The sequence below is a fragment of the Barbus barbus genome (assembly GCF_936440315.1).
Source record: "Barbus barbus genome assembly, chromosome: 25".
Lineage (NCBI taxonomy): Eukaryota > Metazoa > Chordata > Actinopteri > Cypriniformes > Cyprinidae > Barbus > Barbus barbus.
In genome coordinates, this window is record NC_136753.1 from 15,528,749 (window position 1) to 15,650,644 (window position 121,896).

Here is a 121,896-nt window from a genome sequence, read left to right on the forward strand (position 1 = left end):
TGTATATATGTATGTATGTTTGTATAGGGTAAATATTTATATATAGTATACTTATAGCTAAAATCTGTCAGTAGGTTAGTTGTGTATAGGTTTATAGTGTTTTTACTTCATTGTTGTATGTCTGTATTTATGTAGCACCGTGGTCCTGTGAGGCACGACATTTCGTTCAACTGTATTACCCCACATGTAAAGAAATGTTTAATTTTTTTAACATTTATGTATTTATTTATTTTTTAAATAATCATATTAATAAACAAAATTGTCAAGCTATTTAATATGGTAAATATACAAATGATTTTGTAAGAGGTTGATGCAAGTCACTGTACATGTGAATTTTACTTCATTTTTGTATAAATTAATAGATAGGTTATGAAAACACAAGCATTACAAGCATCCTTGACCTCAATAATATTTGTTTGCAACTCTAATAAATAAACATTTGGTATGACTTTTTACCTTTTTTTAATTCTCTGCACACAGAGCCTGTCACAACAGATTTATTTTTCTCCTCAGCTTTTTGTGTGGGAAAAGGGGGGGGGGGGGACAAAGTGTGTGTTTGGTAACACTGCTCTGTAATAAATTTGTGAATTAGAGCAGCATAATTTGCTGGAGCGGAATTTGCTGTTGAAACAGATGTTTTTTAAATCATTTCATTTTTTCACTCCAGCTGCAGGAATGTGTTGTTTGCTATTGTTCCTAAAAAACAATATGAATTCCATCTGTGCGAATCTGTGTTGCATTATTGCTACTATTTCTGTCTAATAATGCTCTGTTGTTTACACCGCAAAATATTCTTTCTGAAGCAACAAAGTTCTTGCGAGCCCAGAATACGTGTTGTGGATCTGTTGTGTCTATTTGTTTACATGCGTGTTGTCACGATGCGCTTTGTCTTCCAGTACTGAGAAGGCTGCGTTTCCTCCTTAAAGAATCGCACCTTCTTTTCTCAGCGAGTCAGGAAAGTTTGGCCTTCCACAAAAAAAGTTCTTTGCGTTCCCTCTTTACACGCATGATCTTTGATTTCCGGCGATGTAAGATCAAAATTGCTGCTCGCGCTCGCGCCGGCTTTCATGCACCCCTCTTGCATCGCAGCATGAAAAAACAAAGAGCGGCGAGACGGAGATGTGCAGGAAATCTTAGCAGGCCTGCCACTCAAAACATCCACCATCGCCAAACAACAGCATCTGCCTGCCACCACAAATACATTAGAAATCAATTATTTATGGAACACAGTCAAGAACTCTTTAATCTTCTCCTTTTATCCAATTAAAATGCCTAACCGCTTTAAGCCTTTCACAAGGCTTGTGAGCAACACACTCGGCCTCTTTCTTCTTCCTTCATTCCATCCTTATTATTGCTTCTTTCTTCAATTTTCTTTTTTTTTTCGAGGCTGCATATAAGAAAGAATGGAGGCTTCATAGGGACGATGAAGACAGAAGAGAAAGTGTATAAAGTGTAAATGAACTCTTCCACTCCTACCCCTTCTGGGTTACAAAGGAACTATTTGAAGTTTTAATACGAAGACTCGCCTTCCATTCCCAGAGCAGGGGACACAGGGGAAAGTGAAGGCTCTTTCATGAGCTCTTTCTGCCCTGTGTTAAGGGGGAGATTCAAAAGCAGTTGAGCGGGATACAGATGTACAAATGCCGCTTTCATTATGCAGGAATCTGGTTGCAGCCTTTTACCGCAAATATGTTAACGTCCTGCACCAGAATCACAAATTTTTGGCAGTTCTTTGTTTGTTTTAATCAGTTTTAATCACATAATCCAAAATGGATTAGCCTTGAGCATTACACATATCTTTGCAAAATAACAAGTAATCAAATACTGTACCTGTGATCTTTACATGACGACTAATTCAAATCTGAATTAGAGTTTTGTGGCCTTTATTTCATCTTGATCTTCTGCTATATGGATTTGTGTCTGGTCCTTTCCCTTAAATATCTGCATCTAGCAAGTGTAATATAGTTCAAGGCTTTCCAGAATTTTGGGGGTAAAAGGGACTGGCTTTCATTATATCCAGCCTTTCGTTATGTTCATTTAGCAATTTCACTGGGTTACATGATTCCTCCATTTGCGAGGTTGTAGTTATAGAGTGGCTGATAGTAAAAGTGTCTTGATTTATTAACTGAAAAATAAACTCTTTTCTATTATTCTCAGTCAGAGACTGACTGTGAGTCACCAGAAATGGTTGCGGCTACAAATGAGTCAAAGAACATTTAGGCCCCACAATTAGAGAGACAGTTGTGAACATGTGACTCTCTGATCTCCTGCCTACACCAATTAGGCTTCGCATAATGTATATGTGCGTGACTTTTTTTAGTGTCTGCAGAGATTTCTTTGCAGCTGCTGATGCTATGTGGGTCATCTTTCTGTATTCCCTACTGACTCCAATATTGAGAGAAATGTGCCTTTGGAAACTAGATGACTGTTAAATAACAAACATAAAGTGTACCTACAGACAGGTGTTGCTGAATGATCTGTAATCATATATATGCGCATATATATATATAAGGCATTTGAGGATTTCTTTCTTCTCACATCCTGTGAGTCCACAACATTCCCACTCCACCGAAAGGAAAGAGGATTTCCAAACGGTTTCCTGCACTCTGGATTTGAGGGTGACCTGCGCTCATCCCTTGGCCGTATTTCCCACTCACGTTCTCTCTTCTCTTTTTCTCTGCTTGTCTCTCTCACACACTTGTTTGGCTCAGAGGGGCCTGTGATCCAGAGCCGCTCTCGTTTCAGCCCATCTGAAGTGATTACCTTTGCCTGGGATTCCACCCACCCCCACAGGTCCCCTGGGGAGCCGCGGCAGGCAGACGGCTCCACTTTATTTCCTCAGCCTGCTCTGTGCCGTTCCTCAGCGGAACCCTGCTGCAGGTACAGCTCAGCGGGGTTGGAGCGGAAATTATCTAGAGTGAAGCGTCAGTGAAGTAGCTCACATTAGTTTTAGTGACAGTTCAACACGGGGCACACAACACAGAGCTAAGTGGTAATTATGAATCAACATGACATTCATTTTTTTATGCTGTTATTTCGTAGACAGGTGTGACAATGCATGGAAACCTTGTGTCGGATCATTTCACAGTGCCTTTAATTGAAGTAATGGTCTGATTGGCTGTTAGTCAGTAACTTATTAAGAACTTTTGTCTTTACACACTGCAAAACATTATTTTCTGGAAAAATAAAATAATAATAATAATCTTAAAACACCATTCAAAAGTTTGGGCCTGTTACTGAAGTCTCTATATGCTCACCGAGGCTGCATTTATTTGATCTTAAAATACATTAAATTTAGAAATATTGTGGAAAAATATTACAATTCAAAATATGTTTCCTATTTTAATATATTTTAAAATGCAGTTTATTCCTGAATTTTCAGCAGCCATTATACCAGTCTTCGGTGTCACATGATCCTTCAGAAAATATTTTAATATGCTGATTTGATGCTAAAGAAAATTGTCCTATTATTATTACTGTGTACAAAAGAACAGCATTAGGTTAAAAAAATCGTAACGATGTAAAAGTCTTTACTATCACTTTTGATCAATTCATTGCATCCTTGCTTAATAAAAGTAAATAAACAAAAAATCTTACTGACCCCAAACTTTTCAATGGTAGTGTACATTTATAGCAATTAGCAAAATAGCTATCAACGATGCTGTTACTTTTAGAGAATATAAATTTAATTTATCCTCGTTTACAGTGGCGAGAAGAACTTAATTCAAAATGTATTCTCTTTATCAAGTTTGCTTTTTCAGTAATTTATCTTATTTAATGATGTTTGTATTTATTTATTTATTTTTTTACTGGAAAATTAGATAAAAGTATTGATTTAAATAATGACTTTTTGCAATGCATCGAGTGAATTGAACAGATATCATGTCTTAATCCACACGCGTGAGGAGAATTATCTACGATTAAAACTTTGTTGAGAAGAGGTGCTCACATTCAGCTCAGCTTTGATATCTAATCTGAAGAGCAGAAAAGTTCAGTCTGTTTTGTTGATGCCGCCGACAGCTTCAGCGGTGAAAATGGGAGCGTGTCTGATATTTCTCCTGCTCACTGCTTCGCCTTTTGTCTGTGACAAGCTTGAACTCTGGCTCTCATTGCAGTCAGAGAGTGTATCATTTATAAAAACAGGGTTAAATGAAGCACAAAAGAGAGAGAAAAGAAAAATGAGGATCTACAAAACTAAAGTTAAGTAAATTAATTCATAATATCTCACACTCTCTCTTTTTTTGAGATCGTATCTGTCCTCAGATGTGTAAAAAGGAAAACACCATAAGATATGGCTCTAAAGCGCATTATTTCCTGATACTGCTAATTAAACTGCTAGCGTCATTAATTGGTTTGAAGATATCTTTGCATTGAGTTGGAGACATCTTAAGCTCAATTAAAGATAGCTTCGACTCAATTACAGATATCCAAATGCCGTGTCCCACAATATGCAATCAGGATCTTTTTTCGGTGCAATACCAGATGCCCTATAACAAAAAGATTGTGCTCTTTCCACTTCCAAAGTTTCGTTTTATCATGAAACGATTGTGCGTGTGACAATGTGCCAATGCGTTGTTTAATCCTATTCTCATCCCAATGGAGATATTATATGTGGCTTTATATAGGGATAGTTTGGTCTGAACAGAGGTTGAATGGAATTTCTTAGTGATTCGTTTGAATATGAGCTGCTCTTTACACATCTGCCATCGTCTGAGTGAGAAGTTGCATATGTTTTCACAATTTGTGAGTGAGTGAGTTGACAGATGGCGGGTGGTATTTGCGCAAGCGGTGATGCATTGATCTCCATTCTCTTCATTCTCTGTAGTCCCTGTTAAGTGACTGACCTTATTAAGCGCCTTAGATTTCTACAATTGTAGGGCAACCGATTACTTTGCCCTTTTTAAAAAGAAAAAAAAATCCAAACACTTTAAAGGGGTAAATTCCCTGGAGATGGTATCAGTCTAACTTTAGAAATGCTCCTCATATTCAGTTTCTTTTGACATTGACTCTTTTAATTCTTTTCATCCACAAGACTTGCAATTACTCAGTAGAGTAGATTGTTATCATTGGTTGTACCACAAAGATGAGTTGGCTTGAAAGGGGCAACAGACACGCTGTTTATTCAAGATTATCTCCGAACCTGAAAGCTGAAATGTTAGTTTTCTTTATAGTTGAAACATCTCATCTCCTTTGAAAAAAAAAAAATAGATGCAGAAACCTTGTGGTTTGAAGGATAGTAAAAGGGTGAATAAACCTTATCACCACTTGAAATAGCTATTCTTAATTAGAATGGTTTCACATGAAAGTGGCAGATGGTGCTATTTAAACTATATATGTATTATCTTTTTAACCTTTACCTATACAGTCTTTTTTAATCACTCTCGCCATGTTGTGTATATGTTTTATAGTATTGAATGTGTTTGTTATAGTTTATGTAATTTTCCTTCTGCATCTGAACCATAATTCCATTGCTGTATTTTGCAGGTCGCTGTGCAAGCTGTGGGGATAATGTGGTCGGTGAGGGGACGGGTTGTACCGCCATGGACCAGGTCTTCCATGTGGACTGCTTCATCTGCATGACTTGTGGCTCTAAGCTCAGAGGGAAGCCCTTTTATGCCATGGAGAAGAAGGCCTACTGCGAACCCTGCTATATCGTGAGTGTGATCTGCTCGACGCTCTATATACACACAGTGGGTCTCATACACTAATATTTAAAGGAATAGTTCACCCATAAATGAGCATTTTGCCATCATTTACTCACCCTCATTTCGTTCCAAACCTGTATGAGTTTCTTTCTTATGTTGAACACAAAAGAAGATATTTTGAAGAATTCTGGTAATCAAACAGTTGATGGTCGCTATTGACTTCCATAGTTTAATTTCTTTCTCTACTATCGAAGTCAATGGAGACCAAAAACTGTTTGGTTCTTCAAAATACCTTTTTTTGCGTGTTCAGCATAAGAAAGAAACTTATATGGAAACTTTTGTGGAACGACATGAGGGTGAGTAAATAATGACAACATTTTCATTTTTGGGTGAACTATTCCTTTAAGTGTCCTTTCTTCGTGTTCTGCTGGATGCACAACATATGTACATACATACAGTCATTTCTTTCTAATGTTGAGGAATGCATGTGTGAGTTATATTATATATTGGCTTTTTTGGTTTTATTATATTAGGATAGTGCAGATGTGACAGGATTTTTTTTTTTTTTTAATATCCATAACATAACCCAAGCTGGACTTAAATCCAGGTCTCCGACAGCACAACATCTTATGTGTCATGGGCAAAGCACTTTGCCAAATTTCTCACATTCTATCATTCTAATATGCTAATTTCATGCTCAACATTTCTTCTTATCAATCTTAAAAACTGTGCAAACCAAACATACTTTTTTCAGGATCCTTTGATGCAAAGAAACTGTTATTTGAAACAGTGTTATTTTAATATTATTGAGATACTATTTCATGTTTTTTATAAATATTTTCAGAGTATGATTTCAGATTTTATTTTTTTTATATATATATATATTTTAACTTTAGTTAAAATATTAGTAATTTTGTACTTTTATATATAGTTTTTATTTAGTTTATTTCAGTGTATATACAGGTTAAACTAAATAAAAATGATAACTGTTGCCCTAATTTTAGTTTCAGTTTTAGTTTTAGTCATGATAATAACCCTGATTTGAAATAGATTTTTTAGCAAAATCCTGCATTTTTACTTTTGAATTGTAGTGTGTATATATAAACATAATTATATTTAATAATTTTTAATGATTTTTTTTAATGTATCTGCATGCATGTGGACAACAACAGATGAGATCGCAATTTATTAGTACATGCATGTGTATATATAGATATGTATAGTGATACATCGTGACCTCATCTTTTGTTGTCTACAAGCACACATTCATACTGTTAGTTTACTTGCCGCGCAGCACATTTCTACACACATATCCAAGAGGAAATACTTCAGCGGCACTAGTTTGCATGCTCTTTGATGCTCTAGTTTCCTTGTCTTCATATGAAGCTAGCTTCAGCTCTCATTAGCTCCATGTTCTGAGGACTTGTCTAAGATCTGCCAGAAGCATCTGGCTCTGTATAAAACCTGGATTTAGGTTCTTTCAGAAATGTTACCCAAACCGTTGCTCTTTTCATAATCATTCACCTATTCCTGTCACACTCCTCATTCTTCCTTGATGAGCTGCTTCACACTTGTTAGCTCGGTAGTCAAATCCATAAGAGGCATAAAGATTAGACAAACAGTGGCCTCGCATGCAAAGGACCAAGCGTCACGTTCAACTCCATCCCATACATCTGATAAGCTTTCACACGGGCAAATCACACTTGAGATATAACACGAGTATTAAAATCACATTAGACTGCCAGATAGGATTACTTTCCTTTGTAGATTGGAAACCAAATCAGGGCCTCCTTTTTCTCCCTCCACCATCCACCTTCCTTTTTTTGTTTCTGAAAATATCTGTTGAAAATTCTCTCATTTCTTCAGGCGAATGGTAAGAGAAAAGGAAATTAGTGACAGCTACAGTAAGAAATGAAAATGAACATTTCTCATCAAACTACAGGTTAGGAGTTTCTTATAAAAAGCTAACAAACTTTCTGAGCATGTTTTCCCACATATGAGAGTTGTGCAACATCTGCATGTGCTGGTAGACATTAAAAGTTTTGAGAACCGTGTTTTGTTTGTCATTATTACAAAACACTTTTTAATTCCTGTTTTGAAATGCAGACTTTTCAGCTACTCTGTGTAGGAAACAAAAAGGCATTACATTAAGAGTATTAGAGTATTGCATTCATTTAGTTAGCAGTTCTGCGTAGGGGTCTGTAATAGCTGGACATAGCTGGCTATTAGTATTCATATTCTAATTTTGTAAATAGCTAATTTTGTAATAGCTGTCAATGGAGAAAGATGCATTTTAGGACAGATGGTGTTGTTCTAGCCAGACATTGACTCATTGGTTGGGTCCAGAAAGATTCACAAATGATTTTAAATAAATACCAGTACAAAGTGCTAAAGGCTGTAATGTCACAAACTCTTTCACACCATTTCGACAACCACATTTTTTGGAAGACCTGGCAATCAAATTAGTTCACACTTAGCCACCAGTAACCTGGTCTGATCTTTCTCAGCCATGGCTCTTTATATGTAAAAGAGCAGGCTCTGTAGAAAGGGAAATATTGTTATAAAAGGATTCTTTATTTGATTGTGGTGTTTATATGGATCACATGCTGACCCATTTCCAAGCTGACGAGAGCAAAAGTGCAGAAAAGCCCTTTTCTGTTTGATCAATCTTTACTGTAAATATAACATTTTGAAATCCAGAGTCGGTCAGCACCAAAAATAAGTATTAGCCCAACTCACAAAGAAACCAGGCCATTCCTCAAACTGCCTTTTATTTCACCATTGCTTCCCGTTTGTACTTGTGTTATTTCCACTTCCAATGGCATGTGTAGCCTCTTACATTTCTGTTGTGGCTTCAGTGTTTTCCTGTTTCCCTTTTAAGAAACCGCTGTATTACTGAGCCAGCACTTTCTTTAGTGTGCTTCTCTTTTATACAGACAATGCAAATTTCAAAGAAGCTAGAATATTGTTAATATCGGTCAGATTTGTTTAACAATTTAAATGGTCTAAACCAGAGTTGCCTAACTTTTGAAGGGCCACACTGTGAGCCAAAATTATATTTTGCATTATATCCAACTATAATTTCTTTTTTTTTTTATCAATTTTTTTATTCACTTATATGCACAAATCCAAAGGTCATTATGTGGGCCCTGGCTTGAGAATCTCGGTTTAAACTGATGCCCTGTTGACCAGAACAACACTGTATGACTGACCTCACAATTTTTAATTAACTCAATATAGCATATTCCATGTTCATGCATGTATTAAGTTGGAAGTAGCCATAGAGTAGCCCTGATAGAGTGATCGGAATCCTGACACAAAGCACCGATCCGACCGATCTGTGTTTTATCCCTTACAAATATGCCAACCTGATTTTATGGGAAAATTTACAGTAACTATTTTTTACAAGGGGGCAATTTTGTAATAATTTGTATTATGGGATTTGTAAGAAAACATACAATATTTAGGAAAAAAGCAAGAATGGATGTCCACCCCTAAATACAACCGTCACTGGGGCTTAAGCAGGTCATACAAAAATATACAAGTGTATGAATTATGAATTAGCCACCAATTCGACAAAATATAAAACAGTTATGAATTGCCCTGAGATTGTGTTGAATGTGCAGATCCATTTATCTAACCTGTAACTTTCTACCTCTCTCTGTGTTTTTATGTTCTTGATTTATGTCAGCCAAAAGAAGTTAAGAATTTTCATGTTTAGTTTTGTTGCCTGATATTGTAGGAAATGCCAAGTTCTCCAAATTATAACATATAGCCCTAGCACTGAGGTTTCACTGCTTTTCTTTGTTGCCCATTGCTCAAATTGGCAAATCCAGAGTAATTTCCAGCATTGTCACCAAAGCCAAACCCACCTTACCACTCCTCCAGGTTTTCAGTAAACCCTTACTAAGTCATCTACACTTACCGCTGTGACTAGGGCACAGTGTCATCTTGGAGTTCAGTAGAGGGCACAGTTTCACAGAATTATTACTGAATATTCAAGGGAGCATAGGAAAATTGGAAATAATAAATCTTAAATACACAGTAGCAGTGCAGGTTTTCTGGCTGCTGCTGTTTTTTGTTTTTTTTAGATATTAAAGGGATAGTTCATCCAAAAATAGCATTTCTGTTATCATTTTCTCACCCTTATCTAAACCTGTATGATTTTTTTTCTTCTGCAGAACACTGGGGGGTCAAACAACACTGAACCCCACTAACTTTCATTGTATAGATAAACAAAATAGACTTTTCTTTTATATATATTTCATTTTGGGGTGAACTGTTCCTTGATTTTCCCCTGTACTTCAAGCCACAATGCAATATACTGAGAGGGACACTGGGTTTGTACATTTCATTCATTTTGAAAATGAATGAAAAGCAATAGTTAACCTTTGTTCCAAAGAACAGCGTCAGACTATTATGTCTGTCTGTGTACTTCTTCAACAGATGAATCACTTAAACAGTTGAAGTATCAGTGACTCAAGCCATCTCTTGAATCACCCCCACTACACTGATCAGCTCTCAGAATGATTGTACTTGTCTTCCTCTGGAAGTTTTCCAACTTGGATCCATGCGCTAAAGAGGGCCGGGATAATTTAAGAACTTTATTTATGCATTTCATCAGCATAAATGTTCTTCTGGCACAAGATCAAAAGGATGGAAGAAATCTGAATTTCTTAATGAAAGTAATTTCTTCTTCTTTTCTCCTCATGCTCAGGGTCATACGCCTCTGTGCGATTAGAGAATGAGCATGAGACGTTGGTCTCTATAGAGACATGGCAGTCCCCAGTGAGCTGGGGGAAACTTCAAATGAGGCCAGCGAGTCAGTCTAGGAATCTTTTAAGATAGGAAGAATGCACATTGTACATTATTTATCAGTTTATTTATCTGCAGAGAAAGGATCATAATATTCATATTTTCATTGTTCCTATATAAACATCTCATTTACTGCTCTGTTTGCCACCAGGGAGACAGAATGGGGGAAACACCTGTTATGTATCTAATGTCACTTGCTTTGTTCTAAAGAAAAGAGACTAAATGTATTGAAATCTTCTTTTCTACTTCTTAGTAAACTGGTCACGTCTTACTAAATAACTGCATTTCCTTCTATAAATACCTTTGGTGTATGACAGTCATTGTGTTTTTGAAGTGTTTTCAATACAATTTTCATGTCAACTTATTGGGCCCTGAGTTAAAATGATAATTTATCATAATGATCATAACTTCATTACAGGATTGCAGCTCTTCATTGTGGCATTTAAAATTTTGGTTCATCTTGACTTCAAAAGTCATCTAGTCATAAATAGACATCTTGACAGCATTCTGTAACTAATTTCTCACCTTACTTTAAGAGGCTCAAATTTCACCACTAATTTTGTACAAAATTTATTACATTTCATTTACAATTATTGTGAGCATTTATTATGTCAAGTTTCTCTTATGATATCTTTCTTTGAACAGCTACAGTTTGCACAGTTAATAATCAATCAAGAGTCTGAATGTGTTATTGTGTGTGTGTGTGTGTGTGTGTGTGTGTGTGTGTGTGCGAGAGAGAGAGAGAGAGAGACAGAGAGAGAAACAGAGAGAGAAAGTTTGGGGTGAATAAGGTTTTTCAATTTATACTTATTTGAACAAAACATATACATATCAAATAAATGCTGTTCTTTTGAACATTCTATTTATCAAAGAATTTTTAAAAATGTATGTTTCCTCAAAAATATTAGGCAGCCAAACTCTCTTTAACTGATAATAATTGGAAATGATTTTTGAACACCAAATCAGCATATCAGAGTGATTTCTGGAGGGCAATTTTAAAATATACTACAATAGAGAACAGATATTTCAAACTTAAAAAAAAGAACATACCCCAAATGTTTTTAACAATAGTTTATTATTATTATTATTATACATATATTTTTGCATATATTTTGATTTCAAACGGAAACCGAAGTGCTGAGTATGAATTAGTTTGGGAATAAAGACTATCACACAATGACATCCAGTAATCTTTCTCTATAGCATCAAACAGGAAACAGCAGACCATTTGTTAAAATCTATTGTTTTGCATATTCTTTTGAACAGCACCGATAGCTTTAGCATGTTTCCGCCTCTAGGCAATAGACAACACAGAACTTCTGAACAGTTCAACTAGATATCATTCATTCCTTTCAGTAATAGACAGGAAGGCTGCCTGCTGGAGATTCTCTGTTATCTCTCATCTGCTTCCTGCACTCCCATCTTCTTATCTTCCGTGTGCTCCCAGTGTCGCAACTGACCCACAAAGCACAATGGTAATAATCAGCTTTTGTGCGTTGGTTTTCCCTGGCTCCACCCATCAGCGACTTATCATTGCTTGTTTGAATATGGCGCAATACAGATAAACTTATTCACAGCTCAATTAATCCCCCTTTTTGCATGAAGTGGTCTCTAATCCTGTTAATGTGACATCAGTGGTTTGTCTGTTGTTTTCACTGATTAACTTGATGTGTTGTTAAAGCAGCAGCTGTGGTGTGCATCTGGTACCCGCTCTCGGACCTTTTTCGTTTTCAAATACCTAATGTAATTGAGGCTGCACATGTTCACCGAGCCTCTTACACAAACTCAACTATTTAAATGTTATATTGCACAGTGGGAACAGGTTTTTATGCAAAGTCAACAGCACATTATTCACAGTTTACAGCACTGATGTTTGCCCAGGATTTACAGTATGTTCAGCCTGCTGGCAAATGTTTTAAGACAATTCATGCAAAAATAAAAACCCCTTCAAAGTTTACAGATACTTTCACAATTGTTCTGTAATGAAATGCAGAACCACCACATCATTTTCCTCCTCCTTTAATCCTTTTGGTCTGTAAAGTTTTGACAGGGATTTGAGGGGAAAGTTCAGCGCTTGAGACTTCTCTGTGGAGCTGTGTGATTAACAGGGTTACTTAGAGACAAATGTTCCTGAAAACTGCTATGGCCTAAAACACGGGAAGGAAAAAGACACTACTTTGGGGTGAACAGAAGTGTTACTCTGGCAAATGAGAGAGTTGGTTCCTTGGTGTGGGCTAATTGCTGTGTTTGTATGCAAATATACAAATAGACCTCTCTCAGTGTAAAGCTAGTTAGCTTGTACAGCACCAGCAGAATGTAGGCGGTAAATACAGTTTAATTCAAAAGAGATGTTTATGTACATGAGTTAATGGCATATGAGAAGATATAGAGAAAAAGAAAATTATTTTCAAATTTAGTTTAAAACACAGTGCAAGTTTTTAGGAATGCAAGCTTTGTATTTATGTTAGTCGCAAATGATTTTGAAAACTTTTTAAACCATTTTTCAAGGGAAGTTTCAATGTAATGACTCTAAAAGTGTTTTGTGCTGTAACTTTGAAGGAAAAGCATTTTCCTTACACCCTTAATACATGTAAACATACACATCTTCATTTCAATCATTCATTTCAAAATTTTCATTTTTTTTCAAAGCTTCAAGTTTTTAAGTACCATACTGTTTAAAAATGTGGGGTCTGTAAGAGTTATTAATGTTTTTGAAAGAAGTCTCTTATGTTCACCAGGGCTGCATTTATTTGTTTAAAAATACAGTCAAAATAATAATATTTTGAAATACTATTACAATTTTAAATATCTATTTTCTATTTCAATGTTTTACAATGTAGCCTAATTTATTCCTGTGATATCAAAGCTAAATTTTTAGCTGCCATGACTGAAGTAATGGCTGCTGAAAATTTTAAATTTTTATTTACTTAAATATCATTCATTTTGGGGAAAGTTGCACCACATTACAACCTGCACTAAAAAGCATCACATCATTAACCCACATTTTCTGTTTATCATGGCAACAATTATTCATCATTTGATGCAGTTGAGCGTATATATGATATATTCTGTGAATCCTGGATTGCAGTGGCAGAGCCATGATGTAAAACATACCACATTGCAATAGTCTGCTGCATCCTCCACAACCTAGCACTCAGAACAGGCTCACAGATACCCAATTTGCATAATTCCTTTAATAAATCATGTGCTAAAGCAACACCTAGTGTGCAAATATATATGCCACTATCAGTGGGCAGAATGCATTCTGTGAATTCCCCTTTAAAATGTTTTGTAATGGTCACACAGGTCATGCTTTCCCAGGGTTTATGAACACAAAGTACAGAAGACTGCACAGCTGAGGCTAAATTTATGTGTCCCCTCTCTGAGTGAGTTTGTCGGATGATGCACATTATCATAAATTAAGAGCTTTGTACAGAGAGTGCTAGTGGGGGAAGTGCAGCTTGTGGCTCTTTCCCCTAGTGCAAGATCAGCTTTGACATGTGTTTACTCCTCTACATAAATATTTAGGAACACAAAAATTCTCTCTGGTTCAAATCTTTTGCTCAGCTCTTTGGTAAAGTCCCCCATGGGCCAGTGTCTATGTCACAAACTGTTATCCATATTCATCAGCTCAGCCTGATTGCTTCTTTTGGCCTTCCAGCTTCTGTTTTGGACTGATCCACTGTTTCATAAGGAAGCTTATTTTCACCAAGAAATAAAAATATAAAACTGATATGACTTATGAGGACGTTACCCCATGTCCCAATTTTTCAAAAGGCTTATAAATCATATAGAATGAGTTTTTTTGAGAAAGTAAAAATGCACAAAGTTTCCTGTGAGGGGTAGGTTTAGGTGTATGGTTGGTGTAGAGCGATATAAAATATGTTTTGTACAGTATAAAAATCATTACGCCTATAGAATGTCCCCACAGTTCACAAAAACAAACGTGTGTGTGCGTGTTTGTGTGTGTGTGTGTGTGTGTGTGTCTGTCAAGGAATAAAAACAAATATATATTTTTCTTTGATCTCATATTTCTGATTTATTTGTTTACAATTGTATTTATATCTTAATAAACAAATAAAGGTAATTGTGACTTTTTTACAATTAAGACTTTTTTCTCGCAATTTTTGACTTTTCTTAGAATTCCAAGACTTGCTATTATGAGTTATAAACTTGAAATTGTGAGTCAGCATGTTGCAACTCTGACTTTTTTCCTCAGAATTCTGTGTACATCTTGCATTTTTTTCTGCCACAAAATACAGTACAGCAATCTGTCATGACACATTAAAGAGCCACAAAACAGTTATTATTGTTTGAATTTCTTTAAAAAAAAAGACAAAACTAAGACTATGTTTCATACCAAAAGTAACCTGCTCTTTCTTGTCATGTCTGTTCGTGATGTATTTTTTTCACGGTGTGAGAACCTGATATGTGGTAAGAGCGACATGGTTTATCGGACATAGCAACAGTAACCAAGGGGGGTGGGGGGTCTTGCAAAGGGTAAATTCTGACAACAACAAAATTGTGTGACCAAGTCAGAATTGTGAGATAAAATGATGCAGTTACCCTTTTTATATTTGTATTCCATGACAGAAACAAGCTTCCATACTTTCAGGAACCGATGGGGTGTTAAAAATTGGACTAAAGATTAACTTTTGTAGCTGTGACTACCTGAAGTGAACTGCCATCAGAAGTCAAAGTACAAAGTCTTTTAATGTGAGATTTGATCCGATTAACAAAATTAGGGGGTTAAGCAGATCACTATTGACCTTATTCACTAAGCTTATCCTTAACCATGTTGTTAAATACACAAAAACATTTTCACAGCCAATAAAGTAGTTCTTAATCCAGGATCAGCGGAGGAAATGGCCGCCCTGCTGTTGAGCAACAAGAGGTAAATGCCATTTTGTTCCATGTAAGTTGCCCACTGCTGATCATCTCAACAAGACTAATGGCTGAGACTGCTTTCATTTGCGAGATAGCCCTGTTTTTTTTAAGCAGGCGGACTGCAGGGCTGAATGGCATTGAGGTTAATTATGTTAGTAAAGTGCTATGTTTGTGGCACCCTGCAGATCTCTTCCCTGTCGAAACTACTCTCTTCCTGCCAGGCGGCTCACGTTACTACTGTCAGAACACTTAATTGCCTGGAGCACTTAATTAATTGGCGATCATAATTTCTGGTAATCGGGCGTGTTTAACGTGGTCCCCCTTCCCCATCTTTCCTCCTGGACTTTTACTGCATGATTATTCAGATCCAGACAACTTGTTGGATGGAGGCTGGTTTAGATAAATGGCCAGGTCCCTATGGCCTGCTTCATTACTGATTTACTGCACACTCTCTCATGGAAAATACGGGGAGAAATGCAATCACCATTATGAGATTGTGCATTCCAGAGAATTTGATTTTACTATTTGGGTCAGTGACAAATATGAGTGCCCACAAGACAGGAAAATCTTTTAAAAAGTGTAAAACTGGTTTTCTTAGAAATGTACTCCATGTTAGTTTCACATGGTTTTGAAAACTATTTTGCATAGTCTGTTTTCATGTTACCACCAAGAAGATGCAATAACATTTTTCTGAATACATGTGAATGTACACATATTAATCACTATTTTACAAAAAAAAAACTTTTTAAACATTTATAATAAAATAATAGCATTTATAATAAAATTATTAATTAATTAACTAATTAATTAACCACACTACATGATATATATATCATGTATTAGTTATATATATACAGGTGCTGGTCATACAATTAGAATATCATGAAAAAGTTGATTTATTTCAGTAATACCATTCAAAACGTGAAACTTGTATATTAGATTCATTAATTACACACAGACTGATATATTTCAAATGTTTATTTCCTTTAATTTTGATGATTATAACTGACAACTAATGAAAGTCCCAAATTCAGTATCTCAGAAGATTAGAATATTGTGAAAATTTTCAATATTGAAGACACCTGGTGCCACACTCTAATCAGCTAATTAACTCAAAACACCTGCAAAAGCCTTTAAATGGTGTCTCAGGCTGTGTCCAAATTCAGGGTCTGCATCCTTCGGAGTACTCATTTGAAGGATGTTACGTCACAGCGCCGCGACGAAGGCTGTCCAAATTCGTAGGATCCTTCAAATGCGGCCCACAAATACGTCCTCCTTTTCCCCGAATTGGAAGGATGGGTGTGGTGGATCCTTTCCCGTCCTACCTATCCCATAATTCTTTTCGGCAGAGCGTAATGGCGGACGAAGCGAGCGGTAGCGGAGTGGGAGAGGAGTTTCTCTGACAAAACAAGCTAAAGTTTATGCTTCGGCTCAATGAATTTGTAGGAGAAATTAGTAGAATACTTAAAAACAAATAAAAATAGGCTATAATGGCTTACCTGGATGTGACTGTCTTGTAGTCTGATATAAAAACTCTCCGACAACGAGCAAAGAAAGTATTTAATTTATTTAATTGCTTTATTTCTTCCAAAATAATTAAAATGAGGAGAATAACTCTTTGTCCATTTTCCCGCTTCTTGCTTGGCGCTGTCACGGTTGCTAGGCGACAGGTTATGAGCAACGGGTAAGGGAGGGAACTGAAAGAAGGGTAGGCTGTCCAAATTCACAAACACCGACTTCCGGGTTTTGCGGACGTCGGAGGATCCCTCCTCCTTCAACCGGGTAGGAAGGATCCTAAGGAGGATGCAGACCCTGAATTTGGACACAGCCACAGTCTAGTTCTGTAGGCTACACAATCATGGGGAAGACTGCTGACTTGACAGTTGTCCAAAAGATGACCACTGACACCTTGCACAAGGAGGGCAACACACAAAAGGTCATTGCTAAAGAGGCTGGCTGTTCACAGAGCTCTGTGTCCAAGCATATTAATAGAGGGGCAAAGGGAAGGACAAGATGTGGTAGAAAAAAGTGTACAAGCAATAAGGATAACCGCACCCTGGAGAGGATTGTGAAACAAAACCCATTCAAAAATGTGGGGGAGATTCACAAAGAGTGAACTGCAGCTGGAGTCAGTGCTTCAAGAAGCACCACATACAGACGTATGCAAGACATGGGTTTCAGCTGTCGCATTCCTTATGTCAAGCCACTCTTGAACAAGAGACAGCGTCAGAAGCGTCTTGACTGGACTGCTGCTGAGTGGTCCAAAGTTATGTTCTCTGATGAAAGTAAATTTTGCATTTCCTTTGGAAATCAAGGTCCCAGAGTCTGGAGGAAGAGAGGAGAGGCACATAATCCACGTTGCTTGAGGTCCAGTGTAAAGTTTCCACAGTCATTGATGGTTTGGGTGCCATGTCATCTGCTGGTGTTGGTCCATTGTGTTTTCTGAGGTCCAAGGTCAACGCAGCCGTCTACCAGGAAGTTTTAGAGCACTTCATGCTTCCCGCTTTATGCAGATTTCATTTTCCAACAGGACTTGGCACCGGCACACACTGCAAAAACTACCAGTACCTGGTTTAAGGACCATGGTATCCCTGTTCTTGATTGGCCAGCAAACTCGCCTGACCTTAACCCCATAGAAAACCTATGGGGCATTGTGAAGAGGAAGATGCAATACGCCAGACCCAACAATTCAGAAGAGCTACATGGGCTCTCATAACACCTGAGCAGTGGCACAGACTGATCGACTCCATGCCACGCCGCATTGCTGCAGTAATCCAGGCCAAAGGAGCCCCAACTAAATATTGAGTGCTGTACATGCTCATACTTTTCATGTTCATACTTTTCAGTTGGCCAACATTTCTAAAGATAATTTTTTTGCATTGGTCTTAATTGATATTCTAATTTTCTGAGATACTGAATTTGGGACTTTCATTAGTTGTCAGTTATAATCATCAAAATTAAAGGAAATAAACATTTGAAATATATCAGTCTGTGTGTAATTAATGAATCTAATATACAAGTTTCACTTTTTGAATGGTATTACTGAAATGAATCAACTCTTTCATGATTTATGACCAGCACCTGCATATATATATATATATATATATGTATATATATTTATTATATATATTTAGTCATATATATATATTAGTTCTTTTAATCGAATAATGTCACGATGTCAAGATGAGGTCAGGGTCCAAGTGCAGGGAAGTGCTCTTTAATTTCAAAAAACAAGCCAACACGGCAAAAAACTAAACAGAACCAGAGCAAAACACAGGAAATGTACTCACTGCAACACATTTGTAAATTACAATTAACGAACCAGGCAGAGTGGTGGGAAAGGGGAGACTATATAGTCTGTGGCAAACGGAGAACAGCTGGGAGTGTTAAGTGTACAGGTGTGTGTGGTTAAGCAGGTGTATGTGATGTGGCAGGTGTATGTGATTACGTAGATGAGTCCGGGAGGAAGGGTGATGGTGACCTCTGGTGGCGACAGGGAAGAACTCCGGACTCGTGACAAATAAAAAGCTAATTAATAACACTTTTTTTCTGAAATTAATCACGATTACTCGCAATTAATCTCGCCTAACATTAAAGTATTTAAATATACATTTATATTGTAATAATTTCCCATGCAATCTTTAAATTAATGTAGAAACAACATAAAGACAGTATAGTTTTTAATATTTGTTTAGTGGCATCTTTTTTTTATCACTGAAGGCGAGTATAACTGATACCAATACTGATGTCTATATGAAATAAAGTTTTTTATTTATTTAATTCTTTTTTAAACCATTGATTATAGCCATTCAGCATTACAGTATAAATGGGAGCTATGAATTTGAATATTTTTTTACTTTAAAAAATTATATCTTTTAATTTAACTTAAAACAATCTATACATAAACCAATTATAACAATTGCCATATTTGCCTGTGCACTTCAGCAAGTAGGAAATATACAGAAATTGAATACACTTATCAAACACTATTCTAAATTAAACAGATGAATCCTTGAACCTAAAATGTTGATTTCCTCTTTTTTGTTTTGTTTTTGATGAACAGACATCACAGCAGCTGATTATTAGGTTATTTGGCTGCTATTACTTTAAGAGCTGCCACTGCTGAACATGACGCTTTTCAAACATGCATGGTATTTTCTCGCAACCTTTTATATATTATTGTGCTTTAATATGAAGAGCATGTGTTATAAGCCCAGTATAACACTGACAGGATAGGGATATTTCTTTTTACAGTGACACTTTATAATAACTGCACTCTATGAATATATTAGTTAAGCTTTAGTAAATAGTAAATTCATCCTATTATCTATCTATGTATCTTGAATATATATATATATTCAACCTTTTTGACATTATTCAAAAATCCCTGATATACAGTTGAGCAAAAAAGTATTTAGTCAGCCACCAATTGTGCAAGTTCTCCCACTTAAAAAGATGAGAGAGGCCTGTAATTTTCATCATAGGTAAACTTCAACTATGAGAGACAGAATGGGGGGAAAGAATCCAGGAAATCACATTGTAGGATTTTTAAAGAATTAATTGGTAAATTCCTCTGTAAAATAAGTATTTGGTCACCTATAAACAAGACCTGTAACTTCTTCTTTAAGAGGCTCCTCTGTCCTCCACTCGTTACCTGTATTAATGGCACCTGTTTGAACTCGTTATCAGTATAAAAGACACCTGTCCACAACCTCAAACAGTCACACTCCAAACTCTACTATGGCCAAGACCAAAGAGCTGTCGAAGGACACCAGAAACAAAATTGTAGACCTGCACCAGGCTGGGAAGACTGAATCTGCAATAGGCAAGCAGCTTGGTGTGAAGAAATCAACTGTGGGAGCAATTATTAGAAAATGGAAGACATACAAGACCACTGATAATCTCCCTCGATCTGGGGCTCCACGCAAGATCTCACCCCGTGGGGTCAAAATGATCACAAGAACGGTGAGCAAAAATCCCAGAACCACACGGGGGGACCTAGTGAATGACCTGCAGAGAGCTGGGACCAAAGTAACAAAGGCTACCATCAGTAACACACTACGCCGCCAGGGACTCAAATCCTGCAGTGCCAGACGTGTCCCCCTGCTTAAGCCAGTACATGTCCGGGCCCGTCTGAAGTTTGCTAGAGAGCATTTGGATGATTCAGAAGAGGATTGGGAGAATGTTATATGGTCAGATGAAACCAAAATAGAACTTTTTGGTAAAAACTCAACTCGTCGTGTTTGGAGGAGAAAGAATGCTGAGTTGCATCCAAAGAACACCATACCTACAGTGAAGCATGGGGGTGGAAACATCATGCTTTGGGGCTGTTTTTCTGCAAAGGGACCAGGACGACTGATCCGTGTAAAGGAAAGAATGAATGGGGCCATGTATCGTGAGATTTTGAGTGAAAACCTCCTTCCATCAGCAAGGGCATTGAAGATGAAACGTGGCTGGGTCTTTCAGCATGACAATGATCCCAAACACACCGCCCGGGCAACGAAGGAGTGGCTTCGTAAGAAGCATTTCAAGGTCCTGGAGTGGCCTAGCCAGTCTCCAGATCTCAACCCCATAGAAAATCTTTGGAGGGAGTTGAAAGTCCATATTGCCCAGCGACAGCCCCAAAACATCACTGCTCTAGAGGAGATCTGCATGGAGGAATGGGCCAAAATACCAGCAACAGTGTGTGGAAACCTTGTGAAGACTTAGAAAACGTTTGACCTCTGTCATTGCCAACAAAGGGTATATAACAAAGTATTGAGATGAACTTTTGTTATTGACCAAATACTTATTTTCCACCATAATTTGCAAATAAATTCTTTAAAAATCAGACAATATGATTTAACATCTTTTTAAGTGGGAGAACTGACTAAATACTTTTTTGCCCAACTGTAAGTTAAAATATATTCAGTAGGTCTAAAATTCCTGCTGTAATTATGATAAAACTACTTCTATTAAACTGGGAGTATTTATATAATAAATTCAATTAAACGCAATTTTTTAAGCCATATTTTCCAAAAACTATGTTTTTCAACAAAGAGACCTGTGTGCTAATAGAAGCCTATACTGTATAATGGAACCACAAAGGGCATTTTTCAGGCTGTGTCGAGACATTTTCCCAGGGTGGCCCACTGAGGGTATATTTTGCCACGTTCAGCGGAGGCTTCTGGTAACAGATGTCCTCTGTTGCATGACACTAGCATCCCGTCGGCCAGACTGTGCCACAGTGCAAGTTTCCACCCACTTGGCTGGGCCAACAGTCATGTCTGTCATTGTTCTGGAGGAAGGTGATGACACACTAGAGTTTGAAAACAAAGCTCCTCAGCAACAATTACACGTGCTCACAATAGAGTTCAAGCGGATGCTGATTGAAGTCAATTTTGATCAGAATTACAAGAGCACTAAAGATCACAAAAGGAATGAATGTCTTTGTGCTTTCTTTCTTTTCTGTCTGCCCCATTTAATTGCGAATGACATTGCTTCCCACCTTGCCTTCAGCCCGAGCCGATAGATGTAAAGGGTAGGGAACAGACAGAAACTCACACCAACACCTTTCTGGAGCTACCCTCACACCAGCACGGCTGGTGCACATCTTGAAAGAGTTAGCGCTGCCCACGCTCGCCTATCACGCTGAAGTACAGAGGGCGATGAAGACAGGTGAATCCACCCTGCTTGTTTTGCTTGATGTTAGAACTACTGTAGCAAAGCATACTCTCTCTACCGTCGTTTGCTATGAAATATTCATATCTGTCTGCATTAGCATTAGCAAGCTACTAATTGAGTTCTGTGTATTCAGACATGATTAACTGGCTGGCATTCCTCAAAGGAGAGACCCAATTAGATAGCAGTTGCATGAATTGCCTTGCAACTTCCCTCCTCGTGCTGTTGTTCCTGTTTGTTTGTGTGTGTGGTTGCATTGTGTGTATCTATGGAGCAGGTTACAGCGCTTAATTTTCATTACTTGTATGCCTCTCCTGTAATGTAGATGTAACCAAGCAGAACATGTGACCATTTGAAGCCTGTTTTGTAGCTTCTTTCTTTGAATCAAACTTGCATCACTTCCTTCAAGGGAGGAAAATATGTGACCTCAAGCTGACCTGATGGAGTGTCACTTCAAGTGCTGCCTGCTGTATTTTGGCTCCATTATAAGATGGATCTGGAGCCATGTGTCAACAGCAGTCACATTCTGCTTTCAAGCTGATGTTAAGATGGGCAGACAGCAAGAATAAAGTTTAGGAGAGGAAATGAAGACAAAGCAGGGGACCAGGCAAGGATTAGGATCAATGACATGTTGCTCATTTTTTTTGTCCAGATCTATTCATTTGTTTAAAAATACTTTAAGAATACAATTTTTGATATTTACGAATTAAATTGGTATTAATTGTTAAACTGTTTTCATGAATTAATAATTCAAAGTGTGCATGCGTGTGTTTGTATAGTTAAAAAAGGAAAATATTACCACTTTTTACTTGATGGTTACACGGCATAACATTTTTAATAATTGCTAATATCATGTATAAAAATTGTTCAAAGGCATAAGAAACCAACATGAATACAAGTATATTTCTAGTGAAGTGAAGTGACATTCAGCCAAGTATGGTGACCCATACTCGGAATTCGTGCTCTGCATTTAACCCATCCAACGTGCACACACACAGCAGTGAACACACACACACCGTGAACACACACCCGGAGCAGTGGGCATTTTATGCTGCAGCGCCCGGGGAGCAGTTGGGGGTTCGGTGCCTTGCTCAAGGGCACCTCAGTCGTGGTATTGAGGGTGGAGAGAGCGCTGGACATTCACTCCCCCCACCTATAATTCCTGCCGGCCGGGGACTCGAACCCGCAACCTTTGGATTACAAGTCCGACTCTCTAACCATTAGGCCACGACTTCCCTTCTAAGAACTTGCCCTATGTATTTCAGAATAAACTTTTTGTTTTCTTTTTTTTAATAATTCCTTTTCTTTATCAAGTACACTTTTTTTGTGATTGCCTTGCATCAGAATCTTTTACTTATATTTCCTTTGATAAATGGATGAATAGAAGTGTTGTATGGTATGTATGGTTTTTGAATGAGATCATTAAGAAATACTGGGATATTCTACAGTAACAGTGAAACCTTCTGAGGTAACTGCCATAGTGAAGTCAGTAGAGGAATGTCTCTGAAATGTAATGGCGGGTGATGTCTTGGGAAAAGACATCGAGAGTTCTTGGCTCAGTGCCTCTGCATTCATATCCAATCCCCTGTAGCTCTCTTTCCTTTAACTCTCTTTATTTAAGTAGTTCAAAAGATAGTTTCCCTGAGCACCTCACAGTCCCAGGGATCCAAAGCAGCAGTTTGGCTCTAGTTTGCTCAATGCTAAGGACCTTCTGTCCACCTGTCACCAATTACCATCTATCAAGACTAGTTAAAGATGACATCCTCATTCTTAAGACCTGTATATACAGTATGCCTGGTTGATAATTTAATGCATTTTCTTAAATTCTGTATATGATAAAAATTGTGCAATTATTCATGTCTTCTGACCCGTATATATAAAGGCCAAACCACACTTATGTTTATTAATCCTGCAGTTAATTAAATTTAATTTTTTTATAAAATGACAGCCCTGGTAATTTTACATACACAGACTGGTCAGCTGAAACGAATGAGAGATCTTTAGTCAATGATTCATCTGTTCAGAGCAGCCTACTGACCTTTGACCTCTCAGCTACAGTCAGTGAGTCATAGTTTTCTTTGCTTTTTTAAATATAAATTCACCTCATGATCTGATGATCCTGATCCTAAGTTATTTTTATTTATTTATTTATTTTATTTTGTTCTGGGGGGCATCTGTATATTATCATATATGGCAGAGAGGTGCGCTAATGTGAAGTTGTCATATATGTACATAAATGAATATGGAAATTTGGTGCTGACAGAAAATCAAAAAGTTTTATGTGAAATCCTGCATGATGTATTTATAACGACTCAGGGCATTGCTCGAGAATTAAGTATTAAAGCCCATTTTGGTTTTAAAACTATTTGTATTTGAGAAAATATTTGGATACGGTTTCTAAGGTAAATGCTTGGCAGAGTGCTATTGAATGGTACATGTGTTTTAATATTCTGTGCAAAACAAATCATGTAAAATTGATAAAGCCTCCTATCAAAGAACACATCCAGTAACTTCAGAGTGTTTTGCTTAAATACACATTGAACTCAGTGAATTGGCAGTTGATGCTTACAGTATATATACATTTTCCTTCATGAATATCGTTTTTTCCCCTGACATTTTGTCTTTGCAATTCACCTTCTTTTATTCCTATCCAGACAGTCTGCTTTCTGTTTTATTTAGACCAGTCTTCAAATAAGTATCATCATTTGTGAACTGCAAAGATTTTTAGTCGTTCTTATGTCCAGCACTATGCAAAGTTGTCCTGTTACGGCATTCTTTGTTGTGTTTGGAGATTAGCTGTGCTGCACCCAGAAAAAGAAGAGTGGCTGGGAGAAAGAGAGAGTTTTGGAACACTTTGTCAGGAAATTGAAAAAGCAACAAGGGAAAGAAGAGGCTACAATTGACTTCAGTGCTCTCCACTCACCCTTTCGTTCAGAAGGAAGCTGTCTGACCTAAATTCATTCTACCTCATCTGCCTAGACGTTTGTTTAGCCTTCTGGGCAAACACTTAGAGAAATGTATGAAGCTGAAAAAAGAGGTATATATGTGAATATATTACACTCCGGCAGCAGAGAAGAGTAAACTGAGAGCATGAGTAGACGTTTAGTGCCCTCTAGTGGCTCTCCAAGCTGTTATTCTTCCACCAGAGAAGCCATTAGTGGTGCTCTGTGCAGATTTTCCTAAACCATCTTTGAAAGTTATTACCGGACAGTAAATCCACAGCATGTAAATCAAAACTGCTTTGACGTCAACATAAAAGCTGCAGCAAACTGAAAAGCTGTGCTGGGGAAGAGAGGTCTGACTGACCCAGTCTTCACTGTCACACTGTTCGTACGAAGACTCTGGCACAACGTATTGTGTGAAATCTGCTCTGAAGTGTGAAAGCGGACTGCTTTTGAATGTTTCTTCAGAAAACTGTAAGCAGCAGGGATCCAGACTCTGCTTCAAGTCCTTTAGAAAAGCTCAAAGACTGAGGTTAAACATTAGACTGTGTTCCTGAAGGCTATATACAGGCTGTCGGTCTTTCTATATTTTCCCCTCCCCCTCTTCCTCGCCTCAGAGTTATGAGACGAGCCTCAAGGGTTCTCAGTAGCAAGCTTATTAAAGGCTTTATCCATTTCCAGGATTTGCAGAGGATTGTGGAACGGACATTGTTTGTACACAAGTGTTGCTCTGGGAAATAATGGTAATTTCTGTTATACTTGTGAAAGAAATTACACAAATTAGAAATTTGTCTACCTATGGCCTTCTCGAGCCTTGGTGATCCCTCAGTAGTCAGTCTTCCCAGACATGCCGCTCTAAAGCTGACTTGATGTAAGAATGATGAGCGGATCGTAGGAGCTCAGGGCCAAGTCCTTTGACCCCCGCCTCAGCTTGCCGGTGTACCGAGAGCACAGGCAGAGCAAACAGGATTTGGCTGTGTTGATACATGGGACTCCTTCCAGTAAATTCTGTCCATGCAGCTGAAAACTCTATATAGGCCTACTACAGATCTGTTCCAAGTGACGGATATATTCACAAGTGTCATATTTGTAACACTGTACAGTACATTGGCAGGAACACTATGTGTCACCTAAGAGTTTGACATAAAAGATGACGCATACAATTAATATGTTTAGAAATCAATAAGCGAAGTGGGACAGAGAGGCGGGTGGAATTGGGCAAAAATGCTCAATAAAGCAATAAAGTGGACTAAAGGTAAAATGCGCCTGGAAATCAATTAAAGGGGGCAGATATAGTCCGTTAAGGGTGAAGATTTCTGTCAAAAATATGAAACTTTTCATCAGATGTCCACGATAGGCTGAAACCAGCCAAGTTAGCTTACTATATCAGACAGAATTATCATCAAATAATCATTATCGGCTAAATCCTAGACAACAGGGATATCCTTTTTGTCAATATCGCACAGCCCTAGTGTAAGTGAAGACCCACAGGACTGTCAGCCCTAATCATCAGGGCTCGTTGGCGCGGCAAATGTGATGGCTTACAGTGTTGCCACACATGCACATAGGCATGGAAGTCTGTGTTTGAAAACAGTGCTGAGTGGCTGTGCCAAAAAGACAGGCAGCCAAAGAGGACAGCTGTAGCCTGGAGTACTTACACACACTGAGATGTGTCTGAGCGACCGAATCCCGAATGGAGAAATCCAGGAAATATTTGTGCATCATAGCCTCTCATGCGAAAACGGTCTCACACACATGCTTTCAAAGAGAAACTCATCCTATAATTGATCACACACAGATGATTTCACCATCCTTTGCTGTAATTGCTTAGCTGGAGGGGAGGGAGGGGGATAGAAGATTCTTTTATATGAAATATCGAAATAACAAATCCAGGGCTCGGGGTGGACATTAAGAAGAGGAATGTGAGCGAAAAGTCATCAGCTGGCCCGCGGCCCGGTATCCGTGGCTGAGGAAAAGCCTGCAGTCATCAGAAAGTGGACGTATTTACTGCTGCGCCTCTCACAGAACGAAAGCGAGAGTGAAAAATGACTTTGTTTGTGAATCAGAGAGTAGCTAATCAGATCTCACTCTCATTCCATTGCTCACTATATGTACTTTATATCAGAACCTCCCCCCTTTTCCCACAGGCATTTGAGGACAGATACACTTGTGACAGCCATTTGGATGCACACATTATCCTACGAAAATCCATTAAATGTTGATAGATAACAGATCTGGTCTGTTCGGCCAAAATGTAAATTCTGTCATCAGTTACTCACCCTCGTTCCAAACCTGTTTGACGTTGTTTCTTGCGAGGAACACTAAAGTAGTTATCTATCAGAATGCCTAACCAGCTATTTTCCATATAAAGAAAGTTAAAAGCTTAGTTCACCCAAAAATTTAAATTTACTCACCCTCATATCGTTCTAACCCCATAAGACTTTCATTCACCATTTCATTCATTTCATCTTCCAAACACAAATGAAGATGACAGATGTCTGTCCATCCATTACACCAAATCTTTCAGGCTTCAAAAAGTTAATGAAGACATTCTAAAAGTAATTCTCTCTCTCTCTCTCTCTCTCTCTCTCTCTCTCTGTGTGTGTGTGTGCGTTTTTTGCCTTTTTTCTACAGTTTGCTTTGGCTGAGCTTGTACATTATAAAAGATCTTTGTTTCTCTGTGTTTGATTTTAGAACACCCTGGAGACCTGCAACATATGTAGTAAGCCCATAATGGAGCGTATCCTTCGGGCAACTGGGAAGGCCTATCATCCCCAGTGCTTCACCTGTGTGGTCTGCCATCGCAGTCTGGACGGCATTCCCTTTACTGTGGACGCCTCCAACCACATCCACTGCATCGAAGACTTCCATAAGTATGACCAGGCACACAAATATGCTTCTTATTTCCATATAAACATATGTACAAACACATGTTGTTATCTTAATCTCAATTACATTAACTTATAAACATAATAAAATATTTAAAGCTATTTTTGGTTTCAAGCATCACATTCAAAACAATCTTATTTACAGGTAATATGACTTTTAAGTAGCCTGTTCAGCTTTGTTTTGTATGTATTAAGGAATTGAAAGGTTTCAGAAGGAATATGGGATTGTGAGAATATGATCACAACAGAAATGCCATTGTGTCGAAGAACAGTTGGGCCGTACCTGGATTGTACTCATTGTTACTATTGTGGTATAATTAGGCCACCATCTGCTGAACTTCCCCCTTTTTGCTGTTTGTTGGTAAAACCCAATGAAGAAGTGAATCACCTGACTGTTATGCTTTGTGTACACTCTTCTCTCTCTGTTCCTGTCCTATGTTCTCAAACTGCAGAACACACAAATTTAGTCATTGTGGAGCTTTCTAAAACATTTGTGTCTTTGAAATAAGTTCCGCTGGGTAGTAAAATTATTGATGGCTTTCACCACTTTCAAAAGTGTAAATGGAATAGATACAAGTGTGTAGCTTCAAATTACCAAACGTTCTAGAGCAGAGGTGGCCAAACTTTACTATGAAGGGCCAAAAATATGAACTAAGGCCCAAAAATAATTGTTGCATCATATCTAACTACACTACCGTTCAAAAGTTTGGGTTGGTAGGATTCTATTTTTTATTATTATTGTTAATGTTTATGTTTTTAAATTATTTTATACTCACCAACACTGCATTTAAAAAAAAAAATACAGTAAACAATAATGCTGTTAAATATTATGATTTAAAATTACAGCATTTTATGTTAATATATTTTCAAATGTAATTAGTTTATTTTCAGCAGGTATTACTATATATATTATTGCTGTCAAACCATCCAAACCATCCAAAATAAAAGTTTTTGTTTACATAATATTGTCACATGTGCGTTCCCATTGTGTTACTGTCTTGTCCTTATTTGGCAGTTCCTATTCTTATTAGTTCATTATTGGTTAATTTCTGTCCTGCTGTGTTTAGTTATCTTGTTTAGTTTGAGTAGTATTTAAGTTCCTGTCTGTACGTTATTCTGAGTTCTGGTATTGATTGTCTCACCCCTGTTCTCCATGTTTCCTGGCGATGTCTTAATTAAAAGTAATGTTGATTGTTCTCCTCGTCTCCTGCATTCTCCTTGCTCCCCGCGCAGCATGACAAATATATGTGTGTGTGCTGTGTATATTTATTATGTATATATAAATACAAATACATGCATATATTTAAGAAAAATATGTTAAGTTTATGATATTAAATATATAAAATATAAGAATATAAGAATATAAATATATAAATGTATATGCATGCAAATATTTCCCAAATATATGCTGTATGTGAGTGTATCTAAATATACATAATAAATGTACACAGTACACACTCATCCATTATGTAAATAAAAACTTTTATTTTAGATGTGATTAATCGCAATTAATCGTTTGACAGCACATATATATATGTGTGTGTGTGTGTGTATATATGTACAGTATATATATTTGATCCCCTGTTGATTTTGTACATTTGCCCACTGACAAAGGAATGATCAGTCTATAATTTTGACGGTAGGTTTATTTTAACAATGAGAGACAGAATAAAAAAATCTGAAAACAAAATCCAGAAAAACGCATTTCAAAAAAAGTTATAAATTGATTTGCATTTTAATGAGTCAAATAAGTATTTGATCCCCTATCAATCAGCAAGATTTCGGGCTCCCAGGTGTCTTTTATACAGCTGAGATTAGTAGCTCGCTCTTAAAGGGAGTGCTCCTAAACTCAGTTTGTTACCTGTATAAAAGACATCTTTCCATAGAAGCAATCAATCAATCAGATTCTAAACACTCCACCATGGCCAAGACCAAAGAGCTGTCCAAGGATGTCACGGACAAGATTGTAGACCTGCACAAGGCTGGAATGGGCTACAAGACCATCACCAAGCAGCTTGGTGAGAAGGTGACAACTGTTGGTGCGATTTATTCGCAAATGGAAGAAACACAAAATAACTGTCAATCTCCCTCGGTCTGGGGCTCCATGCAAGATCTCACCTCGTGGAGTTTCAATGATCATGAGAACAGTGAGGAATCAGCCCAGAACTACACGGGAGGATTTTGTAAATGATCTCGAGGCAGCTGGGACCATAGTCACCAAGAAAACAATTGGTAACACACTACACTGTGAAGGACTGAAATCCTGCAGCGCCCGCAAGGTCCCCCTGCTCAAGAAAGCACATGTACAGGCCTGTCTGAAGTTTGCCAATGATTCAGAGGAGAACTGGGTGAAAGTGTTGTGGTCAGATGAGACCAAAATCGAACTCTTTGGAATCAACTCAACTTGCTGTGTTTGGATGAGGAGGAATGCTGCTTATGACCCCGAGAACACCATCCCCACCGTCAAACATAGAGGTGGAAACATTATACTTTGGGGGTGTTTTTCTGCTAAGGGGACAGGACAACCGCATCAAAGGGACGATGGATGGGGCCATGTACCGTCAGGGCATTGAAAATGGGTTGTGGATGGGTATTCCAGCATGACAATGACCCAAATCACACAGCCAAGGCAACAAAGGAGTGGCTCAAGAAGCAGCACATTAAGGTCCTGGAGAAGCCTAGCCAGTCTACAGACCTTAATCCCTTAGAAAATCTGTGGAGGGAGTTCAAGGTTCGAGTTGCCAAATGTCAGCCTCGAAACCTTAATGATGAGTGGGACAAAATCCCTCCTGAGATGTGTGCAAACCTGGTGGCCAACTACAAGAAACATCTGACCTCTGTGATTGCCAACAAGGGTTTTGCCACCAAGTACTAAGTCATGTTTTGTGAAGGGGTCAAATACTTATTTGACTCATTAAAATGCAAATCAATTTATAACTTTTTTAAAATGCGTTTTTCTGGATTTTTTGTTGTTGTTGAGTTAAATGTTAAAATAAACCTACCATTAAATTATAGACCGATCATTTCTGTCACTGTCAGTGAATACAATTATTTGATCCCCTGCTATCTTTTCAATCTTTTGTAACATTATAAATGTCTTTACTCTCATTTTAATTAATTTAATGTGTTGTTGCTGAATAAAACTATTAATTTTATTTAAAACTTCTTCCTAGCCTTAGACTTTTGAATGATAGTGTATGTTGTGGTTTGGTTTGGATCGGTCTTTGATTGTTTTTCCTTTCCTTTTTCAAGGAAATTTGCCCCTCGTTGCTCTGTGTGTCAAAAGCCCATAATGCCAGCACCTGGCCAGGAGGAGACTGTGCGTATTGTGGCTTTAGACCGTGACTTCCATGTGCAGTGTTATCGCTGTGAGGTGAGTGAAAGTCCTTGGGTAGTTCGTTAAAAATTTCTAAATGTCTTTGGAAATAGAAGTTTCATACTGACCTTTTTCAAAACTATTGTGTGTGTGTGTGTGTGTGTGTGTGTGTGTGTGCGCTCACTATAGGATTGTGGCTGTCTGCTCTCTGAGGGAGACAACCAGGGTTGCTACCCTCTGGATGGCCATGTTCTCTGCAAAAACTGCAACACCAGTCGCATCCAGGCCCTCACTGCCAAGGCCACGACTGACCTCTGAGTAACACACATATCTACATGCAGTCCCTAATATCCCTGCGTTCATCAAATCCTGAGAAACACCATATCCTGTCACATCACTGCGCACAAATATTTATGCTCAGACAAATGCACATGTACACATACAGTAAAGCTGTCATTCCACTTAAGGGGCCACGACTTATCTTGTCACTCATGCACCTCCTTGTACTGTGCCTTGTATTAAAATTGCACTCATTTATTCTGTCCAATCATTTTTATTAGCAGATATGTATTCACCAGGGCCCACTACATCTGCTTGTAAACGCCTAAACGATGTAGGCCTATGGAGCAAGACTGTTAGATTCTAACTGATGTTCACAGAGCTGTTCAGTTGAGAAGTGGGACATTAATAAAACCCTCATAGAACATCATAGAATCTACCTCTAAAAAGGGACCATGCTGTCCGATCACTATGCATTCCAGTATGTATCCAACCTACAGCTTACATTTTATTTTTAACCTCTGCAGTGTATTGTCACAATCCATCCCAACTTTCACACAGAGCTACTAGTTACACATGAAGTCACACAAGCATGCATTCTCTGCAATAACGCAGATACAAAAATAATTGGAAGTTTTCATTATGCATCATTCAAGCTTGTTAAACATATTTTTTTAATCTTCTTATGGTGGCAGTGAAGTTGGAGGTTTCATGTTTGCTAAGGTACACAAGTCAGTATAGAAAGACCTGGACCTTCACCTTGACTCGTGCATCACACCTCAGTATGTTTTTGTGAGCATACTGTACAGGTGTATGTTTGTGAATGCATATCCTTTCGATTTACATTTCTGAATTTACCCTTTGAGATGAAAGTTACCAAAGAGCTACAATTACTTTCTCTGGAACAGCGTGTATGTATATTATTGTATGCTTATGAAATCTAATGGGAAAAGTATTTTATCCTTTAAGGACTGTGAATGACCTTCAGTAGCTCAGAAGCCTAAATATTTTGTTCATTCAGTGCGGTTTCATGTTTCTTCCTCAGTGTACCGCTTCAATTCAAGTGAATTTAGCAAGAAATATTCTGCGCTTTGAACTTTTTTGCGGTTTGGTATTTTGGTTTTGTTTTTTTATTCAAATTGCGCTTAGTTATCTCCTTTATTTGTATATCATGAGTGAAAATGGTGAAAAGGTCTAAGGATAAAATGTATGTATTTAGATATGCACAGTGAATTGTGCAATAATGTCACGGCAGATTGAGAATCATTTAGAATTAAATTAAAATTCTCAGAGGAAAAACTGTCAGATTAGTGATAAAATGTGTGACAATCAGGGCTGAAAGGATGTTGGAAATGTGTTTTATTTTATCTAATTTGATCTAAGGGCTGATGAGAGACAGCCTGGTGAGCAATATTTTAAATATCCTCAAATTGTGAATTTATCGTAGTATTAGTTACGTAAGATAGAGATAAGTATTAATAAAAATAGGAAAAATAATTTTTCTTTCGTAATTGTACATGGACGATATCATTATGCAAATTTCTTCTTTGTTGTTGCATTGACACTTTACTAAGAAGGATATGCAGACTTTTTTTTATTATTCAACGAGAAAGTGTTCAAGCTGTTCTTAAAGCTACAGTGCACACATTTTGGGAAATTCTGAAATTATGTATATATATCTACAGAGTGCCATTATAAATTTCGAGGTTTAGAGAGTTAACACCTGAGGAAATTTCCAGTCATATCAGTGTGCTGCAGTGATACCCCAGGGAACTTCCCCTCTGGTTGAAGGGTAAATTCAGATGTGAAATGATATTATGCAAACCGGATATAAATACACGGTTACGAGCACCTCTTGATTTATTATGGCAGTTTGTGGATTTTCAGTGTGTAAAATGAAATGCGCTGTAGCTTTAAACCATGAGAGCTTCATTAGTGCTTCAGTGCTTCAAACTGTACCTCTCTTACCTTTTCTATATGTGCCTTTTGTGTGAAACTGAGGTGGTGTTGTTTGAACACAAACACAGCTGTGGCTTGTGGCTGATGTTATGTGTTTGAATGGTCTGTTTTGTTTTTGTTAGTGTTTTTTTTTTTCTATTCACACTACCTAGAGGCTATGCATGTTCGCAACTTGAACTAATCTTTATTTCCAGGTTTTATATAGAAAGACCAAATATTTTAATACTTAATTAGATATTTCATTTTATTATGTCTTTAAAAACATTAAGTGTTATTGGAAAGAGAATTATTGCTGTATTACTTGGCACATTTAGGTCGTCCTTCCTCTCTTTTGCTTCACTGCTTATTCCCCAAACCCATCTCAAGATCCTTTTATTCAAATTGCTTATAGATTTTCTTCATCTATTAAGCATGTTTGCTCATTTGAGTTTTCTCAAATTGATTTGATCTGATCAAGTATTTGATTAGGATGCAGTTTAAAACACTTTGTACTAAGTTTCCCCATTTCGGATCATTACAGTAGCAATAACCTGATGATTATATGAAATTGTTGTTGCGGCAGATGCAGAATATACTGGTATTCAAGTGCCTTGAAATATGTGGTATATTTGAATTGTCATATATAGGGCACTTTGATGATATTTTTTTTTTTTCCGTGAAGAAATTATTGCATAAAACAACCTAATTTGTGCCCTAGTGACATTCTAGGTATATACTTGGATTCTGTTTTTACACTCTGTTGTTTTTGATCACATACAACTTCCTCTATAATTAATAAACCTTTTGGAAAAACTCCATAGTGATTATTTTCTTTTTTTTCTGTTTGTCAGTTTTATTTTTTTGTTGTTGTTGTTTTTTTTTTCTTCCTAATGCTGCTGTTAATTCATATTTCAGCTCTTTGCAGCATTTGGCAGGTTTCCCAGGTAACGGAGACAGATTTTCAGTGTACTCTTTGTACAACCTAAAGGAGAATTCATTTATCATGCTACTGGCTGATATCAGTGATACATTCAGCACATGCTTAGCTACTTTAGGTGGCATTTGAAAGACAATCAGCACAGAATCACGATTTAGATGAGCTGAAAATGCTACTGTCTGACAGCATTTTTCATCTTTTGTTGCTTAGATATTTAATCAGCAAAATCAGTGAGATATAAAGTGGGTTATGAGGCTGGAATGAGGCTGATGGAGTTGTTAAAATAATTTAAGAGACTCAAAAGAAAAGACCATTTTCTTTGGCCCTCTGAATCCTTGCTTGATTTAATCCTTTCAATTTGTCATCCTGCTTTCCAGGAACCAGCAATAAGACACACACAATTTTTTATTCTTCCCAGATTGCTAAATTGGAGCAGCACATCCACAATATTGGAGTTGAAAGTGATCCCAGAGGAATGCAGAAAATTAATAATAGTTTAAAAGAAACAAATAGTACAAAACAGGGCGATATTGCATGTTTGTATTTTATGGCTGGCAGAAATTTGAGGGTATTTTTGGAGACCACCTTACGCCACATCCTTTTTCAAATAATATTATGGCATTATCCGTTTGGGATTGGGGTCACAGTGCAACAGTTTTTGACCTATTCTCTCTGTTCTATAAATTATTTGCATTATCCATAGTCTCTCATCCAAACATGTGATTTAAAAAAAAAGACAAGATTGTTATGGAATATCCTTATGTTGATATTGAAGAGAGAGAAACAACAAAACTGAGCTTTATAAATCTATATGTGTATGTGTGCATATCTTTGCTCTCTTCATGTGTGTGTGCATATGTTCCCTTCAGGAACCCGATGTACGACTTGGTTTTACCGTGCGCTAATCTGCTGTTTACAAACACATTGATGAGTGTATGTCCCTCTGGCTAACATGATGTGGCTGCTAATCTGTGTGTTTGTGTAAGCATGTTTGTATGAGTGCATGTAAGAGAGAAAGCCAGGAGGGTCCCTCCAGGAGCCGGCTAAAGCATTTCTGAATGCCTGCTTCTAAAACTCAGGATGTGGGAAGTGCGTGAAAGCTCAGTAACGAGTCACGATCAAACACGATCTGTCCCAGCTCTTTTAAAGAAAATAGTTGTTGGGTCAGATTTACATAACATTACAATGTAGGTCGGCATTGTTGTCTTGGTCTTTTAATGTGCTCTGAGTTTGCTGTCATCGTTAGCTTTCAAATGAATCGCCCCCAGTGGTGTGCTGGCATTGGAGGCCTGATTTTGTGGGTCCCTGGTTTCACCGAAAGATGTGATGTAATGGCTGAGTCAACTGAGCCCTCAAAGAAGCATCGCTGAAGAAAAGACAGCACTGGAGAGGTGATTTTTAGGGAGACTTTTGAAGTATTTTCAGAAATGGAATGTGTCATTCTTGCAATTCTATTAAAATAATTGTCCTATTTCAATTGAATAGGCAGTGACGGCTAAAGTGACCATTTCATATGTTTTTTTTTTTTGTTTGTTTTTTTCTCCCGAGAAGTGTTAATACTCTGCCACTATCAATACATTACTCTGTTTGAGGATCTCAACCAAGCCAACACATAGCAACCTAAAGTCAAACTATGGGATTTAAAGTTCAATTGCGCAATTTAAAAAAATAAATACTGTAAAAGTGTACTATTAATCTCATAAATTGTCTTATGTAGCATGATGCTAATGTTAGCTCTAATGCACCTGCAAAACAGATGCAATTCTTCTTCATAATGCATTTTGTCATAATACTTCATGTAAGGTCGCAAGAAAATGTTTTGTTTTATTTATTTAGAAATACTTTTGATAATATTGGGTAAATGTATACTGGGATTGAAGCGATGTGGCTTGGTAAACGTTTTATTGTCAGTATAAAGGCTGATAATGGCTTAATTAAAACAAAAGAATAATGCGGATTATGTCTCATACCTGGCGGAGATGTGAAAGGTTATGTTTCCTTAAACTAGTTTGTCATGCACTCCTTTATTTCAACACATTTACAGGTAAATCCTAGTATTTTAAATTTGCGATTAATCACAGTCCAGGACTGTGATTAACGCGATGAAATTTTTCAATCGATTGACAGCACTAGTATACTTTATGAGAAAGTCAAACTATGAGATAAAGTCACATTTACAAGAAACAATTTTAAAATAGTTACATTGCTCAATAAAAATCAGATTGTGAGAAATAAAGTCATTTTAAGATATAAAATCACAGTTGTGAAAATCAAAGGTGAGATTTAAAGTCACAATATGCAACTTTCCTATATAGTCAAGAAATGTTTCAGTTGCAAACAAATTGAGAAACTGGCATTGTGATATACAAATTCGCAATCATGAGAAACAAGTCACAATTGCAAGATAAAATCTTTACACATTGTGGTCTAAAAATATGTATTGCGTGATAAAAAGTCACAAATGAAAGATGTAAAGACACTGCAGGATAAAGTCACATTATGAGATATAAAGTAGCAACTATGAGATACAAAACTGCAGCTATGAGATATTAGGTCTGGTAGGGAGAAATAAAGCCAGAAGGACCTCTCAGGGGGAAACAGGCTTCCATACTATTGCCCTCCAGTCTGTGCTGGATGAGGGCTGAGAGAAATGCAGACTATAGGGTATGGAAGAATAGGAAGAGCAAAGTAAAGGGCACAAACTGTTTTCTGTGTAAATAACGTGCAAAGACACTCAGAGAATGTCAAAACATGGAGGCCAATGTTGGGGCAGCCTGTCAACGCAATTCACAATCACACATCACCCAAGGGGTTTAGTCATGCTGTGATGCTGTGGTGCATTCTTTGTGTGTGCGTGGCTGTTCAGATGAAGTATTTTCTTGCCAACGTTCCTTAACGCATGGCACCATCACTTTCACTGTATAAATAGTAAGCTCTGGCCTAGGACTTCAAGCTATGCACAACACTGACAGATTCCTGGTGCTCCGTTAAGAAAAGTGATGTCTCCTGATAATATTAGAAAGCATGTTTTCAGGTCGGCAATGAGAGATTCAAATACATTTTCCAGCTGGCAAAGGTGAGCTGAGGTCAGCTTGAGTATGTTCACATTCTGCATTGGAATTCCTCAAATTACAACGTGTAATATTTCATATGTATGTCTTATCTCCAGCTGCACATCTGTGATTGCTATGGCATATCAGTGCAAATAGTGTACAGCTCTGGAAAAAAATAAGAGACCACTCCAATTTTTTTTCTTAAATCAGCATCTCTACATGTATGGCACCCATACCATTCTAGTGTTTGTTGAATTCCAACACAGGCACACCTTATTCTGTTTAAGGAAGTACTGAATGGGTGATCACCTCAACCAAATCCCTCTACCAGGGTCCACCAGTGACTATGACTATCCTCTAGCAATAGGTCCTCTTGCAACTGGATGGCAAAAACAGTGCAAGTATTACCTGTAAAGTAATTGGAATCAAATAATAACTACTGACCATGCCAAAATGTTCTGAGGGAGGAAAAGAAGGGTTCAATTCTGGCTTTACTGGCCAAGGGATACATAGAGCATCAGGTTTCTTCCATCATTAAAATTTCAAAGACAGTGGTTCATAAGAACAAGGTCAAGCTGCAGATATTGGGGACAACAAAGCTACAGACCAGATGGGGTGAAAACAACTCTCCACTGACTGGGATGACCGCCAACTCATTCAAATGTCACTCAACCATAAGATAACATCAATTGACCTACAGGACAGTTTGAAAATTCATCAGTGAGAATTAAAGAAGAGCCAGACTGAGATTTACAAAAGACCATAAGGATTGGACCTTCTCTGGGGAGTCCGATTTATAAAGTCCTATACAAGCCACAGTGTCTTGCCACTGTGAAATTTGGTGGAGGATCAGTGATGATCTGGGAGGGAATGGGGCACATTAGTCTTTGTGAAGGGTGCATGAACCAAGCCACAAACAAGGTTGTGCTGGAAGAAAACTTGCTTCCTTCTGCTCTGACAATGTTCCCCAACTCTGAGGATTTATTTTTCCAACAGGACATTGCTCCATACCACACAGCCAGGTCAAATGTGTGGATGGAGGGCCACCAGATCAAGACCCTGTCATGGCCAGCCCAATCTCCAGACCTGAACCCTATTGAAAACCTCTGGAATGTGGTCAAGAGAATGATGGATGGTCACAAGCCATAAAAACAAAGCTGAGCAGATAGAATTTTGGCACCAGAAATGGCATAAAGTCACCCAACAGCAATGTGAAAGGCTGGTGGAGAACATGCCAAGACGCACGAAAGCTGTGATTTGAAAATTTAGGGTTATTCCCTCAAATATTGATTTCTGAACTCTTCCTAAATTTCAAAGCGATTGCAGTTTTAATTTCCTGCGAATAAATGGTCTAAATGATAATATATTGATTTGGAATTTGGGAGAAATGTTGTTCATAGTTTATAGAATGAAACAGAAATGTTCATGTTACTCGAAAACACATACCTATAAATAGTATAACCAGAGAAACTGATAATATTGCAGTGGTTCTTAATTTTTTTCCACATCTGTATCACAAACATATTTGGTTGCGTTTTGTTTTGTGATTCTTTGAAACATAGCAAGATGGAGCATTGCCTCTACCAGGGTCCACCAGTTTTTTTTTTTTTTTTGTTGTTTTGTGTTTTTTGAATACGCTTGCTAAATAAAGACGGACTGTGTGTACTGGAACAAAGAAAAACTAGACCGGAGCATACAGTAAACGGAATGGCTCAACAAACAAACTGCCAAAAATCAAAACTGTCAGAATTCTGTTTCATATAATTTTGTCCTAATTTAAACCCTGTTTTTAAAGGCATAAACACTTCCATAAACAGATGAACCATATTTGTCCCCCATCTGTGAGCTACATAACATGTTGTTGTTTATAGTAACACAATGTTCTTGGACATTTTTAAACACTAACTTCAGTGAAGAGTTACAGAGCAAACATCTAGAGCAAACATTTTAAATCGGTCACGTTTCTCCATTTAATATTCTATTGTATTTTGTGCTTTACAGTGCTGGATTTTGTTCATAAAGTGTACTTAATTTGCAAGTAAGCCAAATGGACAACAAACTTAAACATGTATGCTCACAATGAGGTCAGACTTATAGCTAAAACTACAAAGTAGTGGTGAGCTAATAAACAGCATAAGTAAGCAATAAGCTGTATAATTTATTTTTAACACAATGTATGATATTTCCTCATACAAATATGCCAGCTTATCCCTTCGAATTAGAAAACATTAACTTCTTGTCATTTAGTTGAAACCAGACCAGCTACTGACCAATCAGCATCAAGGATCAAAGCTATTCTTATGTTTGTCATGTGACTTTACCTAAATGTAAAACAGTAACGTTTTCTCGTAACATTAGGGTTGGGAATGTCTGCATACTGTTTGAAAGACAATCAGCCAATCAAATTCAAGGATCACAACTAATTTGTGATACAAAAATTAAAAACCACATGTACAATGTTTTTGGGGATGAATACACTACAAGCATACTGTATTGTGCTACTTTAATCTCAGAAAAATCAATTTAGGCCTTTGTTGCGATAGTCAATGTGCATTAAGACATGAGAAAAAGGTCAGTGATGTGGCAGAAATGCTGATTTTCTGCCTGAGGCTTGATATTTTAGTTCTGTTGTGGTCCTAATTTACCCTCTGCTGCTGGCTTTGATTTTCCTCTCAGTGACTCTGTCCTCGAGAAATGGCAATTAGCTGTGCACAGCTAGCAGGCTGTTCAGTGGTCTGTTTAGAAAACAAAATAATGAGATTACGCTAGGTAATTAAACCCCCAGTTGTGCCTGTGCTGCGCTTATCTTTAGCATATGTGGACTGGGCTATTGGTTGGTAATGCAAGGTCATGAGGTTTGCATGTGTCTGCGTTACTTCAAACACCCTGCAAATTTACAAAAAGATAATATAAAAGATGTCAGTGCTGTTAAACTTAAAGGAATAGCGCACCCAAAAATATTTACTAAAACACGTTGTTCCAAACCTTTGTAACTTAACTTTTTTATTCCCGTGGAACACAGAAGAGGAAAGTTGGAACAATGCATTATTTCTGTGTAGTTACAATGAATGTGCATAGAAATGTTCAAGCTTCATAAAATTCCATAAAATTATTATAAATCTAGTCCACGGTAGCTTTGTGTGAGGAATTAAAATGAAACGAAAGCCAAAATTAATCATTCATTTGAGTCAGATCTTTTCGATGAATTAGTTGACCCAATTAACAAAGTGGTTCTGAATGATTTATTCTCAAATCTGACATCACATTTCAGTGACTTAAAGGACCTGTATTACTTTCTTTTGTGGAACCTAAAAGAACAAATCTCTCTCTCTCTCTCTTTCATTTTTGGGTGAACTGTCACTTTAAATATTTCTTCATTTTTCACACAAAGCTATTGTGCGGATTCAGAAGATTTGGATTGGAATGCACAAGCCATATGGACCACTTTGTGTGTAGTTTATTGTGCTTCTATGTCCTTTTTGAGTATAAATTCTTTATAATTGCATGGAAAAGAATAACCTGTAAAACAACACAAGGGAGAATAAATAATGTCAGAATTTTATTTGTGGAATGTGGATGAAGTATTCCTTTAAAATATTGTGTAGTTTTCAGTTTCTTCCACAAAGCAATCACTTAAAAATTTCAAAATGTTTCATATTCCACGTAATAGACATAACATACTGATGTATTTATGAACAAGCATCTTAGAGCTACCCATGGGGTATCTAGAGAGATGCAGCTCAAGAACTGTCTAAACTTATTTTGTCTGGGCTATGTTAAGGATGTTCCCTTGCTGTCAAATTCGAGAAGATACATACTATGCACTCAACAAAACAAAACAAAAAGACTCAAAAACCTACAGATGGGTCTGTGTACATTTACGTCAATTCATTTTTCTTTTCTTTTTTTTTTTTTGCTTTTCAGCATAGCATTTAAAAATATAACAACCATTGTTAAAAGGGCCATATGATGTGATTTCTAGTTTTCCTTTGTCCTCGCAGTATTACAAGCTGTTCGTTCATATATAACATCCGTAAAGACTAAAGGCTAAATCCGTAGATAGAATAGATATTCTTTCTTAAAGTTAAGACTCGTCCATGCCTTCCTAAAATGCCTCGTTCAAACAAACTCATAAATCGACGTCATTGTGTGGGAATATTAACATAACATCGCCCAAATGTTTACACAAAGAAAGAAAGCATAAATTTGATTCTCGCTGTAGTATTTTTGCCGTCGCCGCCATGTTGTGGAGATGCTGTGTGTTTCCAAATATGGTAAGGGCCATAACATTTCCGACCCACGCTTGAGGTATTTGACCAATCACAATACACTGCATGGCTGGCCAATCAGAGCACACCACGCTTGAGCTTTGTAAAAATCGACGCGTTTCAGAAAGGCGAGGCAAAGAGGAGCAACAATAATCTACGGTATGTGGAAAATAATGTGTTTTTTTAACCTTAAATCATGTAAAGACATTGCACTACACCAAATACACAAAATAATGTTATTTTTAGTATCGTCATATGAATGGACACAAAAGTACAGGGACCCAGATGTCCCATGGAGAACCAAGGCCACTGCATTGGCAACAAGGCCAAAAAAAAAAACAATGTGATTTCCCTCATCAGTTCCTTCTCTTGGCGCTCATGAGTAATAAGCACATGAGTGTTTACTCTCGCTTGCTATTTTAGAAGTTCAAGCTGTCTGCTCTGCATTGACAACCATTAATCAATTATGAGCCCCGCTAGTGCCCCTCATAAAGATTTACTACCTCATGTTCCTTTAATTCAGTCTGGCTGCACACTCTAACATCAGCGTCCAATGAAAGCAAGAGCTCTTAGTTTTATGGCTTCTCAGTAACTTTAAACTCTTTTCCCAAAACTCAAAACAAAGCAACACGAGAAGTACCCACTGAGTTAGGGACCATTAGAGGTTGAGCTATGCTGAGATATTTTTGTTTTCCATGCTTTCATGCAAACAGTTTGCCAACCTCTGAGATCCTCTACATTAACATAACAATTATTCAATTAAATGTAGTGGTTGGTGTTCTGATTGGTATCTTAAAATTTTGAAGGCCTAATTTAGGTGTTCTTTTGGTAAAACTTGTGGTCAGCACTAGATTATTTTATCAGCCCTTCACTCTTACTCTCCCAGGACATTGTAGAAGCAAAACTGTAAAACTCCATTGTTAGGTTTCAGACTTCATCACAGCTAGTGATTTGCCTGTTCTATCTATCTCAGAACAAAAAGAAAGATATCTTCACTTCCTTGTAGTCATGCAAGCCCCGACAAATCAAGTTCATCTTGATAGTAGTGTTTCAGAGAAGATCATACTATGCTGGGAAAATCCAGGCCATGCTATCTTATTAGATGGTCAAGCTGGATTTTTTTGAACATGGAAGCTGGTTATAATTTGGTCCAAAGTGTTCTAACAGGTCAAAACCAGGTCCATCAGCTGATACTTCATTTGAATGACTAACTTAGACCATTTAGAAACAATGTAAAACCAGCTACCGTTCCATAATGTACTTAAAGTGCTCCATTTTCGCACACTAATTTTGTACTAAATATGCTGAAAATGATCCTTTAGTACTTTTTAAGATAAACTTAAGATCAACTAAGTGTACTCAACAGTGCTATTTTGGGACACCATGAATATGAGCTAAAATGCCCTTTTTACATACCATCTCTGTATTTAAAAAATGTATTTAATTACCACTTACACTTGAACCCATCTTTCATACGCTAGTACACTCGTGTACTACAAGTGGTGACTAAATACATTTTTTTAAATACAGACATAGTATGTTAAAACCAAATTTTAGTTCATATTCATGGTGTCCCAAAATAGCACAGTTGAGTACACTTACAGTTGAGTACACAGTAGGTCTTAAGTTTATTTTAAGAATCTAAAGAATCATTTTTATTATAGGCTATTAAGTACAAAATTAGTGCACCAAAATAGAGTATTTTAAGTACATTATAGTCTCAGCCTCAGACGTCACGGCCACGGAACGTTGGCTAAATGTCTGATGCATATGGCACACAAAAGTGGAAACACTTCAGGAGTTTCGAAGTCGTCTTCGGATTGGTTGAATTATACAGGATTTCCAGGAGACGTGTGTGTCGCGTTCTTTAACATTCCACCTGGAAACAAAAATGCGGTGATGCCAAACCCCCTCACGAAAGAAGAAAGCCGTCGTGTTTACAACTGTGACGACAAACTCTTATCAGGATCAAATAAACGCTGGATTATCAAAAGTATGTGAAAAATTTAAGGTTCGCGGCATAGAATCTTTAAAATACGTCCGAGAGTCTGTTATTGTGGTGACATTTCCACGCCCCAAAACATGACACTGAACGAAACGAACTGTGATTGGTTGTTTGACATGTCGGTCAAATGGCCTCATGGGCGGGCCTTGGCAAGTGAAAGCTACTGTAGATTCCAGACCTTCAGCCATCAGTCTGAAGGTCTGGCTACGCAAGACTTAGTACATTATGGAAGTATACTTTTTTAACCTAGGAACTTTTCTTTTTCAAAATTCAAAAATGTTTTTCAAGATCAAGGAACATTTCAATAGAGTGTCATGATTCACTCAACTCAGTGTCGTTGTAGACATTTTTCTTCTGTAAAAGAGTATTTTTTAAAAGAATATCCTGACCATTCTTTTGAATATAATTAAAGTGAATGAGGACTGACAAAAGTATTATAAAAGTGCATGGCTCATGACTCCTGAAGTAGTCTAAGTCTTCTAAAGACATTTCATGCTTTGAAACTGACAGACATTTATGTTAATAAGTAATATTCTTTGTAAATAATTATTTTGAATTTCTCTTCAGTGAATCCGTTGATCAACAAAACCTGACTGTGATTCATTCATGAATCAAATTCAGTAAATTATTTGTTTCCAGTATGAACAACCCCACTTGAGTGTTACAGTACCAGTGAAGATTGACTAAAATTTCTTAATTCAAAGCTCCATAATAGCTGGAATATAGTGCATAAATTGTATGATCTGTTTTTATGGCACTTTTGCATCCTTTTTAAGCATGGCAGCCCTGTGTCTCAATTCTCATTCAACCATAAACAACAAAGTCACAAGGGTTTGGAACAACATGAAGAGGAGTAAACAGAATTTCCATTTTGGCGTGAACTATCCCTTTTAAGCTGGTTATTTTATTTTATTTTGTTATTTTAACACTTTATTGTAAGGTCTCTTAACTAGTTGCTTATTAGCATGCATGTTAGGCTACTAGAATATTAGCCATTTATTAGTAGTAATTAAGCACATATTAATGCCTTATTCTACATGACCTTATTCTACATCCCTATTCCCACCCAATACCTAAATTAACAACTTACTAGCTATTAATGAGCAGCAACTTAGGAATTTATTGAGGGGAAAGTCGTAGTTAATAGTGAATAAGTGTTCCCTATTCTACAGTGATATTTTATAGAATTTTTAATTTAATTTAATTTAATTTTTATTTTCCCCAGAAGGGAAAGAGCTACATTTTTAGCATCTCTGTTGTGTAATAAAGGATGGCATTTCCATTTATGTGAAGGCATTAATCCTTAGTCACTGCTTCTTATTCAGTGAAATGTGTTTGACAGCTTTCTCTTCAAACCTGACCTCCTGCTCAGAAAGAATTGCCTCTGCCCTTCAAAGCAGCTCGATGCGCTTTCCCGTGTCACTCAGTTATGTCCTTACCTTTGATCCTTAATCACATCATCCACTTTTAGCAGCGGCCTGCACTGCACTGTTAAAATATATTCTCACACATTTACTTTATTTCGCTTGATGAGATACAATCAGTAAAAAAAAAAAAAAAAAAATCCCAGCCTTTTACAATGGCAGAGGTTCGTGAGCAGTTCCTCGTTCTCTTCCTGGATCAGCGCGGTCTTTGTGTAACCTTAACTGGTAAGCCAGTCTTGGACGTTGCCTGTTTTATATGCACCTCAAACCGCCCCTGAGATCCTGCTAAATCCACTGACTTTACCCACCAAAGCACAAGGGGCCTCCGGTCCAGCCCCTTCTAAAGCTAATAGAGTCTTCATAAGTTTAAAGAGATACTTCACTCTGTGACCTTCTAACCTTGAAAGACAGCCGTGCAGTGCAGTGTATTTAGTCTTTTATAGATTTGCCACCCCCTCCAGAAAATCCACATTTATTAGGCATATGAATATTGAATGATCAGAGATAAATATGGTGAATAATTTAGCATGGCTGCATGGCATGCACGCCTGATTTAGATGAACTCAGTCACTCGCTGATGAGGTTCACGACACCCATGTGAGGTTGCTGGTAGCTGCTGAAATATTCATCCCTTCCATGAAGTGCAATTAACTCAAGTTTCTAGATACTTATATGTTTGTGTATAAGTAATGAGATCATAAAGCCTCTTTGTTAGTTATTATTCACTGTACCAGCGTACTCTTTTTCAAAACATTAACATTCATCTGATTGCTCTTGGTTAATTCAGTCTTTTTAAAAATTACAGTGCCTTTCAATATACATGTAATTCATGAACAAAGTGTGTGATTAAATCTAGGCCAGGTTCCTGGAGACCCTTTATCTAATAACCTTAAATAAATCACAGAGCGAGATTATTTTAGGCCGTGCCACTGTAGTGCGATCGGATGCATGCATTTATTGTTGGGAGAATGTTCGCTTTGATAATGTGAAATTCTAACAAAATAAATGTTTAACGCTATGAATAATTTAGGCCTTTCTTACGAAGAGCTAAGTTTTTAAACACCCAGGACAGAGTTATATATTTGTAATTTTAAAATGAGGAAGGGATAAGGGGCTAAAAGATAGCATGCCCGTGTGGCTTGCATAAGTTCTGACAGCTGAGTACTAAAACAAGAAGCCTTCTTTGAAAATCCCTGGACTGAGAATTATTTGATCACGCATAATAACTTCAGCCATAAATGGTATTAAAGCTTAAAATGCATATCCTTTGGATAGAGAACAAAGTGCGTTGAAACACAGGCGTGATAAATTATTCAGATCAAACTTGTCTAACTTTTCTCCCACCCCATGTTTGAAACTCATTCTCCTCCCTTCTCTTTCTCTCATATATAAACTGTCCACCCAATTGCACACAGTGTAGAGTGATATGCATTGTAAACCCTAAAGAGAGCATTGTGGTTAAATGTGGTAACATAACATGCCGAGGTTGTGTATATATATATATATATATATATATATATATATATATATTAGTGCTGGGCAACGATTAATCGCGATTCATTGCATCCAAAATAAACTTTTTTCTGTACATAATATATGTGTTTGTACTGTGCATATTTATTATGTATATATAAATAAAAGCACATGCATGTATATATTTTAGAAAAATATGTTATGTTTATATATTATATATATAAATTATATGAATATAAATATACCAAAGAATATAAATATAATTTCAAAATATATACTTAATATATACATAATAATTATACACAGTACACACATATATCATATAAACAATTTTTTATTTTTTTTTGCATGCGATTAATCAATTAATTAATAACCAGCACTAATATGTGTGTGTGTGTGTGTATGTGAGAGAGAGAGAGAGAGAGAGAGAGAGAGACCCTGGCTGTAAAAACCCAGCTAAAGTCATTTTTTGTGTGATTTACTGGTTTCTACATAAAATCATCCTTCATAAGGTAAAGAACATACTATGAAAATGTTTGAAAAAGATTGAAATCATAGTGAAATTAATGGTTGAAATCAAACTTTGATGCTTGTTATCTCATAATTAGATTTTGACACTTCAGCCTGGATTTACAGAGACCAATAACAAAATTAATATCTTCCCTGTGTCAGAAGCCCCTAGTTCCCTCCTACACTGAACAGCGACGGTCTTGCTAACAATTTTGTCAAGGATTAAGTGGTCCTGCTTAAGGGGATTGTGGGATTTGGCAGATTACTGCTCTGACATTTGTAAATAAACAGTGGTATTTCAGTTCTTCAGATCCTGACTTGTAATCAGCAGGCTGGATTAACTAAAATGGACTAATCAATTAATTAATTAAAACATGCTGACTGGTGGTACTTTTGTTTTTTTTTGTTTTTTTTTAACGCATATCCTGTTTTTAAGGCTTACGGAATAAAGACTGTGGGAAAAGTGCTGTGTACAGTATATTGCCTTATCGTTGCATCATGGAAGCACAAGGTACAGTCTCTGTATGGGTGGTCGTCCCAGTTTTTAAGACTTTTAGGCAAAGAATATAAACAATCTCAGGAGATACAACGCTGGCTGCTTGACACCAATTCCTGGGCTGATTTATAAGCTAATACAAGTACATTTGCGCTTCCCTGCACCCAAATGTCTTATTGAACTGTTAGTACAAGCAAACAAACTGGGAATACGTTGGAGATCAAACAGAACTCTCAGTGGACTCCATTAACCATATTTGGGGAATATCATGTGGGAGCTAGTTTTATAATTTCACTCTGCTAAGAGGTTTTATGAGACTTTTTTAAAACCAATTGAACTATGCATTTGTTCGGTGTAACAGATCTTGCAGTGTTTTTCACTTGCTGTTTAGAAAAGACGTGAAACATGATGGGTGTTCAGAAGATGAACATCTGGTTAAGCCAACCCACCAGCAATTTGTTCAAAGGTATTTTCAGCTGCAATTTTCATCAAAATATTTTGCACCATGTTATCTCCAAGCCTTTCATGAGACTGTTGTTATATATGCAAGATAGGATTGTAAGATTGTCTGTTTCATGACCCTTTTTTGCTTGTGTAAGGGAGTTGCCTGTGGCTTTGTTACAAAGGAATCTTTTCCTGAGGATATATAAATCAGCTGTGTTTTACAAAGGCTTCGTTCTTCAAAGTCTAGAGAGCATTGGGTTGTTTTTCCCCTTTTCCTCCTTCTTTCAATAAGATTCATCTTCATGCATCAAAGTCAGTCTGTTTATGATTGTGCTTTATTAATTTTGCAGTATGATCCACACAAAGGCTTCCTAGCTCTAGCATGTTTGTATACAGACAGGTCACTTAATGACAAGCCATAGAGGTGATGCTTTTTATAGTCTCACATTAATGTTTAAATCTCAAGCTTTATGAAACACTCCAGCCTGCCTCTTGTTTGCTCCTCGAAGTCTCTTCTGAAATCCAAATTTGCAGATGACTCGGTTGCCAGTTCTTTTCTCTTAATGTAGAACATTATGTTTGTATATTTCATATGATTTTTTTTTTTTATCTCATTCTTGATTTGTGAAATATTGCATTTTAAGCACAGCCCCTTAATCCCTGTTCCTTCATTCCCTTATGACCATCTGAACTCCTTCCTATCACTATGCTGGATGTTGTCTGATAAAACCTTCATGCTCCCAGTCCATCTGTTTTTCAGTCTTGCCAGTGACAGAGGACCTACCCTTTCTAAAATCATTAGCTGCACTCCGATGCACAGAGTCCCTACTTTGTGTACACTGCTCCCTACACACTCAGCAGGGGATATCTGTAATTCACTTCACTTGACAAAATTGTTCATTCCAGGCAATGCCCTACATCATCATCTAGTGTAACACAGAAAAAGTTGCACAGATTTAAGTAGAGGCGGGGTTTCAACTATGGTGTAATATTTGTAGAAATAAATATAATAATAAATAATATACTATAAAATGTTAACTCCTAATTTGCTGCTTATTAAAAGGGTAGTTGTTAGTTTAGGTATAGGGAAGCATTGAGGGATCTAAAATATTGTCATCCAAAATAAGGCATTAAAATGTGCTTTATAAGTAATATGCCAAGATATGTCACGTTGTGACAGCGGTTGGGTTACTGCCCAGAAGGCTGGGTTAAACATTTAACTCAACTGCTGGTTGGAAGCAACCCAGCATGTGTTCTGTCTGATATTTACCCAGCACTGGGTTGCATTTAGCCCAGCATTTTTTTAGAGTGCAACTAGTTAATAGTGAGAACACGTATTGGTAACACTTTATAATAACTTTCATTAATAAATCATTAACAAACATTATATAATGCTTAACAGATCATTAGTTTATATATGATATGTTATATATGCATGTATATGTGTAAGTAAATACAACCCAGCACTGGGTGAAATATGGACAAACCCATATATGGATGTTTTGATCCAGCGGTTGGGTTAAATTTTTAAGCCAACCTTGGGTAGTTTTATTAAACTCAACTATTGCTTAAAATTACTATATTTCTTGCTTAAAATTAACCAAAAATAGGTTACTAGAGGCATCAGCAATAATCAAAAGGTTAATATTTATTAATAAGTCATTAAAAAATATTATTTATTGAACTTATTAATAAATGTTTATTTATTGAACATATACATGTTAATTTCCTGGAAATTTGGATTTATTAATATGTTCAATAAATTAACATTTAATAAATTGATTGATATAATTTCACTCTAAAAATGCTGGGTTAAAACCAACCCAATTTGGGTTATTTGGCAACCCAGCGCTGGGTAAATATTGGACAGAACACATGCTGGATTGTTTTGACCCAGGTGGGTTAAATGTTTTTACCAAACATGCTGGGTTGTTTTATTTAAGTCATCTGTTGTTTAAAAAGTATTATATTGCTGGCTTAAAATGGACTGGAAATAAAAAATACATCAAATTTCTAGAGGCAACAGCAATAATAAAAAGATGATCATTTATCATTAAGCAAGAACACAATACAAATACAAGACAAATTGAATTTATTTGCATGAATACAGCATAGTTTACAATGTTACATACATTTAAACTCATTTAACAAGCATTTTAGACATAAAAAAATTTAATATTTAAAGGTATCATTTTAATTTAAGTGTATTCTAAATACACTTAAAGCCGTTCTCTTTAATCATTCTTTACTGAAATAGCACTAATTCTCATGTTATTCTCATTCTCAGCTGACTGATATCTCATCCTTATGTTGCGTTGTGTAAAATAATATAATTTACACCACATTAAAGACTTATAAATTAAATAAAATGTATACAAACCTTTATTTCGCTGAATAAGTGCACCAAATTGGCATAGTGGACACAAAAAGCCCGCGGTCTGACCGTAACTCGGCAGTTGGGTAGAACAAACTTTTCATCATTTGCAAATGTTTATAGACGTTTACTAATCATTAATAACTTTATGAGCAGTCATCTCAATGGTAAAATGTGTCTTAAATGACCCAGCAACTGGGTAAAAAAAATATGAAAAATAACCCAATAAAATGACCCAGCAAGCTGAAGCCAGCATTTGGGTTAAAAACAATAGCCCAGCACCTGGGTAAAGATATTAACAACAATCCAATAAAATGACCCAACGGGCTGAACCCAGCATTTGGGTTAAAAAATTCAATAAATAACCCAGCATTTTTAGAGTGTAACATTTGTTCATGTATTTGCAGTACTCCATCCAAAGTTGAGACTTTTCCTCATTTGTAAATGTTTATAGACGTTTACTAATTATTAATAACTTCATGAGCAATCATTTTAATGGCAAAAAGGGTCTCAAATGACCTACATTCACCCCATTTACTCATCGTTACAAATCATTTATTAATAATGTGTTCATGTTTTTGCAGTACCCAGTCTGTGGAAACTGTTCATCATCTGTAAATGTTTATAAATATTTACTAATCATTAGTATCATTATGGGCATTGGACTTTTAAGCTTCTGTAATAACGTTTGTGTAAAGACTGGTTAGTTAAGTTTAGCTACTGTAAATGCTTGCTAAAGACATAACACACATTGAAAAACATGTTTTATTGCCTCAACACTTATATTATTCCTACATCAAGAGGAAAAAAACAAATCAGTTTTTTAATTAAAATGCCAAAACAATGTAATGTAAACAGATTGAACTGTGTTCCTTTATAGTAATCAAATTGACCCTTGTACACTTCTGAACCCTAAACAAGCCGTGAACCTACCCATACACCCAGCCTGTCCCTAACCTTAACCGTATCACACCTCAATAGCAGCAAATGTGTTATGCATTAACAAAAGCTTTTAATCATTGTATAACATCTGTTAAAATCATTTGTAGATTTTCAAGAAGTGCATGATTATATTAATTGAAAGTTTAATGACATTTGTAAGCATATTCATGTATATGAAATAATGATCTGTTAATATGTTTTTTAGTAAACATTAACAAGCACATTATCTCATACTTCTAGTTATTTGAATATATATTGACTATCCTTTAAGCATTGTATGGTGCTTGTTGATGATTTATTAATGAAAGTTATTTTAAAGTGTTAACTTTTTTCCCAGAAGCTATTACTCTATACTTCAGTGTAGGGCTGGGCGATAATTCGATAGCGATGATTATCGCGATATAATTTTCCTAGATAAAACGATATGAAGAGTTCAAAAAATGCTCGATATAATTTTTATCCGCCAAAAGCGGAACGAAACAGTGCGACTCATTTGAATCGCGCCACACAGACCGTTTATCCGCTCTGATCACAGTTCAAACTGCCGCGCAGCGCGACCTCACTAGAGCAGATGTGATTACTAGGTCACGCGAGCATTGAGCAGTGCTGTGAGATCCAGTGTGGAGCACTTCAATTCAGCGATGAACACAAATGCATCCAAACTCATGCAGAGGTAAAAAAAGTGATATTATTATTAATATTATCAGGCAACCCAAACCTGTATCTTGATTTTAAACGATATCATGCATTAAAACATGCAGAAACTAAGAAATACATTTTTCTATTCAGATATTTCTTTTGTTAAGGAAAATGAATGGTCTGGTTTCTACAACTTTCACTTTAGAGAAAAAATCTGCCTTTAAACTTGAAAGAAATAAAGATTTGACTTTTATTGTGATAATTATCGATATCGACTGATATGAAAAAATATTTTGTGATAATATTTTTGGCCATATTGCCCAGCCCTACTTCAGTGTCACATGATCTTTCAGAAATGATTGTAATACACCAGTTTGTTGCTCAAGAAACACTTCTCACTGCCAATGCTAAAAATAGTTCTGTCACCAGAGTGGTACCTTTAGTGGTACCTTTTCAAAGGTGCATTTATGTATCATTTAAATATGACGTTGCTAAAAAGAACATTATTTTGTGTATTTGGTGTAATGCAATGTGTTTATGTGGTTTAAGGTTCAAAAACACATTATTTTCCACATACTGTACATTATTGTTGCTTCTCTATGCCCCACCTTTCTGAAATGCATCGATTTTTACAAAGCTCGTTGTTCTGAGAAGCGAGGCGTGCTCTGATTGGCCAGCTCTCCAGTGCGTTGTGATTGGCCGTATACCTCAAGCGTGAGACGGAAATGTTACGCACCTTACCGTATTGTGATGCCGTGTCCTGGTGTCCTGACATTTTATCCTATCCGTCAGATTTTCCTACCAGGGCTTACTGTGCATGCGCACATCAATATTGCGTCCTTTTTCTCACGCTGAACAACAATATTTAATGGATCTGCATTACTGTAAGGGTAGGTATAGACGTTAATAAAACATCAAATAGGTAGAAAAAAAATATTTATTGTTGGTTTCCGGTAGCTTTATCCCTTCTAGCCACAAACGCGAATATAACACATAATTACTGTATTTGCATTGCTGTAAGGGTAGGTTTAGAGTTGTGGTGGTAGGTGTAGACATTAATAAATCATAATTTGACAGGTAGCATTTTTTGTTGTCGAATTGTACTACCTACTGTTTTAATGGGAGGTAGCAAAATCTGACAGGGTAGCACAAATCGTCAGAACACCAGCGCCACAACACAAAAACAATTAACCCATTATAAATGAGGCATTTGTTGCATCCAGTGGGGCCATAATTACTGATTATAATAACTTATACTGTCTTTTTACGCATCACGTTGCATCGTGCCACGTAAACATTACCATGTCTGCATTTGTTCAGGAAATAGTCCTCCATAAAATGCGCTGCACATACTCACATATTTGGGTTGAACTGTTCTGGAACAGTGTTGTAAATACAACTTAACCACTGATTTATAGTTGTGTCCTCTTTTGGAAGTCCAAACAAAGTACTTTCACTTTCACAACGAAACACAGCGTCTCCAGGACATGGTGCCGGCGGCAGCAACAATACTACAGCGAGAATAAAAGTCACGCCTTCTTTCTTTGCGTATACATATGGGCGGTGTTTTGCAAATCTTCCCACACCGTGACGTAGACATGTGGGGGCGTGTTTGAATGAGCCATTTTAGGAAGGCGTGGTCGAGTTTTATAAAGATTATCTCTTTGGTTTTGAGACTTTAGCCTTTGCAACTTCAGGGAACTTATCTATACACAAACAGCTTGTAACAATCCAAAGAGAAAGGAAAACTTGAAATCGCATCATATGACCCCTTTAAGTACTAAAATGTATACTTTAGGTACTAATATATAGCTTTAAGGTACTTATATGGGGAAGTCGTGGCCTAATGGTTAGAGAGTCGGACTTGTAATCCGAAGGTTGCGGGTTCGAGTCTCCGGCCGGCAGGAATTGTAGGTGGGGGGAGTGAATGTCCAGCGCTCTCTCCACCCTCAATACCACGACTGAGGTGCCCTTGAGCAAGGCACCGAACCCCCAACTGCTCCCCGGGCGCTGCAGCATAAAATGGCTGCCCACTGCTCCGGGTGTATGTTCACGGTGTGTGTGTGTTCACTGCTGTGTGTGTGCACGTTGGATGGGTTAAATGCAGAGCACGAATTCCGAGTATGGGTCACCATACTTGGCTGAATGTCACTTCACTTCATATGCACCCTTTAGGAGTAAATAAGGAAAAAAAAATTTACCTTTTGAAAAGGTAAAGCTTTTGTACCTTTTTTTCTGAGAGTGTATGCCATTTGCAGAGCCCATTTGACTAAATGTAAATGCTCCCTATGGTTTAAATGTTCACTTAAGATGGCCAAATTGTCTGTGAATTCCACTTTGCAGGACACATTTGGGTGAATGGAACATACCTGTTGTCTTCAAGTCATAAGCAGGTGGCCGAAAGGAATTGTGGCAAGACAGCGCTGCTGGCAGTGCATAATGAAGTGCACCCGATGCTTGTTCTGCCTCGTCACCACTGCCATAAATCCAGCATTATGCCTTTTGCAAAGATTTGATTTCCCATGTATGTCCCAGGTGTTGGCGAGATCCACATATACTGTAGTGTAGCATTGGGGCACAAAAAATGAGATATAAATATTTAAAAGCAGTTTCAATAACAGCATAAAATGTATTTATTTATTTTTTAGACATATTTATTTTGCTGTCCATCTGTCTTTATTATCATTCTTAAATGTCAGTCGAAGACAACTTGGGAGTACCTTGTCTGCATATTGTGCACAACCAAACATAAACAAGCTCAGCTTGACATGCATGCTGGGATACACTTTCATACCCTAGGTACACCTTTTACACTGATTCAGTTTCTATTCATATTTGATGTTTAATGTTATGTTACATTAGCTTCCGGTCTCTTTGCCTCAGTTCCTGCACCCATAAAATCACTTATACAGCCATAGCCTAATTTAAACATCCTATAAGAGAATTAACTGCAGCTTTTTCTAGAATGTCTTCTGAAAAGGTCTTTGATATTTGATAACACTGAATCTTGGAATGTTTCTATTTAGAGCTTGGAATGTTTCTGGTCAAGGTAAAAACAGGTTACAGAACCCCAATGCCAAGCCTCATAAAACAGCAATAGCTTTTCCAACAATGCATTTTGGATGTGGCTAGATATATTGATGAATGAATAAAGGTTTAAAAATAGAGGGATAAGACAGCAATTATGTAACTGTTATTTATAAATCAAAGAAGTTATATTTTTATGTTTTAACGCATTCATGGGAGACATTAGCATTCAATGACAAACAATGAGTGAGGCCAACTATTTTAAAGGAATTCTAAAATATTCTAAAAAATTATGAAATTTAAATCTAAAGGTCATTTTCAGGGGGAAATGTTTTTGAGGTTTATCTCATACAACACAAATTGTTCTGTCACCACTATCACAGATAAACAAAAGACTTAAAAAATTAAGCATTTATATGTACACACTGCTGTTCAAAAGTTTGAGATAGGTAAGATTTGTAATGTTTTTTAATGGAGTCTCATATGCTCATCAAAGCTGTATTTATTTGATCAAAAATGCAGAAAAAAACCTCCAGTAATATTGTGAAATATTATTGCAATTTCTAATGTTGGTTTCTTATTTTATATATTTTTTTTAAATATAATTTATTTCTGTGATGCAGCACTGAATTTTCACCAGCCATTACTTCAGTCTTCAGTGTCACGTGATCCTTCAGAAATCATTCTAATATGCTGATTTATTATCAGTATTGAAACTGTTGTGCTGCTTAATATAGAAGCTGGAGAGGCATAAGAAGCTTCTTTTAAAAAACATAAACAATCATACTGATCCCAAACTTTGGAATGCCACTGTATACTTTTAGTAAAATCATACATACAATACAAAACTTGTCATTCTTAATCTTCTGTAAATACTGGGTTATCGTAATGGAAAGCAAACAAGTTGCATGAAAATGATTTTAGTTGCAATAGTTACAATACTTTCTCTGGTGAACGTGACTTCTTCTCATAAGTGTTTGTTGGCCGACAGGTAATTACTCTGACTAAATTGTTTATCATTACTGAAATGATGGAAAACCTTACATTGGTTTGACTTCTGTTATGGGGAAGGTTCGAACCATATATAATTTGCACCCTGATGGAAGATCTCTGCAAGTCCCTGTATCCATAGTCCATCATCTAATGCAGGAATACTCAAATCTGGCTCGCGAGATCCACTTTCCTGCAAAGTTTAGCTCTAACCCTAATCAAACACACCTGAGCATGCTAATCAGTGTCTTCAGGATCATTAGAAAATCACAGGTAGGTGAGTTTGATCAGGGTTGGAGCTAAACTCTGCAGGAAAGTGGATCTCGCGAGCCAGATTTGAGTATCACTTATCAGAATGGAGGAGGACCAACTCTCTTATAGGACATTAGGGTGTCCACCTTCTGGTCATATAGCATATACCCACCTATAGAAAATTAGATCTGATAAATGGGCTCATAATATTCAGGGAGTATTTGTTTGTGAAATGTGCTATTTTTACCATGAGATCAGTTGATGAGGACAGGCAGAGGCCACATTACACTCATAATGGCACTTCTAATTTCATAAATCTTTATGTGGCTGCACTTAATGGTCAGCAAATGTGAACACAAACTGTGAGAGTTAAACCCCCCTCTAAGTCGAACAGCAGTCAGGTGTGCTGGGGGAATGTGGGTATGGTCGAGAAAACATGTTCCTGCAAGAAATCTCATCCGGACATGAATTGCCTTGACCTTTCAGTTGCTAGGGTGCACTGTTAATTCTAATATGTAACTATGACAACCCCCGCCTCTGCGAGCTGCTATGACGCACTGGCCAAATCGATAGCACGTTGTTCGCTAATGTGCACTGGCTTAACCTCTGGGTTCTTCAATTTATTCTCATTCACACTGCCTCACACACACACGGAGAGCCAGACAAGTCATCACTTAGCAGTGGCTTGCTTTTCTGCTCATCACAGACATTATCTCAAGGATGTTTTCTGCAGCAATCAGAGGCTCAGCATGCAATTGGTTCGGTCCTATTATTTGGAGTTGTTGTAACTCACCGAAACAAGTGGCTTCCTTTTATTTTTGAGAAATCCTCGTACAGCCTATCAATACGCTGTAGAGGTAGATCCAGACAAAATGCATGCCATTGATAGTGAATAAAACAGATGAAAGAGTGTGAGTGTTTAATATTGGAATCCTGACTGAGCCCCTTCAGTGACACAGCTTTAAAAGATCCAAATCGCTTCATGCCTTGAGGATCACGCTGTCAACATTTCAGAAAAGACATGCTTAAATATTCCTGACACCTTTTATCCTGCAGACTAGAGTGCATCTCTATGTTCTAAAAGGCTAGTTTCAGATGTGTTACGTTGGCTTTGTGGGAGCACGTCGGATCTTGTCAAGTCTTGTTAATTATTCAGCTGACGACTGAAACAGCATCATCTCAGTCCTCGTATCTTTCTGTCCTTCTTTGTTTTTTTTTTCACCTTCATCCCTGAGTCACGTGAGCAAAGGTTTGTCACTTCTGTCATTTATGTAATTAGATTACACATGAAGTTGTTTCTCGAGCGTAGATGGATCATTTGATGGGTTTAATTGGACATTCACTGCTTAAAATCGACTTGGCAGCCATAAGCCCCTGAACCCTTTGCCATGTTAAAGTTAAATGGTGTCTCTGGGGGGCGATTCTGATTTCTGTGTTGTGCTGGTTACTCGTATCCCATGCTGGCCATGCATGTTTGGCATGCCCCTCATCTTCATGGTAAATCATTCAGAAGCTACATGATCAAAGACATCTGAAGATGTAGTGGCTTAGGGTTGCACAGTAAAGTGTTTCGTTCATCTCCTTTCCCAGCCATGTGGCAGACTCCATACTCAAAAACCAAAAGTGTGGATTAATCTTTACATTACACCTTGGAAGTTCTGTACATCAACATTATATATTGTGTAGGGTCCCACTTTATATTAGGTGGCCTTAACTACTGTGTACTTACATTTAAATTAATCATTTGATACAATGCACTTATTGTGTACATACATGTTTTTACATTGTACTTATATTTTTAAAAATACCGATTTGTAATTACATCTGTAATTAATTTCTGTAATTACATTTCTAATTACTCTGTTGACCCATCCCTTACACCTTAACCCACCCTTAAACCTACCCATACCACCAAACCTGTCCTTAACCTTACCCGTATCCCACCTCAACAGCAGCAAAAGTGTTTTAAAATACAATATGACCACAATAAGTACATTGTACTTATTTTCTGATGTAAGTACATGTAGTTAAGGCCACCTAATATAAAGTGTGACCTTGTGTAGTGTTGGGCAACCTATTATTGTTACGGAACTCCAAGGAGGAAGATGAGATCAGGCGAGATTATCCAAAATAACAGTCTTTAATGACAGATCACTCAATATGTGTAACAACAACAATAACTGGCAACTGAAATGGGGAAAACTCAGGACTTATAAACCTAGGGGCTAATGGGATAATTAATTAAACAACAGGTGGCGATGATGAACTTAACAAGACAGGCAAAAACTAGGTCAACAACAGAAACTTAAACACAGACATGTAACAATTATACAGTATAGTTCCACTAAAAAGATTTACGGCATAATGTCCTAAATACATTTGCTAAATATGTTTGTTTGTTTGACATGTAACAGTCACTTTTCCAGTTCCAATTAAATTCCCAAAAAATAAAGTAGAACTTTTTTCCCCTCGCAAAATTTTTAGTTTCAATCGCTCTCTCTTTCTTTGGAAATGTATTTAAGTTATGCCACAAATAATTTTAGAAGAGACATATCATGGGTTGACCAGTTAGTAATTACTGTGTGTTAGTTCATTAGTAAGTGAGTAATTTTTCTCATTGGATATTGTGTTTCTCTCTCTTTCTCTTTTCAGGAAATGTACTTAGAAAGTTATGCCACAAATAATTTTGAAAGAAACATATAATGAGTTTCCCAAGACTACAGTTAGTGATTATATCTCACCGAGTTCATAGCCATTAATTCTACAGAAATAGCAGATGTTTCACATAAAGACTGACAAAAAAAATTAATAATACTCAGCTCATGCACATGGATGTATGGTATACATCACATCTGTTCGGACTTCGGAAGGTTGCCTTTTGTGTAGTTGCATAAGTTGAGACATGTCTCCATATCCAAAGTCCCTTCATTTGCAGAAAAAGGGGTTGGCATGGAGTTCCGATCCCTTTTTTTCTCACTGAAAGAATTTCCTCTAAAATCTCTCAAATTATAGAAGTAAAATTGCATGTGGCAATTTGCAAGTCATCATTTACTTACCCTCGTGTCATTTCATAACTCGTTGTTTATTCTGTGAAAATATTCTGTGATATTTTAAGAAATTTCTCTTTTTTTCTTTTTTTAAGAAATGAGCAACTGTGCGTTTACATAGTAATACAGGTTTGGGATGATGGGAGGGGGAGTAAATGATGGCAGAATTTAGATTTTTGGATGAACTATCCCTTCAAGGAGGTCAAGGCACTAGCTAGACATGTGCACATGTTTACTTGTCTAATGCATTTTTCTGAGAGCATTGATTTACTGTTTAATCCTTCACGAAACGTCATTTTGATCATGAGTGCTTTAATGTTAAACAGCCTTTGTTTTCCCTTTTCTAACATCTCATGGAAGGGTGTTGCAGAATGCCTCTGATGTGAACTCAAAATGCCTGTTTAATGATTGGTTGTGTTTTCTTATTGAAGTAGCATTTTGTCCAACAGGATTAGAAAAGCGTTTCAGGCTGAAAGGAGGATTTAAGAGAGGGGTGTGTTCCAACACACGCTCTTGCACTTGTATGTGAATGTGCCCTGGCATTGGGTTCATGTCTTCATTTTTGGCCTCCAACATTTTGGGAGCACGCTGCACAAAAAACTTTGTCGAAGTGTTAAAGATAGAGAGAAAAACTGTTGCTGTTGTGGACAAGGAATGAGCTGTTGAGTAACAGTCTAAAGGTTAAAGTAATAAAGAGAAAAGAAATCTTACTTTCTTAATGACTCATATTTGATCAATGATCTCATGACGAAAACATACCTGTGGAAACTTTTTCGCAAGACGCGAAATACGTACTGCCATGTACGTTTCGTGACATATTTGATGTGAAAAGTCCATTGTTTTGTACGTCACCGCAGTTCTGATTTGAAATGTCCGATGAGTGGTGCTATATTTGTAACGCTTTATCATTTCAAATAACGTACCATCTGCACTACACCTAAACCTACCCGATATTACATACAAATGCAAATGTGACGTAAAAACGCAATCATGCCATTTTAGCTTGTTTTTCAATTTCTCATATTTCAGCTCTTTCATCGTGAGTCATGTTTTTCACAGGATTCGTACCCAAGGATTCCGCATTCTAAGTTAAATTCCATGCCAGCTGAGCTACCAAGCAAGCTTGTTATGTTTGGAAAGCAAAACATATGGAGCTGTAATCAGAACTGTGTACGAAAACGATTACAAGTGTTTGCCTCTATTGTTAATTTCTGTTGGAAACTGCTGTGATGTATACTTATTGGTATGTATTTTGTGTCTTGTGAGAAAGTTCCCACTGGTACGTTTTCATTTTGGTATGTATTTTGCATCTTGCAAAAAAAGTTCCCACTGTTATGTTTTCGTCATGAGATCGGGTAGCATTTTTCTGTATGTTTATCTGTATGTATGTTTTGTTGGTGATATATAACTGTTGTAATTGTCGGAGTTCTAAATCCACCCCAGTTGTCCCTTTTCATGTTCCTGTGCTCAGTTCTGGCCTTTCTCCAGGGTACAACTTGTACTTGGCTTTAAACAATGGCCAAACTATGACATCTATAAAACACATAAACCGTGCAGCCAAAATAAAATGAGAACAGTAAGTTAAAAGAATAGTTCACCAAAAAATGAGATTTCTGTCATCATTTAATCACCCTGATTCATCTCTTCCTCCACTTCTTTGTACTGGCCAGAGTTGGAAGTTGGGGACAGTTTTTCAAAAGTTATGTCACATGGTTTATTATTCAACATTTTAATAGCCAAAACTTCAACACTGGAATAAGAATTGCATTCAGGGCTATAACAGGGGCCAGCTGAGTGTCAAAACATGTCTTAAAAAGAGTATATAATGTTGTTGTTGTTTTTTTCTGGAATTCTTAGTAGTTCATGAAGTTCTTCTGTTTTTACCATTGTGAAGCTTTTAAGTAGTTCTATCACTCCTAATTGTTTTCAACATCTTTATGAGATCGTTTTTGTAAATGTAAACGTCAAATACAGAAAGCTGTCTTTCCTGTTGAATTCTTGGTATATTTGCAGCAGACTTAATATAATTATTCCCCTGCCGTGACCTATTTAAGCCAAGACTGCTGCCAGCCATTAGTGTTATGAGAATTCACTAAGTTGCCACGTTGATGGGTTCTGAGAGGTTGTATTTTTCAAATACACACGTAGGTGGAGGTTCAGAGACCTACTGTTTGTCATCATTTAAACTTTATTTTTTTCTGTTGCTATGGAAACATGCTTCCTTTTTTTACCCTTTTATGAAATGGATTTGCTGCACCTCAAAGCATCCTTGTTGCTGGATGAGAATACAGGTATGAATTATGTCTGGTTCAGTACTTATCCTTTGCTTTTATGCAATATTAACTGGTTAATAGACAGTGGGAATGAAGATTAATTACCTGTTTAAGGTTGAAATTATAAGTTATGGAACTTTAACCTTAGGTTGATTTAAATGATTGACTCATCTTTACCGTACTAGCATACAAGGCCTTGATATGATACATTATCTTCCTTTACGTGTGGTCAATTTCTCTTTTAATACCCCTTTTAATACCTAATAAAGTATACCTGAATAATATAGAGCCGGTTATCCATGTAAATCCAGACCACCTAACAAACATTGATTGCTGTTGCTGTAATTAAACAGCTAGCTATTCAATTCTGCGTCAAGCAAACTTAAATAGCACAGGCAAAATACAACATGTTGAGATAGGAGGATACTTCACATTCTGTAGTCCTGTCAGACCTGTAGATGTTAAACTTTCAACTTCACTCTGCATGGATCATTACTGGTGTACTGCTGTGCTGTTAAATCAGTTAAAAATCTAATGGGTTTGTGAGTCTTTTTTTTTCTTGTGAATGATATTCATTAAAGAAAAAAGACAAATGATAAACTAAACAATAGGTATACTTAAGCAATATCACACAGCTAGAGTCCTGTAATCACAGCTGCTGTTCCATTTAAATATTACTTTTATACAAAATGAATAAAATACATTGCCAGTTGAGTTACTTCTCTGTTTTTGCTCTGGCATTGAAAATTCCATACTAGCAACGTGAACCCTTGCATCTATGCAGCACACTATAATATTTCAATTGAATGAATTGGTGGTTTTAAACGGTGCACTCAAAAAAATTATACATTGGCATTACTTAACTTTTTTATGTCAACAGGTTCCACGTAACTGAGTTAAGTTGCCTTTAAGAAAGAATATTTATTTCAGTGAACTTAAGTTAATTACATAAAGTTAATGTAATTTTGTTTAGTTCAATCAATGTAACATTTGTTATTTTGTATTAATCTGCTTAGTTAATTAAGTTCAATTACTCTAAAATTAATATTGTTATGTTAAAAATGAGATAGGAATAAGGTTTCGGATTCATTGTTTATTAAATAACATTTTTACGTTTTACAATTAACACTTTCTATTGTTTTTCCAACAATAAAATGTTTTTCAAAATCTACATGCTGTCTTAACAAAATACTATTATAATACTAATAAAAGTATAAAGTAAAATAAAAGCATGCAGCCTTTAAACGAAAGGATTGACAAAAATGCTTTTTATACTTGGAAAAAATGATCAGCCTTCTTTAATGGTATAAAGTACACCTTCTTGAGAAATCAGCTAAAAACACCTGTTATTCAAAGGATGATTGACATTTGAAAGCAAAATATTGTAATATTTTTACAATGTTTTACATTTTTTCAGACAAGAACGTTTACAAAATCTAAATACGGTCTTCACTTTTCCAAAAAAAAACAAGATGTACAAGATGTAACAAAAATAATACTACCAATAAAAAGTAAAATACAAGAATACGGTCTTTAAATTAAATGATTTTCAAAAATATACTTGGGGAAAAAATAGTCTTCTTTAGTAAACTATACCTTATTGAAACTTGGGGAAAAAAAGCAGTAAACAACATTGCAGTTAATCAATTGAAGATTAACATCTGAAATCAAAAGTAAAGATGAAATAAATATTATTAAAGATATCACCTGGTTAGCAGTGAAAAAAAAGTGCTACAACAGCCAGTGCAACATTATGGACAAAACAGGTCCTGCCTCTTAACCCTCGTTTCAAGTTACAGTGCCTATGAAAGGAGTTTATTTTTAAGACCTGGACTTTGTTTGACAGCTTGGTGGCATCGAGTTCCATGAAAATCTTTTGAAACATTTCAAAAGTATATCTCAGATCCTGGGGGTAAGCCAAGTTTAATGCATAGATTAGACCAACCATCATGGAACAAGCATTAGCTACATTGTCCAAGTTTTCAAGTACTTGGATGCCTTCGATGATGACACCAACATCTTCGTATGGGTCTGCAACATCTGCCCCTTCATGTTTGATGGCATAGATTCCGAGAGTGGTTTTGCTCATCAAAATTTGGGCTTCATCATGTTCAGTGTCCTAAAAATAACAAAAGACAAGTACAAATATTAAGTACAAAATAAAACAATTACCAATAAAAATAGCTAAAAATAGGAACTGGTTTTAGAGAAAAATATGAAAAGCTTCTTTTAAAAAAAATAAAAAATAATAATAATCTGTAAATAGCTTACCATGTACTCCTTCACTAGGTTTGAAGGATCTTCATTTAGGTAGACCACTAAGGCTTTCAGGATGCATTCACGCTTTTTTCAATGGTGATGCTCTAATCAAAATGAAATGAGAATTAGTACTTTTTGCTGTACATCTTAAATTTAAGTAGCACTACACAAATTATCCCACTGCTTTATTTTACGAAAGTCAAGTGGTCCCAAATCAGAAGCACTGCATGGGATACACAATTATCTTGAACATCTGAGCTGTTCTAATTGTAGTTGCAAAAATAACTCTATTAATGTATAACAGAGGCAGAAAGTGATGCTTCAAAAGGAACAAAATCATGATATTTGGAGCTTCAGGAATGAAAATTCACCTTTAACTTTTAATCCATAATTTTAGTATAAAAAAGATTGAATGATGAGTTAAAAATAACAAAATTATATTTGGATAAAATATTAGTTTGGCCTATTATGAATTAGGAGAATTGATGATGAATTTATAGAACATACCTGTTCCAAAACTGACAGGATGTCTGTGATCTTCTGTGCAGCTACTCCTCCTTTCTTTTTGAAATTTTTGAGGAGCTGAGAGGAGAAATGATCAAGCTGACCCATGAATTTGGACACCAAGGGAATTGTTGTAATCCTGCTGAATTCCGCAGATACCTTTTCAAACAAAAAAGAGAGAGAGAGACAAATCAGGGCGCTGATAAATTTGACAGGACATCATCATACACTTCCTTTACCAGCACTCACAGATAATATACATTTACTATAAATGAACAAACCTGAATTACATCTAAAGTACTTCAAATCATAGTTTAGAATTATAACAACATCCAAGCAATTAATCAGCTGACATGACATTAAAGACATACCTCTCGCTCAGTAAAGAGTGCTGGCCATCTGTTCTTGAATTCAGCAATGAAAGGGGAGTGTTCTACCACCTCGTGCCTCCGTAGAGCAAATGTTCTGTCCATCAGCCCCTTGATAACCTGCTCGTTGTTTCTTTTAGTCACCTCCGATAGTAGTGTAATCCTTTGATTTTCAAGAGTTTCTTTTGTTTCACCCATTGGGTAATCTGGACAGTAATTTACCTCAGCTTTTCTCAGTTTCTTCACTTGGTTAGGACATCCAATGGATCCTTTTCGCTTATGGGAATTGATGTTTAGCTCAGAACATGATTCTGTGAGACAAAGGGAGAGAAGCATCACTCAGCAAATAATGCAAGTCCCCACACAACTCATCTACAGCTGAGCCTGGAACATGGTAGTGATTTTCTAGTTTTAACAGCAAGGAAGCAAATTTAAGCTCTACCAACTTTGGCAGGTTCTCTGAAATCTCTTCTGTATCAGTAGAAGAGGAATCGTCTTCTAACAAAGATGTTTCAGTTTCTTCATTTGAAGTAGGGTCATTAGATGTTTCACTAACCTCTTGTGTTTTCACGATTCCTTCTTTAAAATCTGTTACTGAAAACTGATAATGCTTTCGGCTCTTGTGTGATTTGAATGTACCATACACGTTTGTTTTAAATGAGCAGCCCTTAAACATACAACTAACTGTCTCATGACTGCGCAAGTGATTATTTATATGGAGAAAATAATCATTTACTGAAGGAATGTCAGTAACAGCACAAACATGACAATTTATCACTGTAGTTTGACTAGAATTTTGAGGTAGCTGCTCACTGCCATGTGATCTGGATAAGTGGGACCGCAGTGCATTCCAGGTTTTAAAAGTGCATGGACAGTTAGAATATGCACATGGATATTTGTGTTTACGGCCATAATGTCCATGTACCAACCTGAAGTGCTTTAAAAGCTTTGATCTGGAGGCCTGAGACGATCCACAATCTCTGCACAGCCACATACAGGACTCTACATGCCTTCAAGTTTCAAAACTCTGTAAGGGAGAAAAAGAATGGGAGTCACCAAAGAATAATAACAAAATATGAACAGCTGCAAACTACTAAACTTAAGTTAAAATGTGTTATGCGAGATATTAAATAACAATGTGCCAACACCACCTTTTAAGATTATTAATTAGTATTATTAATTATTAAAACTGACATTAGAAGGGGATAACTGCTGCACAAAACAATTGATTAAAATGGAGTAACCATTCCTTACTAGCAATTTAATGTCATTTACATTTATTTTGGGTGATGTAATGTATATAAAAGTTCAACAAGTATAAAATTTCACATAAATGCATAAAACAAAAATGTATCTAACTATAATGTGAAAGAAAACACGAGGCATATGGCAACTTCGTGACAATACTATACACAACACTGTATTACAAGTGAGTAATGATTCAAATGTTGTCATAGTCTCAATATAAATGCATAAAAAGTGAAAATCTCACCTGTCTGTTCACATAGAGGAAAACACGTTGACGTTTTGAAGTGTAATTCTCCGTGTTTGATTCTCATAAAATGGCGCCGATCTAAATTTTTTTTTATTTTATTTTTTTATTATTATTTCAACAACATTATAACAGAACAAAATAGGCTAACAAATACAACTGTAAATCCTTTCAGACTGAGACATTCATATTATTCATACTATAACAGAGAAATAAACCACCATACCAGATATTAATCCAAATGAAACAAATAAAATAAAATAAAATAAATAAAGAATACATTCATGCATCCTTAAGCAACGTAGGGGATATGGCGCCGATCTAAATGAGCTGAAGAGTGATCGTTATGTGCTTCGTTCCTTCTTGTGGTGTTTTCCAACTGCGCATGTGCAGATGTTACTCCACCTACTGACCGATATGCGGTACTGCAGAAGCAACACAACTCTGTTGCATTCATTTTAATTAACTGAGCTGTGTAAATTTTAAGAATTACTTCTTTTAATTCTCTCAACACAACTCTTTTAATTTTAATGCACAAACGAAATTTAATTAATTAAATTAAACATAATTACATTCTTTGGACCAACAAATGCCGTGTTTCATTTTTTTGAGTGTGGTGTGAATGCCTCATTGAATCACTCATGAAGACTTGTCACTTGTCGCTACCTATGGTGTAATGATAACTTTCAGAAAGAGTCACTGCACAATGCACAGACCGGAAGTCTGTCTGGAACACACAATCACTGCCAAGCAGATACAAAGAGTAAAAGGTGCCAGTGTTGTTAGATTGTGTAACACTTTAGACATCATAAATATTCTTAATTAACTAAAAGTTTTCCCTCAGTAAACTCATAAATCACTGCTTATTGATAGTTTAAGTAAGGTATTTGTATTAGTAATGCGTAAGTAGGGTTAAGGGATCTAGAATATGGTCATGCATAAAAATACATTAATATGTGCTTTATAAGTACTAATAAACCGCCAATATGCTAGCAACACCAAGTGGACAAAGACATTTGTGGCTCAGAACTAACTGATTTATAATGCTTACTATTGTTTGAATGTTTATGAATACTTTTATTTTTATTTACTTCACAATTGATTTAGTATGCAATTTTTTTGGTATTTTATTACGGTGGCCAAGAAAGCTCAATGCGCTGCAAATGAAAACCGCATGCAAATAGAAGAAGAAAAAAAAAAACCTGCAAATTAAGAAAACATCATCAGTTTGACAATGCGTGCTGAAAATACTCACAACGTGACAAAATACAGAAATGCGCTGCATAAACAACACAACCAAATACAAAAATGTGCTGCGAAAACAGAAACGTGCTGCAAATATACAACACACAGACCACATTGGAAATGTTAAGGGAACCGCAACAATTAAGTGAAGAACCTGAGACATGCTTACCAATGTCTGCTCTGAAAGGTGAGATTTTTGTTTATTTTAAAATCCTGATCATGTGTTTTCTTAGATTTTTTTATATTATCAGCCTAAATAAGCTGACGAAATATAATTACGGTAACTGTGAACTGTTATGTGAGTTGGCTACTTTTACAACTTCCCTTACAAAAATTAGCCTATATATATATATATATATATATATATATATATATAGGTTAATTTTTGATATAAAAAAATAATACGAATTAAAAATGGTTGCTATATAGTTAAACCATGGAAACCTCAAATGAACCATGGTTTTGCAACCCTTACCATAGTTTAACCATGGTATTTGTGCAACTGTGGTTACACAATTTGGTAATCAATATACTCCAAAAAAATCACGTTTACTACACTTTTACTATAATAAAACCATGGTTAATTTTTCATGGTTAATTTTTTAAACCCGTTGTGGTCTGTGCTACTTGCAGCGCATTCCTGTATTTGGTTGTGTTGTGAGTATCTGCAGTGAGAATTTGTATTTGGTTGTATTGTGACTTGAGTATTTGCAGCACGTTTCTGTATTTGGTTGTGTTGTATTTGCAGTGGGTTTCTGATTTTGCAATATGTTTCTGTATTTGGTTGTGTTGAGAGTATTTGCAGCACATGTGCTGTCAAACTGATGAAGATCTTTTTGTAATTTGCTAGTACTTTTTCTATATGCATGGTGTTTTCTTAAGTTGCAGCGCATTGAGCTCTCTCTGCCACTGTATTTTATGCTATGTATTAAAACCTAAGGGCCTTCCTGAAACGCAAGTAGGCATCTTTATGTTCATTTTTGTCTTTAAATAAATAAGGCAATTTATGTATGATAATGTCTTCATTTTTAAATTTATTCTGTTTGTGTTTCACAAATAAGACAATACCAGCATCCACTGCTGTTGTGTTACCGAGAGTCGTGTCATTGAGGATGAACCCTTGGGGCTGTGTGTAAGCACGCACATGTCAGAATATCTAAGCCCAGAGGGGCAATGAGCCTTCCACTTTCCTGACCTGCCTGTTGATTTTACTCGTTTCACTATCAAATCACATGAGTAAGCGAGGGAATGAAAACTACAACAGGAAACAGTCCATCTTCTTGGAGATTCCCCAAAAAAGAAGCTCATTTCATGCTCGAGTCATTTAAAATGCAGTGTTATTTTACATAAGCCTACGACCGATTGCTAAATTCTTGGGGTTCTTTTTCATCTCCACATCCTGGATGTATCCAAGTCGCTCAGGTTGACAGGTTGCGTTTATTAACAACGGGACTAAGAAAGAGTGAGGAGGACGGAGAAGACCGCAAGAAGTGTAATTTTTCATCGCCCGTGGTAACCTCATTGGTCAGAACAGAATCCGACAAACATGTCAGAGCAATCTCCTCAGTGCCTATATCTCTGACTTCCCTTTTACTGCTGCCCTGCACCACGTCTCACCACGCATCAGGTCCCAGAGGGCAAAAAAGATCTGGAAACACAACAGCAGTCAACAAACACAACCCTAACTAGCTGATACACCTGTCACAAAACCATTCTGCCTCCTGTGATTCTTCATCACGAGCAAAACAAGTTTTAGCTACCCAATCTGATTTCCCAAATAAACGCTCTGAACAATTTTGAAGCTTTTCTCGCCTTTCTGTTCGTTTCAAGCAAACAATACACAGGAATCCTAAAGGAAAAGTAGGTCACCAGAAGGTTATTTTTAGAGCCTAACTCGCACTCCTTACAAATGGGCAACCGCAGATGCAGAGTTTCTGTACGAGACATCCGCCGAATGTATCATGCGAACATACAGCGAGTCGAGATTTTCAATTTGCCGGTGAGTCGAGTTAGCTATTAATCCGGTTTCAAACTTTAATGCCCTCCTGCGGGGATGAGAGCCCATGTCAGAGCATAGCGCGTGTGCATGTGCGTGTGAGGGGAGAGCCATGTGGATTGTCTTTGATGATCGAGGGACGTGTAAGAATTTGTTAAATCCTCAGTTCTAAGTGGACCCCTGTTTCGTCAGCCTCTCAGCTCTTTTCCTGCTGAGGTGTTGTACTTTCACTTTGCTTTAGAAGGAGATGCTCTCGAAATGTTTGCCGTCTCGTCCAGGTTTTTAGCTGACTGATTAAGGATGATGCGGGAGAGAATCGGCCAGAAATGCAGTTGCGCCACTGTAAGAAACATAATGGGCCCTATCATACACCCAGCGCAATGTGTTTTTTTACTAGTTTCAGCCCGACGCAGTTATCATTTTCACGTCCAGCATCACGTTGTTTAAATAGCAAATGCATTGCACCCATCTGTTCGCCCATGGGTGTGCTGGTCTGAAAACGAGGTGTGCTATTTTGAGGCAACTGAAAATTATTGCGCCATTGACCAACTAAAACCTGGGGCACGTTCAGGCTCACACCGGTGTCCCAACGTTTTGCTCCGGGTTGAACGACATGTTTCCTGGAAACGGTGTGCAACGGGGTTTGAGATATGTTTTCTCTTGTTTGGTGGGTGTGTCAAAAATGTCAGCCCAATCAGCAGCTATGTATATAAACCATGCGGTATTAAAGAGACAGCTCGCACAACGGGTCCAAGTGAAGTCATTTAATATGTGTCCGCTGCAGCTCGGTATATGCAACTATTGAAGATATTAGAAGACATGTTTGTTGTAAGAGTATTATAGTAACATAGCATATCAACATGATGATGATGAATTTGTAAGTAAATGTAATTAACATCTAAATAAATTCACAAGAACAAGTATATTGTTTGCACGTTTATTTACATTAAAGGCAAAATAACTTAAATAATAAGAGCACAAGTATAGATCAGGAACTTATTTAAGGCGGTCTAAATATGTAGTAATTGCAATGTCTTCTGGTCCATATCCTTTCCTCAGGAAGGTGTGCTAGACACTGATTAATGTAACATAAAAATACTATATATATTTATATATTTTTCTATTTTATTGTGAAGTGACACTTTTATCAACTTTTCTATGCTCCTCAGATTATATAATGGTAAATATTGCAATATCATAGCACAACAACAGTGATCCGCTATAATGATAAACCTAATACTCACAATAAAAATAATGTCATATAGATCATAACACAGTCTCGGAGGTAAGAAGTGGATTATCCTTCACCTGAAATTTCTTTTCGAGGCAAATGTTGGATCACAATAATTAGGAACCACAGTTTTCACAAATCCCTTCACTCGATTGGAATGTTCTCTTTTATTCTGGACGGCAAGGGCAGTGACTGTAACATCGCGCGTATTTTGCAGTATTAAAAATGTATTTATACCGATTTTATCAGGCTCTGAAAATTCTTCAAAAAGAACACAAAGAGTGGCCTTCTCAGCTGCCATAGTTGCAACTCTTGCGTCATCAGAACAGGGTGTTCAACACCGTTTCCGTTTAATAAACGTTTTGCAACGTTTTTTCGGCGCTGGACGCAGTCCTGGTCTAAAGTCAATGGCGCCTTTTTTTATTTTATTTATTTATTTTTTTTTTTTAAGGGGTGCGTTTGTATTATGCACCACAGGAGCAAAGCATACTCACAGATGGATGCACAGAAGCATGCAAACATGCCAAATATTAAAAACAAAAGGATTACAATGTAAAAGATTATTATTGTGTACGCTTTAACCTCGTGCACAAGCAGCTCCGCTTCCTCTCTGGAGATGCGTTCAGTCTTTGCTCTTGCAAATTCTGCCATAGCGCAAGCGCAGCTGGCTTTTAAAGGGAGTGGGAAATGAGACTCTGATTGGTTTATTGCATGTTACACCCAAAACACACCCATGACTCATTAAGAGAATAGGTACAACCCTTTTTGGACAATGCGCCTGCTGTGCTGACCAAGTGCACCTGCACCATGAGCGATCCTAGGTGAGAGAATCACTTTGTTATGCAGTGAACCCCATCCAGTCATCCAGCACACTGCAACCCCACAGTTACATACTCCAGCTCTCCAAACACATAAGAAGCCCAAGCCCAGTGGAGCGGAATGCAAGTGGGCAACCAGCTGAAAATGTACTGTAATCCTATAGGCATTGCATGGAAAAAACCAAGCTCCCACCGTTAACTCCAGAAATGCCACAGAGTTAGCCTCATTAGATTCATCTGGAGAAATTCTTGGACTGCTGAGCATTTACATTTCCCATTTGGAGCTCATCCAAACGTATTGTGTCTGTGCCGACTTCCTCATGTTTTGGGGAAATGAATGTTGACTTTAATAAAGGAGAACATTGTTCTTTTCACCATTATTTACGCACAGATCACCTCAGATGAAGCGTGCACAGAGAAACTTGGTTATTTGCATGTCTTCCACGCACACCGTGAACAGCAGGTGCAGGTATGTTTGTAGTTTGCCATCGCCGCCGGTTGCGCGCACACATCGACGCAGTTTAACAGCAAGACAAGTGCAGAGGTGCATGGAACCATCTGGACGTAGAAAGAGGGTCAGTACACTCAGATAACCGCAGGGTAAATAAACATCTCACAGCACATCACCCGTGAATGAAAGAGAAGTCGTTTATGAAAGAAACTTCCCCGAAAAACACAATCGTTAATTACTCTGCACCTCGAAACTCATTGGTTTACACCACCTGACTAGCAAAAGGGATTTTCTTTTGTTTGTTTGTTTACTTCAGGCCAAAAAAGGTCAAGTGGAGAGATACTATGTGCGCCAGTCTGAGTGAAATGAGGCAGAAAAGCAAAACCTTAAGACGGATTAGAGCAGATCCGATCAAAGTTTTTGGACTTCTTGAAAAGGGCCAAAATGTCACTCCGTCACCCAGCGCTGACCTCAAAACAGGCTGGGGTTACAGCAATGATGTGGTTCAAACAAATTTAGATGTGCCGTGCAACGCAGCTTTATTTTCTTGGGACAGAAGCTGCCCGATATTCTGCACAAGGTGCAGAGCCTCAAAGGTCAAACCAGGCCTATATATGGTATTCAATCAGTTTTGAGTTCATATCAGATCAGCAATTGGAGGATGAAATTTTTCTGCCTCATCAAAGCTTATTTTCATCATCGGATATTTTTAAGGGCAGGGATTAATCATCATGAGGGATTTTCATTAGGAATGTAAAGATATGTGCTTCATGGATAGATTTGTTTGACCCATGTCCCCCACAGCAGTCCATTCCAAACTTCTAATAGTAATCAGAAAAGATCAGCTCAGCGGAGGCCTGATCCATTCAGGTCAATGAGAGTCAACAGTATATTAGTAGCAGCAGCACTGTATGTCTCAGAGGCAGCTCCAACTCTCTCTCCCCAGTGTCTGTGGTGTGCCATCATATCAAACTTGGGAGAACACTGCCATCCTGTGCCCAATGCAAGAACTGCTCTCAGATCTGCTTCCTATTTAATTCTTGTAATGTGTGTTAGAATTGTGACCAGCTGCAGTTTTCTGAGACTGCAAGTATTTGTCTTTGATGAGTGCTGGTTTACAGGGGTTTTGACTGGAGGTCAGCATTTAGAAAATAATACAAATAATTATAAAAGGCACGAAGCCTGAGTGCTATTCGCCATTGATGTTTTCAGTCTCTATCTATGGAAATGAGAGAGAAAAAGTATGTAGGGTTTTCTATACTTTAGCGGCATAAATAGTAACAGATGGTTCTTTTAACAGCTTGATGCCTTAAAAGGAGGTTCAGTTCTGATGTGTAATATTCAAATGAATTCCTGTTTATCCTTTGCTATTTATCCTTTTTTTTTTTTTTTTTACTGTAATATGAATGAATTTGACTTACCAGGTCAAGTCAGGTCACATTTATTTATAAAGCACTTTATGCAATATTGATTGTGTCAAAGCAGCTTCACATTAATAAACAGGTAAATAAATAACAGGGTTGGTGTTGCAAAATTAATCAATCATGAAACTAATTTAGTTTCAGCTGTGAAACTACTCTACAGAAGGTAATAGTGTCATTATTCAGCTCATGTTGTCAGTAGCAGTAAAAGCTGTTTCAATTTAGTTCAATATTTGTGTCAGTGTTACAGAGTTTGTCAATTATGAAACAAGTTCAATTCAGCTATATAGCAGCTCTACAAAAGATGTCATTATTCAGCTCAGTTCAAATTTTGTTCTCATCTGACAAGTTAAATTGCTAAAATTACTAAATATTAATTTTCTTTTAGTCCCCGACTGAGTAAGCCAAAGGCAGCAATGAACAATGAAAATTGCTTTAAAAAAAAAAAAAAAACATTAGATGAATGAATGCTGATTAATTGTTGTTCATTATTTTAAAGTGTCTCCACCAGTGATACATATTGTAAAGATTTGATGTTCGTTTGCAATCATTTGTCACAGTCTGTCACAGTGCAGCAGACTAAGTGCCATCACATCAGCTTGTGCAACATTGTTTACCTTCCTGGACATACTGGCTGACTCTGAGGAGCTGCTGTCAGGAGAGGAGCTGTCAGCAGTCATTTTGAAGAGGTCTCTCTGGACTCTGTGGTCAAATGTTCTGGCCCTCTCTCTCTGGACTCTCTGGTCAAATGTTCTGGCCCTCTATGTACAGGGATACTGTACCGTTGTGCGCAGTAGCTTGTCTGCCCCTTACTTGTCTTCCGCTCTAGAGTTGATGTGATACAGTCAAGAGGAATACAGATGGATGAGCATGAAACCATACCCTCCAGACATATCAGGGCAAGGCCAAGGTGCTGAAGAGGCAGGTTACTGCACGGTCAGAGCCCTGGGGGAAGTGATGATATGGGTGAGAGTGTTACTAGCATAATTAGCATTGAGTTTTTCAGAAATTTAATATAGATGCAGTTTTGCTCCTCTATACTCAATTCCAATGTCTTCTCTTTTGAACACATAGGCCTACACACCAACCTAACATGAGCAATTTAATATAATATAGAACAAGTACAAGATTTTTTATTTTTTTTTTTTTACATTTTATGTTGTTTAAATTTAAATTTTTTAATGCTGACATACTGTACTTAATATACTATAATTACTATCATATACTATAATTAATTACAATAATTATAGTATATTACTATAATAAATAATCATTAATTATAATAATGTAAATGTCCGTTGAGTGTTGCGAAAAGTTATATAATTTATATGAATGCTTTATTAATATAATATTAATAGACTTTAAGGAAAAAAAATATTTAATTAGATTTATTAGACAGAAAAGTAGTGAAATACATTGAATTAATCAAGGATAGCACAATACAGTTAAAATTTAATTCCATTGTGGTCCTTGATGTTATTCGAAATGTAATGAATAATCAAAATATTAATAATAATTATTATTATTATTATTGTTGTTGTTTAATTAAAATATTTAAAGTAATTTCTCATACTCACCGAGGCTGCATTTATTTGATCAAAAATACAATGGAAACTGTAATATTGTGAAATTGTTACAATTTTAAAGTATATATTTCAATATATTTTAAAATGTGACGGCAAAGCTGAATTTTCAACAGCCATTACTCCAGTGGGACATGATACTTCAGAGATCATTTTAATATGCTGATTTGGTGCTCAAGAAACATTATTATTATCAGTGTTGAAAGCAATTTTTAAACACTACCATTCAAATGGATTATAGAAAAAGAAAAGAAAAAAGAAAAGAAATGAATGATCAAAGCTTAAAAGAAAATGATGATCAAAGTTTATCAAAGAGTGTTTCAAGATTTTGTTTTTTAGACTGTTTCAAGATTATTATTTTTTTATGCTATATAAATAAAACTGTACTTATGTACTAACTAATAGCACCCTATCCTGTGCAAGCAGTTAATGTAGAATCATTTTGAAAGTACTCTGAATTGGAAACCCATAAGCACATCTGAAATAAAACAACACCTCCTAAATCATAAGAACAGGCAGAGCAGGGTTTATGGGTAGAGCTGCATCAAAGAGGAAAAATGTGACATGTACGGCTAAAGAGGGACTGATTACTGTTGTGCGTGGTGTTATTGCTGGATGTCATCCAGCTGAGTGATCAACTGTAAAGTTAATGAGGCCTCATAACTATATCTTTACACTACTGCACAACATAACCAGTAGCAAGGGTCACTCTGCCTCAGAAACCCGGTACGCACTCACGCAAGCTTATAATCAACATATCAAACAAGAAATACAGTCACACAAATGCAAACAACGCACATTACCACCACACTCATGCATGGCCATGAATACATAGCGAGTTCAGCTCATTCTTTCTCAGTAAACACAGCTGTGGACGCCCTGGGGCATTTGAGGTTGTACAGCATCTGCTGATCAGGCACACTGTCCTGAACTTCATTTAAGCTTCACTGGCATTTGGCCCAACAAAGATAAATGCAGTCGTATGATTGAATTACAGTGTCTCTGCCCATACAGGTAAGAGAGACGATCGCCACATGCTTACGCTGTGCAATGAGGCATTTGAGCAAGCATTTGAACACATTCAACATTTCAAGATTTTTATTTGTCACATACACAATTATACAGGGTATAACCAGCAGTGAAATGTAGGTACACATGGCATTTACAGAGGTTTATTATTGTCAAAACAGCAGTTGTGCACAGTAGACACAATATAAGATACACATGGGTACATATGTGATTGTACAATGCACATATAGGGGTCATGTGATCATGCAAATGTCTTTTTTCACCGTTAAGAGTCACATGAGAAAATCTTGACGACCCCCCCCCCCCCCCCACACACACACACACACACACACACACACACACACATACACACACACAACTTTCAGTAAAAAATGACCAGCCAACAAAAAACTGCTTAGAAATGTCTTCTTGTGCTATATTACCAAATTTTTTATTAAATATTTTTTTAGCTAATTGTTTTCTTGTAGTTAGCACAAGATTAATTAATTAATTAATTAATTAATTCATTCATTCATTCATTCATTCGTTCGTTAAAAGAAATACAAAACATGTGCTAGGTGAAAGAAAACAACTTGATGAAATTGAATCCAAGATTTACAAGAATGCTTTCTCCAGGAAATTATTTTCAGCACAGCACAAGGGATACACAGCTTTTATGTAAATAATGATGCTGCTATCATGTGTAAACTGTAGGAAAATTAACAACTGTGTTGAGCAGATGGTGAAACATGGTCCAGTGTTTTTGTTAGAGGTTATTATTCAGCTGCACTGAGCCTGTTCATTTCAATTAAGCTTGAATTTACAATGTTTGACAGTCCAGAATGAGATATCACATTTCCTCAAGTTCCACTTTGTGTTGTTTAAACCATGTCATTTACTCGACCAAATAAGTATAATTTATAATGGTTAATAAAGTTGTTTTATTCCTAGCTCCTGGGGAAATTTCATTGCTTTATAGGTCACCGAGTCTTAGTGGATGCACAATAGGATACAGTCACGTTCCCAAAAGGATTCAAATAACATAACAAAGCAGAAGAAGATATGAGTACCCTACTTTTTAGTGATCCATAAGATCTTCCTAAGGATGTACAAGATGCAGTTTCATCTGCAGACCACAGATTGTAAGAATGCTCCGTCAGATTTCTTCCAAGAAAGCCAGAGTCAGATCTACTATTTTAGTTGTACTGACACAATATTTAGTTTGCAAGCTAATAAGAGTTCGTGACAAAGCAATTTAGACTTGAGCTGAACGCAAAAGCTGCTCTGTGGCGGCTGCTGAGTGTATTTACTTAGATTGTGCATCTGAAAATAGAATTGTATTGTATCATGCGGGGGTGTGAAATAAACATTACAAAGTGTCTCTCTCATATGCACGCAGTTAATATGCTTTTGAAGGGGAATTGTTACTGCGCAGATTTCTCTTTCGTAAAAAAACAAATCTCATCGAGCAGGTTGAATAGCTTTCTCTAACAGGCCAGTTAAAGTGCGGCATGTGGCCACGAAGCGTGTCGCGTCAAAAGCGATTAGCAGGAAATCGAATGGAAAATGACACCTGAATGGAGAAGCCTTTTGATGCATTGTAGAAGGCTCTAATGCCCGAGAAAGCCAACCCCAAACATCCCACTCAAATAATTGTTTGTCTGAATATTTGAGGGCTTCGATCCTCTGTTTGAATTGGTATTTTTGGGAGGACGCGTCTAAGGTGGAACATAAGCGTAAAACAGGAGTAAACTGAACAATGTATCGTGGCCAGTATGTGTGAAAAGCATGCGGGACAAATTGTTCCCATCATGTCCCTCTCTGCCAGAAGATTAAGAGTAAGTGTGAAATCCTAAATGTTGTCGAGAAAAATACAGTTGCCAGTTGTCTCATTGTGTAGCAGGAGAAATGTGGGTGGCTTGGGCGATTTGAACTGATGTCAAAGATGGGAAAGTAAAATAACCACCGTCTGATTGGTTATTCAAGGTGACCAAAATTAGATATTGAGATTAAGAGAACTAATTTGTTCTACTTAAAAGTCTTTGATATTGTTGGAACAGCATGTATTTCCTATAGCCTGCGTGGGCAAGTAGAGTTTCTGTGGTCTTAGAGAGGTTTCGTTTTCTGTTCAACGCCCATCTTCACATCACGGACATCATCACGGAAGCAGGAAATAGGTAGGTTCTGGAGTCAAACCGTCTTAACATAGCACGTTGATTTAATTCTTGCTGCCAGCGGTAAGATATACATTTTCTGTCAGCATTTTAAAAGGCTACGTTTAACTATTGTAACAACTACAGCAGTTTAAAATATGTAACAAATATTGTTGCAGGTAAGGGACAGGAATTGTTATAGGGCTACGGGTTAGAATTACTGGGTTTGACTGAGAATCCTCTTGACATATATAGGCTAATTTTAGTACTATTGACAGCATCACACAGTTCTTGTTTATTTAGGTTCTGATTGAAACCTTGCAAATTGATTCATTTGTGTTTTGATTCATTAAAAAGATTTGGTTCATAAGAATCATTTGTTTGGATATTGCACTACACTTGTTTATTCACTAAAAAGAACCGATTTAAACGATTAATTGTTTGGGAATCGGACTAGGCCCTTCTCGTGCGGCAAGTTTCGTGCTGATTAGTGTAGAAACGTATTTTTTTTCTAATTTATTTATTAATTGTTTATACTTTATGGGTGTTTTCAGCATAATTTCACTGAGAGCTTTGCAAACAATCTAATCTATTTAGGTCACTATGTCAGAGAAAGATGAAGAGACATTCAAGTCTGTGGACTTGGAACAGCAAACCGAAAAGTCTCCGGAACCAGACAGCAATCCTCAAGAATCTCCAAGTGAAACAGAAACAGATAAACCAAGCACACCTTCTACAGAAGCCAAGGCAGAAAGCACTCCCTCTACACATACTTCAGCAGCCAAAGCTAAATGGATATCATCTGCGGAACAGTTTAAACTGAAGAGATTTTATGTCCTCAGGGTAATGTCTTTACCATTTGAAGCCTCACTGAAGCCTTGGTTTTCTGGGTTGACAAATTGGTGTTCCACTGTGTTAGTAATCATTTCTGACACATAATCTACGTTTCTTTTGTATGCTGACAAACCATGGTTGCTTTGCGGTACAATATAGTGCTGATGACAACACCTTTTGTAAATATGAATATCCTCAATCACCTGTTAAGCAAACAATGACAGTCCGAATAGGCTACTCTTTATTTGTCCAGTGCTGCCTGCTAATATTCAGTCAAACATATATTTTTAACCCGAAGAGATCACCAAAGGCTGTTTTCGCGTTTTCTATTTCCTCAGTCTACCTGAGGTCATTTGATTAACAAATAGTGTCTGTTGGCAAGCTCAAATACCAAATTTTACTTTATAAAAGTGGCCAATTGCATTACTCATGCCTTAAAACCATCGTACTTGCATTGGCAACCAATGCTTGCAAACATTTTTGCATTTGCAATACAATAGCATTTTTATGACCAAGCACTATAATGTATTATTACTTGTATTGCAATCAGTAACATCTCTTGGATTGGATTGGATTGGATTGGATTAGATTCTTGCTCTGTAATTTCTGGTGTGGCACAACACTATAGCCAATTAATTGTTAAAATCAGATGTGGCACAACACTAACCAATTAATAGTTAGAATCATATCAGTAAAACTGACCAAAGAAGGTCACTTGAAATGACAATCTGTAATTTGTAAGAACTTCATGCTAGACATCTAGATTTAATTCATTTAAACTGGAAAGCATATGTGCTTACCATTTTGGTTTTAATCCTTTTCAAAACTTCTTTCATATGGACCACTTTAACCATGTTTGCATACACAAGAACATTATGACATGGTATAACATTGCTCAGTGTCAAAAATACCATTTTGAAAGGAATTTTTACTATACAAACACTGAAAGAAAGAGGTGTGGCATTCTCCACTTCTGCAGTGATTTAGGGAAAATCACATTCCACAGAATGCCAAATCATGACCCTCTGTATGGCACTGCACTCACTCAGATCTTATAATAATATACAAAAAATTTATCTACTCTTGGAAAAATAAACCAGTACAGAAAAATTAATTTCAGTGGCTGCCCTTATTGAATCAAGTCCAAATATTAGCTAAATATAGCACCCTCTAGTGGGGTCTATCCCCACTAGACCCTAATGTACAGATGCCACTGATTTTCATATCTCTTGATGAAGATGAATTGTTGTGTTTTGTCATTTTAGCCTGGAACACTGGACCACAGCATTGAGGAAGCTAAAGCTCTGGTGAATCCCACAGAAGATGGTGCTGTCCAGGGTGTCTGGCTCATGGCTGAGTAAGTTTTTTTTTTTTTTTTTTTTTTCTGTAAGAGAGCACATTATAGTTAAAGCATGTACAGACTGTTCTGCAAATATGCAACGTTCACATGAAGTAAGCAAATCACATTCAGGTATTTTGTCACATAGCTCTCATTCCAGGATACAAGCCATTATCTCACTCCGTGTTCTGTAAATAAGTGTTCTGCAAATAAGTAAAATGTGGAGGAAATATTTAAAACGAAATAAACAAGGCAGCAGAATAGAGCTGCTAGAAAACATTTTGCTAAATGTACTGGCAGATGTCAACTTCTATCTGTCTCTGCACAGGCTTTCAGGAAACAGTTTAAAGGCCTTGCTATATGATAATTAATAATATACAGTCAGGTCCATAAATATTGGAACATCGACACAATTCTAACATTTTTGGCTCTATACACCACCTCAATGGATTTCAAATGAAAAGAACAAGATGTGCTTTAACTGCAGACTGTCAGCTTTAATTTGAGGGTATTTACATCCAAATCAGGTGAACGGTTTAGGAATTACAACAGTTTGCATATGTGCCTCCCACTTGTTAAGGGACCAAAAGTAATGGGACAGTTGTCTTCTCAGCTGTTCCATGGCCAGGAGTGTGTTATTCCCTCATTATCCCAATTACAATGAGCAGATAAAAGGTCCAGAGTTCATTTCAAGTGTGCTATTTGCATTTGGAATCTGTTGCTGTCAACTGTCAAGATGAGATCCAAAGAGCTGTCACTATCAGTGAAGCAAGCCATCATTAGGCTGAAAAAACAAAACAAACCCATCAGAGAGATAGCAAAAACATTAGGTGTGGCCAAAACAACTGTTTGGAACATTCTTAAAAAGAAGGAATGCACCGGTGAGCTCAGCTACACCAAAAGACCCGGAAGACCACGGAAAACAACTGTGATGGATGACCGAAGAATTCTTTCCCTGGTGAAGAAAACACCCTTCACAACAGTTGGCCAGATCAAGAACACTCTCCAGGAGGTAGGTGTATGTGTGTCAAAGTCAACAATCAAGAGAAGACTTCACCAGAGTGAATGCAGAGGGTTCACCACAAGATGTAAACCATTGGTGAGCCTCAAAAACAGGAAGGCCAGATTAGAGTTTGCCAAACAACATCTAAAAAAGCCTTCACAGTTCTGGAACAACATCCTATGGACAGATGAGACCAAGATCAACTTGCACCAGAGTGATGGGAGGAGAAGAGTATGGAGAAGGAAAGGAACTGCTCAGGATCCTAAGCATACCACCTCATCAGTGAAGCATGGTGGTGGTAGTGTCATGGCGTGGGCATGTATGGCTGCCAGTGGAACTGGTTCTCTTGTATTTATTGATGATGTGACTGCTGACAAAAGCAGTAGGATGAATTCTGAAGTGTTTCGGGCAATATTATCTGCTCATATTCAGCCAAATGCTTCAGAACTCACTGGACGGCGCTTCACAGTGCAGATGGACAATGACCCAAAGCATACTGCAAAAGCAACCAAAGAGTTTTTGAAGGGCAAGAAGTGGACTGTTATGCAATGGCCAAGTCAATCACCTGACCTGAATCCGATTGAGCATGCATTTCACTTGCTGAAGACAAAACTGAAGGGAAAATGCCCCAAGAACTGAAGACTGTTTCAGTAGAGGCCTGGCAGAGCATCACCAGGGATGAAACCCAGCGTCTGGTGATGTCTATGCGTTCCAGACTTCAGGCTGTAATTGACTGCAAAGGATTTGCAACCAAGTATTAAAAAGTGAAAGTTTGATTTATGATTATTATTCTGTCCCATTACTTTTGGTCCCTTAACAAGTGGGAGGCACATATGCAAACTGTTGTAATTCCTACACCGTTCACCTGATTTGGATGTAAATACCCTCAAATTAAAGCTGACAGTCTGCAGTTAAAGCCCATCTTGTTCGTTTCGTTTGAAATCCATTGTGGTGGTGTATAGAGCCAAAAATGTTAGAATTGTGTCGATGTCCCAATATTTATGGACCTGACTGTATATTATATTTCCCATGCTCTGGACTGGTACTTGATGCCTGAGCAGTTCAGTGGTTTGAGATTAGGCTTGAAACAAAAGATGAAGTTCATGCAATTCATGCATTTTGACTAATATAAATTTCTTATGGAAGACATTGTAGGAAAGAGCTTTTTGCTGTCAAAACAAAGACATCTGAAAGGCGTAATATAAAGGTTGGTTGCATTAAAGTAGCTTTAAATAGTCTCATATCCCAGATTTGTTCATTATCAAACATACATATAGCTTGCCCTGTGCATATCCTCACATTATGTGCATAATTTAAAATCAATGTAGAATATGGTTTTACAAAAATCTACAGTACCATGTGAAAGTTTGAATTAAAACAGCTGTAAATCACTGTTAAATATTCATAATATCTGAAGCAATACATTTTCTGTGCATGTATAATTGATATAAAAAAAGACAAAAATGATCTGAGTAATATAATACATTCACAGAGCCTTGAATGTAATCAGTCATCCAACTCTTTGAAAATCTAGTATAATCTAGCAGAAAAGGAAAAGTGTTGAATTCAACAGGTCTTGTGATGCCATGGGCAACTCTGATTTACAGTATAACATCCAAAGGCCCTAGGGCGCCACTGAGAGGCACAGGGCCTGTTAGTGTGTGCGTCTATGTGGTGTTTTTGTGGTCTTTCACACCTACTGCATGTCCCCAGGCCCACATACCCAGCCAAGGTAAAATATTCCATTTGCCTAGTCATAAGTTTCTCAACAAGTGAAAAGTACCTAAATTAAACACCAGAATGCATAAAGGCCCTGCAATGTATTGATTCCCAGGTGCTATTTCTGTCACTGTCCAAATCTGATGTGAGAGAGAGAAATCCGCAGAAGCTCTCCATAAGTTAACTTCTCACAGTCCAGTTGAGGTGAAAGCACTGACAAAAATAAAACACATCTCTTCAAAAGTGGCTTATCCATCAGTTATTCTGAACACACTTTTTGACAACTTTGGTATCTAAAAATGCAGACATACATATTTGAACAAGTATACCAAAGCCAATTGTTGAAATTTTTGAAGCTTTTAGATTATGTAGGTTTAGATCATTCAGACCCACATGCTTATGGACAGTTTTTGCAGAAGAACTCAAAATTCACAGCCACTGCAGCTAGCTATTGATTGATTGGGTTTTTAAAGACAGTATTCTACTTGGTTTAATATTTACACTTCATTGTTCATCATGAAATAAATTTGAATTAAAAATGTACTTTTGTACTTTTAACTGTACTCTAATATTGTTTGGAAAAATATACACTGATACGCAATTTAGGAAAAAGTAAATATTTTCTACATACTTGACGAAAGAAAGTTTGAAAAGGCCTGCTCTAAGTTGCCATTACAAACAATACTGCAGCAAGATTCATTTATCTACATGTGCTAAACTAATCTGTCAAACTGTAAATTACCATATGTCCAACAACTTGTTTTAGAATCCTTTTGTGCTTGATCAGAGCTGTGGAAAAATCGTGAGCGACAGATTTGTAGGAATGTATTCCAGTTCTGGTGTAGTTACATTGATGTACTGTGTGTAGCACAGCAGAGGTCTGCACTCGGGCCCAGTAGGGGACCCTTGCTAACATGTTCCAGAGAATTAAACTTGTTTTGAATAGAGATGCTGTTAACGATATTAGCCACTCTGGAACTCCTGCCAGACCGCAAACATACCATTGTACCTTTAAGATTTTTGAAGCAGGAGAGCAGTGGCACATTATTTGAGTGTTGTCAAAGTAGACAAAAGCAGTAGCAAAATTCTTGAACAACAAACTAACAACTGACAACTGCTTATGACGTTGAATATGGTGCTTGAATGATTGATCACTAGCAGGAGATATTTCAGAACATCTAATTCAGACATATATTTTGAGAGCGATTCCATAAAAAAATTGCATAGAGCACTGCTAAAGAATTTCTTTACAAAACTGATTAAATAGCATTCATAAATAGTAATTAGGGAGGCACAATATTATAGGTTTCGGTCAGTATTGGATATATATAGTAATATTGTATATGCTCATTTCTAATATTTGTAAATTTAGATTAACCTTTACTTTTCAAATCTTAAAATGAAAATCTTTTTTTTTTTCTGTACATTGTAATTTTACAGTGCAATTCACTTGTAGCATTTAAGATAACTATGTTTTAGACTTTTCATTTATTTAGAAATGTATTACATTTTTGATTGATTGATTGATCTAGCTGCACTGTGGTGGCTATGGTTCTTACATTGGCCAGAATTTTTAATTTTCTATTGTGCATCTTTACAACTAATATCACTATTTTTTACTATCTCCATTTTCCTGTTTATGTGTAGGGTTGATCATTGGAACAATGAGAAAGAGCGTTTGGTGCTCATCGCAGAGAACACCCTCCTCATCTTCAAATATGACTTTGTCATGCTTGACTGTGAGCAGATTCAGAAGATTCCACTCAACTATATCGACCGCATCTCCCATGGAACCTTCTGCTTTCCTCCACATTCCCTCCTGACGTGAGTAGCACCGATTCTCTCGTCAGCATCACTTCATTCACTGTCAAAAAAGCCACATCTCACTACTGCAGCAAAAAAAGTCTCTGAATGTGCATTTGCCTTGATTGTACATTTGCACTTCCTCATCTTTTGTCCCACACGTCTGATATTCATAGTGTTTGCTCAGCTGTGAACATCAGAACCAAAAACAGAAGCACAAAAATTGTTTACGCTACTGATTGCTTTTGTGCCACCTGTTGCCATGAGTAACTTGTGCATTCAAGAACTCTCAGAACTTATTTTTCTAAGAAATATCTTCCACACAGTTCTGCAAATCAGCTACAAATTCCTCTCCACTTTTTGCATGTCATGCTTAATTGCATGATAAGAGTAAAGTCTGGGGAGAGATATAGCATGTAGATGACAGCCTGGCAGGACTTGTCGAGGATGAGAGATAGACTCATGTTCTGCTTCAGTAACGGCATTGTGCTTCTGAGAACCATATGTAAACAAGTATGAAAACTAAGTAATAGCTGGACATCTGGATGAAAATAACATTTTATTTGCTGTTGAAAGATATATCAATAGAAGATACTGTATCGTTCAAAGGTTTGGGGTCAGTAAGATTTGTTTTAAACAATCTTTTATTCAGTAAGAATGCACTGAAATGGCATTTAATAACATTTACATGGTTATAAATAAAAATCTAATAAATTGCTCTTCTTTTGAACTTTGTATCCATCAAAGAACTTAAAAAGTGTAGCACAAATTTAATTTTAAGCAAAAATTAAAGAAGTACAGTATTGATAATAAGAAGAAATGTTTCTTCAGCACCAAATCCACATATTTGAATGATTTCTGATGGATCATGTGACACTGAGGACTAGAGTAATGCCATGACATGAATAAATTAAATTTGAAAATATTCAAATGAAAAACAGTTATATTAATTTAAATAATATTTCACAATACTACTCTTTGCTGTATTTTTGATCAAATAAATTCAGCACTTCTGAGCGTACTGTAAGAGACTTGCCAATAAAACAGTCTCAACGACCCTAAACTTTTGAAATATATTGCATTTATTATATTATATTATATAGGGATGCACGATATTGGATTTTTGCCTATATCCGATATGCCGATAATTTTTAACTCATTTTGGTCGATTGCCGATATATAATAATTTTTTTATTTTGGTTAGCTTTTATTTGAGAACTTATTTGTTAGAATTAAACAAACAATAATATAGCTATTTTATAATGACAGTACATTGAAGAATTGAAAATAACTATAAATAAACTATATATTAATCACTGCATTTTTTTTTCAGAAAGATGCAGTGGTAACCTTAACATTTTATTTTATGATTTAACATTTGTAGATAGAGCATGTTACGAGTCTGTCTGTCCTTCTCCCTCTCTAATCACTACGCACACCCTCACCTGGAATCACCTGATTAGTAATTCAAGCCACCTGCACCTCATCAGCTCCTAATCACTCCTGTACTACTTAAGCACACTCCCCACTCCAGTCAGTTGTCGGATCTTACTTACACGAAGTAGACTCTCCTAGCTCTTCGATGCTTCTTACCAAAGACTTACCTGAAAGACTACTTACCTCCTACTCCTCTCCATCGTTGGTTCCCTGTGTCTCCATCATCTTTCTTCCTCCATCTGTCATCGTCCTTCATCTCCACTGTCATCCTGGAGTGTGTGCTGCTTCCACAAGTTCCTGGCAAGATACAACATCTCTCAGTATATCCTTTCTACACCTCATTCATGATTCAAGTCTCAACTCACCTTCATCTACCTTATTTACTCTGCTATATCAATAAACATCCTGCATTGTTCACTAATCCTTTGTGTCCCGACTACTACCGTAACAGAAGATCCTACCCAACCGAACACGCAGAGCATGGACACCACCTCCTCGCACTCAGGAAACGCACTCCTCACGATAATGCAGGATGACCGCCCCATCGAGGGCTTTGTTGAGGAGTTCCTCCAGCTTTCCAACAAAGTTAAGTGGAATGATGGAACATTGAAGGTAGTCTTCTGGAGTGACCTGAATAATTTTCTATATCTCCACGCACCAGCTGCTAACACCCCTTGCTCTCTGGCGCAATACATCAACCATGTACTTATCCTAGCGGGTTCATGCTTTATAGTGGAGGAAATTATGGCCCCGTGGATATCCTTGTCAACCAGCCGGCAACCGATGCTCCTCGACAGCGCCCTCCAGTGCCTGCTCCTTGCAAGTGTCCTCCAATGCCTGTTCCTCGCAAGTGCCCTCCAGTGCCTGCTCCTCGCCTGAGCCCTCCTATGAATCCGCTGGTCCCATCCAGTCCTCCTGCGTCTCCGCTGGTCCCGTCCAGCTCTCCTGCATCTCCGCTCGGCCCGTCCAGCTCTCCTGCGTCTCCGCTGGTCCCGTCCAGCTCTCCTGCGTCTCCACAGGTCCCGTCCAGCTCTCCTGCGTCTCCACGGGTCCCATCCAGCCCTCCTGCATCTCCGCTGGTCCCGTCCAGGCTTCCTACGTCTCCACTGGTTCCGTCCAGCTCCGCAGTGCCTGAGCGCCCGCAAGTGTCCGCACTTCAAGAGCGCCCTCCTATGTCTCCGCTGGTCCCGTCCAGCTCCGCGCTGACCGAGCGCCCCCAAGAGTCCGCGCTTCCAGAACGCCCTCCTATGTCTCCGCTGGTTCCGTCCAGCTCTGCGCTTCCAGAGCGCTCCCTAGTGCCCGCTCCTCCAGACGGGAGCATCCCCAAACCTTTTTTTGGGGGGGGACCATATACCTGCGGGTTGGACAACCATAGTGGCCGAGGGGAAGGTTCCCTGGCCCAGCATGCCAGAAGAAATATGGCGGCGTCCCCTGATCCGCCATGGCCTCCAGTCCCGCCATGGTTCCTGGAATCCCCTGATCCACCCTGGAGGTTTCCCCAGTGTCCCTGCCCTGCACCAGCCTCCAGGACGCCCACCCCCGGTGTTACTATTACGACGTGGGACGCACCTTCCGGGAGGGGGAGGTAATGTTACGAGTCTGTCTGTCCTTCTCCCGCTCTAATCACTACGCACGCCCTCACCTGGAATCACCTGATTTAGTAATTCAAGCCACCTGCACCTCATCAGCTCCTAATCACTCCAGCACTACTCAAGCACACTCCCCACTCCAGTCAGTTGTCGGATCTTACGTACACGTAGACTCTCCTAGCTGTTCGATGCTACTTACCTGAAAGACTACATACCTCCTACTCTCCATCGTTGGTTCCCTGTGTCTCCATCGTCTGTCTTCCGCCATCCGTCATCGTCCTTCATCTCCACCATCATCCTGGGGTGTGTGCTGCTTCCACAAGTTCCTGGCAAGATACAACATCTCTCAGTATATCCTTTCTACACCTCATTCAAGTCTCAACTCACCTTCATCTGCCTTATTTACTCTGCTATATCAATAAACATCCTGCATTGTTCACTAATCCTCTGTGTCCCGACTACTACCGTAACAGAGCAAAAGTCGTAAAAATTCTGAACGACACCGAACGAGTCATTCTGTGCGTGCATTCTCAGTTTAAATGCAGCAATCTAAATCAGTTAATCCAATCACCATTCGGGCAAAACTTTGCTTCAAGAATGAGTCACACTGCTGACGTGATCCAATCGCTAGTACATCCTGAGGACATGTGAGTTAATGTATTCCTCTTATTGGCAAGACATATCGGCATAATTTTCCATATAGGGCCGATGCTGATATTGGTCCGATAATATTGTGCATCCCTATTATTATATTATATTAATTTGTTGTTGCAAGCCAGGTCATTGGAAAATTGTGCCTGTGGCGACATTTCTGCAAAATGATATTACGCTGCTTCTTATACATTTTGCAATACGTTTAAAGTTAATTGCCCAGGGAGTAGCACTAAAAAACAGCATCAGTTTTATTTGAAACAGTTAAACATGTATCTAGCAGCATTATGTATGCTGGTTGTTGTTTGTCTCACAGCAATTTGGAAATGTAGTGTCCGATGACCGATGGATAACAAAATCTCTCTAATCCATATGAAAGGTGCATTTCTCTTTGAAGGTGCATCCTATATTCTGCTCCTCGGAGATGTCGAGTCAGAAACCTCAGCTTCATCTTTGCAGCCAACACTGACTCAGAAAACACTAGTTAATTAAAAAATAACTAACCTATGTGACCCTGGACCACAAAACCAGTCATAAGGGTCAGTTTTTTTTAATTGATATTTATACATCATCTGAAAGCTTTCCATTGATGTATGTTTTTTTTAGAATAGGACAATATTTGGCCGAGATGACTATTTGAAAATCTGGACTCTTAGGGTGCAAAAAAAATAAAGATATTGAGAAAATCACCTTTTAAAGTTATCCAAATAAAGTCATTAACAATGCATATTACTAATCAAAAATTACGTTTTGACATTTATTGTAGGAAATTTACAAAATACCTTCATGGAACATGATCTTAACTTAATATCCTAATGATTTTTGGCATAAAATAAAAATCGATACTTTTGAGCCACTTATGACTGATTTTGTGGTCCAGGGTCACATATCTCCTTGCTATTTTTCCCAACACACAGTCTTTACTTTTGCTTTGCAGCAGCTTTATGCATGTACTAGTCGACTAGAACAATCTTTAGTAGGGGACAGCCCTAATGAGTTCATTGCTAACTTAATTACAGTATTGGATGCATGACAGTAACATTGTATTTAGGTTATAACCTTGAGTGGCCAGGTGTTCCAAATTGGATCAGTAACCTATAATATTCTCACAATAAAGTATTTTATATATTCAGGAATATTTTAGCCAATGGCTTTGGACTCTCATTCATTCCATCCTCAATGTGCTGCTTAAAGCCTTAAACAGACAAATGAGGAAAATCTGAGACGATGAGTCATTTTTCCTAACCGTATTAGCAGTTTTTACAGGGTGATAATACCCACAGTGCAGCAGGATTTAACAAATGGTATCAGAGGGGAAGGAGGCCAGAGCCTCTTTTCTTCTCTTAATTTTTGTGTGGAGGGATTATGTGAATGGAAATAAGATGTAAAGAGGACTTTATAACATAGGGAGGAGAGAACTGTCAGTGCAGCTCTTGTGTAACTGATTAGTGGTAGAAATTAATTTAGTCCTTTCATCCAAACCTTTTAAAGCTGGCTCAGGGGACACCAACCCAAGTAAAACTAATTTGATGAATAAAACGTAATGTGGCGTGAAGTGCTTAGGAGAGGCAGGCCGTATTGGGCTGACTTTATCTCCCCACATTACATTCAATTATAAATAAAACGCCACTGAAAACCACCTTAGAGTGCTGGAGGAAAAAGGCTAGCTTTAAAGCCACTCTTTCTTTTTCCTTCTCCTTCCCTCTTTTGCTTAATTTCTTTCCGTCTCCCTCATCATTTTTTTTCTTGTCATTCTCTCAATCTCATGCTCAAGCTGTCTGCACTTCTCTCTTTTAAATGACTGTACACACAGTTCTCTGCTTATGTTCTCCTTTTAACTCTTAAATATTATTCTAGTTGATCACCAGTCTGTCTTTTCCACTTCATTTTTTTGTCTCATTAACTTTAATCACTTCAATGATGAGCTCTTCATCTTCTTATGGTTAGTCACTTTAGATGTTTTTGTTCATAACCTCACAGTATAGTAGTGGGACAGTAGAATACAGGATAGTAGAATACCACAGAATTGCCTCAGAAAGGAAAACCTCAGTTATTAACACCGCTGTGCAGCATCAGTACAATGAATTATTGAGTGAATGGAACCTATTAGGGCTCAGTGCTAAATATTAAGTATTATCGGTAACACTTTACAATAAGGGTACATGAATAATCATGTACTAATGCTTAAATTAATACTTAATTCATCACATAACAATGATGATTATTAAAGGAGTTAACTAATTATGAACTAACGAAGAGCTATCCTTAACTACGACTGGAGTCATACGGTTTCATGCATGAATAACGGCAGCCGTAACTACATGTTAGTACATGTTTGATAGTTAATGCATTAATTAAGAGTTATGGGTAAACTAAATCAAACAGCCTCTTTAAGAAGGAATTAATTTAAACAATTTAATACTATCATAATTTGAGCATTTGACATCTTCAGCTTTGTCATAAACATTATTGGGTGGCAAAGGATTAGTTGATCCTCCTCATCAAGTGTAGAAAATACTAAATACACTTAATGACTGATCTTGTCTCTTTTATGTTCTTCTCTTTCCCGTTAAAATATTCTTAAAGAGGCTCTTTGATTTAGTTTACCCATAACTGTTAATTAATGCATTAACTATCAAACATGTACTAACATGTAGTTAAGGCTGCTGATATCAATCCGTATGACTCCAGTCATAGTTAAAGATAGCTCTTCGTTAGTTCATAATTGGTTAACTCCTTTAATAATCATTAGAATGTGATGAATTAAGTATTAATTTAGGCATTAGTACATGATTATTCATGTACCTTTATTGTAAAGTGTTACCTTATTATCTTCATGTCAGCATGTATAAATTGCGATGGCCCAGTGTTGTAGTTGCAGGCATTTGTGCATTCAAAGGAAACTTATTGTGCAAATGTTGGTCTATGTTTGTGTTGTTGAGAAGTTGACACTGGATCAATGCAGTGCATCAGCCAAATATGATTAAAATATCCCATACAGGGTGAATAGGACACCAACAAAAAAATGCAGGGGTCTTGTATCATCTTGAAGGCAGCTACATTTTCAGCTACCACTTGAAGTATAGTACTGGAATATACTGGCACCATATCAGTGCTAATATAAGTGTTTTTTATTCATTCATCAGTTTAGGGTTAAGATTAGATACACTACCATTCAAAAGTTTGGAGTCGGTAGGATTTTTTTTATTGCTATGAAGAATTACTCTTTTATACTTTCAAATATATTTTTTTTCATTTGATGCCAAAGCTGAAATTCAGTGTTACATAATTCCTAAGAAATCGCTCTAATATGTGACCCTGTACAAAACCAGTCTTAAGTCGCTGGGGTATATTTGTAGCAATAGCCAAAAATACTTTGTATGGGTCAAAATTATAAATTTTTCTTTTATGCCAAAAATCATTAGGATATTAAGTAAAGATCATGTTCCATGAAGATATTTTGTAAATTTTGTAACGTAAATATATCAAAACTTAATTTTTGATTAGTAATATGCATTGCTAAGAACTTCATTTGGACAATTTTGAAGGCGATTTTCTCAATATTTAGATTTTTTTTTGCACCCTCAGATTCCAGATTTTCAAATACTTTGTATCTCGGCCAAATATTGTCAGATCCTAACAAACCACACATCAATGGAAAGCTTATTTATTCACACTTAATTGACACTTAAGACTGGTTTTGTGGTCCAGGGTCACATACTTGTTACTATTGATTGAACTTTGCAAACATTTCAGTATTTTATATTATACTGTCAATATTTATGCCCACACACACACGTATATATAATGTCCACCTGTTTTTACATTAAGATTACATTTACATTAACTGTCATCTAGTCTAGTACCACTGTCATCTACTGCATAAATGTTTTTTTAGCAGATTTCAATATGAATATCCATTTTTTTTCTATTGTACATTACAGTGTTGTGATGCCTAAATTAAATTGTAGCATTTAAAACTATTGATTTTATTTTAATGTATATTATTTTTTTACTTTTGTTTTCAGAGTAGTATAAGAATTTTATGAATAACATTAAAATAATTCCCAGCATATCAGCATCAGACAGAATTTTAATATTGTGCATTCCTAGTACTTTCAGCTCTGTCCAAAACATTTTGTCATATTTAAAACCTTTCCACAGATTTCCACAGAATTGTCCAACAGTCAGTGCAGCACATGTGAAAAAAAGTGTGCTGATTATGTGTGGACTTGCGCCATGAGTCATTACAGTGATTAATGATTGGGCTACTGGCTTTACTAAGGACAAGAGAGACCTGTAACTCTTTCTACAAGTTCTGTTTTTGATTCTGAAACTTTAACTGTACATCCCTTAAGATAGAGCATCGGATGGGTATTCAAACAGTCAAACAGGGAAATCTTTTCACATGATAATGAAATTTGTTTACTGTACAGCCAAACAATGCAGTGGTTACACCATTGCTAAGTTTTATCATGGGTTATAGTAACGGTTTGCTCCAGATGTCTGTATGGCTACTGATAAATTCTCTTAACTGCAGGGAGAATGGTTTATGGTGGTTTTGAATGAGTCTTAGCCCCAATGTGGTGCAAAGAGAGTTCATTCACTGTGGCTGGATGAAGGAGTGTGCAGTGTTTTCAAAAAGTGCTTTTCGACCCAGGCTGTCTAGACAAGGTAATTACGCATCTACCCTGCACATCACTCATTTGTTCTCTGTAGCTCATTGCTGACAAGAGCTTTTTTTATGTTTTTACTGAATGTTTCTATAAAAATATATTCAGCAAGTCAAGTGTGAAAAAAAAGGATGTTTATAACACATCAAAATGTGTCAGATTTGGAGGCAATGTTTTCAGCTATCTGTTAAATACAAACATATATATATATAGAGAATAACATACACTGACACAGAGAAGACCGAGAGGAACTGTTTTCTGTTAACATATTTTAAAATGTAATTTATTACTATAATATCAAAGTGGAATTTTCAGCAGCCATTAATCTAGTTTTCAGCATCACATGATCCTTCAGAAATCATTCTAATATGCAGAGTTGTTGCTCAAGAAACATATCTTCACATATTTTTGAAACATGATATTTTTTTAAAACAAGATTATTTGATGAACAGTCAGTTTAAAAGAACAGCATTTGGAAATGTTTTAATACGTATGTCTTAACTGCAACTTTTGATCAGTTTAATTAGTCCTTGCTATATAAAAGTATTTTAAAAACATATGCTCTATCATGCTATTTGTAACTCTTAAGATACAGTACATTTTTCTCATGTTATTTGAATGTTGTTGTTTTTTTCTAAATCTATTGCTATGTCACACCCAATTTTATTTGTCAACTACCCATATACATATGTATACAACTTCATATTTAAAATAAATGCTTAATTGCAAAGTTTTTTATTTTTTATTTTTTTTTTTTTATTTTATTTCAATAGCTAAACAAATCCACCACATATTGAACACTTGATAATGAATGATTCAGGTTTGCAGTCCGGTCAGCAGAGGGGGCAATTTCACACATTTAGAGCAGCATCTACTTACAGTACAGTACAGTACATATCCTCCCAAAACGGCATTGTATCCAATACCACCTTATACATTACCGTTTTAAAAACCAGGCTGCCGATATAACTGAATCACTATAAGCTTATTGGTTTTGCAGATTTTCTAGACCTTGCAATCTATCTGATATGTTTCCATTAAGTGCCCTGGGTGGGGTGTAAACCGCACAAACGAAAGAACTGTATTGCAGAATTCATTGTGATTGACTTCCTGGGGCGGATTAGCTAAAGTTTACATAGGGATTTGTTAACCATTTCTTAACTATGTGTCAACATGCTAGTGCTTGTCAGGTCATTCACTGTATTGACTGTGTCCACTGTGCTCTTATAGATTAATGTGTCAGCATTTTTTGGACCTGAGAGACTCTGGGCTGATTTGTCATTGTCAGGAAGCATAATGTTAAATCTCAAAATCTTATGTATTTTATATGGAGAGTGCTGATTTATCCCTGATTGTGGTAAAATATTGCCTACAGTGCTAAGAAAAAGTATGTGAAACCTTTGGAACTGGTTGGTTATATGCATTAATAGGTCATAAAAACGCCATCGTCACCAGTGTCACAAGTATAGAAAAACACAATGTGCTAAAGCTAACAACACAAATACAGTAATAATCTTACATGTCTTTATTGAACACATCCCATTAAACATTCACTCTGGTGTGGAAAAAGTAAGTGAAGTGAGTTTTTGATGAGCTTCACAAGTTATTTATGAGTCCCTTGTATGTCCTGAGCAGTTAAACTGCTCACTGTTCTTCAGAAAACTCCTTCAGGTCTTGCACATTTTTTGTTTTTCCAGCATTTCCTGCATATCTGACCCCTTTACAACGGTAACTCTTTGTTTTTGAGATCCATGTTTTAAAATAGTAACTGATACACAAGAAGGAAACAACGCAATAAGTAAACTTTTTGAACAGCATAATAAGGGTGAGTTGTACTTATTTTGTGTTTTCTGAAAATGTTGGTATCTTCTAAAGGGCAGTACTAAATGAAAAATATGATATTAATACACAAAAATAAAATAAGATAAAATACACATCATTGTCCTGTTAAAAAAGTTTAAAAGTTCAAAAAGTGAATTTGATGAAAATTCCATGACATTACCAATTCCAATACATTCACATTCTTTTTCTTGCCGTACATATTACTGTATATTACACAGAACCATTATCATGGATACTTTTTTGGCATTTGGTTTCCTGGATTACATGAAGGAAATTAGTCACTGGATGGAATAAGGCCCCACCTTGTATGTCTTTCTCTCACCTTTCTCTCTCACTTGCTCTGAAATTCATGCTTGAATTCTCTGTCTCTGTCTTTTTGATCATGCAACTTTCCTGTCAAGTAAAAGAGTGGCTTATGGATGTATGCAGTGAGTGTTGTAAAATCTGGCCGTGCTGCTCAATCGTAGGATCTATTGAGCAATCTGGGGATTTGTTTGATGGCTCTGGCACTCTGCAAACCACTTGCCCTGACAGCTGTAGCAGACCTCTGATATTCATCTAGTGTGTTGACTTACCAGTCCTCAGTCATACAAAGTGCAGTCGACCGCTTCAGGAATTTCAAGACGCTGCACCAAAGCTTAACTAAGAATACATTGGAGTGTGTGTGTTTCTTGTTGTTTATTTTTGAGTCAATCTACAATTGCAGTGACATTTCAGTCTGGAAATTGTTCAAAAAATGAAACTTATCGACCCTGCTTTAAACCTTCCATCCTAACTGTAAATACATTATTTTATCTTCTTTCTCATGTCGTTTGATGTTACACTAAATGATTGTAGAAATTGGGGGGGCAGTCGTGGCCTAATGGTTAGAGACTTGTAACCCAAAGGTCCTTTCTTTTCCCTTTCCTTTTTCTTTAAGAAAACAAGAAGAATTTGCTACGTGTTTGTTAATGATGCTACTCCTCATTAAAGCTAATGGCAAGCAGTAACAATATGTGACACATTAATTCAGTAGAACTGACATGACATTTAGTCTAAGGAATGTGAAGTGTTTTTCCATAAAGGTAATTTTGGTGTTTCTGTATTTCAGTACACTAGATTCTAGTAAATTACAAATGAAATGGCATTAGAAAATTTCTCCAGTGATCCAAACGAGTACCTGGTGAGCCATTCATATAATGGCCCTCGTGTCACTGAATCACTTTCAGATATTTACATCAGCCAGTCACCATTTGCAGATACCACAGAAATCATAAAGTGGTGGTGTAAAATGAATCACAGCTGTTGCATAGGTGTCCAAGTTCTCTCGAAAAACAGCTGTTTATTGATAACAGACTACAAAACACTTTTAAGTAAATATGTCATGCAAACATAATGAAAATAACATGACATTCTTTTTTTTAATACAAAAGCCGTTTACACTGACACTACTGACATTAAATCATGGTGACCATACATCGTCGTCTTGTCCGGATTTCTAAATATCTTAAATTGTCTAGGTTGTAAGTGTTTGGTTTGAAGTGGTGTTATGCAGACCAGATTGTCTTTGACATAAAAGTAGCATGAGAGCTATAGCGGGCAGACTCTCTGCATGCTGTCGAATCGCTCTTGTAAGAAAGTGACGAGGACGTTGAAGATCTTGATGAAGATGTTTATTGCAACATAGCAGTGACAAAGCACATATAGTGTGAACCCCGGACATCCTAAGCTCAAACCAGTTTACTACCCTTAATGTAAATGAAGTTGCTCCTGTTATTACAGCTGTGGTTTGTATGTTGATTAAGTTCTGACACCACTTTGTTTGAGGTAGTTCTCGGTGTCCCACACCCGCTCCCATTCTACAGTGGGTGACCATTTGCTCAGGATGTGATCATCCCAAATGGTCTACAAACAACATAACTGTTGACTTTCTTCTTCTCTATAATAAAGCCATTTTGGGAAATGAGCATGATCAAACATATATCGTGGAGTGGAATCTGGGGCGAGGCAGGCTACAGTTTTTTACACTCTTATGGTACTTTGTTGTCAAACACTGATCGATCTGCGCAGCCGCTTCAAGCCAAACACGCCCCAAAAAAGGATATATGGTCACCGTAATTAAAATACACTAGATTCTAGTATTAAATGAAGAAATGGCCTTAGAAAATATCTCCAGTGATCCAAACGAGTACCCGGTAAGCCAATCATATAATGACCCTGATGTCACTGAATCATTTTCAGATATTTGCGTCAGCCAGTCACCATTTGCAGATACCATAGAAATCAATGATTAGTGGTGTAAAATGAATCACAACTGTTGCACAAGTGTTTCAGATCACTTAATAAATACCTGTTTCTCTGGAAATAGACTTCAAAACACTTCAAAACAAACATGTCAAAGATGAAGTAAATGTCATGCAAGTGTCATGGCGGACACCCAATTCCACTATAATTTAAAAATAATACAGTTTTGTGTCACAGAATGTAGTTTTTTTAGGCAATAATGTGCTTGTTTAGACCTCAAATATGCGGTTTGTTAATAAATATAATGTCTATTTCAAAAATTGCTGTTTTTGGAAATGTGAGCTCCAGAACGTCAGCAGCCGTTCTGCGCTCATGAAGCCACCCGAGAGAGCCTCACCTCAGCCAGATTTTCTGGAATTTACAGCTGGCTCTGATGTCTCTATAGCGGTTAAACATGATATATAATTAATTTTGGGTAAATCTCGTGGATAGTCTTTGATGTCGTTAATCGATTATTTGTTCCAGAGCAAATAGTTTTGGCTGAGGGCAAAATCTCATCATGTTATACTTTATATAACTTAAGTGCTGTATATCAGAGCACCTTTGCGCTTTTGACTGAATTGCCTAGCAACATTTATGATGGCTGATGTTTTTTATTAAATATTATTAATCAATAAATATTTTTTTTATATAAATAATAGTAGTATTTTGTATTGGGAAACTGTGTGTGTTTGTGATGGTTATTTTAGTTGAAGAGTTCCTCCATTAGTTGGCAACAAGAGATTTTTTTTACTAGTCAGCAGTAAAGATTTTTATATTGAAAGACTAAAAAGGAAGTTATCGCTTTCCTCAGCAGACATTCAAACTAATGTTTTATTGTGAATATGAGATTGAACTGAAGGATGAATGCTGTATTGGATGCAGGAAATCACACTCACTCAGTCAATCTTTCTCTCATAATAATCTATTCTACGTAATACACAGCTTTCTATACAGTAAAACAATAAACTTTTAATGAAGCAACTCAACGTTCTTTCATTACTAGTTCTAAAGTGACGTTTTGGAATTAGTAACAGAGGCCTGGGCTCAGCCGTTAAACTGTCAATCTTAGATGTGAATCTGTGGCAGAAGAAAGTATTTCTGCACAAAAGAGGGTTTTTAAAGACATTCCATTGTTGTTCCTAATTTATTTACACACTCGTGCTGTCGAACTGTTGTATAAACACAATATCGTAGACGTGAGATAAAACTGTATATTGGCATGCTGTGATTACCAATGGCCAAATCCCAGCTGTGCTGATATACAGCCATATCTCATGTCTACACATGTGATATTGCTCATATATATATATATATATATATATATATATATATATATATAGAGGGGGGACGGAAAGTATTCAGACCCCCTTAAATTTTTCACTCTTTGTTATATTGCAGCCATTTGCTAAAATCATTTAAGTTCATTTTTTTTCCTCATTAATGTACACACAGCACCCCATATTGACAGAAAAACACAGAATTGTTGACATTTTTGCAGATTTATTAAAAAAGAAAAACTGAAATATCACATGGTCCTAAGTATTCAGACCCTTTGCTGTGACACTCATATATTTAACTCAGGTGCTGTCCATTTCTTCTGATCATCCTTGAGATGGTTCTACACCTTCATTTGAGTCCTGCTGTGTTTGATTATACTGATTGGACTTGATTAGGAAAGCCACACACCTGTCTATATAAGACCTTACAGCTCACAGTGCATGTCAGAGCAAATGAGAATCATGAGGTCAAAGGAACTGCCTGATGAGCTCAGAGACAGAATTGTGGCAAGGCACAGATCTGGCCAAGGTTACAAAAACATTTCTGCTGCACTTAAGGTTCCTAAGAGCACAGTGGCCTCCATAATCCTTAAATGGAAGACGTTTGGGACGACCAGAACCCTTCCTAGAGCTGGCCGTCCAGCCAATCTGAGCTATCGGGGGATAAGTGCCTTGGGGAGAGAGGTAAAGAAGAATCCAAAGATCACTGTGGCTGAGCTCCAGAGATGCAGTCGGGAGATGGGAGAAAGTTGTAGAAAGTCAACCATCACTGCACAGGGCTGCAGTCACTGGACTGCACTGGACTGGTGACAGGACGACTGGTTGCAATCAAGGGAAAGATGAATGTGGCCAAGTACAGGGATATCCTGGACGAAAACCTTCTCCAGAGTGCTCAGGACCTCAGACTGGGCCGAAGGTTTACCTTCCAACAAGACAATGACCCTAAGCACACAGCTAAAATAACGAAGGAGTGGCTTCACAACAACTCCGTGACTGTTCTTGAATGGCCCAGCCAGAGCCCTGACTTAAACCCAATTGAGCATCTCTGGAGAGACCTAAAAATGGCTGTCCACCAATGTTTACCATCCAACCTGACAGAACTGGAGAGGATCTGCAAGGAGGAATGGCAGAGGATCCCCAAATTCAGGTGTGAAAAACTTGTAGCATCTTTCCCAAAAAGACTCATGGCTGTATTAGATCAAAAGGGTGCTTCTACTAAATACTGAGCAAAGGGTCTGAATACTTAGGACCATGTGATATTTCAGTTTTTCTTTTTTAATAAATCTGCAAAAATGTCAACAATTCTGTGTTTTTCTGTCAATATGGGGTGCTGTGTGTACATTAATGAGGAACAAAAATGAACTTAAATGATTTTAGCAAATGGCTGCAATATAACAAAGAGTGAAAAATTTAAGGGGGTCTGAATACTTTCCGTACCCACTGTATATATATATCAAGAGTTTGGAAACCACCAGCAACTAACAACTACCTGATCGGCTGAGAAAACAAGTAGTTGATGACAGACAAATCATAAAAGCTGTAGAAAATGAATCCTAAAATACGTGTCTGTAAAATCACCAACAACTTCCAGAAAGCTTGGGTGATGCTCTGACAATCTACTGTTCTCAGGAGACTTTGACACAGAATTACAGATGCTACACAGCAAGATGCAAACTTCTGACCAGCACCAAAAATAGAACGGCAAGATTAGAGTTTGCAAAAAAGCACAAAGGTGAGCCAGAAGAGTTTTGGAACTGTGTTTATGGACCGATGAGACAAAGATGATCCTTTATCTAAGTGATGGGAAAGCAAAAATGTGGAGAAAAAAAGGGAACTGCAAATGATCCCAAGCATACAGCATCTGTAAAGCATGGTGGAGGTGGTGTCATGGCATGGGCATGCATGGCTGCCTCTAGAATAGGCCCTCTCAACTTTACTGATGACTTAATGTATGATAACAGTAGCAGAATAAATTTTGAAGGGTACATAACCATCTTGTCTACCAATATTCAAGAAAATGCCACCAGATTCATTGGGAAGTGCTTCATATTGCATCAGGACAATTACCCAAAACACACTGCCAGTTCAGTCAAGGAATTTATAAGGGCAAAGAAATGGAAAGTCTTAGATTGCCCAAGTCAATCTCCAGATTTAAATCCAAATGAAAATGAATTTCACCAGCTGAAGAGGAGAGTAAAGGCAGAAATATTTGCCTTATGTTCAACTGTCCCAATACTTATGCTCACATCAATGAGTGGGATGAACTCTAAAAGTGCTGTTCTTTTTATTTGGTAAAACATGTATGTGTTGATAATAATAAAATAATAATTAAACGGCTAATAATAAAATGTGACATTCTGTAGTTTTGTCTCATATTCATCTTTTAATCATATTTGCAAATGTCTTGACTCCACAGCCAACAAAGTAATTTTGTCTTTACTGTTCCAATACTTATGGAAGGCACTGTATATACAGTGCCGTGAAAAGGTTTTTGCCCCCTTGCTGTTTTTTTTTGCATATTTGTCACACTTAAAGGATCACTCCACTTTTTTGAAAATAGGCTCATTTTACAACTCCCCTAGAGTTAAACAGTTGAGTTTTACAATTTTTTAATCCATTCACCCAATCTCCGGGTCTGGTGGTAGCACTTTTAGCTTAGCTTAGTATAGATCATTTAATCGGATTAGACCATTAGCATCTCACTCAAAAATGACCAAAGAGTTTAGATAATTTTCCTACTTAAAACTTGACTCTTCTGTAGTTATCGTGTACTATGACTGATGGAAAATGAAAAGTTGTGATTTTCTAACTCTTGCATGCTCTTTAAAACATTTTCCTCCCTCCTTTGTCCTCCTCCTCCCCCTCCTTTAACAGCTGACGACTTTGCCACGTTCTTCATTGATAAAATTAAAACCATCAGTGCACAATTTTCTACACCACAATCTGTCAAGCACATTTTACCAGCAAACATACACTCGTTCACATCCTTCTCTTCACTCTCTGAGGCAGAAGTCTCCAAACTCATCCTTTCTAATCCTTGTACTACTTGTCCGCTTGATCCTATTCCATCTCCTTCAAACCATTTCTCCTGCAGTTGTACCTGCACTCACTCACATCATTAATGCATCCCTTCAGACTGGTGTTTTTCCCTCAGCATTTAGACAGGCTCGTATAACCCCACTACTTAAGAAACCCACCCTTAAGCCATCTCTTTTAGAGAACTACAGACTGGTTTCCCTTCTTCCTTTCATTGCAAAAACACTTGAACGAGCTGTGTTCAACCGAGTCTCTGCCTTTCTCACACAGAACAACCTCCTCAACAGCAACCGGTCTGGTTTCTGAAGTGGACATTCAACCGAGACTGCCTTGCTCTCAGTTGTTGAAGCCCTAAGACTAGCAAGAGCGGATTCCAAATCTTCAATACTTATCTTGCAGGATCTGTCCGCTGCTTTTGACACGGTTAACCACCAGATCCTCCTGTCAACCTTATTGGCAAAGGGCATCACAGGAACCACACTCCAGTGGTTTGAGTCTTACATATCAGATAGGTCCTTCAAGGTATCTTGGAGAGGTGAGGTGCCCAAGTCTCAACATCTAACTACTGGGGTGCCTGAGGGCTCAGTTCTTGGACCACTTCTCTTCTCTGTCTATACGGCATCACTAGGTTCTGTCATTCAGAAACATGGCTTTTCATATCACTGCTATGCTGTTGACACTCAACTCTACCTCTCATTCCATCCTGATGATCCGAGGATAGCTGCTTGCATCTCAGCTTGTCTATCCAATGTTGAGAAGTCGTGGCCTAATGGTTAGAGAGTTGGACTTGTAATCCGAACATGTATGTATGTTCACGGTGTGTGTGTGTGTTCACTGCTGTGTGTGTGCATGTTGGATGGGTTAAATGCAGAGCACGAATTCCGAGTATGGGTCACCATACTTGGCTGAATGTCACTTCACTTCACTATCAGACATTTCTTGCTGGATGAAGGACTCAACCTTGCCAAGACAGAATTGCTTGTGGTTCCATCAAACCCATTGTTTCAACACAATTTCATCATCCAGTTAGGCACATCAACCATAACTCCTTCAAAAACAGCCAAAAATCTTATGTTATGATTGATGATCAGCTGACTTTCTCAGACCACATTGCTAAAACTGCCCGGTCCTGCAGATTTGCTTTATTTAACATCAAGAAGATCAGGCCCTTTCTTTCGGAACATGCTTCACAACTCCTTGTTCAGGCTCTTGTTCTGTCCAAGCTGGACTATTGCAATGCTCTCTTGGCAGGTCTTCCAGCCAGTTCTATCAAACCTTTACAATTAATCCAGAACGCAAGATAAATTTTTAATGAACCGAAAAGAATGCATATCACACCTCTTCTTATCAATTTGCACTGGCTACTCACATGAAATTCAAAGCATTAATGTTTGCCTAAAACCACCTCTGGCTCTGCACCCCTTTACCTAAATTCATTACTTCAGACTTATGTACCCTCTAGAAGCTTGCGTTCAACAAATTAACATCGCTTTATTGTGCCATCCCAAAGAGGCACAAAATCACTTTCAGACTTTTAAATGAAATGTTCCCTCCTGGTGGAATGACCTGCCCAACTCAATCCGAGCAGCGGAGTCCTTAGCCATTGTCAAGAATTGGCTAAAAATACATCTCTTCCATATTTATTTGACCCTCTAACTCTAGCACTCTCTTTTCTAATTCCAGTCTTTAAAGAAAATAAAAAAACTAACACTAACTAACACTTATAGCTTTTCTAATCTTTTTTGTATTTTATCTGTATTCATTTATTACAATTAACAAAAGCAAAAAATGCCTCTAACACTAGCTTTCTCTATTCTTTATCTAAAAAAAAAACCTTTCTACGTATACTGCGTTAAGCTTATTGAGACTTTCTATAGCACTTGCATATCATTGCTCTTTTGTTGATTTTGATTGCTTCCATTGTCCTCATTTGTAAGTCGCTTTGGATAAAAGCATCTGCCGAATGACTAAATGTAAATGTTATGCAGCAGGACAGTGATCCCAAACACACCAGCAAGTCCACCTCTGAATGGCTCAAGAAAAACAAAATTAAGGTTTTGGAGTGGCCAAGTCAAAGTCCAGACTTTAATCCTGTGACCTTAAACAGTCCTTTCATCCTTGAACCCTCCAATGTGGCTGAATTAAAACAATTCTGCAAAGAGTGGGCCAAAATTTCTCCACAAAGACTCATTGCCAGTTATCCCAAATGCTTTATTACAGTTGTTGCTGAAAAGGGTGGCATAACCAGTTATTAGATTTAGGCGAGCGATTACTTTTTCACGTAGGGCCAGGCAGGGTTGGACAGCTTTTTTCCCTTAATACATTAAATCATTATTTCAAAACTGCACTTTGTATTTACTCAGGTTATCTTTGTGTAATATTAAAATTAGTTTGATGATCTGAATCATTTAAGTCTGACAAATATGCAAAAAATAAAAAAACAGGAAGGGGCAAAAACTTTTTCACACCACTGTATGTATGTGTGTGTGTGTATATATACACACACACACACACACACAGTTTATGTAAAGAATGCTGTATTTTACAACAGTGGTTCTTGATCCCGGACCCCCCACTATGCAGAGTTTGTATGTCTCCCTTATTTAACACCTGATTCAGCTCATCAGCTTGTTAAGAGAGACTCCATGAACTGAACAGAGTGTGTCAGAGAAGGGAGACATACAAAATGTGCAGAGTGGTGGGTCCCTAGAACCAGGATTAAGAACCACTGTTCTTTAAAGTACTTTACTTAAACATTATTCCAATTTTATGGCCAGCAGGAAACATTCAATTTAGTGTGACTTTATTTCTAGGAATGCACTCCTGTGTATAACGCGCCTCAGAAAAGCTTGTGTGTCATGCATGACAGATCTTAGCATTCATTTTTCACCTTCTCTTTTTCACCTTTTCTTTTTATCCCTCCCTTTCCCTCCCCTTCTCAATCTTTCTCAGTCATGTAGAGTGATGGAATGAAATAGTCTATGTATGTGTGTGTGTAAGAGAGAGAGAGAGACTCGTGGCAATGATCAGTGAAAGCTCAAGCCTGTACCTTAAACAGTGAATGTCCCAGCCCGCTGGCTGCTGTGGCCCAGCCCTCTGCCTGTCTCAACTGGCCCTCATGTACTGATAGCTTACCTCTGGAATCAATTCACACACACACACACACACACACACACACAGAGTAAAACATACAATTGCTTTCTCACCAACAATGTATGCATGTGTACTTGCTCATGTACACACAAAGCACATTTTACGCTTTTAAGCAAACCTTATATAAAAACCTTATACACTCAGTGAACAGTCAAATTTTCAGCCTTTTCTCTGAGTCAGGCTTTGTACCGCCCCATAATCACCTTTCCTCTCATTTTCTCTCAACACAACAGTTTATTCAGCAGGGTGTAGCCAGTGAGACCTCAGCAGCCATTGTCAAGGTCTGAGAGTGTTAGTGTAAACATAGGCAGCACTGGGAGAGCTGGAGACACAACCTTGCCCTGTAGTTATGTTTTTTTTCCTATCTAAAGAATCCCTCTTTTTCTGTAGCTTTAAGGTATGTGTGTTTGGCAGGAACTGATCCTGCTTAAGGTGTGTTCTAGAGTCTGTTGGTTTTGCCAAAGTATGACACACCTGGAAATGCAACATGCACATTTTAAGCAACTGTGCACATGGTCAAATCTATTGTCTTGTGTTGAACATGGGGATATGTATTCATAAAAGACTTTTTATGCATTTATGTAAAGATTCCTAACACTGACATCTCTGTGTACACTGAAAACAAAAGGTGTATGTTCTATATATATATATATATATATATATATATATGTACCATATTAAATAACCTAAATGAAAAATCAGAAATAATAAATACTCAAAGAAATAATTTATGCCCCCCTTCCCCAAAAAAACCTTACTATACATTTTATTTTTTCACCATTTATTTATTCAATGTTTTAGTCATCATTTCATTCCACACCTGTAAGCTTTTACATTTTTATTTCTGAAGCAGGATATTGATGATAGTTCATATGATCCTGTTGTAGTCCATACTTGTACTCTATTCTAATTCCTTATAAGTTTATGTGAAAAACAGATAGACTGCTTGCCCACATGTAATTCCAGACCTGTATGCTCTCATCCATGGAACACCAAATAAGAAAAAAAAATATGAACAACTTGTTAAATGCAACATTTAAACATTACAGTTAAATACATGTAAGTTATTCTAATTTGTCCTTGCTTAATGTATATGCAACATATGCTTATATTATCATTTAAGATCTTGAAATCGTATGATTATGACTAAAGTTAAAAAGTGGTAACTTGCAATTGTTACCTTGAAGAGCTATTTCTACCTGTTTTAACCAGTGTTGGGGTAACATATTACAAGTAAATGAGTTATGTAATTAGATTACTTTTTTAAGTAACTAGTAAAGTAATACTTTAATTTAGAAGGAAATATCTGAGTTACTTTTTCAAATAAGTAACGCCAGTTACTTTGTTTCCCATGTCTTGACTGACAACTCTCGTGTTGCCATGTTGAGAGAAATCGGGAGTAAGTGCAGAGGCGTTGTGCGGACTGTGTGAACATCATGCTCACTGTAGTTCTGGACTAAATATGAACATGTATTTACTCATCTGCACAAAAACAGATTCACTATTCCTCAAAATGCGTAAAAACAGTCAAATGCAGACTCAGAATATTACACAAACCTGCAATAATTAAATATGTTAAATAAGACAAATATAATGTATGGATTTAATATCATTTTATTAACCAATGTTTTTGCTACTGATCTTCAATGATTCAAATCAACCATTCTAAGCAAAAATTACACATTTGTTTCATTTTTGTTATTGTTGAATAGTGTTAAACTTTCTTCTCCTACATCATATTCTTCATGCAATTTGTTTGAGCTGTGCCCTCATACTGTACAGACATGTATTTACATTTCCTTCAGCCTTAGGTGTATTCATTTCACTTTTGTTGTGAAAGGGCTTTTACATTTGTAAAAAATTACTTTTTATATTAAAAACAAACAAGCAAGCCCTGCCCAGAATTAAAAAGTAACTCAGAAGTAATGTAATTACTTTCCATAAAAAGTAACATAATTAGTTACTTTTTAGGGAGTAACACAATATTGTGATGCATTACTTTTAAAAGTAACTTTCTCCAACACTGGTTTTAACCCATAAAAAATGTGTTTTGTTTGTATAAATTCCTTTATTTAGGTTGATTGAGAAATATTAAATAATATTTGGTACTCTAATTAAACCAGTTAATGTACAACCCAAATTCCGGAAATGTTGGGACGTTTTTTTAAATTTGAATAAAATGAAAACTAAAAGAATTTCAAATCACATGAGCCAATATTTTATTCGCAATAGAACATAGATAACATAAGAAATGTTTAAACTGAGAAATTTTACAATTTTATGCACAAAATGAGCTCATTTCAAGTCAAGTCAAGTTGAGCTTTATTGTCATTCCGCTACATGTGGGGACATACAGTGGAACAAAATGTCGTGCCTCGCAGGACCACGGTGCTACATAAATACAGACATACAACAATGAAGTAAAAACACTATAAACCTATACACAACTAACCTACTGACAGATTTAACTATAAGTATACTATATATAAATATTTACCCTATACAAAAAAAAAAAGATAAAAAATACAAACTATACGAATGCGTCACATAAATATTTACCCTATACAAACTAAAAAAATAAAAGATAAAAAAAAATACAAACTATACGAATACTTCACATAAATAATGTACATATGCAAAGAGAAACATTTTGAGTCAAGCAGCTGGTTGGGATGATTTGTAGTGCATGAGCATGTAAACATACATGTATTGCTGAGTCTTTTGTGGGATTGTGTACACGCAGCAGTGTGTGTAAAGTGTTTAGTGCACATAGAGGAGAGTGTTACTACAGGTGTTTTGTACAGGCCCACTCACCTGTGTGTAGCACACTTCGAATTGCAAAAGTTCCATACAGTTTTTTTCTTTGGTGTGGGGGGTGGTCCATGTTTCAGGAGGTAGGGGTTTGCATGGGGTTTCAGAGGGGGACGGGGTGGTTTGAGTTCAGGGCTCTCACAGCCTGGGGGAAAAAGCTGTTGAGCAGTCTGGCGGAGCGGGCTCTGATGCTCCGGTACCGTCTTCCTGATGGTAAGAGCTGGAAGAGACTGTGGGAGGGATGGGTGGAGTCCTTCATGATGCTGTTGGTTTTGCTGGAGCATCGTGTAAGGAAAATGTCCAGGATGGAGGGGAGAGGGGCACCGATGATCTTTGCAGCTGTGTTCACTGTCCGCTGGAGGGTCTTGCGGTCAGCAGCACTGCAGTTCCCGTACCAGACAGTGATGCAGCTGGTCAGCACACTCTCAATGGTGCCCCTCTCCCCTTTGGGGATGCAAAGTTGCTTTTTCAGCCCTTTGTTGCAGGCATCAAATTTGAAATGAGCTCATTTAGTGGGTAAAAGTGTAAAATTTCTCTGTTTAAACATTTAGGTCATCTATGTTCTATTGTGAATAAAATATTGACTCATGTGATTTGAAAGTCTTTTAGTCTTTTATAACTCATTTTATTCAAATTTAAAAAACATCCCAACATTTCCGGAATTCGGGTTGTAGATGTTACCATTTTTAGGTAAACTTTTTTTTCAGTCTGTCTGTCAAAGTCACTGTCATAACTTTGAAATATATTATTTGTAACAAATGCAGAGAAATAGTAAATAAGTGGAGAGTGTTGGGAAAAAAGTGAAGTGGATAGTCAATGGAGACAAAAAAGAATCAGTTGTTTCAACCCTCAGGCTTAATGTATCCATCTATCAGCTCAGAAAAACAAAAAAGGACAGTTAACCTCCCGCGGCTAAACACTGAATGCTTTGTAGTGATTACAGTAGATGCTTGACTTTACCTGGAGCCCAGTCTGTCTGTATGAGAGTGAAGGAGGACCGCTAGGTCACTGGTTACGTATGATTAACTGCCATGGTGTTGTGCTGAAGGGCACATCAGTCTCAGCGAGACACATGAGAAGTGTTTTTCTCATGCCATACATTTATTAACAAATGTCAATAACAAAATATAACTTTTCACTTCCATTTAAAAAAAATCTACACTCTTAAAAATAAAGGTTCTTTACGGACATTGACTAAACTATATTAAGAACTATTGACTGAAAGTTTGTTTGGGAAACCAAAAATGGTTATTTGATGGCATCGCTGCAAAAACCCCCTTTTGAAACCTTTATTTTTAAGAGTGTATCAACGATGAAAAGTTCCCCAAGTTGAATTTACACCAAGCTCATTGCATTTAAAGTTCTTTCTATATTTCTCAGGTATCCCAGCTCTCTCTAGCAAATAATCGTTCTGAGAATAATAAAAAATAAAAATTTGAAATGTTTTGTATACTTCCTCATTTTGTATATTGTAAACAGGCACGATGCAACAGGTTTCTGGTGAAAATGCAAATATGCAGTGTCATGCGGGACAGTAACAGCCAATCAGAACATATTCAATGTTTAATATACATTTATGAGGAACGTGATTTTAAACCAATGAAATTTCACTGTGGGTGGGGCTGCCTGGAGCAACAACACTGAAATAGAAACCAAGCGGTCAATAAGCACGGCTAAAATTCAAATTTACTTTGAAGATGTTTTATTGCTTTTCAATTTGTTTTAGTGCACCAATACATGATGCAATAATGTAAATAATACAAATTGGTATTAAATGAAGAATGGTGATAAGTCTCTTGGTACAACTGTATGGACAATTGTAAAAATCACAGCCTTTCATACCATGACTGATGGAGAAACGGTACATAGTCTATTGTGAAAGATGCTTGTAAAATGTGGAATGGTGCCAACACATTTCAAAGAGCGAGTGTTTGGAGGTTTTAAAACCCTGTGTTTGCTGCCAGACGCTCTCTTGTCTTCTGAGGTTTCATCAGCCTGGAAAATAAAGACATCCCCTCTAGGCTTTTCATTAAAACCTGTTTACTTAATATGGCTAAATAGAAAGGCAGGGGGAATGAAAGAAAATCTGATGAGCAGAGGGAATTGCCTCTAAGCTTAGCAAACATTACATTGGCTTGTACATAAAGGAAGCGACCTGAAGAAAAATGGTGGCAGTTTTGGCAGGGAGCGAAGCTGGGGGGTCTGCAGGGTCAATTGAAAGCATGAAATTGTGAATCACTGAGCAGATAATTCACTTGTTAGTAAGGTTTGCAGATGTAGAACAAAATATGTGTTACTTCCTGTTTTTGTACTGTTGAGTGATTTTTGTGCATGCTCTAGCAGACTTGTGCAACTAATTTAGTTCTTTGCATTTTTAAATCTTTTTTTTTAATTTCTACATTCCCTAGTCTTTTTTTGTTTGTTTTTTGTTCTCACTGAATTCTCCCACTAGAACTGAAATTAGATTTTGAGTTTTTGTTTTTTATTATTATTTATTTTACTTTTTTTTTTCCCCACAATTTTTTTCTTAACTTTTCTGTGGACCCCTATAGCATTCCCTAGTCGAGTCCCCTGTAGAGTTTCATGTATATTTCTCTAGAAATGCTATAATTTACGTCATTGTTTTCCTGCATACAAGCATTATGTTATGTGTGTGTGTTTTTCAGGAGAGAAGGTGAGGGTGTACGGGTGTTTTGGGACAAACTTAGAGAACCGTCTTTCACTTCCCGTTGGAATCCTTTTTCTGTTGAATATCCTTTCACTACATTCACCTATCACCCTGTCAAGAGTGCCAATGAGGAGCTGGGCCGCCTGTGTGATGTGAGTATTACAATGCAATACACAGAACAATTTTATCACAGTCAGTTCTCATGCCATACCTTTGACATATTTCTATAATATGTCTTTTTTTGCCAAATTATCAGACTTCATAACGACAAAACCCGACCATTATATGAGCTCGCTTAGGCATTCTCAAATGCTGTTACTCACAATTATTATAGAGGCGCTGCCAGAGGACTTGTAGAGGTGGAGTAAGAATCCACAGTTTCTTGGAAGTCGACTTTGGAAGAAATGACGTGTTCAGTTAACATGCATGGTGCGATATTTATTTTACTACATGATAAAGATTTCAAAGAATGACTACATTAGGCTGAGGCAAGGTTACTTAAGGTAACCAGCGTTTCTCCAACTGGGTTCTTTTTTAAGCCACAGGGTCAGGAAAAAATTCCTGAATAAATCTTAACAAAAATCATGGCACAAAAACTACTTAAGCTATTGGTTGAAAGGCTTACTAGTTTTAGAAAGGGACTTAGATGTTTTGCCAGTGGAAAGTTAAACAAGTTCAAATTTAAATTTATAGTTTATCTGTGTACATGCCATTAAGTTATTTCCTGACAATAAAACACTCATGATTCAGGTTTAAGAGGCCAAGCACTGAAAGTTTTTTGATTATAGTTTACTGTATTGAAAACTACCATTGTAAAAAAAAAGTATATTACCAAAAACATGTTTTTTTAACCATCTGCTTACCAAGCACATTTTTCTTTTACGTGTGCAGGTATTTTTGTGTGATTTTGTTATCTCATCTTTGTGTGCATATAAAAGCAACCTTCTCTTATATTTATGTCTGTATTCCCCTTGAGAAAATGAAATATGCTTTAAAAAATGGTTCTTAATATGGAAATAATATACTTTAAAAGAAAATACTTGTGCGAACCGAATGTAATGTTTTCAGACACTTGTGAATTGCAATTAAATTAAAATGTATTATCAAATGTATTATGAAAATTTATTGTTAAATGCAGTTAGCTGAAGTGTGCTTTTTTTGACCCGCTTAAGTTATCTTTATATGTAATTTTATAACTATTTCTATTGTCTTAAATATATTTAAAGTGTGTGGCCGAATGTACCGAGCGTTTATGGTAAACTAAGATATACTTATACAGTAAGTATAAATGTAATATAATTTCATTTCTATTGTTATGTATTTGGATGTATAATTGTATTTATACACATTTGTAATGATCAGGCTGCAATTTAGTACATTCAAAATTATTAAATTTAAATGTAATGAATAACACACTAGAGTTTAAATTATAATCAAGTACTTTACATGTGTAGAATATTAGTCAACATATACAATTAAGTGCATATACTAGTGCTGTCAATCGATTAAAAAAAATGAATTAATCACACATTTTTTTCTGAAATTAATAGCGATTAATTCCACCTAATATTAAACTTCCCATTCAGCCGGTCACACCACGTCACGTTGGATGACTGACGAAATTGGGATCTCGCCAGAGAGACCAATCCACTTCGAGTGTAACTAAACGAGCCAATGGACATTGGCATGCAATCATTGCATCCAGCTGCCGCTGATCACAGCATAAGTATAAGAGGCAGCAGGTGCACCGCATTAATTCATCCTTTCGCTTTGGAGACGAGCGGTAGTGTTTGAAGCTACTGCTCTCCCTTTCCACAGAGAGTGTTCTGCGAGCAAGTGCGGATGTTACGGCACAGCAGCGGTGGTCACTTCTTCCTGCTGACAGCCATACTAGGAGTGTGCGGTGGCCAGCTCCCCTGCGTGCTTCAGCTCTAAAAGAGCATTTTTTTAAAGATGTCTTATCACCCATGCGTTTCTGGGTGTGGTCGTTTCCTGGCGTCTCAGGACGGTCACGAGGAAACTTTCGTGGATGGTTCATGTTCTTCTTGTGTGGACATGACCATCTCGGAGTTGCACAGAAGACTCCGCTATGTCAAACATGACGGAGTCCCTCTGCCACAATCTGGCGTTCGTCCTGGCTTCCCCAAGAGGAGTTCCTTACCCCTCAAGCGCTCCGCAGCCGGTGGGGTTGCCGTCGGAGCGGGCTGGGACCTCTGCAGAGCGGGGTACACCTCCCGTTTCCTTCGGTTCCCCCCCCTGACGACCAGATGTCGATCGCTGCATCGGAGAGTGAGCTCTCTCTCTCCGGGGATGACGACTCGGCTGTGTTGCCCCCTTCGGGTGTGGTAGCGTTGTCCGAGCCAGACCCAGAGATGATGGCTATGCTTCCCGGGCCGGCGAGAATGTTGGGCTTGTGTGGAATCCTCCACCGCATTCCGATCCTTCGAGGCTGGACGAGTGGGTTCTCGGTGGGGGTCGCGCTCTCAGCGCCCCCCTCTGGTGCCATTCTTTCTAGAAGTGCATGAGGATCTTACAAGATCGTGGAAGACACCTTTCACTGCCCGAAACAAATCTTGTGGCTCCTCCGCCCTCACCACTCTCGATGGTGGGGCTGCTTTGGGGTACGCGGGCATCCACTCGGTGGAGCGGTCTGTGGCCATGCAACTGTGTCCAACAGCCGCTACCACCCTGCGGGGTGACCCGTGTCTCCCTTCACGGACTTGTAAGTATTCGCCAGGTCTAACTGGCAGTGCTTATAAAGCCTGTGGGAAGGCGGCTTATAAGAATAATAAGAAGATTTAATAAGAAGTTATATTAAGAATAAGAAGAAGAAGATTTTGTTCTTGTGTGAGCTCAGAATGTACCCTTGGAAAGTTAAATGTTGACTTGTGGTAATTTCCAGATTAATACAATTTGTGTACAATTAATCAGAGCACTTAAAGTTGCAAATATTTAAGCAAAATGCACTTTGTTATAATGCACTTTTGTCTTCAATAAATTGAAGAAAAATGCAGAGTTCTGTTTGTTGAGTAAATGTGTTCAGCATTAACTAATTGGCTCTGGCCCATGTATTTTTATTGAATCGTATCGAATCGTGTCACATTGTATCAAATCGTATCGAGACAGCTCTGTATCGAGGTACGTATCGAATCGTGACCTGTGTATCGAGGTATGTATCGTATCGCCAGGTTCTCCAAGGTATACAGCCCTAGTACAGTTCCTGAATGCTCCCGTGTCACAGACCAGGCTCTTCGGCGATGCTGTCGAGAGCTTTGCCCAGCAGTTCTCGGCAGCACAGAAGCAGACTGAGGCGATCAAACACATCATGCGCCGGAGGAATCCTGTTACTCCTGAGGAATCCTGGAATCCTGTGCTCCCGCACAGCCGCAGCAGCCTTCCACCAGGCAGCGTCATGGAGCCGGTCGCAAGCAGGACGCCCAGCCCATCCAGGCCCCCGCCAAACCTGTCGGCAAGCGCAAGTGCAAGAGGCCCTGAGACGGGCGACCCAAAGATGGAGGAGACTGCTCGTTGGGAGATGGTGACCGCACCACTCCCTCCCCCGGAGGAGGGCCGGATGTAGAATCTTTTGTTTCTTTTTGTTTTTGTTCCACCGCTGACCCAGCAGCCAGTGGTAGACAAAACATCAATAAAAAAGCGGTTTCCTCAATCTCTGGGTCTCAAGAGGAGGAGAGTGGTGAACCGTGCATCACGGAATCGCCTCCCTCCTCCTCTTTCGCCAGGCAGCGGGTGGTTGGCCAAGAGCACCCCTCCTGCCCATCCGTGGAGCCAGGTAAGGTTGGCAGCACTCGAGTCCCCGCTTCAAGTCGTCACACGCTGGGCTGTCACAAGCCTCAAGCCGGGTTCCTGTATTTCCTCCCACACGAGGAGGAATCAGGTGAGTGTTACACTGCACACCCAGACCCCGCCCCCTGCCGTCACAGGCCCCGGGCCGGGTCCCTGTGTTTCACCTTACTGCCCCACCACGGGTACATCGGTGGCCCCGTTGGTCGTGCTGGCACGGTCTATCAGAGCCTGGCTAGCGCTCCCCGGTCCATCTCGGTGGCTCCTGCGGACCATCAGACTCGGCTACGCGATTCAGTCAAGGCCGTCGATGCCCCTGTCTTGTGTGCGGAAATCACAATCCTGCTGGCAAAGGATGCGATAGAACCGGTCCCTCCAGCCGATATGATGTCGGGGTTTTACAGCCCTTACTTCATTGTGCCCAAGAAAAACAGTGGGTTACGACCGATCTTGGATCTGCGAGTTTTGAACCGTGCACTTCAGAAGCTGCCATTCAAGATGTTGACGCAGAAACGCATTTTGGGGTGTGTCTGTCCCCTAGATTGGTTTGCAGCGATCGACCTGAAGGACGCATACTTTCATGTCTCGATCCTCCTGCGACACAGGCCATTCCTGTGATTCGCGTTCGACGGTCAGGCATATCAGTACAAGAGCCTGCCCTTCAGGCTGTCCCTGTCTCCACAAGGTGGCCCTTGTTCCCTTGAGAGAACGGGGTGTGCGCATTCTCAGCTACCTCGACGACTCATACTTGCACAGTCTCGCGAGCAGTTTTGCGCGCACAGGGACCTGGTGCTCAGGCACCTCAGCCAGTTGGGCCTTCGGGTCAACTGGGAAAAGAGCAAACTTGTGCCAATGCAGAGGATCTCTTTTCGGCATGGAGTTGGATTCGGTCAACCAGACAGAATGCCTCACCCAGGAACGTACTCAGTCGGTGCTGAACTGCCTCAAGACTTTATCAGGCAGGACGACGGTCCCACTGAAACTCTTTCAGAGGCTCTTGGGGCATATGGCTGCAGCTGCGGCAATAGTTCTGCTCGGTCTGCTCCATATGAGACCGCTTCTGCACTGCCTCCATGGCCGAATCCCAAGGTGGGCGTGGAAACGCGGTACTCAGCTGGTTCAGATTACACGGGCCTGCCGCAAAACCTTCAGCCCGTGGTCAGATCCCTCGTTCCTTCGGGTAGGAGTGTCTCTGGAGCAGGTATCCAGGCATGCTGTAGTATTCACAGATGCCTCGGCACGCAGTGTCAGGGGTATGGATGGCTCCCCAACTGCGTTGGCATATCAATTGCCTCGAGCTGGGCGCCTTCTGGGCAAGGACGTTCTGGTCCGTACGGACAACACTGCGACCGTTGCTTATATCAACCGGCAAGGCGGTTTACGCTCCCGTCGCATGTCGCAACTTGACCGCCACCTCCTCCTCTGGAGTCAGAAGCATCTAAGGTCCCTTCGTGCCATCCACATCCCAGGAGTGTTCAATCGGGCAGCCGATAAGCCGATGAGCAGCACTTCCAGGGGAGTGGAGACTCCATCCCCAGGCGGTTCAGCTGTTTTGGAGACGGTTCGGAGCTGCTCAGGTGGACCTGTTTGCATCTCCAGAAACCACCCACCACCAAACCTACTCCCTAACCGAGGCAACGCTCGGCACACAGCTGGCCCCGGGGCCTGCGCAAATATGCGTTCCCCCCAGTGAGCCTACTATCACAGACACTGTGCAAGGTCAGGGAGGATGAGGACCAGGTTTTGTTAGTGGCTCCATATTGGCCCAACAGGACCTGGTTCCTGGAACTCATGCTCCTCGCGACAGCCCCTCCTTGGCCGATTCCTCTTGAGGAAGGATCTGCTTTCTCAGAGACGGGGCACCCTCTGGCACCTGCATCTAGACCTGTGGAAACTCCATGTGTGGTCCCTGGATGGGACACGGAGGTTCTAGGTGAACTACCCCAGGAGGTAGCACTCGCTATGGCTTCAGCACGTGCACCGTCCACAAGACGGGCCTATGCTCTGAAGTGGAACCTGTTCATCGAATGGTGTTTCTCTCACCATGAGGACCCCCAGAGATGTTCGATCAGAGCCGTGCTTTCCTTTTTGCAACAAGGGTTGGAGCATAGGCTGTCCCCCTCCACCCCTAAGGTTTATGTTGCTGCTATTTCCGCTCACCACGACCCCGTAGAGGGGAGGTCGGTGGGGAAGCACGATCTGGTTGTCAGGTTTCTTAGGGGGGCCAGGAGGTTAAATCCTCCTAGGCCTCCCTCCCTACCCTCTTGGGATTTGGCATTGGTGCTAAGAGCCCTACAAACTGCCCCCTTTGAGCCTTTGCAGTCAGTCGAGTTGAAGTTTCTCTCTATGAAAACCCTACTCCTGACTGTGTTGGCCTCGATCAAGAGGGTGGGGCACCTGCAGGCATTTTCGGTTGACGAATCGTGCCTTGAGTTTGGGCTGGCTGGCTCCAGTGCAACACTAAGGTCCCGGCCCGGCTATGTGCCCAAGGTTCCTACCACTCCCTTCAGGGACCAGGTAGTGAACCTGCAAGGGCTGCCCCTGGAGGAGGAAGACCGAGCCCTAGCTTTGCTGTGTCCTGTACGCGCACTGCGACAGTACGTGGATAGAACTCAGAGCTTCAGGACCTTAGAACAGCTCTTTGTCTGTTACGGGGGACAGCAGAAGGGGGGAAGGCTGTCTCCAAGCAAAGGATGGCCCACTGGATATTAGATACCATCACCTTGGCCTATGAAGCACAAGGTGTGCCCTGCCCGCTCAGGTTGCGTGCTCACTCCACTAGGGGTGTCGCATCGTCGTGGTGCATCGCAAGCAGACATCTGTAGAGCTGCCGGTTGGACGACTCCCAACATGTTCGCAAGGTTTTATAGCCTACGTGTCGAACCAGTTTCCTCCTATGTTCTCACCTCAAATGGGTAGTGGCACTGAGAGGCCCGGCTCAGAGTCGGCTTGCGGCGTCCTTATGCCTAATTCTCCAGAGAGTTCCTTAACCAGGCAAACCTGTCGAGTCCTCCAGCACTCTGGCATCCAGATGTGGCGGAGCGTCTGGCGCCAGGCCTTTCAGCCAATGAATTCTTGAAATCTGGTGTGAGGCTAATGCCCATATGAGAGACCCTGCCGGGATCCCATATGTGTATTCCACGGTATGCTTAATAGAGCCGTGTTTCCACTGGCAGACCACGTTCTGCCATCTCTAATGGTGCAGCCTAAGCCATCTCAGAGACTTCCATGTGAAATAGGGCCCTACGGGGTTACTTCACATGTCTAAATGTCACTTAACCCCCTCTTGGAGGAGGTGACTCTGCAGTGTGCCTCTTCCAAGTGGAAGGGCATGCTTCCCAGTGTTATCCAAGTCCTAATGTTTGGGTTACTCAAGGAACAACAGTAGTTGACCTTCTCTGTGTAGAGCCCGGTCCTATCGTCTGCCTTATAGGAAGGGTCAGGAGGCCTACACAGGGCACTAGAAGGGGCAGCTCCTGTGGCGCTTTGGTAGGGATTCCAATTTCGTCGGTCATCTGACGTGACTCTGAGTGACCGACTGAATGGGAACATCTCGGTTACGTATGTAACCCTCGTTCCCTGAAGGAAGGAACAGTGACATCACATCCAGTCGCCACAGTCGCTGTACCACCGCTAAGCTGCCGGGTCTCCGGCTCGGCTCCTCAGTGAAAGCATGAATTAATGCGGTGCACCTGCTGCCTCTTATACTCACGCTGTGATCAGCGGCAGCTGGATGCAATGATCGCATGCCAATGTCCATTGGCTCGTTTAGTTACACTTGAAGTGGATTGGTCTCTCTGGCGAGATCCCAATTTCGTCAGTCATCCGACGTGACATCTCCGTTCCCTCCTTCAGGGAACGAGGGTTACATACGCAACCGAGACGTTTTTAAATATACTTTGATATTGCAATAATTTCACATTCAATCTTCAAATTAATGTAGAAACAACATAAAGACAGTATATTTTTAATATTTGTTTAATGGCATCTTTTTTATGACTTATGTCTCTAGGAAATTCTTATTTTTTCCTAATATTTAACCATTGACTATATGTAATGTTAACTATACTACCATTACAGTATAATTAAGAGCTATCAATTTTAACATTTATTAGACTTTAAGAAATAACAACTTCTAATTTAAATGAACTTAAAACAATCTTCACATAAACCCATTACAATAAATGTCATATTTACCTGTGCCCTTCAGCAAGTAGGAAATATAGAGAAATTGAATAAATTTATCAAACACTACATTCTAAATTAAATATAGATGCATCCTTAGAGCTACGAAAGTTATTGATTTCCTCTTTTTTTTGTTCGATTAATGCACATCAGAGCACCTGTGTTATTACTTTATTTGACTACTATTACTTTAAGAGCTGCTTCTGCTGAACGTGACGTGGATCTGACATGCATGCTCATTGTTTCATTGGCTTTTGAATATGAACTGATACAGGCTACAGCATGCATCGCCGCACGGCTCACAGGACAGAAAATTTGTTTTTACTGACATAAAGCCTGACCAAATCTCATCTGACCGCAGATGTTCAACTGAAGTTCCCTCGACACGTGTACCTTTTCCGCACTCGTTTGACTAGTGCCTGGAGTGAGCGTCTGAGAAGTCTCCTGTTTGATGCAGTCGTAAAGATGTTTATCATTAGCATCTAAATAAACACAATTCTTGTCAAGAAAAAAAGAGACAGAAGCAGCTTGTGAGTGGGGTGACTAACCCTAGCCCCGCGCCTACATAAACTGTGTTAAATACTTTTAACTCTGTTAAACTGGAAAAATGAATCGCCAGCTTTAACACACTAATTTTGACAGCACTAGCATATACTAAAACATAGTTAAAAATGTACTATAAAGTGCATGACAAAGCATTACTAAAACAATAATTAAAAATTTACATTAAAGGTTTGACACTATAACAAAATGTACTTTTTAAACGTATATTTAAGCATGTAAAGAAAAAATTACATTATCTGCAAATACAGTTTATATATATATATATATATATATATATATTGTGCATTACCATATTCTACGTCCCTAAACCCAATACCTAAACTTAACAACTACCTTACTAACTATTAATAAGCAGCAAATTAGGAGTTTATTGAGGAAAAAGTTGTAGTTAATGGTTTGTCAATGGTGAGAATTGGACCTTAAAATAAAGTGTAACCATAAAGTTCAAATAATATTTTGAAGCATCTATATAGATGGATCACTTTCAAAAGCCTGAGCTTCAAATTGTTGATATTAAATTTGTTGTGGTCCCTGGCTCACTTAAAGTTGCCACGGGGTCCAGGACAATCTGCTGTCCTTTAAGTATGTATGAGGTTTAAGGTGTGAGCGAGGGGTCTTGTGCAGGTGACCACACAGATCGCATAACCAGTTATTTGGACTTCGGAGGTGTCAAATCCCACAGCCACATTCCCATTCCTTACATTCCACCCCGCCTACTGAGGTGCACAGCAGGTTCAACAAAAATGAAGAATGGTAGATAAAAAAGAGAAAACATAAACATGAATGTTTTGACAAGCAGAAACTGCCAACCTGACAAGCATGAGTTGAGTCAAATAAGTTTTCAAAAGATGTTTTTGATGTGTTATAGTACTGAACAAATTATTTTTTCCATATTTTCCTTCCTCTTTTAGATTCAAAACTTCAGGGAGCAACTGAATTTGGCAGCGCAGAAAGCCCACAGCAATAATCCTGTACCTGGGAAAGCCAACGGGGTTCTTATGCTGAATCAACCCATCCTAATTGAAGCATACGTGGGTCTGATGTCTGTTATAGGCAACCAAAACAAGCTGGGCTATTGCTTAGCACGAGGCAATATTGGTTTCTGAGGGCACTTTGAGTCATCCAATGATGATTCACACTAAGTAATACTCTTATACCAGCTGAACATGTGTAATTTATACTTATATAAGATAAAGAAGGATATTTTAATTCAAGGTGAATGCATCATTTGTAGTCTTAAAATACATTCAGTGTCCATCAAACCTTTTAGTCTCATCTAGTTATGTTGCCCCAATATCTTAACAATGTCTATCAGTCATTTCCTTTGGGTTGTCATACTATACAAAGTATGTTGTCCCTCCTCCTACAACTTCCTGTGTAGAAATATCTTGTTTTTAGTTTTCTGGTTTAGTTATTTCTCTGCAGAAACTGATTCTTCACACTGATGTAGTTTGTGAAGTACCTTTCCTTTCTTTCTGTATTTATGCTGATATTCTACCTCATCGCAAGGCTTCTTACAAGGCAATTGATGCATGAAGGTACACACGTCATATTTGTTTGATGGTTTAGGGTTTATTATTACAGTAGAACACAGTGCTGGATTTTCCCTCATCTTGTAATTACTACATTCACTCTTGATTTGTTTCTACAGCTGAATCTCAAACATATTGTGAAGTCTTTTTAAAAATAAATGGTAACACAGAAACTTGGTTCATTAGTGCTGAATGCAATATATTTTAATTAACTACAATTAGGAATAATAATAAAAAAAAGTGTGCTTCATTTATCTGAATAGTCTGTGCAATTTTGACTTATAGGGCATTTCTAAGGTAGGGCAAGTGGCCAGTGTAACCATGTCTTGTTTAAAATATTGTTATATATGTTTTATACTTGTACAGTTTCAAAAATAAAACAAATGTACTGTATTTGTGTAAATTATATATATATTAAGATCATTTTAAATTATCCCCTTAAAAAACTGGCCCCATGCAGTTAACATGGTGTAAAACAGTCACTTATTGTGGCTGCTTTTCCTTTGTTATTAAATTGACAAAAAAAAATACTAATTTCTAGCATCTAACCTTGATATATGATCATTTCATTCATTTTGTATCTTTGTATATTTGAATCTCGTGTTAAATTAAAACAAAGATTATAGTAAAGACAGATTTTTAGTTTATAAGTCGATTTATAAAAATACTTTATATTTATATTTGTATTAAATCACTATTAATTGATATATATATAAAGCAGAATTAAATAACGTATAGAAAAAAGCTAAATCAAATTTGAAATGCTGTACAATGGGCAGTTAGTCAAACAAAAATTACTGTCTTGCATAGTGAACACTGGGTTGTGCAAGAGAACATGCAAAGCAGCTTTTGAATAAATGGGACAATTTGTACATACAGTACATGAATATATATGATAATGCATGTGAGTTATTTTATACCTTATAAACTATACTGTACTATATTGTTTACTACCTTTCTACAGCACGTTCTGTAAAACAGGACCCGTGACCCGTGTAGAGAATGCAGACTTAAAGCATGTACACCATAACTCTGGTCTGGCGAACATTATGTGATAATCTCTTGTTTATCTGATTACATTTCTGTAGACTGCACAATGGCTCAGTGTCTGCTGCCTGCGACCAGATCTCAAACCAGAAGCTCTGAATATGTGCATTCTTTCCATTCATCAACCTCCCACAATATCGATTTACAGCAGAACAAGCTTACGCCTTGTTTACTCAACCTGTTAGCTACACTTCCCTGTTAGTTTTGTACATAATACAAATGAAGGTTTATATTTTTGTCTTTAAGGACTCAAAGGGTTAATGTGTTTCCTATGAAAGCGGGGAGGTGTCTTGCAATCCAGGATCAGGCACTGCTGTCCCCCCGGGCCATGGCTTCTCCACCTCTGCTCGTAAACGAGCTACAGAGTAAACCTTGGATCATATGCCAAATAAACTAAGAGCATTTAAAAAGAGACAGAATAAAACAGTGATGACACTGTTCTGCGTAAGTGAGCTGGATTTCACAAGAGGATAAGTGAAAGATAAATAATATTGGTCTTTTTATTGGGAGCGTCCATATTAGCAATGAACCTTGTTATTATTGTTGTCATAGTGGCAAGACATATCACCTTAACTTCACTGTAGTGTGGCAGAATCTTGATTCCACTTGAGACT

The 121,896-nt window shown here is 37.8% G+C and overlaps 3 protein-coding genes across 5 annotated transcripts in view; 2 read left to right on the top strand and 1 right to left on the bottom strand.

Annotated features, from left to right (window-relative positions):
• Positions 1-34,187, top strand: part of LOC306845192 (lipoma-preferred partner-like) — a 188,171-nt gene extending 153,984 nt beyond the window's left edge. For both annotated transcript variants that reach the window (XM_079377842.1, XM_079377843.1), the window contains exons 8-11: positions 5,485-5,654; positions 27,644-27,822; positions 31,090-31,210; positions 31,343-34,187. In XM_079377842.1, the coding sequence (XP_079233968.1) occupies positions 5,485-5,654; positions 27,644-27,822; positions 31,090-31,210; positions 31,343-31,471 (599 nt within the window). In that variant the 3' untranslated portion in view covers positions 31,472-34,187. The remainder of the gene's footprint in view (positions 1-5,484; positions 5,655-27,643; positions 27,823-31,089; positions 31,211-31,342) is intronic.
• Positions 34,188-62,605: 28,418 nt separating this feature from the next.
• LOC306845173 (uncharacterized protein) lies at positions 62,606-66,514 on the bottom strand. The gene is made up of 7 exons (XM_079377819.1): positions 66,374-66,514; positions 66,148-66,228; positions 65,585-65,682; positions 64,659-64,966; positions 64,291-64,446; positions 63,796-63,887; positions 62,606-63,643 (listed from the first exon to the last, which is right to left on the bottom strand). The coding sequence occupies exons 4-6, from the start codon at positions 64,851-64,853 to the stop codon at positions 63,852-63,854; spliced, it is 387 nt and encodes a 128-aa protein (XP_079233945.1). The 5' UTR covers positions 64,854-64,966; positions 65,585-65,682; positions 66,148-66,228; positions 66,374-66,514; the 3' UTR covers positions 62,606-63,643; positions 63,796-63,851.
• A 10,917-nt stretch (positions 66,515-77,431) lies between these two features.
• On the top strand, positions 77,432-120,754 carry LOC306844646 (tumor protein p63-regulated gene 1-like protein). 2 transcript variants are annotated; one of them, XM_079376930.1, is made up of 6 exons: positions 77,432-78,077; positions 78,651-78,896; positions 80,153-80,244; positions 84,596-84,772; positions 110,152-110,305; positions 119,615-120,754. In XM_079376930.1, exons 2-6 carry the CDS (start codon positions 78,657-78,659, stop codon positions 119,807-119,809), a joined length of 858 nt encoding a protein of 285 aa, XP_079233056.1. In that variant the 5' UTR covers positions 77,432-78,077; positions 78,651-78,656; the 3' UTR covers positions 119,810-120,754. The 2 variants fall into 2 exon arrangements, with proteins under 2 accessions (XP_079233056.1, XP_079233055.1); XM_079376929.1 differs by having other exon boundaries at positions 78,064-78,137.
• The last annotated feature ends 1,142 nt before the right edge of the window (positions 120,755-121,896 follow it).

Bases quoted from the DNA above. Each gene is read 5' to 3' on its own strand.
- LOC306845173 (XM_079377819.1), bottom strand. From the start codon at position 64,853: ATGGGTGAAACAAAAGAAACTCTTGAAAATCAAAGGATTACACTACTA. The intron at 64,447-64,658 runs GTATGTCTTTAA...TTGTTTGAAAAG, and splicing joins CACTCTTTACTGAGCGAGAG to GTATCTGCGGAATTCAGCAG. The intron at 63,888-64,290 runs GTATGTTCTATA...CATTTTGATTAG, and splicing joins TCCTGTCAGTTTTGGAACAG to AGCATCACCATTGAAAAAAG.
- LOC306844646 (XM_079376930.1), top strand. From the start codon at position 78,657: ATGTCAGAGAAAGATGAAGAGACATTCAAGTCTGTGGACTTGGAACAG. The intron at 80,245-84,595 runs GTAAGTTTTTTT...GTTTATGTGTAG, and splicing joins GGTGTCTGGCTCATGGCTGA to GGTTGATCATTGGAACAATG. The intron at 84,773-110,151 runs GTGAGTAGCACC...TGTGTTTTTCAG, and splicing joins CCTCCACATTCCCTCCTGAC to GAGAGAAGGTGAGGGTGTAC.